Source organism: Mytilus californianus, unplaced genomic scaffold, assembly GCF_021869535.1.
Source record: "Mytilus californianus isolate M0D057914Y unplaced genomic scaffold, xbMytCali1.0.p SCAF_1, whole genome shotgun sequence".
Taxonomy (NCBI): Eukaryota; Metazoa; Mollusca; class Bivalvia; order Mytilida; family Mytilidae; genus Mytilus; species Mytilus californianus.
This window is the reverse complement of record NW_026262581.1, coordinates 139,549,757-139,673,230: the sequence shown is the minus strand read 5'-3', so window position 1 is coordinate 139,673,230 and position 123,474 is coordinate 139,549,757. Positions and strand designations below refer to the sequence as shown.

At 32.4% G+C, this 123,474-nt stretch overlaps 4 protein-coding genes across 10 annotated transcripts; 2 read left to right on the top strand and 2 right to left on the bottom strand.

Moving 5' to 3' along the window:
* Positions 1-5,836: 5,836 nt before the first annotated feature.
* LOC127736803 (E3 ubiquitin-protein ligase HECTD3-like) lies at positions 5,837-68,936 on the top strand. Of its 5 annotated transcripts, none has more exons than XM_052247408.1 (19): positions 5,837-6,239; positions 7,340-7,479; positions 10,033-10,264; positions 11,300-11,418; positions 16,175-16,288; positions 17,125-17,213; positions 17,894-18,059; positions 24,697-24,778; positions 25,868-25,944; positions 45,752-45,910; positions 49,388-49,556; positions 51,581-51,703; positions 54,789-54,878; positions 55,298-55,501; positions 56,953-57,082; positions 58,219-58,372; positions 59,413-59,481; positions 60,987-61,089; positions 66,324-68,936. In XM_052247408.1, exons 1-18 carry the CDS (start codon positions 5,913-5,915, stop codon positions 61,087-61,089), a joined length of 2,547 nt encoding a protein of 848 aa, XP_052103368.1. In that variant the 5' UTR covers positions 5,837-5,912; the 3' UTR covers positions 66,324-68,936. The 5 variants fall into 5 exon arrangements, with proteins under 5 accessions (XP_052103368.1, XP_052103363.1, XP_052103374.1 ...); XM_052247403.1 differs by having other exon boundaries at positions 17,125-17,225; XM_052247414.1 differs by lacking the exon at positions 60,987-61,089.
* On the bottom strand, positions 35,912-44,572 carry LOC127736939 (uncharacterized). The gene is made up of 2 exons (XM_052247506.1): positions 44,405-44,572; positions 35,912-36,946 (listed from the first exon to the last, which is right to left on the bottom strand). The coding sequence occupies exon 2, from the start codon at positions 36,884-36,886 to the stop codon at positions 36,125-36,127; it is 762 nt and encodes a 253-aa protein (XP_052103466.1). The 5' UTR covers positions 36,887-36,946; positions 44,405-44,572; the 3' UTR covers positions 35,912-36,124.
* Positions 68,937-79,983: 11,047 nt separating the features above from the next.
* On the top strand, positions 79,984-90,492 carry LOC127736928 (ethylmalonyl-CoA decarboxylase-like). Its single transcript, XM_052247496.1, has 3 exons — positions 79,984-80,038; positions 83,719-83,874; positions 89,716-90,492. Exons 2-3 carry the CDS (start codon positions 83,781-83,783, stop codon positions 90,387-90,389), a joined length of 768 nt encoding a protein of 255 aa, XP_052103456.1. The 5' UTR covers positions 79,984-80,038; positions 83,719-83,780; the 3' UTR covers positions 90,390-90,492.
* Positions 90,493-92,241: 1,749 nt separating this feature from the next.
* On the bottom strand, positions 92,242-117,118 carry LOC127736902 (uncharacterized peptidase C1-like protein F26E4.3). 3 transcript variants are annotated; one of them, XM_052247470.1, is made up of 10 exons: positions 116,027-117,118; positions 109,734-109,800; positions 108,408-108,518; positions 107,377-107,609; positions 104,394-104,544; positions 103,884-104,052; positions 102,034-102,079; positions 101,412-101,532; positions 100,150-100,195; positions 92,242-92,606 (listed from the first exon to the last, which is right to left on the bottom strand). In XM_052247470.1, exons 1-10 carry the CDS (start codon positions 116,325-116,327, stop codon positions 92,313-92,315), a joined length of 1,539 nt encoding a protein of 512 aa, XP_052103430.1. In that variant the 5' UTR covers positions 116,328-117,118; the 3' UTR covers positions 92,242-92,312. The 3 variants fall into 3 exon arrangements, with proteins under 3 accessions (XP_052103430.1, XP_052103445.1, XP_052103437.1); XM_052247485.1 differs by lacking the exon at positions 92,242-92,606 and adding an exon at positions 98,128-98,361 and having other exon boundaries at positions 116,027-117,106; XM_052247477.1 differs by lacking the exon at positions 92,242-92,606 and adding an exon at positions 98,368-98,766 and having other exon boundaries at positions 116,027-117,115.
* Positions 117,119-123,474: the final 6,356 nt, after the last annotated feature.

Here is a 123,474-nt window from a genome sequence, read left to right as displayed (position 1 = left end):
GGCACACTAAAGTATTTCCCTTCTTTTCCATAGGCGGATCCGGGGGGGGGGGGGGGGGGGGGGGGGGTTGGATGCCCGGACCCCTTTTTGGGGAAAAATTTGGTTGATTATATAGGGAATCACTGCATGGAAATAGGGAATTCTTGTGTTTTATATTTAAATAATCGACAATTATAATAGACCAATGGGTGCATGGTTAAGTTTCCAATGTTCCAATTGTTAGTTTTGTGGTTAGTTTTTAGTGGACTAATACTGGATTACCGGCTGTTATAGCTTAGGACAGACACATAATGAATGTACCTGGTTTAGATAGGTTTGTGTGCATCCAACCATTCCCTATCTAGGACAGTGATAGAGCGTAGTACAACATACAAACGCAATGTAGAAATCAGTGGGGAAATACAGCTAGATCTTTAGATCGGTACTGATCATAACATAAACTAAAAAATGGATCATCGAAACTGTCACACATAAGTGATAAAACTGAAGAAGAAAAAAAGAACACACACAGAAAAAGCAATCGTTGCAACAACTTTACAATTTTAACATATTACTCTTTTCTGATATATGAGTCATTTTCAAAAAATTCGAAGTTTGAAATTGCAAAATTGAATGAACGTTACTAATTTAAACCACCCTCCTCATAAGTAAATCAAAACAAACAAACACGCCTCCGGGTGCGGGAATTGCTCGCTACATTGAAGACCTGTTGGTGACCTCCTGCTGTTGTCTGTTCTATGGTCGGGTTGTTGTCTCTTTGACACATTCCCCATTTCCATTCTCAATTTTAATACTTATGGAACAATATATAAAAAGATGCAGTCTTGATAATCATGATAATGTCAAACAAGAATACATTGGATTTTGTTTTTAATAAGTGGTGCAATATTTTGTCTCTCCTGTTAGGTACCATATTCAAAAGAAATTTTGAGTTATTTAGAAAAGGTTTCGATAAAATTGCAAGCTTGTTTTTCATGGCCAATAAGATGAATGCTGTTGTGAAATAACTACTCCCTTTGATGCAGTGACAATGTTTTTCTGATGTGATTTTTGTTTCCAACACGAAAATGCACGTTTTACAAGTATAATATTGTTGTAATTAATCAATTGTTGGTAACAGCATAGACATGAGGGACCCACTAATTTTTGTCACTACATGTCTTGAATTTTCTTTTCTCTACACTGTTATGCACGAAACGTACTGTGTTAAATTTTAAGGATGCTTTGTGCTTTTAAAATCATCACTGAATATTTCCATATTCATAGGGAGAAACAATTTAATGGTTGACCTAGTATCGGTAACAGGATAGACATGCATTTCATGTACGCAGATTGCATAATTATATAGTTTGTAGAAAAAAACATAGAACAATAAAGAAACTGTGATTTTTCGTTAGAGTTATCATTAAAATTCTAAAACAGATCCCTTTGCAGACATCAAGGCAATCAGAAATAGGAAAAAAAATCATTTGAAATGCTTTACCCTGACACTTTATAAACATAAATTAAGCAGAAATCGAATATCAATATATTTTCATCTTATCAAAATAGATCTAAATCGTGTTTATTATTTCATGATCTGACTCATAATTCCTACAAACTTTCATTTAAACACTTACAACTGCATTTTCCATAAAACATCAAAACTGAGCATAGGTGTACTGAACATTCGACTTTTTTTAAGAATGATCCATATTGTCTTGAATTGCTTGGCCAAATTAAAAAGTTTGGTAAAAATTTGAAAGGACATAGAAATGATCATATGGTTGGCTTTTTTTGTTATACCCCTATCTCGAAGAGGGGTGTAATAGTGATGCTTTTGTTCGCAAGTTCGAAAGTCTGTTCGTCCGTATCAAGTTAATTTACCAGATGATAATTGAGACAAATCTTTTGAGATTTTATCACAATGTCATGGACTGTTAATTTTCAAGTCAATTTCAAATTTGATGGTATTGGCATATACAGTTTAAGAGTTATGGACCTTACTAGCCTACTACGACTTTTTAACCAAATCTTTTGAAACTTGCACATACTGTCATCGACCATTAAATACCATGATGTCAATTTTGATTTTGATGGTTTTTGACAGTTATGTAACCTTAAAAGTCTGTTTGGGTTTCCATGTGCTAATGAAAGTATCATCTTAAAAAAACATTTTCAGATTTAACACAATGTCATGAAAAAGTGATATATATAAGTCTAGTTTCTAATATCAGTAATTGCAATTTGACTCTTCGTTCGTTTTGTTAATATTTATATGCTTTGGTCTAGTATGATTTTCGCTGACGTACATACATTTCAAGATACAGTAAAATCATTGTGTAGTCTTGTACATGTTGTAGAAATTATATATATAATAAAAAAACCTAAGAGGTATGGATCAATTGCCCCTGTATAATTGTTTTTGCATATTTAAGCAAATAAAATAATCATGTTTAAACTATCTCGATGGTTAATTAGGCGTCTAGACTAAAATACACACGAAATGCTGATACATAATGTCCATGCATCAACATGTGGAGCAGGATATGCTTACCCTTCCGGAGCACCTAAGATAACCCACAGCTTTTGGCGGAGTTCGTGTTGCTCAGTTTTAAATTTTCTATGTTGAGTTTTGTGTACTGTTGTTTGTCTGTTGGTCTTATAGTTTTTTAGCCATAGCGTTGGCAGTTTATTTTTGACTTTGAGTTTGAATGTCCCTTTGGTATCTTTCGCCTTTCTTTTAAATGTTTATTTTAGACTTTTTGCAATTTGGATATAAGTTGTAGTAGTTATAGATCAAATATGAGAATTTGAGTCAAATCGGTGAACGTAAAATTGACAGCTAATGCCCCTTTAATCAAAATGCTATGTATTTATATAATTTTATATATACATAATTGAAAATTTTACATTTTATTGAAATATTTTGCATTTAATTAATGACGTCTCTACTCAAACTGAATTAACTTGTAATGGAAAGACAATGCTAAGCTTTGGATCCTATAAAATTTTGGTCCTTCTTACACATTTTTTGTGATAAATACTCAAAATAAAAAAAATCTGTCAAAATTGGAGTTTTTGTCTGGAGCGGGTATACTGATATATTGTTCTGAATAAGCCATAATATTGTCTGAACCTTAGAGTTCATACAAAGAGCTGTGATATAATGTGATTTTTGAAAATGGTTCTCTTGCATGTGAAATATGTTCAGGGGATATTGTCGGTACCTCTTTTGTGAAAAGAAAGAAAGCATGGAGGTAGAATATGAAATCATAGTTTAAGATAAGATTTTATAGATAATATCTAGAAAAAACATTAATAATAAATATATTAACTTCCATTCTCATTTCTTGCTGTGGATGTTTATTGTCCATTTAATGTCTTCTTCCGTCCGGCTGGTGATGTTGATTGTCCATTTGGTGTCGTCTTTCGGCTTCACTTTGGTGTCGGCTAGTGATGTTTATTGTCCATTTGGTGTCGTCTTTCGGCAAGTATTTTCTATTGTCCATTTGATGGCAGTAGTACTTGAGGGGAGATCTGAGTATGTAACAGTTGAGTCAGGGGTTCCACAGGGGTCAGTTCTTGGACCAAGTCTTTTCCTGTACTACATAAATGATATTCCAACTGGTTTTACATCTACAGTGCGTTTATTTGCAGACACCACCATAGTTTATTTGGCAATTAAATCAAATTCTGATTCATCTACATTACAAAAAGATCTTAACAAACTGGCATCATGGGAAACTACGTGGAAAATGGCATTCCACCCAGATAAGTGTAATGGTATCTCAGTCACGAGAAACAAAAAAAAAAACAATCACATTTAACTACACATTACACAATCATTCTTTAGAACATGTAACAACAGCGAAATATCTGGGGGTAACCATCAGTTCAAACCTTAAATGGGATGTGCACATAAACAAAATATGCAAGAAAGCAAATAGCACACTCGGCTTTCTAAGGAGGAACCTAAATATAAGCTCAACATCCATCAAAGCGCAGGCATGCAAGTCCCTAGTAAGACCATCACTAGAGTGTGCTTGCTCTGTTTGGGACCCTTACTTACAACAAGACATAGATAGCATTGGAAAAATTCAAAGGAGGGCTGCCCGTTTTGTTACCAACAAATACAGAAACACCTCAAGCGTTGGTAACACATTGAATGGCGCAGCCTCTCTGACAGAAGAAAAGATGCACGATTGGTAATGATATATATACAAAATAGAAAACGAAAAGGTTGCAATACCTAAAAATGATAAATTAAATCCACAACAGAGACAAACAAGATATTCAAATACGAACAGTTTCCTAATTCCATCCTGCAAAACACAGTACAGAAAAGAATCTTTTTCCCTAAGAACAATAACCGACTGGAACAAACTACCAGATAACATCGTAAATTGCACATCAGTAGACTCTTCAAATCATCAATTTCAAAACATCAATATTAAAAGTCAACTATTCACATCAACTAATTTTCATTTTTCCGCTATTTTTTATTTTGTATAGTATTGATCTATGTCTTGTTGTAAGTTAATCCTCCTGTGACATAATCTTCAATTAGTTGAAGGCAGGCAATATATATGGTAGAAGAAGTAGAAGATGCCCTCTTCCGGCTAGTGATATTCATTGTTCATTTGATGTAATTTTCCGGCTAGTGATGTTTATTGTCAATTTTGGTTTCGTCTACCGGCTGGTGATGGTTACTGACCATTTGGTGTCGTCTTCCGGCTGGTGATGTTTGCTGTCCTTCTGGTGTCGTCTTTCGGCTAGTGATGTTTATTAACATCCATTTGATGACGTCTTTCGGCTAGTGATGTTTATTGTTCATTTGATGTCGTCTTCCGTCTAGTTATTGTTGTTGTTATATATATCCGCTTTAACTTTCGTTAACGGAAAATAAACGAATCAATATCAACTCCATCACTGTAGTTCATAAATTTGTACAATGTTTTTGTCATTATCATAATATTTGTATAAGAACAGGGCGTCTCTGATATTGTTATGACTTATGTCCAATCCCCTTTTCCATTCCTGCAAATAGAATACATATCAATTTATGTCTCTGGTTAAACTAACCTTCATCATTTTGTTGAAATTTTATATTTTTTTACCTTTCATGATCACTTGCTCTTTGATAATTAATGTGTTCAACCGAAAGATATGCTGATATGTGAAGCAATAAACTGAATGTTTATTTTTGTAGTATACATCTGGTCGTTGTTTTTCTCTTTTTAATCATTTCACTTTTTTATCCAGGCCTCGCGATGCCCTTTATAGCTTAGTATACGTCATGGATTTAGCTTATTGTTGAAGGCTGTAATATTTCACATCTTTTTCTTTGCTTTTTAATAATTATGGATAGATGTTTTTTATATACAAGAATATCAAATATCTGTATCAGTCAGTTATATTCACTTGAAACAAAGTTGTCTTGCAGTTGTTTTAGCAATGACGTTTAAATGTAATTTAGACTGAGAATTTCTCAATCAGAGACGCATACCAATACATAGGACTAATATATTAATTAGTTAGTGTTATAGTCCCAGTTCTCACCACAGTTTGGAAATCAGTTGCAACTAGCTTTTATGAAGGTAATTTTTAATTTATAGATTTTGTGTTTGCAAAACATTTCACTAAATTATAATATTAGATTTTCCTACAAATAATTATTCATGAATGAATATCCCTGATATGCAGCTAAATTTATTATCAATCCGGACCAACTGTTCGCCTCTCGGCGCGAAGTCAGGAGCCACAATTCTAATAGTCCTAGCCTACAATTATAATTTCCGGATTTTTCTCCGGTTCCGACTTTGGATCTACATGCAATTATTGTACTTCCGGGGAATTTTTCGAAGAAATGATTCAACAATTTGTGCTGTTAAAATATACTTGATATTTTGATACATTTACAAACAGAATTAATGCATTCTAAGGATCATAAACAAACTGGAGCCCAAGGTTCTAGTGTTGAAAATTTATCAGTTTCAAGACGCAGATTGGCCAGAATCCGTTGTATTCTGGAATGTATCCAATGCTTAAAAGAGCGAAAAAAGTTTCCAGCATGCATTTGTTTTGTTCCTTCAGAAGTTGAATATAAATGTCAAAGTAAAACAACACTTAGGGTCTATCCTGAACCCCTCAAAAATAGTAGAAAAATAAAAGACTTGCATTGCACAACAGAATCACGAGTGGTGGCAAGTGGTGAAGAATATTGCAATTCACAAGGCAAATGGCTGAGGATAAAAAGGGTAATCTTTGTATAGTAAACAAATATATTGAAGTTTTTAAAACTGCTCAAGACAAAAATATGACATTTGACAGATAACTGCTGTTTGTTGAAGTTCTCAAATTTCATGTTAAGTAAACAGTTCTATGCTTTTAAAACTGTTAATCACTGACTTTTCACATGACAATTGGATGTATATAAATGAATGGCAAACTCTCCAGACTTCTGTAAAAATCTGTAGTTTTTAAGAAACTGGCACAAAACTTGCCTGTATTGAAATCATAAACCAATGAAGTTAAAAGACAAGTTTTTTTGATGGCACTTGAGCTTATATTTTAGTTCACTTTACTAAAGGCCATTCTAATGAAATATTAAAAAAAAAAATTCTGAGGTGAAAAAAACAATTTACTAACAAATGAAAAAAAACCCAAACCTACCATGGGAAGTTCTTCATTCTTTCAAATACATAACCTGATACATGTACTTGTAAATCAATATCAATTGTGCGTTTTGCTAAACTTGTTTCACATAATCCAATTACAGGTTGATTATCAGAAAACATAAGTGTATGCTGAATTTCATCAAATTTACTTTTAATTCTATTTACATCATGTGAACACGCACATCCTTATGCCTTTATACATGTATTTACAAAAATCATATGTTTCAAAAATATTATCATTAGGCATGTTAGGGTCTATTTGTTTTCTTGTCAACAATGGTCAATCATGAATGGATGGTTTTCACCATACAGACAAAAATCTATGTGTATTACTAAAGTTTGTTGACGAGGATAGCCAGTTTTCCTGTTGAAGGTCAGTGGTTCTCTCTGGGTATCCAGCTTCCTTCACCAACAAAATCCTGAAATTTTCAGAACCTTACCCAAAACTTTGTATGGTTTTTTATTTGGACTTGAACATGACAAAAGTAGAGTATACATGGTATATATCTGTACATGGTTTAATTTTAATTTTTTTTATTGGTGTTCAGTACTTGCAGTTGACTATTAAATGTTTTGCTGGAAACATAATTTGGTCTTGAATATAGATTATCAATTCAAGATTGGAATTGATTTTTAAAAATTTTTGTCCGGAAAAAATCTTTTTTTATTTATCTTTACAGTTTAGAGTTACTTCAAATGATGAAGAAAAATTTGATAATGAAGCTTGGATTCAACAGTTCAGCAGCAAAAGTTCCAATGAAGAAGCGCCTGTTTTAGTTCCAGTGGACAAAGCATTAAAAAGGACAAATCCAATTTCCAAGTAACTAGATAGTTAAATAATCAAAATTCTGCTAATGTACATGTAGTATGGATACTGATGTTATTATTTACCATGCTTAGGTCAATGAAGTAGTTTATATAGTAGTTCTTATTTTTTGTGCTCTGATGGAAAGTTAAGCTTATAAAAAAAAATTAGAGAATCTAGAAGGTCCTTACTGACTTACTACTCGTACAAATTTAATGAGAAATTTGAGAGAGCTTTTAAACGAATAATTACATTGTACATCTCTTACACCATAGACATGTATTGTTAAGTTCTTAAGACTTTTATCTAAGCACACCCCTCTACAATTTTCAGTGGTATAACCCTGAACTATTCAAGAGTTACCATGGTTACTGGTTTGATTATTTATATTCTACAACACTCCTTTCTGTACAAACACAAATCAAATCTGTAACCGGACTGTATTGTCACAAATAAAGATTGAAATTAAACAAAGTGAATTTAGATGATTAAATGATGTATTCAGTAGCTACTGATCCATCAAATCTTAAGAATATTGAAACAAGTTTTATAAAGAGAAAAGTAATTTATTAGAAATGAACATATAAATGTACAAATAAAACACCTCCAGTCAGGGGTAAAACTTTTACAAGTGTCTTTTATTAACTGATTCGGGTAAATATTTTGGAGGTAAAATGATCTCCCTTGGTCATTCAGATTTAAAAAAAAAACTTATACAAATATCATAAGAAAGTAATAATTTCTTTTTTTTTCTTGAATTTCTCTTGACTTCATTTCTCTGGAGTGTTTAATTGTCTGTCTTTAATGGATTTCTTTACTTTTCTGATTCATAAAACTATAATTTCATGGACAATGAACAGTTCATTTGTCTGTTCTAAACAAAATACTGCCTATTTTCAAGCCTTCAGGGAGATATTTTTGAAGGGCACTCACAGTCGCTTAACATCTGAATACATTAGATTTCTTTGTATAGTTCATCAGATGAGAAGTTGAAGTCATCTTAAAAATAGTAACCTGAAAAAAATGTTGGAGAAATGTTTTAACTTCCCAGAACTTGAGAAAGGGTTTGTAAATAATTGCTTTTTATGAGAACATTTTTGTAGAATCATGAGTGGAGATTTTTCAAACCTTGAAAAGAAAATTAGATTCTGACAAAATATTACATCTTCATTAAGTTCAAGAATATAAAAGAAACTTATATAAGTATCACCACTGACTGACTGCAGGCTCAAGTTTTAAGTCGTTATACCACTTTTCGAAAGAGGTGAAGGTTGTAGTTTGGAGGGAATAGAAAACAAAAGTTGACAAATGGTTATACTGTATATAGATATAAGAAGATGTGGTATGAGTGCCAATGAGACAATCTTCCATCCAAGTCAATCAACATGTGAAAGCTCTCTCACAGGCAAACAACCCATAATTGAAAAATATAAAGGCATACACCACAAGCACGGCACAAGCAACAAACCCTGCAGTAAATAGATATAAGAAGATGTGTGTGTATGTGTATGATATAGAATGGAATTTGTTTTTTGACATATTAAGAGTTTGTCAGGGGTGTAGCTGCTGTTAGGCACGTGCCTACACATAATTTTTTCACAAATATTTTTTTTATAAAAAAAAATAATAAACAATGTTATCTGTAGATGCATGTGAAGTCGTCAAAACTATGTCTTTTGTACACTAGTCCATTATCCTTAGTGAATCAGTGGAGTATTGGAACTGTATGTCCACCTTATATAGAAACTAAAAACTAGAACTTTGGTTTAGATCATTTCACTTCTATCAACAAATACTTGCTTGAATGAACCTCAACTTAGATAAATGATTTTTTTTTAATTAGTTGTTGTTGGCCCAAGTTCAATCCAATGCCTAGTGTAGAGAGAATGCCACGCTCTCTGCACGTTAAGAAACTTGCAACAACTCTGGGAGGGGTTCGTAGGTCGTCTTCTGGAAGGCAAATTTCTGTTCCTATCCAATAAACCCTCATTTTCCAATGCATGGCATTTCCAAAATTCCAGACCTTCATCCTGGATGACCCCTATTTGTTTTAGTCCTGAACATGCATGAACTATTTGCCACTGGACGTTTAGCAATCAATCAATCAATCAGCTAGCTTTCAGTAACTTCAAGAACTCTCAGATCTACGTGTAATGACCATAATTATTCAAATCCTAAGCAGGTAGGGATTTTACAGTACAGGATATAAGGAAATGTGAATTTCTTGAATTTTGTTAGATAGTATGAACAGAACAGAGCTTCTGCATGACGTATCGACTGTGTGTGTGTTTGTGTGGCCGGGGGAGGATGATGGTTTAAGAACCAAAAGATGAATGGTCGATATGTAGTCCAAGAGTTAGTATTATTATGTAGTACATGTAGTAGTCTCAATGTTTACGTGCCTATTTTTTTTTAATGTAGGATCGTCAATGTGTACTATCAATTGACGTATATATCAATTATACTCAATCAGAAACAGGTTGTGCTGCTTAATATAATAATGTATTACAGTATTGTTAATGTATTACAGTATTGTTAATGTATTACAGTATTGTTAATGTATTACAGTTGGGAAGAAGTTGTAGAACAACACTTTGCCATTCAGCTACCTAAAAAGAAATTAGATATAATGGCTGCTGATGAAGAAGCTGTAGATAAATTAAGACAAGTTCCTGCCAATTGGTCTATAGAATGTGAAGAAGCCTTAGTTCGTTTAATGTCACAACATATACCTCCAGAAAATGATCATCTAGGAAGCATCAAAAACTATGTAGAGGCTGTTGAAGTTTCTTCATGCTGTGTGAGTAAAAAGTCCCCCAATCTCCTCTCTTACTCAACTGTGAGAGTAAAAAGCCCCCAATCTCCTCTCTTACTCAACTGTGTGAGTAAAAAGTCCCCAATCTCCTCTCTTGCTCAACTGTGTGAGTAAAAAGCCCTCAATCTCCTCTCTTACTCAACTGTGTGAGTAAAAAGTCCCCCAATCTCCTCTCTTGCTCAACTGTGTGAGTAAAAAGTCCTCTAATCTCTCTTACTCAACTGTGTGAGTAAAAAGCCCCCGATCTCCTCTCTTACCCAACTGTGTGAGTAAAAAGCCCTGAATCTCCTCTCTTGCTCAACTGTGTAATAAAAAGTCCCCCAATCTCTCTTACTCAACTGTGTGAGTAAAAAGTCCCCCAATCTCCTCTCTTACTCAACTGTGTGAGTAAAAAGTCCCCCAATCTCTCTTACTCAACTGAACAAAATGGTCAGTGCATGCTATTGTCATTTGGATCCTGTTGTTATATTTTAAGATCTTATCCTCTAAATTTTGTGCTTGAATCATCATCTGTTTGTGTACTTTTTATGCTCCATTTATGGGCATTATGTTTTTTCGGTCTGTGCGTCCGTTTGTTCGTCCGTTCGTCCGTCTGTCCCGCTTCTGGTTAAAACTTTTGGTTAAAGTTTTTGGTCAAGGTAGTTTTTGATGAAGTTGAAGTCCAATCAACTTGAAACTTAGTACACATGTTCCCTATGATGATCTTTCTAATTTTAATGCCAAATTAGAGTTTTGACCCCAATTTCATGGTCCACTGAACATAGAAAATGATAGTGCGAGTGGGGCATCGGTGTACTATGGACACATTCTTGTTAAGTAATAGTTCATTGCCTTTTTAACTCAACCAATGTCTTAGTAAAAACCATAAAAATCCTATGAAATGCCAGTTTTATTATCAAAGCTTAGGAAAATAATGAGGACAACTGTTCAGATTAAATATGTAATGTTTTCAATGTATCATGAATAATATTAATGCAGGTCTGTACGACTAAGTTGACTTTTTAAAACAAAATATTACAGGATGAATCTACTGGTTCTTCTCCTCTGACTGATGGGGATCCAGATACTTACTGGGAAAGTGATGGTAGTGCTGGAAGACACTGGATAGACCTCAAAATGAAGAAAGGTGCTGTGATATCGTAAGTATTAGATATAAAACAAAGAAAGGTGCTGTGATATTGTGAGTATTAGATCTAAATTGAAGAAACAGTCAGGGGACTTACTTATATGAGTGATTAATAAATTACTGATTCAAGTAACATTTTTCCAGAAATGTTGTAAGTCAGAGTTGACTTTCTTTAATAATCACCTATAAGTAGTACAAATAAATCACTAGACTAAGTGATTTAATTTTATTGCAGCTTTAAATATATAATACTAATGATCCAGGGACTAATTATGTTGCTAAAATTATCAGAACCAACATCTGTGTTTATATGATGACCAGTCATGTCAGGTGATGACCTTGTACTGAATCTGGGATAATGACATGAAAATCACTTGTTTAAGTATCATACCTCTAGTTTCTTACAAAAATCACTTCTTTAAGTATAATTATTCTAATTACCCCCACTAATTTCAACACCCCCGAACAGTGAAATATTGGTCGCTAACAGTAAAATTTTATTACATAATCTGTAAGATGAAACTTTGAATTTTACAGGAAAAATACTCCCACTGCTGGGAAAAATCTGTTAAGAAAGTATTAAATCGTTATGTAAAGCTTCATTATAGCATATTTTTCAACAAATATAGGATTTACAGATGAATGATTGCATCAAAGGCATAACCCTTGCTACTTAAAAGAAGCAAAAGGTTCATTTTTTTCAATTTTACTAAAAATTAGATATAATCTTAATCTGCATGTTTCAAATTTTGGTAAAACTACAAAATCACAGAATTTCTAAATTACCGGTACTACTTAAATGAGTGATTAATAAATCACTTATTTTAGTAATTCCCGTGACTGAGAAAGGTGCTGTGATATCATTAGTATTAGATCTAAAATGAAGAATTGTGCTGTTTTATCTTAAGTATGAGACACAAAATCATGAAAATGGAGAACAGAGATATCATATTATTAATAAGAGATAACAAGGATCAAATAAATGTAATACAGTGAATGTGTTACCTCCAAAATATGTTTTAAAAGATTTTGATTTGAAAATAAACTTCTGATATCCTGACAAAGAATAAAAAAAAACTTGTAGAATTATGTTGATTTTGTTGATAAACAAATAGGATGATAAAATTCGCACACTTTAGTGCAGAAATGTCATTCATTTGTCACTGAGATTTAAGGGCATAAGATACAGTAATGAGAGATAATAACGTCCCTAACGCTAAATGCTAATTTTCGCGACGTAAAACAGTGACATATTCGGAAAAGATGCATTTCTCGACTCATTTTAATCATTAGCTTGAAAACGAGTGCATTGACCCCTAGTTTTTAAAATGACATTTGGCTTTATTATGCATGAAGATTATTTGTACCAATTTTTACGAACAAATCACAGATGGAATTTTTATTCCCCTGCCACAGCAGAGGGGAAATTAAGTGTTACCCTTGTCCGTCTGTCCGTCCGTCCGTACATGTATACGTCTTGTAATTAATTTCCATTCTCTAACTTTAGTTTGCCTCATCCAAATGTTATGAAACTTTTACACAATGTTTATTGCCACAAAACTCTGATCGAGTTCGAATTTGGGTGGCGTCACTATTATCGTTCTTGAGTTATGCCCCTTTATAACGTAATTTTCAAGCAGGGGCATCGGACACATTCACCATTTATCATTTTTATTAAAAATTAGAAAAAATGTTGTTTCTGTCTCGCCTTTGACTATCGTCGCAGTATGCCAGACATAGGTATTACTATCCAGCGGCGGCGGCTAAACTATTTGTATCAAGCTTTATATTTCAGAAGGTAGAAGACCTGGATGCTTCATATCTTGTATGCAGATACCTTATGTTAGGAAGTTTCCGTCAATCATATGTCCATTGTCCTTGACCTTATTTTCATGGTTCAGCGACTGCTTGAAAAAAAAATTGAGTTTTTTTGTCATGTGAATTTCTTACTTATTATTAGTAATAGGATAACTATATTTGGTATATGGGTTCCTTGCAATGTCTACATGTGTGTCAGATAGAGTTTGCCTGACCTCGACCTCATTCCTTGGGTCAGTGATCAAGGTTAAAGTTACATCTTGGGTCAGTGATCAAGGCTAAAGTTACATGATTAGGTCTGTTTCTAAAATACTATAAGCAGTAGGTCAACTGTATTTGGTGTATGGAATGATTGTAATGGGTACATGTCAGCCTGGCAGGTTTCATCTGACCTTGACCTCATTTTCATGGTTTATTGGTCAATGTTAATTTTTTGTGTTTTTGTCTGTTTTTCAAGTATTATAAGCAATAGGTCAACTTTATTTGGTGTATGGAATGATTGTAAGGTGTACATGTACATCAGGGGTTTCATTATTTTTTTAGACTGGAGGTACCTTTGAGATTATAGGGGGAACCAAACCCAAATGGCGAGGGGTCTGGGGGCCGCTTAAGGATTTTAGGAATTTCAGCCTTAATTTTTTACTTAAAAAAATAGGGTAAAGTCTGTAATATTTGCTTTAATTTTGGGTAAGTTAACATTGAATTGTTTTTTTTTCTAGAGTAATTATCTGAAAATACATTGCTTATAATTATTTTGTAATCAGTTATAAAATATGTATGACCATGGAAGTATAAATATAACACAATATAATGCAGGGGTTTCATGTGAAATGTTGTTAAAATGTTTTGTTTGTTTTTATACTTTAGTCTTTTATTAAATGTTTTGCATTTGTTCAATTTTGTGAATGAAATTTCATAAGTTACATAGTATATTATTAAAAAGAATTGATAATAAAACTTGTTGTAACTTTTTTGTATTGCTTTGTTATAATCATAACTGTGTCAATTGTTTGTGTAAGTAATTAGTGTCATATATCGTGAATCTGTCAGACTGGCACCTGTAGAGTAAATATTACTTTTTTTTTCAAAAATGAAATAAAACAATTAAATATTATCTTCACTTTAAATTTTCCGTGTTAATTCAGATTGTTTCACAAAGTCTTACACTAAAAATTTCAATCACAACATAGAACACATATCCAGAAAACGGAGATCAGTGACAAAGTCCAACGGGAAACGAACTGATTTGATACGATTAACGATTTTCTGAATTTCATAGAATGTTCACCTTCATTAAACCTTTTATTCATAAAATAATCTGTTTTCCTTTTATTAGACATAATATTGCTGTTGTTGTTTAAATTCATCAACAATTTGCCGCTTGAAAATATACTGCTAAATCGTCGCATTTTAAAGCGCTCTTACGATAATGATACAGACACATGGTTTATAATTATTACTTCTCCTACTTTGGAGGTGTGCCTAAATTGGCAATAGATAGATCTATACTTTAACACGGACCTCGACGAAGACACCTATAAACATACACATGAACGGTGTAGGATGGAGATTATCAAGGAAAGAAAGAAATTAGATTTGAACGATCTTCAAAAGAATTTTACACATTTTTTTTTTGTATTTTTATTTTTTCTGCCGGTACCAGACGCTTCCGTAGGCGGTTAAAAGTACCGGGTACCGGGTCTTAATGAATGCACTGGTACATGTCTGCCTGGCAGGTATCATCTGACCTTGACCTCATTTTTATGGTTCAATTGTCAACTTTAAGTTTTTGTGTTTTGGTCTGTTTTTCAAATACTAATAGCAATAGGTCAGCTATAATTGGTGTATTGGATAATTGTAAGGTGCACATGTCTGTATGGCAGGTTTATTCTAACCTTGACCTCGTTTTCATGGTTATTGGTCATGCTAAGTTTTTGTGGTTTGGTCTGTTTTTCAATTAGCATACGAATAGGTCAACTATATTTGGTGTATAAAAAAATTGTAAGGTGTATATGTCTCTCTGACATGATTTATTTGACCATTGCCTTAATTGTCATAGATCTTTAACAGTGATAACTTTCTGTATGCTTTTAGTAAAACCTTTATCTTAAGACTTTCAACATAAAATCAATGGCCAGTAAAGCAGGCGAGACATTTCAGCGTGTGCACTCTTGTTTATCTAAAATCATGAAAGTTAATAAAAATGAATTATTTTCAAAGAATTGTTGCTCAAATTTAGAGCATACTTTTGTAAATAAGATATTCCAAATGTTTTTACAAAAATCCTTTTGTGTTTATCTTTTGAAACAAAAAAGTTAGGTATGTCTATCCAATATAATGGATGGAAATATAAGAAAAAATGCAATTTTTGAATAAATGTCTAAAATTTTAACCTCATTAATTCTAAAAGTAGCACATGAAGATATGTTTTTTATTACATATTTGAATTGACTAGGTTAAAAATAACTTGTATGCAAAATTTTCGTAAAAAAATCACCTTGGGATCAAAACTGTATCGTATGCCCTTAATAAACATCTCATAGTTTACCAAAAATTGTTATTTTACAAATAATATGATATTACGGTTGATAAAATCTATGTCATCAGATATTAAATTAGGAATAATTGGTAAAAAGACGTAAGTACTTCTGACATCCGGGGGCAAATATCAAATAAAACTGGTAAAACTATGTTAATTTTGTTGATAAAACATAAAGAATGTCAGATAACATTTGAAAATTTTAGTGCAGAATTGTCATGTTATGTGACTGTGATATAATAGACCTCTAATAATCTACCCAAAAATGATAACCAACACCACAACCATCACGGCTTCCTCTCATACTGAAACTGGATATATATATATATATACATAAAGGGAATAAATTAATAACACCATCTACATTATATTTAACTGGCAAAAAGTTATAGAATATTATGTTGTATTACAGAGAATTGAAGGTAACCTTAGACGGTTCTGATGACAACTATCTCCCACGGAAGCTTGTAGTGGAGGGCGGAGAACCAAATAATTTTACTGTGTTGAATACCGTTAATATTACTTGGTATGTACAGGTTTAAATTCTTATTATTTTATTCCCAATGTGATTAATGGCTGTAGAATGGGACACTAACATACATACATCAGACCGTTGGTTTTCTTATATTTTGACATGTCTGGGCTTTTTAAAGTTGACTATACAGCATGTATAGTATAAGTTTTGCTCATTGTTGAAGACCATACAGTAACCTATAGTTTCTTACCTCTATGTCATTTGGACTCCAGTGGATTGTTGTTTCATTGGAAATCAAACCACATCTTTTTTTTTTATTGATAGATTATCAATGGTTTTTCAAACGAGAGGGTTTCTCAGCTACAATCTCATCAATGAGCAAAAGCCCTGAGATGAGATGTGGCAGAGAAACATCCTTGAGTTTGAAAGTCCATTGATAATATGTTTATCGCTATTTTGCCTATGATGTTGTTGATGTTTACGCCACTTGCATCCTTAGTTTCTAGTGATAATTTTCTATTTCAAGCTAGTAGCATGAAAAAAGATCAAAAAAATACACAAAATAGCAATACATAAATTTATATAGCAGACAGGACATAGATTTTTACATAAAGTTCAATGAAAAGTAGAAGATCTAGATAATCTATATTTTGCGAGATTCCTTATGCTATGATTTTATGTTTTGTTTATATGAGTAGACCTTGACCTCATTTTCATGGACCAGTGACTGCATATAAAAGTATTGGTTTTTGCCTTGACTGCTATGTGAGCTTGCTCACTAAAGATTCTTAAAGAATTGAAAGGTAGGTTAAACTCTTGGTTTATTTTAATGTTTGTTTTTTTCAATATGAAGAAAATAAGTGATAAGTTGTAATAATTTTTTGTAGGGAAATTTCTGATGTGGAAGACATACTATTGTTAGAAAATTCCACAGAACATTATCCCTATATCATGATAAGAATCAAAGAATGCAAATGTGAGTATACTTGTAAGTAAATCTTTAGACAAAGGGATAGTTCTACACAATTTTCTCATATTATAATATTAGATTCCTTGATTATGATGGAAGCTGTTTCATTTTGTGTTTAGTAGTATAATATTATTGATTCACAGTAAAAGTAGCATAGTGTCATAGGTATTATGTAAAGTTTTATATTACTTGATTTACAAAATAAGATATCTTTAGGTGACTGTAAATTTTGCACATAGAACAAAATATACACATCTTGTCAATTTCCTAATTCTGTATTCATAAACACTGGGCATAGCCAGTTGGATTATTTTATAATAAACTTCTCTCCTGATGATAACATTGCTCTTGTGTGTAAATTCCTCCATATCCATTATGAACATTGTGCTAAACATTTTTCATTACTTCAATAAAGGAACGGATTGTACCACTTTAGCCTGTTGACTCACATGTGACTACATTATGGACTCACCCAAGATAGATGATTATATTCTAATTTTAAAAATGCTCTGTTCACCTCACATATTAAAGTTTGATTTGCCTACTGGATCAATATTGTAGTCAAAATGGAAGCATGGTAGAATCTATATATCTATATGGATTTAAAGAATCAGGTAAATCATTTTGAATGTGTATAAGAAAAAAAGATAAAGAAATGTTTTAATGTTTGAAGTACTGTTTTATAGCCGGTGGTATAGATACACGTATCAGAGAAATAAAGATCACAGCATCAGAAGGAAGGTATATGGGATTTGATATGGACGTATTTAAGAAGGATAACTTAGTCAGATTTCCTAAGTTAGAATCATACACCTCGGAGCAGTTATATAGAAGATCTATTGTTATACAGAGGTACAAATCTAATCTATATCAGTTATACAGTCAACTCCACTTAATCCCATACCAGTTAATTGCATAATTCGGTTAATTGCATAAGGGATCATAGATTTATTCTTATGAGGAAGCTCCGAGCATGCTCGGAGGATGCTCGGAGCTTTTTAAGTAGGCTCTTCTCAGCAGTTAATGTGACAATAATTATCATGATCCATTAAAATGTCAATCAAATCTACACCACTTCTATGATAAGGAAAGTAGAGCATTATAGAGGATGCTCCATAAACACCTGTGTAAACATCTGGTCTATTCTAATACATTTTGCATTAAATTTTACAAAACTATAAAATAGATTAGAAATTCTTCAACAGTGCTGTGTAATGCTTAGAAAGAAATCTCAAGTCTCCACAAAAAGTAAAAGTCATTTAAATATTTTCTTATTATATTTAATAATCATTCCGTTTTTTATAATAAAAAAATTCTCAATTTTTATAATTAGATGATATGATTTAAAAATAGTTTATATTATATAATATGCTACATAAAAGTTATCAAGACACAATCAACAGTCAGGTGGTGATACTAAACAAGTAATTTTTTTTAGTCACTTTTATAAATATTTTTTGTTTTTAAAAATTATTTAATAACTCAATAGTTATTTTAAACGACAAATAAAGCATGGACTAAATGTAGTTTTCAAGAATTTTTATATCATTTCATTAAATAAAATTAAGTATTTATCCAATTTTAGATGAGTATAGAGAGGTTACTTTAAAAAATAATGACAAAAATATTACTTTAATAAATTATTTTATACAACTTCAAAAAACTTAGTACTTACAATTATTTAAGGAATATATGTAATTGCTTTCGATTAAGATTCAAATTATAAATAACTTCAAGTCTTAATTAAAGGTTCCATATCTAGTTATAACTGTCTATCCCTAAGATTTTAAGGGGAAATGATATTATAATAGCCCCAAGAGGCCAATCTTTGACCAAGAAGTGTGGCATCAGAAAAGCAATTAGTGCTTGTTGAGGATTTAAATAGCTTTACCAGTATATTTCATGGGGAAAATAACCAGATGTCTGTGAAAATTTGTTAAAGCTAGTAAAACCTGTATGAATAATAACCAGATGTCTGTGAAAATTTGTTAAAGCTAGTAAAACCTGTATGAATAAACACCTATAAAAATAATATTAACAGAAGTTACTTATTCATGATATAGAAGTAATATTTGAAACAGCCTTGTTTTCAACATAACTTGTATAGGTAATTTTGAAAATTACTTGTTTAAGTAATGCCCCTAACTAAACAATGGTAATATGTTTTTTTTAAATAGCAAACTAAGTTCTTTTATAGAAAATTATGGCTACTTTAAGAAAAGTTTTAATTCATTAGTGGATGCCTGGTTTGAGGGGGTAATACCACCATTGTTTTCCCTCTAGTACGTCTCTCTTTACTTGTCATTTTTTTTTAATTGTGCAGATTTAGCTTTGTTTTAAATAAAGAAATACTTGGCATGAGTAAAATTATTTTCCCCCTATAAGTCTTTGTTTAATTGTCATGATTGTTATATTTCAAAAAAAATGTGCAGAATTTATCTATGTTTTAAATAAAGAAATACTTGACATAAATAAATGTCCTGTACTACAGTGAAAATATAGCATAGCTTTTCAGTGCATATAAGAAAGTAAACATCACCAGAAGTTAACCAATCAAATTCTCTACCCCTTTTTTCCCTGTAGAATATAATATATTTTTATTGCTTTGAAACACCCAAGAAACATGTTTGCGTCTAAAAAAAACTTTTCTGCAATGAAATGGAGGATTTATTTCAAACAACTGTCAAATTAAATGGAATATAAAAAAAGATCAACCCTTTTTCGTATGAAACTGAATGTACTATGTTTTGGTAGTATGGTTATAAATCAATAACCATAGTTTGTGTCTTTGATGACTTTTATATTTCATTTTATAAAGTATAAATTTAAAATATATTAATATTTCAAATATAAAATTTGAGTGTTTTTTTATATCATGTGTATTGAAAAAGAATGATAATTATTAAGAAAATGTTTTGAAATCATTTTCTTTCTGTGAAGACTGGATACCAAGCATTGTACAGTAATATTGAAGAATTTCTCATCTATTTTATAGTTTTGTAAAATTAATGCAAGATTTGTTTGAATAGACCAGATGTTTACACAGGTGTTAATGGAGCTTCCTCTATAATGCTCTACTTTCCTTATTATAAAAGTGCTATAGATTTGATTGACATCTTAATGGATCATGATAATTATTGTCACATAAACTGCTGAGAAGAGCCTACTGAAAAAGCACGGAGCTTCCTCGTAGGAATAAATCTATGATACCTAATTTTCTCCAGCACAAAACCATTTCCTATTCATCAATGTTAAAAAAATTTGGTTATCTGCATAGCCTAATAAGTGGCCTTTTGGTTAATTGCATAGAAAATAATCCCAAGCTAGATATGCTTAGTTAAAACTGACAAGTTTTTTTACAACCGCAAAAAAATTTTGCGGTCATATATTGGTATGACGTTGGCGTCGTTGTCTTTGTCGTCGTCGTTGTCCGAAGACACATTAGTTTTCGCAGTCTAACTTTAGTTTAAGTGAATGGATCTCTATGAAATTTTACCATAAGGTTCAATACCACAAAAGGAAGGTGGGGATTGCTTTTGGGGGTTATGGTACTAACAGTTAAGAAATTAGGGGCCAAAAAGGGGCCAAAAATAAGCATTTTTGTAACTTCCAGACATAACTTGTGTGTTAGTATATGGATCTCTCTGACATTGTACCACAAGGTTCCATATCACAAAGGGAATGCTGGGATTGATTTTGGGGGTAATTGCCTCCAAATTTTAGGAATTAGGGGCCAAAAAGGGGCAAAAAACAAGCATTTTTCTAGTTTCGTGACAATAACTTGTGTGTAAGTGTATGGATCTTTATGAAATTGTACTACAAGGTTCTATATCACAAAGGGAAAGCTGGAATTGAGTTTGGGGGTAATTGCTCAAAACGTTTAGGAATAAGGGGCCAAAAATAAGCATTTTTCTAGTTACCAGACAATAACTTGTGTTCAAGTGTATTGATCTCTCTGAAATTGTACTGCAAGGTACCATACCACAATGCTGGGATTGATTTTGGGGGTAATTGCCTCAAATTTTTAGGAATTAGGGGCCATAAAGGGGCAAAAAAACAAGCATTTTTCTAGTTTCAGGACAATAATTTTTGTGTAAGTATATGGATCTTTATGAAATTGTACTGCAAGGTTCCATATCACAAAGAGAAAGCTGGGTTTGAGTTTGGGGGTAATTGCCCTAAACGTTTAGGAATTTGGGGCCAAAAAGGGGCCAAAATACAAGCATTCTTCTAGTTTCCAGACAATAACTTGTGTTCAAGTGTATGGATCTCTCTGAAATTGTACTGCAAGGTACCATACCACAAAGGGAAGGCTGGGATTGAGTTTGGGGGTAATGAATCATAAGGGGGTTCAAAAAATTTGTGGGGGGGGATTTTTTTTTCCTTTTTTTTCTTTAAAATTTTCCATTTTAAATTTGTTATTTCTGATTTATATATAAAAGCAAATAATAATGATATGGTTTGAATAGGTAAATTAAAAAAATTTAAGTTCTTAGACCACATTCATTCTGTGTCAGAAACCTATGCTGTGTCAAATATTTAATTACAATCCAAATTCAGTGCTGTATCAAGCTTGAATGTTGTGTCCATACTTGCCCCAACTGTTCAGGGTTCGACATCTGCGGTCGTATCAAGCTGCGCCCAAGCGGAGCATTTTATTTTTAACGGAAATGGCAATTTGGTAAGAAAATTTTTCTTGAATGCATTCTTATTTTCGTTCTGTTACCAAGGAAGAAAGGCAAAGTTTGAATTTGAAAATTACAGAGAATTTTACATACATACAATTTAAGAATTACAAAGTTGGAATTATGTCGCCTTTGGCTTTCCATAACAACTGCACTGAAGCACATTTATCAGCTTGAACAGATTATTGATTGAAAGTTGAATATTAAAACATACAAAAAATCAAAATAAGTTTGAAGTTTACTGGTGCAGTAAAATTGGTACCGCTAAAGTTATTATGCAAATATTTAGAACTTACAAATTACAAAAAAATTAGTAATATCAAAGCAATGCAAAAAAAAAAGAAGAAAAAGAAAAAAAACTTAAAATTAAATATTACCTAAATATTTAGCTAATACAATTAACAAAACTCAGATAACTGTATTGGCAGTTAGTAAGAATATTGACTCATTTCCAATATACAACAATTAAAACAGGAAATTGAATTAACTTTAGAATTTCCGAATAAAAAGCATTTTATTTGAACATTTAGAATTTAGTTAATTTTAAAAGTAGTATTCAATGTATAGAGCTGGAATTAAATTGGCTGTGGAATACAATTTAATTGTAACTCTGATTTTGAATTTATTAAAATAAAATGTCAATAAACAAAAAGATAATTCCTCACTAAAATATTACATCATTTACATTCATACTCACAATTGGGAAACTTATACAATTTCTACCATTTCATTGTACTGTTGTGTCATCTAATGTCTAAAACGCAATTTATTAAAATTTCTAAAATTATATGTTAGTGCTTACATCACTAAGATTAATCCATAAATGAAATGCCCAAAGTAGGAGTCATGCATATAAATTATAAACATTGCACTGACAATGAAACAAATTCTTGATTAAAACAAATCAAGAGATCATTTGAGCCTTGAGCATTTTTACAATATTCTAAGTTTGTAAGAGAATGATCATCCCTTTCTTCATAAGTACTCTCTATCCCTCGTCCTTAATCATGAAGAAAGGGATTATCATTCTCTTACATTTAGGAAGATTTTTTATATGTCAAACATTTATTTTTTGTAATTGTTGAAAAGTGTATTTACTTCTCATTCTTATATTTTTTTATGCTCAACACTCACGTCAAGCCAACAACCTGTAAAGGGCCTCCTTACTTCTTTGTATATATAAAAACTATTGAGATCAAAGAAACAGAGTTAAAACGCTGTGCAAGCGGTATATACTGCACATCAAAGGCACTACAATACACTTTTAATATCAAAAAGATAATAAACTGTGTAGTATTCTAGAACAGTTTTCTTATCCAAAATCATAGGGGTCACAGAAACAAACCTATTTATAGAACTATTGGTTCTATTTTTATATCCCAGGTAAAGGAAATGTCGGTACACAACAACAAAAAAACAAAATGTGTTTATAAACTTAAGCATGATCAAAAACACATTTCAGCGTGTCCATTGTAGTTTCAGAGTATTACATATATGACATCAGACATTGGGCATGTGGATCATAGATCTTTATTTTCTTCGGGGATTTCCTTTACTCTTGGCCTTGCCTGACTACAGAATTTTGCATTTAGGAAAAATCATACTCGGATTAATTGCATAATTTTGTCTGACTAATAGGCTATGCAAATAACCGGAATCGACTGTGTATTCATGAAATTGATCTTTTTATACAGTTAACATATCTGCAATAGGTATACAAGGTTGATACACCTTATCGCTATTTGGTCCAATCCGGAAAAAAACAGTCACTTAGACAACTTCCTGTTTGGGTCAAGTGACGCAAGAACAAAGGTCATCAGTAATGAGCTGAGGGCAGAAAATGTGTAGAAAGTGAACATTTTGAAATTTGTATAGTTTATGATCCAATTTTTTAAACACAAATAAAAGTCAGAAAAAAGGTTTGTTTGAAGTGTTTACAATGGTTTAAACATAACTCTTTGAAAATTTTTTATGCACAGTACATTGTTTGAACAGTGCCCCAGATAGCGTCAACTGGTTTGAAAGAGTTGTGTAATTTTAGAACTTTTCCGGATTGGAATAAATAGTGATAAGGTGTATTGTTGATACCATGTATGATATTGAAAAAGCCATGTGATATATATAGATTCTACCACTACATCGAGTGTGATACGATATTTATCCACTCGAGACAGTTAAATTTTCAAATTTAAAACGCGAGGCTTGCCGAGCGTTTTAGATATTTAAAATTTAACTGTCGAGAGTGGATAAATATCGTATTACACGAGATTTAGTGGTGGAATCTGTTTCTCTAATGATTTTCAAACAATATGCAGGCAAACTTATTCCTTCTTTTTGAATGATCTGCAAAAAGATGTGTTCTTTCTTTGTGACGTCATCAGGCATGGTCGCCTTTTTTCATGCCGTCACAATAGGAAATTCAGAGGAAAGCAAGAAAATTCGACGTCATAATCGGATTTTAACCAATGAAGAACTGAGATCAAACGAACCACACATTGATTAAATTTTTTTTATACAACGGGTGCAGAAAGGGATAAATTGACGAAGAATTGGAGAAATACTGATTATATACATTTACTTTAAACAGATGTTTTTCTGTTGTGGTTTGATAAAGCATGTGCAACTATGATTGCATCTATAGCATCACAATGACTGATACAGCACGATTGCCAATGATTGTGTTACACATCCACTTGACTACTTCTTACTACATAATAAACAGGATTTTGGCAGATATAAAAAAAAACAATTTCCTCTGAAATACAGCTAAATGTTTCAAATTATTTTTGTTTATCTATTTTCAGATTTATATCTATATTGGATAATGTACTTAAATATTTAGTTCCGTCCTGGAAATACTCAGTTGGTTCATACAGCTCATTAGAGGTAATTTTTAAGTCTCATTATAAAATAAAAAAAATTAGTCAATAACACAATAGGCAGTATTGACTTTTAGCTCTATCCAGATCTTTAACTAGTCCATTTATGTACAAGTTCAACAATGAACAACCAATAAATGCCAATTAGACAACTATCCAACAGAGTCCAATGGACATGGATGTAAGCAACTATAGGTCACCGTAAGGCCTTGAACAATAAGCAAAAACCATATGGTATATAGTGTAAAGTTTTCATAAACAGTCTGAGAAACTCATAACCTTGAATTATAAGTTTATTCAAAGGATTAATAAGTTTACATGAATTGTATCTAAATGTAGGAGATCTATAAACAACATCACTGTAATAAGAATTCTGCAAGTACAGCCAAACTTCCTCACCAAATCTTTGTATCTATGAAAGAATTTAGTCAAAGCTTTAATTTTTTGGTAATGAAATCCCTGACTTAATAATTTACCAGTAATACAATGTACATAAATTAAGTTCGTTGATATCTGAAAAGTGATTACAGAAATGTGAACAAGTTGTGAAATTTAAACACTGTAAGGAGGTGCCAAAGGCACATCACCGTCCAAAAACAAAAAATTAACAATAGGAAATAAAAAGTTGTTTCTTTTGTTGTAAATTCTTGTATCTAGTTTTCTGTGTAAAACTGAAATATCCCAATCTAGAATAGGACAAAATTCTTGCTGTATGTATTAGATTTATTTAAAGTAAATTCCTGTGGGTAAATTTCCACAGTAAAATTTTTAAAAGAGCCCCCCTTATTGCTGTTGAAATATAGGTGATTGAATGGGTAGAGTGCTCATTGTGGACATTCGGCATAGATCATTGTAGATTTAAGTTCAGCTATAAATGTTATTTAGAGATTCTAGTTGCAATCATCAAATCTTAACTTAAATAGTGGAATAAGTAGAATTGTAAGTTCATATTTTGAGAGAAATCACACCACATAAGGTCCTGATAGCTTGCTTATTCTTATAACCAGTTTATTACCTATAAAAAAGCTTGCTTATTCTTATGATGTTTTTATTACCTGGAAAAATAATTTCAATTTAAATATATTTTTTTTTCCAGTTTATACGCCAGCTTTTGCCTTTATCAAAGAAAAGAATGCATTTAATAGAAACATTTGTGAAAGAATCTGCTACAGAGTAAGTACAAATTGAGTTGTTAGATGTTTTATAATTGCTACCCAGGTAGTTGTTCATATTTGACTGATATTTCATAATTTTGAAATTATGGCCCTTTGATAATGCGAAAAATATTTCAACTTGTGGTTCAAGGTTACTAAGATCATTTATAGCAGCTTACAGAGATTAATTCCTGAAGGTTTTCTGTTGTATTCGCTATCAAAAACCAAGTTTTTTTTAAGTCCCAACCCATTTCCAGATACATATTCTGATTTTTTGTTTTTTGTTTTCCCTATTTTATATTTTTTATCTTTAGATGTTCATCAAAAGCGATTCTTCATTTAAAAAAACAATCGATCTGACCATTTGAGTCTTTCATCCATTGTTTTTGATAGAAGCAGATAGGAAACGGATGTTTGGTACATAAGTGTTTAGTAATGACTCTAAGATCCACTTTCCATTTCGATCTGGTTGACCAACTTTTTTGCTCATTAGTAAACAAGGTAATTTAAGATAGTAGTAACTCAAATAATTCAGTCTATGTATTATGGTATACCGTTGTCTGTCCGTCTGTTGTCAACATGTCGGACAATAACTCAAAAAACGCTTTCACCAATTTTCATGAAACTGGTGAATTGTTTATATCTATTGACATAAGCTCTCTTTTGATTTTTATTAATTTTATATTTTATGTTTCTGAGTTGTGAGATTTTATTCATAAAAAAAATGGGGGATTTTCCAGTTTTCTGACTGTAACTCAAAAATGCTTTGAACAATTTTCATGAAATTTTGGTGAATTATTTAAATATATTGACATAAGTTCCCTTTCGATTTTTAAAATTTTCTGATTTTACATTTTGGAGTATCTGGACTTTATTTTTAAAAAAGGGTGGATTTTCCAGTTTTCAGACAATAACTCTAAAACGCCTTGAGCAGTGCTCACAGTATTCTAGTTGATCATATAAGTTTCATTTAAAGCATAAAAACGAGTTAAAAAGAAAGACGGGCTTATCATGCGCTCATTCAAACTGTGAAAATTATTCACACTAGATTCATGGCATCAACAAACTTGTATTGACTGTTTTATCACATTTACTCCATGAATTTTCTTACTGTTTTTCTAAAAACGTTCAAGAACAATTTATCGAATGCAACAGATTAAAAATAAAATGATTTTAATGACTCAAAATGGTATATTTCACTTGAATTGCAAAGGATTCTTTTGATTTTGAAGATGAAATAAAAACTGGAAGTTTCACTTTAATACTAAAGTACGAGTGATTCAGTATTCATTTCAAGGATTCGATCTGTTTATCAAATTGACAGGAAATGACTGGATTTTTATAGCCCCGCCAACTTTGGTCAGGGGCACATAGTGTTACCCTTATCCGTCATTTTGTCATACCTTCATTCCCCAACGAACAGTTATACAGAATTTTTTTCTAAACGCCTTCACATATTGAGCTGATTTTTATCATGTGAGTCTACATGATGAGTTACAGATCGAGTTAACGTTTGGTTCCACTCCACTGTTTTTTGCAAAAATTACAGGCTTTGGATTTTTGAAAATTTTCACTCCTAAAAAATGGCTTCAGGTTTCTTTTGCGATTGGGGCCATTCGTTTCGTTCCAAATAAATTAAATCAAAAACACAGGTAAAAAGTGATTAGAGATCATTAGCCAATATTTCCTGGAGGCATTAATATGGTTATTAGGAGGGCCCTCAGGATAATCATACTATACTGTGTCAATTTTATTACCAGAAAAGAATTACAAAACATAAACAAATGCAAAATTAAGAAACCTGATTTCAATGAAATGACCGAAATTATTACAGGAAAAAAATTTTTTTTGACCTAAATCCCAATCTTCTGTTTAGGACAAATAGTGTTAAGATTCGGTCATGACTGGCAAATATGTACAAGTATTGTACATACACATTGTAATATTTTAACCTTTTCTTTTAATATTCATGTGTTTATAAATTATTATACAAGTGCCATTACATTTCAATTTTCCCTCTCACTTTAGACTCATATCTGCACATGAATCCATTAGCAATACAATTATAGGTGGAAGTATATGCACACATAAATTTGGTTCGATCCCCAACACATTTTGTTCCTTTATCAAGTCAGGGTATCTAGAGAGTATGTTGATTGCTGTGGTTTGTTTGTATGTCAGTTGTGTTTGCAGTGTGTTAATATGGTCTGATATATACTGTAAATTCAGAAATTACTGTGATTTTTGAAGAATTGACATAAATAGACAAAATGAGAGATTTATTGTTGCGATTTAGGGTGATTCCTTAATATGTATTATGTTATGAATAGATTGGTTGTTGATTTCAAAAGGAAAGAAATAATATTAGATTCCCTAGTGTATATTTCAAACAGAAGATAAATTGAATTTTGCCAGGTATGTGCCACTGAAATCACAAATAAAACCTGAAGATTCATTATGCTTAAAACTAAGACATCCAGGTTGATGCAAATTATCCTCTTCACTTATCAGTACTTTACTATCCTGTCCATCTTTTGATATTACTATTATTCTACCAGAGTCACAGTCTGCTACAATAGTGTTACCATAAGTATCTGTACAAAGTCCAAATGGTCCTGATAAATCTTGTTTATATTGCCAGATCTGTTTACCTGATCCATCTTCACAGCATACTGCTTTACCAAAAAAGTCACTATAGATTACTCTGTCATTACAGTAAACCAGGTACTTCAGGTCTGATTCACTCTGAACTTGTATTGACTTCAGCACATTGCCTTCCAAGTCTACAATACGGATTTCATTATTACTCAAACCTACAGCAAGAGAATTATTGGAGAATGATAAACCATAGCATGGTTTGTCTAATTTAATAAATTTGGTAACTATTTCATTCTCCATATTGAAGATCTTAATGGCTTTCTCATCAGTATAAGTTATGGCTATAGTGTTCTGATTGATCTGTGTGACACTCCAAGCTTTACCAGGTATAGGTAACTGTTTCTGTAGTTTGCCATCCGAAGTAAGTATGCGAACTTTGCCCCACCGTTCAACTTCTATAACTAATCCATCCACCAGACAAACCATGTCTGTAATATCTGCCTTTATGTTGATCTCTTTCTTTGTCTGAATATTCATTGTCATGTTGTTTATGTTGGATTGTTCACTTGATTGTAGTGCTTTCCTCCTGATGCTTGTATCTCTTTTCTTGTCTATTTCTGTTTTAACAATCATTACTTCTCCTAAAAATTCTAATGATCCTATCTGCTTTAGTGTCTTTTCTATTTCATTATTTTGGGTTATTTTGATGTCAAATTTTCTTGCCCTGTCATCATTTTCCAGATCTTCAACATATCGTTGACATTGATGTATTTGTTGTTCAATCTGATATACTCCTAGAAATGATTGCAGTTTTGAACTACTATGTGTTGCAACTGAATGTAAGTGGTCTTGCATTTTCTGTAAATTAGTCTTTTTTCCTTCAATTTCAGTTATAAATTCTATAGCTTTTGCTTTTTCCTGATCCCAGAGGTTGTCTGCTTCTTGTTGTAATGTCTTCTCCAGTTGATCCAAATGTTTATTTATTTCATTCCGTATTTTAACAATCGATTTCTTTATGTCTTCACATTGTTGTTCTCCTGTTTTGATGTTTATTGATTTATTATTTACCATTTTATCAAAGAGATGTAATATGGACTTGATATCTTTATCTAAAGATTCCTTGGATTTTTCAATTTTGGTTTTCTCCACCAAACTTGCTAAACTTTTTATTCCAGTACATTTTGAATGACTAGTGGAAATACATTCTTCACAGCAAGGCATTAAATGACTTGGACAGTAAAAGTTAAGCTGTTGACCATGTTTGTCACATTCTGTTTTGATAGCTTGGATAGATTTATAACTTTTAATATCTATGGTATTATGATCATGAGATGCTTTAGATCTTTTGTGATGACCAGAACATATTGAACATAATCCTTCATCACAGTTGTAACACCAGATGTCAGCTTTAGTGTTTACTTTTCCTTCTTCACAAGGTCCACATGGTATAGGTTTTCTGGATGCCATGACCTGAACATATATAATATACAAGATCTTTAGCTTGGTGAATAAACCATATCACTATGTCAAAATTTGCAACATTGACTTGAAACTTTTTGACCAATTTAGGTTATTAAAAATCACTCTTGCATTATGATGTCAGTCATTTTTCTTTGATCTCAGAATTAAATATGAATGTTGTTGACAAATAAGTTCACAGGGTTGAAATATGACCTTAACATATACAAAAAGTACGTTATTGAGACTTGTTGACAAAGCTCATATGGTATATATACTTAAATAAACTATTTACTTACTTACTTCTATACTTACTTGTTACTTAGCAGTGATGCCCCCTTCAAGTGGAAACATACATATCATTTTTGGTTTAAAATAGGATAAATTAATTTCTCCATAGTGTACTGAATTTACTATATGATTACACTTTGTTTTGGCAATGATGCTACTGATAAGCATCCAAAATTAGTGGAAATATCATTCAATAATGTCAACAAGTCAGTTACACAAATTCCTAAAGGAATACAAGCATGTATGATGTATATTTAAGGATTCAAAATCTATCAAGGGGGCATACAATTAGGGGCAAATTAAAACTTTTTACTTTTGAATTATCATTTTTTCTCTAGCCTGCAACGAAAGTTTCAGAATGTGAGACAAAGGGATTACAATCCAGTGCCTGAAACAGTGTAAACTATTTGTATAAACATTTATATTTCAGTGGGTAGAAGAAATTGATGCTTTGTATATATATACAGATACCTTATGTTACATAGTTTCCGTCTGTCATATGTCCATTGTCCTTGACTTCAATTAAATGGTTCAGCGCCTGCTTGAAATTTTGTTTTTTTTTATAGTTTTTATCTGTTCGTTGAAGACGGGATGTATTATAGTATACCAATGTCAGTCCGTTTGTTCGTCAACACTTCATACAATATCTCAAATTCTCATATAACTTTAACTAGATCACCCCCAGTTTTTGGTTGGGTTCGTGTTGCTTAGTCTTTAGTTTTCTATGTTGTGTCATCTGTACTTTTATTTGTCTGTTTGTCTTTTTATTTTTGGCCATGGCGTTGTCAGTTTGTTTTCGATCTATGAGTTTGACTGTCCATCTGGTATCTTTCGTCCCTCTTTTTTAACACAACAATAAAATTGACTGAAGAAAGCTCCCTTTCAATTTTTCTAATTTTTGACATTGTCAGTCCAGAGTTACAGAAGACCCTTAGATTTAAGGCTATTTTTCACAAATCGCTCACTAACTCCAGTATTCCTTAATTAATTTCCCCCCAACTTTACATTATTGTGAGGTTTGATGAAATGAAGCTCCCTTGGAATTTTTTGAATCTTTCATTTTTCACATTTTGTACCATAACTTGATTTTGCTTGGATTGATTTAGTGGACACTGTACATACTTTTGGAATTGTTGAACATAACAAACTATTTGATTTAAATGGTATCCTCAGGCATGATTTTCTACAGAGCCATTTTATTTGCTTATGATTATTAAAATGCCTTTGAAATATCCCATTTTATTCTCGCAACAATTTCAATATGCACAATAAGAGCATATCATGTGCTCTTATGAGCGCAGCTGTTTATTTTGTTATGTGAATCTCTTACTTATTATGAGTAATAGGATAACTATATTTGGTATGGGTTCCTTGCAAGGTCTACCTGTCTGTCAGACAGGGTTCACTTGACCTGGACCTCATTTTATGGATCAGTGATCAAGGTTAAAGTTTCATGGTCCAGTCCGTATCTGAGATACTATAAGCAATAGGTCAACTATATTTGGTGTATGGAATGATTGTAAGGTGTACATTTCTGTCTGGCCGGTTTCATATGACCTTGACCTCTTTTTCATAGTTCATTGGTCAATGTTATTTTTTTCCTGGTTGTGTCAGTTTATCAGATACTAAAAGCAATAGGTCAACTATATTTGGTGTATGTAATGATTATGGGTGCTATAAACAGTTTCGTATAAAAAACTAGGGGTTATTCCCAGACTAAAAATAACCATGGAGGGAAATCCCTTTTTATTCATATAATTGGTGAAAAAGTATCATGTTTTTTGTATTTGATTGTAAAAATTAGTTAATTAGCCTTCAATTTAAACAGGTTGAATGATTAAAATAATTTTAAAAATTAGATTAAATATACATGTTTTGAGGGGAGACAACACTGTTAACATCCTGTTTTTTTGGCAGTGAAAATTGAAAACTTATTTGCAGCCACTGTAGCTCTTTTCGAAGCAGGAAACCGTACCCTGAAACAAGATTTTTTATTAAAGGCCAGGTAAAAACCTATGAATTTCATACAGTTTTAATTATGGGAAATGTGCCTTTATTATGTTTACATGGGTATGCACATGACCTGATTTCAGGTTTTTTATGTTCAGATTAGGCGACTTTTTCCCCATTTTCTCTGGATAGAACTTTTTTACTATATTAAAAGTACAGTATATTTTTATTTCAATATAAACTAGAGAAAATTCTGATTCCAGTAAAATCTAGTTTTATACAAGTATCTTTATTAACCATTCCACCACTAAGGGTCACTTAGGTATGGTCCCTTAAAATATGACGTCATAGAAAAAAACTGTTGATTGCACCCTATATGGTGTACATCTGGCATGGATTACCTCCCTTGACCTCATTTACATGGGTCATTGAAAATGTTAAATGTATGTGATATTTATTGTAAAAGTCTTATCATAAAAACTTCCAACGTGTATCTAATCATGATCAGTTAAGCAAGTTGACTCCTTAGGAGCCCCATCAATTAATCTGTCTGTCTGTTTAGTACTTCTATGTCATACAATAAATCTCAACTCTTTTTCAAATTTTGAATGCACAGTTTGTATAGCTACATAATTGCAGGCATTTACCTTGAAAAATAGCAATGAAAGTTGTACCTGGACATTGACACTACCTGCAACCAAATACGACAGATGGTTACAGTACTGATTTTCTCTGATTTTGTACTGATTCTTGATAATAAATTCTTCACTATAGTTCTGTTATTTTATTTAAGTAGCTTGAAATAATTAATTTGATAAAGATAGTTTATTTTGTCTTGTAAGCAGATATTAGTAAGTGATATTCTGAAGTAGGATTGTCTTGATGTTTCGTCATGACCTTCCATATTCTTTGTTTTGAAGCTGAATGCAGCTGATTTCAGTCAACGTTTCTCAGTTTTGTCCTGCTTTGAGAAAAACCTTTGTATAAATAGAGTTTTTTTTCTTTACTTTTTCTCGAGTATGAATATCTGACAAATGCATGTAGAAAAATAGACAAAAATAAGCATTTAAATTAAAAAAAGATATCTCGCAATTTAAATTGAACCTTCGTGTACAGATTGTCCAGGATCACCTTGTGCCCAGTACAGATTCAAGGGACTGAATACATATACAGATTGTCCATGATTTTTTAACTGCTAATCCTTACAAAAAAGCCATTAAAGGCACTATTCACCAATTTGTTTATATAAATGAGCATGTGCTATTATAAATGAATGAAATGTAAAGAAAAAACTGAGAAAATTCTTTGTTCCAATTTAATTTGACTGCAACCCATAATTCTACAAATTTTATATATACCGGTACCTTTCAGTAATGTTTTCAACTCTATATTATGATTATTATATGTATACACCTGCTGTCACAGAATTGTTGTGAATGAAAAAAAAACATGAAAAAGAGGAGACAATTATTAATTAAGTCTCAATTTTTTAATACCTTTAAATTTTTAAATGATTATGTCTGCATTTATTGTCTTGCATGCAACAAGTATTTTTGTTATATTTTATTGCTGGAGAGTGTTTATGTTTGTTGGAGGGGAAAGGGTTGGGTTTGGAGGGGGGGGGGGGGGGGGGTGTTAATAACTATTAATATCCCTTTGGTATCTTTGCCTCTCTTTTAAGTTAGTTGAATTTTGTTAAAATGCTTACAAAGACAAATTGGGGACGGAATAGTATTAGTCTCCATCTATTAATCCAGTTTCTGATATAGATTCTATTTTTTTCATTAAATATGCAATAATGCTAGATATTTTGTTGGTTGTTCCTCACAGTGATAAGTGGAAAACAATCATTATGTAACTTTAAATGTCAATTTAAGACATAAACTGAAACAACTGGTAATGTAATGGTATTCTTAGACATGATTTAAACAGTACAAATAAAGAACTAAATATGTAGAATACAAATGGCAAGAAACATCATTGTAAAATCCAAACATTTTAGCGTGTGAGCTAACATGCACTTCTGTTTTTAGTTTTACCACTTCTCCCTATCAGTTTCAAAAAGAGAAGTCACTTCCCCCTATGATTCTGAAGTAGTGTGAGCCCTGCTTACTCAAATAATTCAGTCTGTATGTTCAACTGCTCTACATTGGCTACATAAAAGCTTTAATGCCTAGTCAATGAAAAATCATTAATCGATCTTTCAGAATGATTCAGAATTTACCTATCTCAATTAAATTTAGCTTCCAGCTGATTGGCACTCTTTGTAAGAGAACACAGAGATTTTTTTTTTTTATCTCAAAACATTCTGCAAGGAAACAAAATTTACTTCACTATAGTTGGGATAACAAAATTGGCTGAAAACATTACTTAGTTCAAACTTGAATAAAAAATTGGGCAGCATTTCCATCCCCTTACCATGTAAATTCCAGACTTAAACAGGAGGGAAACAAGAATAAAACAATAGGTGTGGGGTAAGCTCATTTATAGATATGAAACCATACACCATCTCATGCCTATGATTGAACATGTAAAATATAAAATCCTTTGCCTTGTCTTCATACCAGTACCAATTTCTCAATGACAATTTATGTTCTTGCATGTTGGAGATATAGCTATGGAATTTGGAATTGTTTTTCTTTTTCTCATCAGATCATTTGGTTAGTCGACTTGGCGATATCCGCCTAAACTATCAATGTCCATCTGGAATTTATCGGAAACAGAGCTATTGAAAATTGTAAAATCCATATATAGAAATACATCCACTAGTACAAATATAGGTCTTTTCATAATCTAACCATACTTTGAATCACTATCTGAAACAACTTTACATCCTTCTAAAGTTACCAGACTTACATACATAACAAAAATATGGTTGTATCAGTTTTTCTGGAAGTTGGACATTGACAACCACAAACAATAATTGGTGACCTGGCATGGTACTTTCTTTGAGTCATATTTGAAATTTTTAACTTTTTTGCTCGGAGTAATTTTTTGAAGAATAATGATTTTCTTGGTAAGAGTGGACACTATTTAACTCAATGTTTCTGAGATAAATCCACACAAAGCCATCATGATGAACTGGAATGGGTTTTTTTCAAACTCAAGATGTGAATAACAACAAATAGTGAAAACCAAAATTGACCCTCAATATTCAATTGCACTTTGTTGAGTATGAATAAAAAACAATTTGTTTCTAGAAAAAGTCAATTTTAAGTTGCTCTGTAGCCAGTAAAATTTTAATTTAAAAGATGTTAGTACATTAATATACTCATGCAATAATATGTTCTTTGTAAATGCAATGTAGTATTACCATTTCCATGCCATAATATAGGGAGAGTTGAGATCTCACAAAACATGTTTAACCCTGCCGCATTTTTCCAAGTCAGGAACCTCTGGCCTTTGTCAGTCTATGTATGTTTTTTTAAATTTGGGTTCATTTACATGTTTCGGAGTTAAGTGTGATGTCCATTTTGGCTCAATTGTATACATTATTGTTTAGGGGCCAGCTGAAGCCCGCCTCAAGGTGCAGGATTTTCTCATTGTTTTTAAGACCCATTGGTGGCCTTGGGCTGTTTTCTGCTCTTTGGTAGGGTTGTTGTCTCTCTGACACATTATCGTTTCCATTCTCAATTTCATCATAATAATTGAAAAATGCCTAAATATCTAATTTTGATAGCCTGTCCGCAAAAGTAATATGTTTGATTATAATTAATCTGAACTATAAAATCACAAAACCTGTAGGTAACTCTCTTTACAGCGCATTCATGCTTTGATTATGTATAGGCATAATAAGTTGTACTTTCACAGGAAAGAAATATCATTAGATTCCTCAGTATATATTGTATCCATTCAATAAACTAAATGGTGCCAAATCACTGCCTTTGTAATCACTTTGTATCTTATTCAGAAGTTAAATTGAATTTTGCTAAGTATGTGCCATCTTCATCACAAATAAAACCGGAAGACTCATTATGTTTAAAACAAATACACATAGGTCTGTCCAGTCCATCCTCTTCACTAATCAGTACTTTACTATTCTGTCCATCTTTTGATATTACTATTATTCTATGAGAGTTGTAGTCTGCTACAATAATGTTACCATACTTATCTGTACAAAGTCCTTCTGGTTGTGATAAATCCTGTTTATATTGCCAGATCTGTTTACCGGATTCATCATAACAGTATACTGCATTACCATGATAGTCACTAAAGATTACTCTGTCATTACAGTAAACAAGGTTAGCCAGGTATGATACACTCTCAATTTGCAATTGTATTGACTTCAGTGTATTTCCTTCTAAGTCTATAGTACGGATTTCATCTATATGCAAACCTACAACCAGAGAATTATTGGAGAATGATAAACCAAAGCATTCTCTGTCTAATGTGATAACTTTGGTAACTGTTTCATTCTCCATATTGAAGATTCTAATGGCTTTCTCTCTAGGATAAGTTATGGCTATAGTGTTCTGATTGATCTGTGTAACACTGTAGGGTTCACCAGGTATAGGTAACTGTTTCTGTAGTTTGCCATCAGAAGTGAGAATGTTAACTTTACCTCTCATTTCCACTACTATAACTCTTCCATCCATCAGACAAATCATGTCACTTATATCCTTGTTTATGTTGATCTCTATCTTTGTCTCAATATTCATTGTCATGTTGTTTATTTTGGATTTTTCTCGTGATTTTTCTTGTGCTTTCTCTTCACACTTGTTTCTCTATTAAACATTAATATTAAGATTAACACAAAAGATACTACATTACCTGTAACGTTGACATTAAATAATATTTAACTACAAATGTTGAAATTTTTTTACGTATGTATATGGGTAAATTTTGATTTACTAACGCTTAGAATTTAAACTTTTTTGATTGTCACAATTGAATTTTAAGAATATGAGCAGATAAAAAATGGTTGTAGTAGTTTCGATCTACAGGCATAAATTTGGACGTTTACTTATTCCCTGGATGAATTACTTTATCTGATTTCAATAAAATATTGTCCGATCTTGTAATGAAGTTTAATTTAATTTAAATGCTTAATTGACAAAATCTTTAAAACAAATAAAAAGGTGCATTTGTTTCATTTAAAATTGTTTTAAGGGAAAAATGAAAAAGATTTCACTTGCTCTCACTGACACTTTTGAGACAAGAATTTTAAGAACTTCATACTTAAATATGAACTTAAATAAAAATTTAAGGGATGTATAACTAAACTGTTTTTTATATTAACTTTTTAGGAACAACATTAAATTGCTCCCGTTCAAGAAGCTACAATGTAAAACTAGAAAGATTGAAAACAAACTTCCATTTTCAGTGCCATTAATTCATTGTAATTGTAAACATTGTATTTTTTTTTAATTTCCAAAAAGTACAATTTAGATTTAGATTCATAAGATTCCAATTTTTTTACTTTTATTGTGTTTCGAGAAATACTTTATAGTTTTCAACAAAAAATTATTACTTTTTGTTCGAATGATATTTTTTTTTAATTCTGAAGTAGAAGTCTTTTTCTGGCTTATTTGTATTTTGCATGTACTGTCTCATTCATTCAGGATCCGTGGTAGTAATAACAAAGGAGGTTGTTTGTAATAATAGGCCAAATGCATGTAACATGATGGGTGCCACATGTGGAGCAGGATCTGCTTACCCTTCCAGAGCACCTGAAATCACCCCCAGTTTTAAGTGGGGTTCGTGAAGCTCAGTCTTTAGTTTTCTTTGTTGTGTTATGTATACTGTTGTTTGTGTTTTGGTCTTTTTCTTTTCGGTCTTTAGTTTTCTATATAAAAATAAGGAGATGTGGTATGATTGCCGTAGAGACAACTATCCACCAAAGTTCAAATGAAGTGGATTTCTATTTTGTGTTTTGTATGCTGTTGTTTGTCTTTTTCTTTTCAGTCTTTAGTTTTCTATGTTGTGTTTTGTATACTGTTGATTGTCATTTGGTATTTTTCTTTTTTGCCATGTTATTGTCAGTTTATTTTCAGCTTATGATTTTGAATGTCCCTTTGGCATCTTTCGCCTCTCTTTTAGAATCTCTCTATCATATCAAGTTCCTTACTGTAGTCCATTGGTCAACACTAAAGTGGAGAAGTAGAAGACTGAAAAGAAGGCTGGGGCAAACTTCTGACAGTGACCAGCAAAAGAAAACCACATCTTTAGTCTAATTTTCAATAATTTTGTCAAAGAGAGGAGGGGACTAAAAAAATAATCTTTCCTTTTGAAAGCGGAGTAAAAGGTGATTTTTGAATACTTTTACATTCCAACAGACAGTGTTTTTGAAGGCTCATTTTGAGCAGCAACAGAATGAGATCTGACAAATACTGATACATAAATGTGATCTTTTGTATCACTGGATAATAAAATACATGTAGCTGTATATTGTTGTTATTATTGAACATTTGAATGAGGGTTTCAAATGTCTAAATTGCAAAAATTATGGGAAACTTGTACTAATGATCTCAGATTCAGTGTTTTGAAGAAATACAAGTCTTTTCTTAAAAACATATGAAATAAAATGCTCCGAGCTGGGTGCAGCTTGATACGACCGCAGATGTCGAACCCTGAACAGTTGGGGCAAGTATGGACACAACATTCAAGCTTGATACAGCACTGAATTTGGATTGTGATTAAATATTTGACACAGCATAGGTTTCTGACACAGAATGAATGTGGTCTAAGAACTTAAATTTTTTTAATTTACCTATTTAAACCATATCATTATTATTTGCTTTTATATATAAATCAGAAATAACTAATTTAAAATGGAAAATTTTAAAGAAAAAAAAATCCCTCCCCCAAATTTTTTGAACCCCCTTATGATTCATCACCCCCAAACTCAATCCCAGCCTTCCCTTTGTGGTATGGTACCTTGCAGTACAATTTCAGAGAGATCCATACACTTGAACACAAGTTATTGTCTGGAAACTAGAAAAATGCTTGTTTTTAGGCCCCTTTTTGGCCCAAAATTCCTAAATGTTTAGGCAATTACCCCCAAACTCAAACCCAGCTTTCCCTTTGTGATATGGAACCTTGTAGTACAATTTCATAAAGATCCATACTCTTAAACACAAGTTATTGTCCTGAAACTAGAAAAATGCTTGTTTTTTGCCCCTTTTTGGCCCCTAATTCCTAAAATTTTGAGGCAATTACCCCCAAAATTAATCCCAGCCTTCCCTTTGTGGTATGGTACCTTGCAGTACAATTTCAGAGAGATCCATACACTTGAACACAAGTTATTGTCTGGAAACTAGAAAAATGCTTGTTTTGAGGCCCCTTTTTGGCCCCAAATTCCTAAACGTTTAGGGCAATTACCCCAAACTCAAACCCAGCTTTCCCTTTGTGATATGGAACCTTGTAGTACAATTTCATAAAGATCCATACACTTACACACAAGTTATTGTCCTGAAACTAGAAAAATGCTTGTTTTTTGCCCCTTATTGGCCCCTAATTCCTAAAATTTTGAGGCAATTACCCCGAAAATCAATCCCAGTCTTCACTTTGTGGTATGGTACCTTGCAGTACAATTTCAGAGAGATTCATACACTTGAACAGAAGTTATTGTCTGGAAACTAGAAAAATGCTTGTTTTTAGGCCCCTTTTTGGCCCCAAATTCCTAAACGTTTAGGGCAATTACCCCAAACTCAATTTCAGCTTTCCCTTTGTGATATGGAACCTTGTAGTACAATTTCAGAAAGATCCATACACTTACACACAAGTTATTATCATGAAACTAGAAAAATGCTTGTTTTTGCCCCTTTTTAGGCCCCTAATTCCTAAAATTTTGAGGCAATTACCCACAAAATTAATCCCAGCATTCCCTTTGTGATATGGAACCTTGTGGTACAATGTCAGAGAGATCCATACACTAAAACACAAGTTATGTCTGGAAGTTACAAAAATGCTTATTTTTGGCCCCTTTTTGGCCCCTTATTCCTTAACTGTTGGTACCATAACCCCCAAAATCAATTACAACCTTCCTTTTGTGGAATTGAACCTTATGGTAAAATTTCATAGAGATCCATTCACTTAAACTGAAGTTAGAGTGCGAAAACCAATATGCCGCCGGACGACGACGCCAACGTCATACCAATATACGACCGCAAAATTTTTTTGCGGTCGATTAAAAACAACATGAAAATTGCTCCTTACTTTTTGAAAGGTCAGTTACATATACTTTTTGAGGCTTTATTTGAAACAGTACACAACGCATTTTCTTTCTTGAAATTTTATTTAGAAATCACTGGAAGATATTTTTTAATACTGGTAACAATTTTCATTCTTTCTTCAAATTTTGGTGGGAATGAAATAAATGATACTTTGTTTTAGATCAAAACACCAAGAATCTTAAACTCTAGAATCTTTAATTGAAAGATACACTAAAATATTTTCCATGCTGTAACAAAAAAATTATTACATTTTTGAAATGAGTCTTATGATAACTACAACATCTATAAAGTTCATATCAGGGAAAATACAAACTGAGTTTGCTATACACTCAAAATGAAGTCAGTGACCTCCAGTTTCTTTCTCTATATTTTTTCTCCATATTTTTTCCCCAAAATCACACAAAATTTTATGAAAAAATCACTGGTAGAACTGAATAGGCTGTTATGTCTATAGGTTGCACTTTGTTAATACAGCTGTTTCACAAACCACGCCTCTTTTGGGGGGATATATAATATTCATAGATATTTTGTTTTGTTTACGCACTGGTCCCAGATATGATCTCTATGTTTCATCTCATTGAGAGATAACTTGGGAATGTTACCAGTATAAATACACATGGATAGCAGCAAAATTGAATTATGATGTAGACCCAAAGTGATGGGATGGGTAGTACAAAATTTTAGTATAAGTTTAAACTCTTAGAAGTTTGGGGCATATAAATGTTGAAAATATGCCGCACAGCCCTATGTTTTGACCTTTGAAAAAAATAGTAGTGAATATGAACTTCCCACTATAGGATATAATTGTTTATGAAACTTCATAGTAAAAGTTGCACAGTTTTAGCCGTAAAAGTAGTTCCTATGGGAAATTGCATTGTCTATATTTACAGAAGTGCATGCAACCTATATAAGCGGAAAAAAAAAGTTTTTTGTTTTTAAATTGTATAAATAAATTTCACCATGCTACACTCAACCCTTTTTACCATTTTGGATAATTACACCCCCAAAAAACTACAATCCTTCGCTGCTTTGACATGATAATATGCAATATATAAGGTATTAAACCAGCTGGTTGACATGGTCCACATAGTAGTAATCATGGTTGTAACCAAGTTATGAGATATTGAGATTATTTCTCTTGGTCCACCTTATAGAGCTTGACATAAAGTATAAATAAGTAAATATTAAGCTTTTTGGTCCACTTATGTGAGCATGCTATACTATGTTATACTTTTTTAAAGTACCTAATACTTATAGCTTTGAAATCATTGGTGAGTAATAGCTTTAGGTTCAAAATGTTCTTCTGTAGAAGCTTTAGTATGAAGTCTGCCTCATATAAATAAAAGATTAACTTTGCAAGAAGTGGAGCACAGTTGGTTACCATAGGAATGACAATTGTTAAAAAAAAAGTCCTCTAAATGTAACAAATATGGTCAATGAAAAATCTAGCATCTTGATATCAGTTTCCGAGAACCTTTTTTGTTTTAATCTTGAGAAGTTCAAGTTTTTATGCCCCCGCCGTAGTGGAGGGGGCATTAAGTTTTACCCTTGTCCGTCTGTACGTCCGTCCGTACGTCCCAAAGTTGGTTTCCGTTCTCTAACTTTAGTTTGCCTCAACCAAATGTTATACACAATGCTTATTACCACTAAATACTGATCAAGTTTGAATTTTGGTGGCGTCACTTTTACTGTTCTAGAGTTATGCCCCTTTACAAATGGAAAAATTGCTAAATTTTTTCGTCTCTGTTCTCTAACTTAAGTTTGCCTCAACCAAATGTTATGAATCTTATACTCAATGCTTATAACCACAATATACAGATCAATTTTGAATTTTGGTGCTGTCAATTTTACTGTTCTAGAGTTATGCCCTTTACAAATGGAAAATTTGCTGAATTTTTAATTTTTTTTCTAAATATCAAGTATTTTTAAAATTGGAGTTATCTTTCTTTGTCCATGATTATAGTTGAATCAACTACAATCAATGCTTTATACAATGCAATGTTTAATTTTACACTGATAAATTAAAGCAATTTTTACCCTTCATTTCTAAAAATATTTTTTAGTATTGAAAATACAACATTTATTAAAATCTGAGACATCACATAGCAAATTATGCACATAACCACACAAATAACCGAGCAGATAAGATAAACATAATATACTAGAACATGTCGTACCTTACATCTACGTCACTAGGTCTCTGGTGGATAAGTGTTTTATCTGCTTTCATACAACATTTACTTATAATTGTGTCTCCTGGGATGACAGTAACAGAATAAGAAAAGCTGTTTCCAGCAGCAGTGTCGGTGTCAACAACTTGTTTAAGTTTGTATATAGGGTCAGTTTTAGGGAAACCAATAATGGTAAGTCAATGATATTTGGCATGCAGTTGTATAAGCATTGGCACATTTCATTCCATGAAGATTATTTATCCCTGCCCCTCATTCTTGGTCTACAGACTTTGAAACTTTTGCATAGTTTACATGTTAAATTTTGTGATTATGTTGGTTTAAGGGGAGTCACTTACATGTATGATAAGTCAAAGATATTTAATATGTAGTTGTATTAGCATTGGCATATCTTTTATTTCAGAAATTATTTGGCCCTGTTCTCTCAGTCATGGTTCATTAAATTTGTGCATTTTGCATAATTTACATGGTAAAGAATTGCTATTTTATTTTTAATATTTGAATTTTACAAATCAAAAATATAGAGGCAAGACATTTTACTGTGTCAACAGTTTATTTTGCCTTTTGACCTCATTTTCATGATTCATTGGTCAATGTTTAGTTTCATGTTTCATCTTACCATGACCTCATTTACATGGGTCATTGATTATGTTAACTTTATTTGATCTTTGTTGTCAAACTTTTATCTGAAAGATTTTCAAAGAGTATTCAATTATGATCAGTTAAGCAGGGGGGACATTTCATTACTCATAACTCAGGTTATAATTCCTATCAAGAAAAGGAAAAGTTGTTTCATTAGGGGCTAACTCAATTAGTCGGGGTTGTCCTATAGTAAATTACTCTGTCTGTCTGTCTGTCAGCACTTCTATGTCGAACAAATAAGTCAAGATAATCTCAACTCATTTTCCTTGACCTCATTTTCATATGTGCGTACCTTGCAAGGTCCTTATGCCTGTTAGGTTAGGTTTCCTTATTAAGTCCATATCTCAGATACTATAAGCAGAAGGTCTTTTATATTTGGTGTATGGAATGATTGTAATGTGTACATGTCCAACTGGCAGGTGTCATCTGACCTTGACCTCATTTTCATGGTTCAGTGGTTAAAGTTAAGTTTTTTGTGTTTTGGCTATTTTTCTAATACTGTATGCAATAGGTAAACTATATTTGGTGTATGGAAATATTTTACGATATACATGTCAGTCTGGCAGGTTTTAATTGACCTTGACCTCATTTTTACTGTTCATTGCTCAATATTAAGTTTTTTGTGTTTTGATATGCATTTCTTAAACTATAAGCAATAGGTTAACTATATTTGGTGTATGGAATGATTGTAAGGTGTATATGTCAGTCTGGCAGGTATCATCTGACCTTGACCTCATTTTCATGGTTCATTGGTCAATGTTAAGTTTCCCTGGTTAAATTTGTTTTTCAGATACTATATGCATTAGTTCAACTATAATTGAACCATTGAATGATTGTAATGTGTACATGTCTGTCTGGTAGGGTTCATCTGACTTTTACCTCATTTTCATGGTTCATTGGTCAATATAAAATTTTCATGGTTTGGACTGTTTCTTGTATACTTTAAGCAGTAGGTCAACTATATTCGGTGTATGGAATGATTGTAAGGTGTACATGTATTTCTGGCTTGGTTTATCTGACCTTGACCTCATTTTCTTGGATCATAGATATTTGACTTTGTAACAAAAAAAAAATAAAAAAATAGTGGAGACAAAAAAATTAATAACCTACTATTTCAGTTTGGTAAAAGTATAGATAATAACTTTGTTAACTTTTACAGTTAAGTATAACTACATACCTGTTAACAAAACGTCATCTAATCTCTAGGTTTTTTCAATGGAAATCATTTTCCTGTGCAGTTTTGTAAATGTATAACCTACCATGAAGCTAATTATGACATGTTAAAACCTGATTTAGGTTGTCAAGTAAACATTCAAAAGACATTGATTATACATGACCCAGATAACAGATTCGTATGATATATTGACTTTTTAAGGGGTTTAAATCTCTTGTTTGGAAAAATGTATTTTGTTATTTGTTGAATAGTACATGAATGTTTATGTTGGAAAAATTTGTATAGATTTTGAAAGAATATGTCTGCTGTTTTTTCTATTTGTTATAATTCAGTTTTTTTTTCTATTTGTTAAAATTAAAGTTTTTTTTCTATTTGTTATAACTAAGTTTTTTTTTTCTGTTTGTTATAATTAAGGTTTTTTTTTATTTGTTGTAATTAAGTTTTTTTGTAGGGGAAATATATTTTAATTATTTGTTATAAATACATTAATGTTTTGGTTGAATAAATGTTTGATATATCTGTCATGTCATTGTTTTCTTTTCAGTTTTGGATTATCCTCTATTATATTTTGTTACATTTAATTTTCAAAAATAACACATGCATCTTAGAAACAGCAGCTGTGATCATGTGGTAGCATGCATGCCTCGAGTTGCAAGAGATCATGGGTTCTCCAAATTATTAAAACTATTAAAGTTAAAAGATAAGACAGCCACAGACAAAATTTGTATGCTAATCTAGTTTTTTCTAATCTTAACCATCCACTTTTTAAATCAGTATCACACTATACTACATTTTTACATGGAGAATATACGGCCCACTCCCTCAGTCATGCTTCATTGACTTCAGTTTTTTTTAAAAGCTGACATATTCAAGGGACAATGGGAACCTACTGATCAGCTCAGAAAATATATGTTTCAAATTCTACAATATAATCATAAAGGTCTTGCATGAATATGCCTTATTGTAAGGTAAATCATACAACTGCACATACACATATAATCATTGGTCATTGAAGAATCTATAAAGAAATAACTGAGTGTATATTTAATTTAATTCTGACTGAGTCACCTAAAAGAGCCTTGGGATAGGAAGAAAAGTTACAATTATTATTAATTTTTACAATTTAAAGTTAGTAAATATGATGTTAGATCGTTTCTTCATTTCTTTGCTTTTAGGTAAAAGATATGTTGATTTGTTCTGTGGTGGCCCCTTTTATAGGAGTTTATCTGTTACTGAAGAAAATAATTCATAGGACATAGGTACCCCGTGAGTCATATAGACTGCTTGGAGTCTTTACTTTTCTATTATTTTCAAAAAATAATTTTTATGATGTATCATTATTTTTTGCAGAAGACCATCAGATACACCTAAGCTATATATAAATAGAAGAGCTGCCATGGAACATCGGTGTGAACCAGGGAATGATCCAGACTTTAAAAATTCTATTTTCTCACAGATTTATGAAGGATTGAAACCAAGAGATAGAAATAGTAAATGTTTAGACTATAGGTAGGGACATAATACACAATGGTTAGGATTTTATAGGGATCATTTGTAATGCCTATGTTAATGTTCTAAGGGATAATCAGTAAAGAGGGGGGGTCGGACCTTTAAAGGGACTCCGGGATCAGGTGTTTTTAAGCTCGGGATTTCGGGATTGATCCTTTCGGGATCCGGGAATTCTTTTTTCGAATTTCGGGATTTAAATTTCTTTTAATTCGGGACTTCAGTAGTTCATGTTTTTAAGCCTGGGATTTCGGGATCAGGACCCCTCCGACCCCCCCTCAGTAAAGTAGTGGGTTTGATAAGGCCCTAATATGGTGCCGATTTTTTTTTTAATTTTGAAACTTAGAATTTATTGACCAATATCATAATGAATAATAGCTTGAACAATTAGATAGGAATCAGGTCTTTTTTAAATTTAACGTATTAGCATAAAAAAACCCATTCTTTTCATGACCTCAAAAATTGCACAGATTTTTATTTTTCACAAAAACTCAATGAAAACAGGTCAATTTCAATTAATTTTTAGGACTAGAAACATAGAGCTCAAGCATGGATAAATAAGATTTTTTAATATGATGTTTGTTACAACAATTTACATATTTAACTTGAATATTTGGTTTGTCGAAGTTTGTGCTCTATGTTTTCTAGCCCTAAATTTGTCTGAAATTTTGACAATTTGTGAACTCACAGCTAAAATCTAGATTTTTTGGTCTATATATGTATATAGGATATAAATGTCAATCCTATGAAATAAAAAAGTTTGACAAGAACTCTTCTATTTCACTTTCTTACATGTCTTTATGTAAACTTATACCAGGTTTTATCTTGAACCATCATACTTTGAAATAATGCCCACCAAATTTATTCTTTTTAGATATAACAAGCTGAAGTAGATATTTATATATATAAGAAAATTCATTTTTATTTTTCATCATTTTGTGGGACAATGTGACATTTTGCCACTTTGTGAACCCCATTTACATTTTTTGCTTCTCTTACTTTTGCTTTCATCCATCTTCCATAAACTTTTTTCAAAAATGCATTTAAATGTCTTATATCTATATTAAAAATCATATAGATACAGAAAATCTGAAAGTGTTAAAAATGATAAGAATATCAAAATTTATCTACTTGTCACCAAATTTATCAGGTGACTTCTTTTTAGGTGATGTTTCCCTTAAATAGCAATTTTTGACCAATTAAGGATTTTTGTCTTTTAACCTGAAAAAGTAAATTGCATAGACATAAACTGTATCGTTTCATAGAGAACAAATTCAGCAATACAAGATCCAAAAAGATTCCAATATGAAGGTGTTATAGTCTTTAAAGTTTAAAAAATGAATTTGTATTTTACTATAAACAGCTGTCGTACAAGTGGGTGGTTTAGCTAGCTATAAAACCAGGTTTAACTCACCATTTTCTTTGGAAAATGTCTGTATCAAGTCAGGAATATGACAGTTTTTGTCCATTTGTTCCATTGGTTGATATAGTCAAGCATTTCTTTTTGTCAGGTTTTATGGACATTCCCCTTTTTGTCCAGCCTGCAACATTTATGTTGCGAAAGCACGACATAGCGATCCTAGAATCTCTCGTTGGTGTCAGCAGCGTTAACAATTAGGTTCAGTCTGTGGTTAAAGTTTTTTCAGACAAACTAAATACTAATTTAACTGAAACCATCAATTGACTCCAAAATAGGAGTCATTGGCCTATTTATTATTATGATATTTAACAAATTTTAGCATTTCTGCCTATTATCTTGAAAACTGTTATAGATAGTCAGAAACTGTAACAGTAAAAATAATTAGCAATACAAAATCTACAAAAATACTATGTGACTGACACCATTTGACAATATAGGAGTTATTGCCTTGAAATGTTTTTTACTAAATGAAACATTTTTTTTTCATTATCTTGAAAACTATTGTACAGATATAGTCAGCGAGCGTAAATAGCAAAATGATAAAATAAACTCATCATAGATACCAGGATTGAAATTTTATATTTACGCCAGATGTTTCGTCTACAAAAGACTCATCAGTGACGCTCGAATCAAAAAATGTTAAAAAGGCCAAATAAAGTACAAAGTTGAAGAGCATTGAGGACCAAAAATTCCTAAAAGTTTTGCCAAATACAGCTAAACTAATCTATTCCTGAGGTAGAAAAGCCTTAGTATTTCAAAAATTCAAAGCTTTGTTAACAGTTAATTTATAATTATGAACATATCAATGATAACTCAAGTCAACACAGAAGTGCTGACTACTGGGCTGGTGATACCCTCTGGGAATTAAAACTCCACCAGCAGTGGTATCGACCCAGTGGTTGTAAATAAACTCATCATAGATACCAGGATTGAAATTTTATATTTACACCAGACGCGCGTTTCGTCTACAAAAGACTCATCAGTGACGCTCAAATCAAAAATATAAGATCTACAATTGAGCCACAGGATCTAAACTAACAAGTACCTGTTTATTGAAGTATTTGCCCCAATAATTGAATGCAAATGTTTTTGATATTATTTACATTTTATTTCAAAGATGTCCACCTTTTAAACAACTGATTTAATTTATACTTAATTAGACATAAATGATCCATCGGTGTTGAAATTTTAAACCATTTAGAAAGCAAGTATTTGTCTTGTATCTAAAAAACTGTAGGAGATAGGAAAATCTGGCAGGGGAAAAATGCTCATAAAGTCAACATCTACTGATTAATCATCAAAGCTGTAAGAAGATTCTTTATTGGAGAACAATGCTTTTATAATGATTTTTATGAACTTTTAAGCATATTTATGCCATGTCTACAATAATAGAGGGCATTATGTTTTCTGGTCTGTGCCTCTGTCTGTTGTGCATTAGTTTGTCTGTCCCTAATCAGGTTAAAGCTTTGGTTAAGAATAGTTTGTGGTCACATTTACTTGAAACATTGTACACATTTTCATTATGAAAGATTTGATATATCTGTCAAACTAGGATTTTGACCAAGATTTTATGGTTCACAGAATATGGAATGAAGATAGTGCCAGTTCTTGTTTGATACTATGTTGAAAACAATAATGGATAGAGTTAAATTGTAAGCAGCAATTTAATGAAAAAAATGGATATAACCATCATTTCATTGGTCATTAACAATTTGGAAATTGAATAGGGGAGGGGCACTTGATTTTTAGGAGGTTGGCAGGGAAGGTCTTGTGAATATTTTAATTTATTTTGATTTTCCACCTAAAAATCAATATGACAGATGGTTTGCCAGATGAGAGATGCAGGCTGAAGAGCCTTGGTTTGCCAGATGAGAGATTCAGGCTGAAGAGCCTCCAGTTTTACTAATCTGCAACTAAAATATTCTGTTTAAGAATTTGAATATACAACATTTCTTTGAAAATGATGTTTTACATTTGAACAAGAGACTGCAGTTGAATATTATATTTATTTATTAAATCAATATGATGCAGTCATGTTTACACTAAATTTTCTGTTTCAGATGGTCATCGCGCTTTGACCAGTGGTGGGAGTGTAAGTTTATGTCAGAAGGTGTAATTGATCAGGGTGGAGGATTCAGGGATAGTTTATCAGATCTTTCTGAGGAACTCTGTCCTATTGCCAGTGATGCAGCTTTACCTCTGCCATTCTTCATCAGATCTCCTAACCAGGTATTAATACATTAAGAAAGGGGGAGGGTACCAAGGGAGGAGGATTCAGGGATAGTTTGTCAGATCTGTCTGAGGAACTCTTTCCTAGAACCAGTGATGCAGCTTTACCTCTGCCATTCTTCATCACATCTCCTAACCAGGTATTAATACATTAATAAAGGGGGAGGGTACCAAGGGAGGAGGATTCAGGGATATTTTGTCAGATCTGTCTGAGGAACTCTTTCCTAGAACCAGTGATGCAGCCTTACCTCTACCATTCTTCATCAGATCTCCTAACCAGGTATTAATACATTAATAAAGGGGGAGGGTACCAAGGGAGGAGGATTCAGGGATAGTTTGTCAGATCTGTCTGAGGAACTCTTTCCTAGAACCAGTGATGCAGCTTTACCTCTGCCATTCTTCATCAGATCTCCTAACCAGGTATTAATACATTAATAAAGGGGGAGGGTACCAAGGGAGGAGGATTCAGGGATATTTTGTCAGATCTGTCTGAGGAACTCTTTCCTAGAACCAGTGATGCAGCCTTACCTCTACCATTCTTCATCAGATCTCCTAACCAGGTATTAATACATTAATAAAGGGGGAGGGTACCAAGGGAGGATGATTCAGGGATAGTTTGTCAGATCTGTCTGAGTAACTCTTTCCTAGAACCAGTGATGCAGCCTTACCTCTGCCATTCTTCATCAGATTTCCTAACCAGGTATTAATACATTAATAAAGGGGGAGGGTACCAAGGGTGGAGGATTCAGGGGTAGTTTGTCAGATCTGTCTGAGGAACTCTTTCCTAGAACCAGTGATGCAGCCTTACCTCTACCATTCTTCATTAGTTCTCCTAACCAGGTATTAATACATTAATAAAGGGGGAGGGTACCAAGGGTGGAGGATTCAGGGGTAGTTTGTCAGATCTGTCTGAGGAACTCTTTCCTAGAACCAGTGATGCAGCCTTACCTCTACCATTCTTCATTAGTTCTCCTAACCAGGTATTAATACATTAATAAAGGGGGAGGGTACCAAGGGTGGAGGATTCAGGGATAGTTTGTCAGATCTGTCTGAGGAACTCTTTCCTAGAACCAGTGATGCAGCCTTACCTCTACCATTCTTCACTAGTTCTCCTTACCAGGTATTAATAAAATAATAAAGGGTGGTGGAGATAGCAAGGAAAAAACGATAAACCAAAGACAAACTGACATCAACAGTCCACAAAACACTTAATCCTTCACAGATTCTTCTACACCAAATGAAGTATTTTCATATGTTAATTTGAGTGATTTTTATGCCCCACCTACGATAGTAGTAGGGGCATTATGTTCTCTGGTCTGTGTGTCCATTCGTTTGTCCATCTGTACTTCTGTCCGGCTTCAGGTTAAAGTTTTTGGTCAAGGTAGTTTTTGATGAAGTTGAAGTCCAATCAACTTGAAACTTAGTACACATGTTCCCTATGATATGATCTTTTTATTTTTAATGCCAAATTAGAGTTTTTACCCCAATTTCACGGTCCACTGAACATAGAAAATGATAGTGCGAGTGGGGCATCCATGTACTATGGACACATTCTTATTTCACCTATACCTGTCCATGGAAGTAGTCATGGACAAACGTTTTGCTTTGTATTAAAATTAAAATAGGACACAGTGTTGGACATCTATTTAAAACTTCTATTGATTTAGTCATACTTTCTCTTTTGTCATGCAAGGTCCTTTTAAAGCATGATATTAAATTGTATTTTTGTTAATGACTACAAGAACAATTCATCTATTTAGGGGTTTTAAAAGTGTTGAATGTTTAAGTAAGATCCCCTTCCAAATAAAATATTGAGAAATTTAGGTTAAAAAAAATTACACTATTTTTTTTGTAATGCATTTCAGAGTAATTAACATGTATATATTTTATTATTTTGCTATGCCTTCAAATTGAGGATGATTCTGCATGTATATACTGGAATATTTGAATAATCTTTCTTTGTATTGACTTTAAAAAGATGCTATGAGTATTATGGTATATTTGATATGCTTTTATGTTTTTAGGTTGGAGATGATTCTAATATTCATAGGGATGTTTACATATTGAATCATCAATGTAAAGATTTTACCAAATATGAATGGATAGGACAACTAATGGGAGCTTGTCTTCGTGGCAAGGAAAATCTGGTAGGTAATGGGAGCTTGTCTTCGTGGCAAGGAAAATCTGGTAGGCAATGAGAGCTTATCTTCGTGGCAAGGAAAATCTGGTAGGTAATGGGAGCTTGTCTTCGTGGCAAGGAAATCTGGTAGGCAATGAGAGCTTGTCTTCGTGGCAAGGAAAATCTGGTAGGTAATGGGAGCTTGTCTTGTGGCAAGGAAAATCTGGTAGGTAATGGGAGCTTGTCTTCGTGGCAAGGAAAATCTGGTAGGCAATGAGAGCTTGTCTTCGTGGCAAGGAAAATCTGGTAGGTAATGGGAGCTTGCCTTTTATGGCAAGGAAAATCTGGTAGGTAATGAGAGCTTGTCTTCTTGGCAAGGAAAATCTGGTAGGCAATGAGAGCTTGTCTACGTGGCAAGGAAAATCTGGTAGGTAATGGGAGCTTGTCTTGGTGGCAAGGAAAATCTGGTAGGCAATGAGAGCTTGTCTTCATGGCAAGGAAAATCTGGTAGGTAATGGGAGCTTGTCTTTGTGGCAAGGAAAATCTGGTAGGTAATGAGAGCTTGTCTTCTTGGCAAGGAAAATCTAGTAGTTTATGGAAGCTTGTCTTCATGGCAAGAAAAATATGGTAGGTTGTTGAAGCTTGTCTTCATGGCAAGGAAAATCTGGTAGGTTGTTGCGCTTTTCTGCCTGGCAAGGAAAATCTGGTAGGTTATTGGAGCTTGTCTTTGTGGCAAGGAAAATCTGGTAGGTTATCCGAGTGTGTATTCGTTGCAACGAAAATCTGGTAGGTTATTGGAGCTAGTCTTCATGTCAAGGAGAATCTTTTAGGTTATTGGAGCTTGTCTTAGTGGCAAGGAAAATCTGGTAGGTTATAAGAGCTCGTTTTCATGTTGTTGAAAATCTGGTAGGTTATGGGAACTTGTCTTTGTGGCAAGGGAACTTTGGTAGGTTATGGGAGCTTATCTTCATGGCAAGGAAAATCTGATAGGTTATTTGAGACTTGTCTTTGTGCCAAGGAAAATCTGCTAAGTTATTGGAACTTGTCTTCTTGGCGATGAAAATATGTTAGGTTATTGGAGCTTGTCTTTACGACCAGAAAAATATGGTAGGTTATTGGAGCTTGTCTTTGTGGCAAGGAAAATCTGGTAGGCTAATGGAGCTTGACTTTGTGGCAAGGAAAATCTGGTAGGTTATCAAAGCTTGTATTCTTGTCAAGGAAAATCAGGTAGGTTATGGGAGCTAGTCTTCATGTCAAGGAAAATCTTTTAGGTTATTGGAACTTGTTTTCCTGGCAAGATAATCTGGTAGGTTATGGGAGCTAGTCTTGGAACTTGTCTTTGAGGCAAGGACAATCTGGTAGGTTATGGGAGCTTATCTTCATGGTAAGGAAAATCTGGTAGGTTATGGGAGCTTGTTTTCATGGCAAGGAAAATCTGGTAGGGTATTTGAGATTGTCTTCGTGGCAAGGAGAATCTGGTAGGTTATTGGAGCTTGTCTTCGTGGCAAGGAAAATCTGGTAGGTTATGGGAGCTTGTCTTCGTGGCAAGGAAAATCTGGTAGGTTATAATGAGTGATTTTTAAGGATCCACTTGTGCTAAAAGACTATAGTTTTTACCAAACTGTTTACCACATGGGAGATCATGGAGTCACAGAAATTGCTATAAATGAGAGTGATTCTTATCAAAACCAATTTAGGAATATATATGTTACAGTACATATTGGATCCAGAATCTGTACAAATTGGTATCCAATAGGATTCAGAACCCCCTACTACAAATTGGATTGCACTAAGTACTATATAGTAGCGGTCAGTTTTTCTTGGTGGAGGAAGCTGGAGTGCTTGGAGAAAACCATGACCTTTGGCAAGAAAACTGACAATCCTATTCAATTAAGATTGAAGTTGAACACACCTGCCACCTGCATGGTTCAAACTCACAACCTCAAGTGTTGACAGGCTAGTGATACAGTAGATGAACTACTTAGCCCACTTAACAACTGAGGCCCCTTAGTAGGAATTTCAATATCTACTCATAGAAATTGGGAAATACAGATTTGTATCAGGAGGATCAGGGATTGTAGTAAAACAATACTTTTATTTACTTCATAATGAAATGATTTTAAATGACTGTTTACTTTCACTTTTAAGCTAACCTTACCTATGCCTAATACAAAGGTTGAGGAGCTATTAAAACTGACGAGGATCAAAAGTTATGCCAAACAAGCATTTTTATTTCTATTCATAACACAATGCAGTATTTGTGTTAACCTCTCATTCCTAACAAACACTGATAAGAATAAGGTCCTCATATAATCTGTTGATCTGTAACCTCTCAGTCCTAACAAACACTGATAAGAATATTAAAGGTCCTCATATGATCCTGTTGATCTGTAACCTCTCAGTCCTAACAAACACTGATAAGAATAAAGTCCTCATATAATCCTGTTGATCTGTAACCTCTCAGTCCTAACAAAACACTGATAAGAATAAGGTCCTCATATGATCCTGTTGATCTGTAACCTCTCAGTCCTAACAAATACTGATAAGAATAAGGTCCTTATATGATCCTGTTGATCTGTAACCTCTCATTCCTAACAAATACTGATAAGAATAAGGTCCTCATATGATCCTGTTGATCTGTAACCTCTCATTCCTAACAAATACTGATAAGAATAAGGTCCTCATATGATCCTGTTGATCTGTAACCTCTCAGTCCTAACAAACACCAATAGGAATAAGGTCCACATATGATCCTGTTGATCTGTAACCTCTCAGTCCTAACAAACACTGATAAGAATAAGGTCCTCATATGATCCTGTTGATCTGTAACCTCTCAGTCCTAACAAATACTGATAAGAATAAGGTCCTCATATGATCCTAATGATCTGTAACCTCTCAGTCCTAACAAATACTGATAAGAATAAGGTCCTCATATGATCCTGTTGATCTGTAACCTCTCAGTCCTAACAAACACTGATAAGAATAAGGTCCTCATATGATCCTGTTGATCTAGAAACCTCCAATACTCGAAACAGATATAAAGTGCTGTTACATTTTGATGTCATAAGAAAAAGAGACAGGCCTAAATTCTATTTGTCAATATATTCTTGTAGGTGCTATCTTTTCCACCATTGATCTGGAAGATGATATGTGGAGAGAGAGTGACCTGGACTAGAGACTATCATACAGTTGATGCTGCTGAGGTATGTGTCTTCTTATTTATTATTGAATTGGAGATCTTGTAAGAGTTTATATTGCAGTATTTTTGTGTAGAGCCTAAAAATTGTAACAGAAAAAGTGGATGATCTTCCATTAAATTTATTTATCAGAGCTTACAAATGATAATTCTATGATCTAGAATTTTATGGTTTATAACTTATTTACTGTAGTTCTTATCAGGAAATAACCTATTTGAGACCTAATCGTTTTAGATCATAACATATATATCAAAAATTGTTGGCTGTTACCAGGAAGCAAATCGATAAATTTACCTGGTAGCTTAATTATTTTCATTTTAATTGAGAACATTTAATATGAATAAAATAAAAAATTTCAGAAATAAACATTTGCTAGAAATTGGTAAAGGATTTAGTTATTAATATTGTACGAGTTTTGTTTACAGGTAAAGTTAATAGATCAGCTAGAAACAATGGATAAAGAGACGTTCTCAGGTGCAGGTAGAATCTGGAGTACAACAATGACTGACGGTACACCTGTAGAACTGAAAGTAGACGGTGAGGGAAACCCCCTTCCTTTAGACTATGATGACAGACAGGAATATTGTAATAAAGTCAGACATATCAGGATGTCAGAGTTTGATGAACAGGTACTTTGATATTTTATCAAAGATAAGACAATATATGTATTTGATGTTAAGTTTATATATATACAAATTTTATGATAATTATAATTAAAAATGGTTAATAATTTCATATTGATACATAAATATTTTGGCACAACAAATGGGCTTCATCAGTGTTAATTCTTTTTCCAAATGAAATAAAACAATCTGAAAATTCTTTGTATATTATAGTGCTCATATCAATATCAAGGTTTTTTAAGGCAATTGCCTTATTGCTATCATGAGACTATCAAATTTGTGACCTGGACTAAGAGGTATTCATGCCAAACTAGTTAAAATAGATTTTTCTTCTGTAATGTTAAATATCCATGTTTTTTTATTGTCAGAATGTATTTACAAAAAAATACAGTTAAGAACAACAGTGGACTGGTGAAGTTTTAAAGATGTATTTTGCATTTTTAACCCAATTGACTACTTTTACATTAGATGAATTACGTAGAAATTGGAATGAAAAAGTGCACTTTTATCATAGCCATTTCTATCTTTAGATTTTTATTGTTCAATCATTAATGAAAGTGAAATAGTGATATAATAATTCCCTTTTAGCAGCCACTTTGGTTCAATTTTGTCAAAATAAACTAAGAAACATTGCTGATGAATTATTCACTTGCAAGTGAATAATTCAACCTCATTGAATCGGTATTCATGTGAACTTCAATTTAACCCCTTACCTAGAGATGGGTTACACATGAACTAGGCATGTTCAGCTATTCAAAGGAAAATAATGTCAACATTGAAAGTGAAACAAGGATAAACCATTTGGTTGTCTGATTCGATCCACAAAAACTCATTCATATACAGGTAAAAATGATGATTAACATATTTTTTTAACCTACAATATGAAATCAAACAGACCTAGAAATATCCAATTGCATGTTTTCGTTATCTATTTAGATCTATACTTATGTTTGTATCGTGTAATATGACCGTCAGCAGTCTTGGAGGTCACCTGGATGGTTAATTAGATGGTGTCTAGACTAAAATACACACAAAATGCTGAAACATATATATTATAAAGCCCATGCATCGTAAATTGTTTATTTTAGACTTTTTATAATTTGGATATAGTTTTAGTACGTTATAAATCAAATATGAGAATTTGAGTCAAATGAATTTGACAGCCAATGCCCCTTTAACTGTTTTGTAGATTTCTGCTATCAGGAAGGGTTTGCTGAAGACAGTTCCTGTATAATAAATGTTTAACTGTTTTGTAGATTTCTGCTATCATGAAGGGTTTGCTGAAGACAGTACCTGTATAATAAATGTTTAACTGTTTTGTAGATTTCTGCTATCAGGAAGGGTTTGCTGAAGACAGTTCCTGTATAATAAATGTTTAACTGTTTTGTAGATTTCTGCTATCAGGAAGGGTTTGCTGAAGACAGTACCTGTATAATAAATGTTTAACTGTTTTGTAGATTTCTGCTATCAGGAAGGGTTTGCTGAAGACAGTACCTCAAGCTGTATTTGATTTGCTTACTTGGCAAGAACTGGAACACAGAATTAGTGGCAACCCTGATATTACAATTGAAGCTCTCAAACGTTCAGGTAAATATGAGTTTCCCTTACCCACCTGTCCTCTGAGTAATATTTAAAAGAAAGTTATATTTATATTACAGTGTACTGTCAAAATTACATAATATAACAGTGTACTGTTAAGATTACATTATATTACAGTGTACTGTTAAAATTACATAATATAACAGTGTACTAGAATATGTTAAAGTTCAATATATTTTCTGATTATTAGTTATTAATGAAACTGGCCTTTGTTAGTCTTGTATGTTTTTGGTGGCCTTAGACGCATTCCCTGTTTCCATTGTCAATTTTATGAAGCTGTCATCTAGAAACCATCAATTTTATTTATATTCTATATATATATAGCTAGGTATAGATATATTGTAAATAGGGTCTTAAAATTACCAATGAGAGCTGCTAGCTCCTTCTGCACCCTTATTCAAACAAATAAACTGAAAGACAGTTGAGCAGAGAATTAAATATCACAAATTGGTGATGACATTTAAGTGCATCAAAAATGATGCCCCATCATATCTTACTAGCAAGTTTCATTATGTTTCAGACAGAAATCCATACCCCTTGAGAACTGCTGTTCAAAGAAACCTTATACTCCCTAAACCAAAAATTGAATTGTTCAATGACTTTTATTTACTCTGGACCATCCTTGTGGAACAATTTGCCTTTATCGTTACAAAATATTACAAATGTTAATTCTTTCAAATAAAAAATAACAGATCATTTATTGAAATCAACTAATTGAAAAAAAACATTGAACCTTAATAATTTCATCATGTTTTATTTTTTCATAACATTTAATGTAGTTGTATTGAGCATTATCATTATACATGACTTTTTTGTTTGTTTGTCAACGACTTTTTTGTAAATACTTTTCTATGATGTGGACCTCAGGGAAGATAAGTTATACAACTAGCTGTGTAACTCTCTTAAAATAAAGTATTGTTATTGTTATGAACACATGCAGCCATCCTAGTGAAGTTAAATTGACAAATTTCTGATTGTCAATTGTACTAACACCATAGAATAGAATATATGGGTTAAATTTCTTTTTAAACTTATTGTGTTGAATATACATGTAGATTACAATCAAGCTTTTAGATTTTATTGATTTGACTTTGACTTTTTAAAATAGAAAGTTATCTTTTTAGTGCATTATGATGACATTGAGGAGGATTGTTCTACTGTAAAATACATGTGGCAAGCATTAGAAAAGTTCTCTACAGAAGACAGGAGTAGATTTCTCAGATTTGTTACTGGTCGTAAACGATTACCTGCTCCAATTTATGTATCTTCTGGTAAAACGTAAGTTTACATAGGATTATATTTATCATATGTTAAAAGTTATCACCTAATTTATGTCCAGAAGGACAGCTTCCTTATTATGTAAAATTGAGAATGGAAATGGGGAATATGTCAAAGAGACAACAACCCGACCAAAGAGCAGACAACAGCCGAAGGCCACCAATGGGTCTTCAACGCAGCGAGAAAATCCCGCACCCAGAGGTGGTCCTCAGCTGGCCCCTAAATAAAATTTTGTACTAGTTCAGTGAAAATGGACGTCACACTAAACTCCAAAACATATAAATGAACTAAAATTAAAAAAACATACAAGATTAACAAAGGCCAGAGGCTCCTGACTTGGGACGGGCGCAAAAATGCGGCGGGGTTAAACATGTTTTGTGAGATCTCAACCCTCCCCCTATACCTCTAGCCAATGTAGAATAAAGAAACACATAGCAATATATCTATACATTTGGCACAACCACTAACCTCTTTGGTCTATCCAATCCATCAGAGAAACTTGGTCCTATTTTCATCTCTGGGATCCTTGCACTATTTGGACCCTAAAATGAATTGAAATTAAAATGTTTATATGAAACTACTTCCTGATCTTACAATAAGGAATCCAAAATTGTTCATTGTGTTGAATGTCACAAGATTTAGTTTTGGCTATAAAAAAGTTCTCAAATTTGCAGAATAAAATGTTAAATCTGTGTACTTAAATAAAACATTGCAGTTTAAGTTTAAAATATTGCCATTCATTGGTACTATAGCCACGAAAAGACAGAAAATTCTGTGAAATGATGAATATCAAAGAACTTTAATATGTCATTACATGTAAATTTAAACTGCACATTATTTTAATGTTAAATGATAGCTGAAGTTTGTTCAGCACTATATACCAGAATTTTACAGTGGCTTGTGAATGTGTTTATTATTTTGTTTGTTTGTTTAATTTGTAAAATGGATTTAATAACAAAACTGTACTTAACTTGTATTAAATAAATTACTGTTTCTGAACATAAAAGTTTATTGTATAATTTATTTTTTTCTTCCCACAGAGATGCTATAGATTGTTTACCAGAATCCTCGACTTGTGCTAATATGCTTTACATTCCTACATATACAAGGTATTATACTCTTTTATTTAAACCTTAAAAATTTACTTGGATAATAATGATGCTCATTTTAATTGACATTTGGGGTCCTCTGTGGCAGAGTCATCTTAGAAGTTCATGTATAGTGATCACTAGGCTCTCAACTGTGAGGTTGTAAGTTCAAAAGCTGGCAGGATGCTGTTGACTGATCTTAATTGACTAGGATTGCCAGTTTCCCTGTTAGGGTTGGGGGTTTTCTATAAGTACTCCAGTTTTCCTGTTAAGGTTGGGGGTTTTCTATAAGTACTCCAGTTTTCCTGTTAAGGTTGGAGGTTCTGAATAGGTACTCCAGTTTCGCAGTTGAGGTTGGGGGTTCTCTATAGGTACTCCAGTTTCCCTGTTGAGGTTTGGGGGTTCTCTATAGGTACTCCAGTTTTTCTGTTAAGGTTGGAGGTTCTCTATAGGTACTCCAGTTTCCCTGTTGAGGTTTGGGGGTTCTCTATAGGTACTCCAGTTTTTCTGTTAAGGTTGGGGGTTCTCTATAGGTACTCCAGTTTTCCTGTTAAGGTTGGAGGTTCTCTATAGGTACTCCAGTTTCCCTGTTGAGGTTTGGGGGTTCTCTATAGGTACTCCAGTTTTTCTGTTAAGGTTGGAGGTTCTCTATAGGTACTCCAGTTTTCCTGTTAAGGTTGGGGGTTCTCTATAGGTACTCCAGTTTTTCTGTTAAGGTTGGAGGTTCTCTATAGGTACTCCAGTTTTCCTGTTAAGGTTGGGGTTCTCTATAGGTACTTTAGCTTCCCGATCAATAAAAATGTGCCACCATCAAATAACCAGGTTTACTGAAAGCAGCATTAAACCATGATCATCAATCAAACAATCAATATAATAATTTGGCCTTATTCAAACATGACCTCCACCTCTGCTCAAAATTTCGAAAACACTGGGTCAGATTTAACCAAAGTTGGCTGTAGTATTGAAGTAAGGCAGTTAATTAATGCTCAATCTGATTCTGATAATCTATTTTTTATTTGATAATTTTATTCAGAAGCAACAAAAGAAAAGCTTTTCAAAAGTCATATCCTGTAGTCTTAATACAAGCTTTGACAATTCTGTAGTCTTAATACAAGCTTTGACAATTCTGTAGACTTAATACAAGCTTTGACAATTCTGTAGTCTTAATACAAGCTTTGACAATTCTGTAGTCTGTGAATTTCTGCTATTTTAAGGAGGAGGTTTAGCTTTCCTCTACCTGAAGAAATTTCATTCTAATATATTAAAAGTTTAATTTAGAACAGTCGTGAAATTATGTTTTGATTTTTTTTCAATGTTCTTGATTTTTCACACATGTTATGTAAAAAATCTTCTAAATATGTTGCTGAAATATAGATATAGTAATAAGATATTGTATACATCTTATAACTAAGTCAGTTCCAACATGGTTGAGGAGAAGTTACTATAATATCATATTGTACAGATTGGCTTGCAGACAACTTAAATTTGAGTGATGAATATTTTATAAATATTTAATATTAATTCAGTTCAAAGGTCGCTGAAGAGAAGTTACGATACGCTGTATATAATTGTACAGATATGGATGCGGACACGTTATACTTGAGTGATACAGATCTTGATATATTTTAAGTATGCCGATTTCTTTTCTGCATGTGTGTACTAGTTTTCCCCCCAGACTTTTTTGTTCTGACATTTTATAATTAAGACATTATATTTGAATGAATGTCTAATTATTGCAAAAGGATGATGTATATGATGTAATGTAATTGATAGAATAATCATAGAGACAGTAAAACAACCATTTGAGGATTAATTTGTTGAAAGAGAATTAATTTTATTATATAAAAATTCACAATTCTTGTTATAAATATTCCAGAAAAGGTTCTGTGTACTAATTGTCATGCTTATAAACATATAATTATTTATTTTATGAAATAAGCATGCTTTGTTTGGAAATAAGTTACTGCTTTGCTCCATTTATTTACCCTTATTTAAAGCATAATTTTTATTTTGGTGACAGCAGAAATATTCTAGATTATCTTTGAAAAAAGGGGGACAACTTAAATGCTTAGCTTGCTTTTCACATTTATCATAAGAAGCAATGAGAGCTATTAAAGGAGACATAATGATTTGATGGGTGTCTGTCTGATTGATAACCCTCCATCATCCTATATCATTTTTTCCTATATCAGTAAACAGTAGTTCTCAGTTACTTGTTTTCTTGGTATGTTATAACAGTTTGGTTAACTTAATAATCATTGTAATATATATGATAAGGTTTGGTACAGCAATGAAGTAAGGTGTGATTACTTTTTGATTTGGTCAGCAGTTTGACAGCAATGAGTAAGGTGTGATTACTTTTTGATTTGGTCAGCAGTTTGACAGCAATGAAGTAAGGTGTGATTACTGTTTGATTTGGTCAGCAGTTTGACAGCAATGAAGTAAGGTGTGATTACTTTTTGATTTGGTCAGCAGTTTGACAGCAATGAAGTAAGGTGTGATTACTTTTTGATTTGGTCAGCAGTTTGACAGCAATGAGTAAGGTGTGATTACTTTTTGATTTGGTCAGCAGTTTGACAGCAATGAGTAAGGTGTGATTACTTTTTGATTTGGTCAGCAGTTTGACAGCAATGAAGTAAGGTGTGATTACTTTTTGATTTGGTCAGCAGTTTGACAGCAATGAGTAAGGTGTGATTACTTTTTGATTTGGTCAGCAGTTTGACAGCAATGAGTAAGGTGTGATTACTTTTTGATTTGGTCAGCAGTTCAACAGCAATGAGTAAGGTGTGATTACTTTTTGATTTGGTCAGCAGTTTGACAGCAATGAAGTAAGGTGTGATTACTTTTTGATTTGGTCAGCAGTTTGACAGCAATGAAGTAAGGTGTGATTCACTGTTATATTTGGTCATCAGTTTGACAGCAATGAGTAAGGTGTGATCACCTTTTAGTTTGGTTGACAGCAATGAATAAGGTGTGATTACTTTTTGATTTAATGAGTTACTTACTTTCTGTTTACTTATACTTTAAATTTTCAATCTTTTGAATGAACTTAATCAATTTTTGTCACAGTTTTTTTTTCAAAATCTGCTGGAATGACTACATATTTGGTCAACAGCTCAACAGTGATGAGTTGTAATGTATGTGATCTGTCAGACACCTAACTCTTGATTTGCAATACTTTAAATTACAAGTGGTGTATGCTAATTAGCATGACAATATGTGCATTCTTGATTTGTAAAGCTATTTAAATTCTCCCTCAGTATATTTGGTGCCTATCTGATATATTATGGTTATAAATGGAATGTGCTGTAACTGTTTGAATTGTTTTGTTATCCATTATACAGGAATTTTAGAGTTACGTCCCTTTCCTGTACTGGATTTTATTGTATGTTCTATTATGTACACTTTGTTGATTTACCGATTGTAAAAACAAAGGGGGAGGAGGGTTGAGATCACAAAGAACTAGTTTAACCCTGTCACATATTCATGTGCCTTTCCCAAATTAGAAACCTTGTCGTTATATCTTAATGTTTTTTTATTTGGAGAATACGATTTGATAGGCAGATCTTTTATTGTTTCTTTTATATTCATTCACAACATTTGTAGACTTGGGAGGATTTGGAGCATAACATGTTGTATAGACACTTATCTTTTGTTGAAGATGTTAATGTCTGGTTATTTTTGTTGCTGAGTTGCTGTTTCATTGAAGTATCCCCCACATCTTCTTTTTCTTGGACGGGTTTGACAAAGTCCAAAATAGGCTTATAGTACTTAGGTACTTAAATATTGTAGTCTAATCCTCCAACAGTTTACAACCCAAATCCTTAAAACTTCATAGAAAGATTACATAGATGTTAAATACCTAAATATTGTCGTCTACTCCTCCTACAGTTTACAACCTAGATCCTTAAAACTTCACAGAAAGATTACATAGATGTTAAATACCTAAATATTGTCGTCTACTCCTCCTACAGTTTACAACCTAGATCCTTAAAACTTCACAGAAAGATTACATAGATGTTAAATACCTAAATATTGTCGTGTTCTCCTCCTACAGTTTACAACCCAGATCCTTAAAACTTCACAGAAAGATTACATAGATGTTAAATACCTAAATATTGTAGTCTACTCCTCCTACAGTTTACAACCTAGATCCTTAAAACTTCTCAGAAAGATTACATAGATGTTAAATACCTAAATATTGTAGTCTACTCCTCCTACAGTTTACAACCTAGATCCTTAAAACTTCACAGAAAGATTACATAGATGTTAAATACCTAAATATTGTAGTCTACTCCTCCTACAGTTTACAACCTAGATCCTTAAAACTTCACAGAAAGATTACATAGATGTTAAATACCTAAATATTGTAGTCTACTCCTCCTACAGTTTACAACCCAGATCCTTTAAACTTCACAGAAAGATTACATAGATGTTAAATACCTAAATATTGTAGTCTACTCCTCCTACAGTTTACAACGTAGATCCTTAAAACTTCACAGAAAGATTACATAGATGTTAAATACCTAAATATTGTAGTCTACTCCTCCTACAGTTTACAACCCAGATCCTTAAAACTTCACAGAAAGATTACATAGATGTTAAATACCGAAATATTGTCGTCTACTCCTCCTACAGTTTACAACCTAGATCCTTAAAACTTCACAGAAAGATTACATAGATGTTAAATACCTAAATATTGTCGTCTCCTCCTCCTACAGTTTACAACCTAGATCCTTAAAACTTCACAGAAAGATTACATAGATGTTAAATACCTAAATATTGTAGTCTACTCCTCCTACAGTTTACAACCTAGATCCTTAAAACTTCACAGAAAGATTACATAGATGTTAAATACCTAAATATTGTAGTCTACTCCTCCTACAGTTTACAACCTAGATCCTTAAAACTTCACAGAAAGATTACATAGATGTTAAATACCTAGATATTGTAGTCTACTCCTCCTACAGTTTACAACCTGGATCCTTAAAACTTCACAGAAAGATTACATAGATGTTAAATACCTAGATATTGTAGTCTACTCCTCCTACAGTTTACAACCCAGATCCTTAAAACTTCACAGAAAGATTACATAGATGTTAAATACCTAAATATTGTCGTCTACTCCTCCTTCAGTTTACAACCTAGATCCTTAAAACTTCACAGAAAGATTACATAGATGTTAAAGTTGTGCACCTGCTACTATGGAATTGTTTTAGGAATTTGTTTCCCATTGGCATTTTGTTACTTGAAATGGGTACTTGTACATTTTGCTACTTGCAATGGGAACTTGTACTTTTTGCTACATCACTGGGAACTTGTACTTTTACATCAAAATTTACAATAGATAGTACTGGATTTTTATGAGCAACTCCAACCTTCATTTTTCAACTTAGATCTCTGAAATTTTACACAGAAAGATTGCAAACTTATATAGAAGGTGTTTTTATATAGCCTTATACACTGAAATGGAATCTCTACCATTGAGCATTGAAGAGTGAACTCAAAATAAGCAAATGTTTCAAAACTGTATTTTACAAGTTACCTGGTAGTCAGAATATCTTTGATAAACCACAATCTACATATTAAGTAGAGAGTTAACCTTTAAACAGAGTATGTTAACCTTTAAACAGAGTATGTTAACCTTTAAACAGAGTATGTTAACCTTTAAACAGAGTATGTTAATCTTTAAACAGAGTATGTTAACCTTTAAACAGAGTTTGTTAATCTTTAAACAGAGTATGTTAACCTTTAAACAGAGTATGTTAACCTTTAAACAGAGTATGTTAATCTTTAAACAGAGTATGTTAATCTTTAAACAGAGTATGTTAATCTTTAAACAGAGTATGTTAACCTTTAAACAGAGTTTGTTAACCTTTAGATAAATTTTTAGTTTTCCTTTATCATTCCGTTAATCTCTCGTTGATATTTAACATATGTCTCCTTTTATTCATTCTCCTGAATATGCATGCAATATCTGCCACTGGACATGAAGCCAGCAACAATTAATCAATCAATCCTTTTATTCGTGTCTAAAACTGCATAAGCATGAATTGTAGGTAATGATTACATTAATTAAGATGGACTTCAATTTCTAACTATGTTGTATTGTATTTTCTATAAAAGTGTCAGGTTTTTTTATTTATAGCTACATTTATTGATTTTGTAAGCATGGATGATATGGGTGAGAATTAGTACACACAAACAGAAAATATTTCGGTATACTTTCTCATTATGTTCGATAAGTTAACAAAGTGTCAATTTAGAGTTAGGTGAAATACCACCAAATCATAGTATGTCACATCCAGTTGCATACGAAAAAGTGTTGAAAAAAAATATTCACTTGAATTTGACAGTTGTAGGAAATTAATCCTACATTTCATTGCAGTAAAAAAAATTTGAGTCATAAATATATGTCTTGGCTGTTTCAAAGCACCATTATTTTTTTATTTGGTGTTTCTATAGAATATTTTGGAAACTTGAGGTTACATGGTTACTAAAGCTTGTACACAGGAAAAAAAGGGGTGAAAATTTGATTGGTTAACTTCCAGTGATGGTTGTTTTCTTATATGCAACGAAATGTTATGTGAAATTTTGTCTATAGTACTGGACAGGATAAAACTTTACTCATGCCAATTTCTTTATTTGAAACAAAGATAAATTCTGCACAATTTTTGGAAAAGTGCAAATTTAACTAAGACTAATAGGGGAAAATCAATGGTGGTATTACACCTAGAGAGCTTACATAATTAATTAAACTATTCTTATGAATTTATATTATTTTGAATTAATTTTTTTTTTCAATCAATGTTTTTGCATTTAAATTATTACATAATGAATGTTACAACATCATTTACTTTCAGTGCTAAGATTGCTGAGCAGAAACTACGCTACGCTGTTTACAATTGTACTGACATAGATTTAGACTTACAAGACTGGGGCGATTCATCAGACACTGAATAAACAGAGATTGGCACATACCTGATCAACATAGTTCAGTAGACAAAGCTACTAATATGTCAAATAGTCCTTCATATATCCATAATTTGTTGCTGAATGTGACTTTTTATTAAAAAATAACACATTTAAGGTATCAAAGTGCTGTTGATGGTCAAACTTTTAATGTTTGATAGCAATATTAGTTCTGTTCATTTGTTGACAGTATAACAGGTCATAAGATACTGGTTCCTGAATAGAGCCAAAGGTATATAAGTTGTTAACTATATAGTGCAGTGGCGGATCCAAGGGGGGGGGGGGGTTGTGTTCGGGGGTTGGAACCCTCTTTTTTTTTTTATGATCAATGCTTTTGAATGGGGACAAATGGTTGGAACCCCCCTTTTAAATGGCTGGATCTGCCCCTGTAGTGTGTTACTTTTATAAATGCATCCTGGTATTTTAACAGTCTTCTAGTTTTATAATTATATCTGATGGTGAATTGCATAATTTTATTGTGGAAAGAAGGCCACACGGAACTTAAATCCGCTGTATAGACAACAAAACAAGTTTGCCAACTTTTTGTTGATTCATAGATTAAAAGATGCAATAAATTTATGTAGACATGGAAAGGAAACTGTGTTTAAGGCTAATAATGTTCTAGACATTCATGCTGACTCACTTAAGGATGTTTGCTTATTTTAGATTAACAAAAGAAAACAAAAAAAAGCTTTTTGAAAAGACTGTTAATTGATAGTCTACAGATAAAGGAACTTAAAAAGCTGAAAAATTCATGCCCTTGTTTTTGAGATCTAAGCAACTGAAAATTTGGTGGGAATTTATTCTCTGTAGATTTTTTTACATTTAACATTGGCACATTTTTCCTTTCGAAAACTATGAAAATTTTAAGGATTTTATAAGATTTTCAAAAATGCCTTTTTAAACTATATGTAAACAAATTATTTAAAGAAAAGTAGGGGGTTAGCGCCTTAGTGGGCACACTTTTTAATTGCACTACATGGATAAAACTAGAGGGTTCTGAATATCTGACAAAAATGTCAAAAAGAAGAGTTGCAAACATCCTTAAGTTTTGCTCTGAATTGATAAATGACACAAGAAGAAATTGATTTTGATCTGTAATGTCAAATATTTTCTACAAATTTAATCAAAAAATGCTTTATTTCATACAATGTAGGAGAAACTGACTATATAGAATATTTATCAAGAGTGTATTTAAAGAAGCTAAGAAGTTTTTATAACTCTATGATATTATTTTATTATTTGAAAACTGCATTGGGTTGCTGTCTCATAGACTAAATATCATAACATAACCTTTTATACATATAATTGCAACATCACATTTCAAAAAATGGTGGGAAAACAACAAAATTTCAAGTTTTCAATGAACTGTATATCGTTTCTGTAACCTTTCACTGTAAAAGAGAATTCATTGATATTCAGTGAAAATGGAAATATATTAAATATTGTAGCAATACAATAATTGTTTGATGTCATAAATGATTTGTCTTATTGATTATAAATTTTCTTTCTTTAGAAATGAAAACCAGTAAACAACCTTTGTCTTTTATAAAATGACCATTGAGTTATTTAATTATGCTGCCAAGCAGTAAGCTGAAGACAATATTGTAGTCATTTAACTTTGATGTTCCTGAAATACTTCACTGTTCAAAGAAACAATTATAAATATAAATTTTCATTTTTAAATATTCATCGGTTGAAAAAAACAAAGGACATCTATGATTAAATGCTTTTATTATGATAAATATATTTATTTTCTCGAAACTGATATATTGCTTGTCAAAATATTCTTTTTTGTTTTTATTGTTTTAACTCAGTAAGAATATATATTTTAAAACAAAATCAGTTATTCTTTTTAATGAATATGGAAGAATTGTTAATTGTAAATTGTGTATGTTTCTAAACAAGAAATATTAAAAGCACATGTAAATGGATTTGTCAATTATAGGGTTCAAGATATTGACATGGTGTTGTTCATTTTGAATATTCAGTGAAAAATGTATCTGGTTATTATATGACAGAGGCTTTGTAGAGATATTTGCATTTATACTAATCCTTAATATTTATAACTCTGGTATTTTTCTAATATATTCATCAACATTGAGTTTGTATAAGTTAAAAAGATTGATGTAGATTAACATCAGAAACAAAATAATTTGAAGTATTTGTTATTTATGCCATACATTTTAATCTTTTAATTTTTTTTGGCCAAAAGTGAAGGTTCATATTGTTAAGGATAGGAAATGTTTCAATAAATGTAAAGATTAGAAATCATGTTTGAAGAATTAAGATTCTCCATGTGAGTTCCACTAATAACACCAACGTATTGTTTCCCAATCTAATTAAACTTTATTCATTGGTAATGTAATCTGATATTATGTATGACACTTGCTGTATAACAATTTATTATATTCTGTGATTTGCCTGTGTTTATGTTTTGATAAACCAATGTGATTGATGGTTTTATATTCAATTAATAATATTGATGTTAAGATATTATAGAATTATTTGTGTTTTGTATCTATTATTCCCACACTTTCCCTAGGCACATTTATTGCACACATATCCTTGACATATTATTACCACACTTATCCTTGACATATTATTGCCACACTTATCCTTGACATATTATTGCCACACTTATCCTTGACATATTATTACCACACTTATCCTTGACATATTATTACCACACTTATCCTTGACATATTATTGCCACACTTATCCTTGACATATTATTGCCACACTTATCCTTGACATATTATTGCCACACTTATCCTTGACATATTATTGCCACACTTATCCTTGACATATTATCACACATATCCTTGACATATTATTGCCACACTTATCTTTGACATATAATTGCCACACTAATCCTCGACATATTATTGCCACACATATCCTTGACTTATTATTGCCACACATATCCTTGACATATTATTGCCACACATATCCTTGACATATTATTGCCACACTTATGCTCGACATATTATTGCCACACTTATCTTTGACATATAATTGCCACACTAATCCTTGACATATTATTGCCACACATATCCTTGACATATTATTGCAACACTTATCCTTGGCATATTATTGCCACACTTATCCTTGACATATTATAGCCACACTTATCCTTGACATATAATTGCCACACTAATCCTTGACATATTATTGCCACACATATCCTTGACATATTATTGCAACACTAATCCTTGACATATTATTGCCATACATATCCTTGACATATTATTGCCACACTTATTTTATACATATAGATTCAACCAGTGAATCCAGTGTGATACAATATTTCTCCACTCCAGACAGTTAAATTTTCATCTATTAAATGTGAGGTTTTGAATATTTAAAATTTAACTGTTGAGAATAGCTATATAGAGAAATATCGTTTTGCAAGAGATTTGGTAAAGAAATCTGTTTCAAGGATGATTTATAGACGATATGTAGACAAATTTTATCTTTTCTTTTCAATGGTCTTTAAAAAGATGTGTTCTTTATATGAGACTTCATCAGGCATGGTCCCTTTTTAGCTCACCTTTCCGAAGGAAATATGAGCTTCTGCCATCACTTGGCATCTGTCGTCGTCCGTTGTAGTCAGTCCGGTGTAAACTATTTCAAACATCGTCTCCTCTGAAACTCCAGAACCAATTCCAACCAAACTTAAGCTGAATGATCCTTACGGTATCTAAAATAAAGTTTGTGTTTTATTTTCTTGTTTCGTCAAAAAAACATGGCCGCCATGGCTAAAAATAGAACATAGGGGTAAAATGCAGTTTTTGGCTTATATCTCAAAAACTAAAGCATTTAGAGCAAATCTGATGTGAGGTCAAGTTCTATCAGCCCTGAAATTTTCTAACAACCTATTGTTGGGTTGCTGCCACTAAATTGGAAATTTTAAGGAAATTTTGCAGTTTTTGGTTATTATCTTGAATATTATTATAGATAACGATAAACTGTAAACAGCAAAAATGTTCAGCAAAGTAAGATCTACAAATAAGGTTAATGACCAAAATTGTCAATTGGCCCCTTAAGGAGTTATTGCCCTTTAAGGACAATTTTACACAATTTGTTTATCATGTTTTCTAACTTTAAAAAATCTTCTCCTCTGAAACTACTGAACCAAATTAAATCAAACGTAAGCTGAATGATTCTTAGGTTATCTAGAATAAAGTTGGTGTTTTATTTTCTGTTTCCTCAGAAAACATGGTTGCCATGGCTAAAAATAGAACATAGGGTAAAATGCAGTTTTTGACTTATATCTCAAAAACTAAAGCATTTAGAGGAAATCAGACAAGAAGTTAAAGTATTCATTAGGTCAAGGTCTACCTGCTCTGAAGTTATCAGCCAAATCAGGTATCTGATTTTTAGGTTATTGCCCCTGAATTGATGATTTTAAGGACATTTTGCAGTTTTCGGTTATTATCTTGAATATTATTATAGATAAAGATAAACTGTAAATAGCAAAAATGTTCAGCAAAGTAAGATCTACAAATAAGTTTAGTATGACCAAAATTGTCAATTCACCCTTTAAAGACATTTTTTCACAATTTGTTCATCTAGTTTGCTTACTTTAAAAAATCTTCTCCTTTGAAACTGCTGAATCAATTTCAGCCAAACTTGGGCTGAATGAGTTTCAGAGTATCTAGTATAAATTTTGTATATTATTTCCTTGTACGTCAAAAGTCATAGCCATTATGGCTAAAATGGAACATAGGGGTAAAATGCATTTTTTTGCTTTTGTTGAAAATATGACAGATAAAAAGAACAATTAAATGGCATTTTTAAGCCACTCATTGATATATATTGAAAATCAAAATTAATCATTGATGAAAGATTTAAGCAAAAAATTACAGGTGAGTGATTCAGGCTCTTGAGAGCCTTTTGTTTTATTTGCGACTTCACAATAAGAAATTCAGAGAAAAGCAAGACAATTGACTTTTGACCAATGAAGTACTGATATCAAATGAACCACATATTGATAAAATAATCAACCGGTCTGGAAAAGTATACATTGGGTATAAAGGTATAATACTACATAAAAAGGAATAAAAGAAACTGCCAAAAATACAGCACAGTACAACAGACTTAGTCACCCCCCTCCCCCGAAAAAAAATGCCAAATTCCATAAATGGACAAACAAAAGCAAACATCCCATAGTCCAAATATCCGGACTTGGTACTGGCTTAGAGGTGCAGGCTCAAACTGTGGTGGGGTTAAACTAGTTTTACATACACAAAAATCTCCTCTTTGCCTTTCTAAACCTTATGTTGTAAAACTCAGAAATATAATCAAAAAACCCCTGATCAGTGCTGCTACCAACAGCAATCCTACTAAGTTGAACTAGAAAATGTCAGGAAACTCTTCACTGTGTGTGTTTGATTATGAACCTGAGCTAAGCCAGGAATTTGCAGTGTTTGTTTATGTGCATGTGTTTGTCTCTTTTTATGTACCAGTATTTAGTCAAGAAACCTCAGTTTTGATAGTGTATTTACCAGTGTCAAATCATGAAACTTCTCAATGTTTGGTCACTGTTTATTTATCAGTGTCAAACCAGGTAACTTCAGTGTTTTGTCCCTGTTTATGTACAACTGTCAAGTCAGGAAACTTCTGTGTTTTGTCCCTGTTTATGTACCAGTGTCAAGTCAGGAAACTTCTGTGTTTTGTCCCTGTTTATGTATGAGGGTCAAGTCAGGAAACTTCTGTGTTTTATCCCTGTTCATGTACTCATTATGTACCAGTGTTAAGCCAGGAAACCTTAGTTTTTATTGTTTATGAACCATAGTCAAGTCAGGAAACCTGTTCATTTATCAATGTCAATTCATGATACTTCTCAGTGTTTGTTCCTGTTTTTGTAATAGTGTCAAGCCAGGCAACTTAAGTTTTGATTGTTTTTTTACCAGTGTCAATTCAGGATACTTCTCAGTGTTTGTTCCTGTTTTTGTAAAAGTGTCAATCAAGGCAACTTTAGTTTTGATTGTTTATTTACCAGTGTCAATTCAGGATAATTCTCAGTACTTTTCCCTGTTTTTGTACCAGTGTCAAAGCCAGGAAACCTTACTTTTGATTGTTTATTTACCAATGTCACTTCAGCAAACTTCTCAGTGCTTATCCCGGTCTATGTACCAATGTCTAGTCAGAAAACTTATCAGTGCTTGTCCCTTGATATGAACCAGTGTCAAGTCAGGAAACCTCAGTTTTGATTGTTTATTAACCAGTGTCCATTCAGGAAACTGTTCAGTGTTTGTCTCTGTTTATGGTCCAGGATCAAGCCAGGAACCTTAGTTTTGATTGTTTATGTAGCAGTTTCAAGTCAGAAAACCTCTTTATCTTTTTCTCAGTGTTTTGTCCCTGTTTTTGTACAGTGTTAAGTCAGAAAACCTCTAAGTGTTTGTATTTGTTTATATGCCAGTGTTAAGTCAGGAAACTTGTTTATGTGCATGTGTCAAGTCAGAAAATGTCTCTATGTTAGTTTCTGCTTATGTACCAGAGTTGAGTCATAAAATTTTCAGTGTTAGTATCTGTTTAAATACCCAGTGTCAAGTCATGTTTCCTCAGTTTTATTTGTTTTCATGCATGTGCAGTGTCAAGTCAGGAAACTTCTCAGTGTTTTTCTCTATCTATGTGCAGTGGAAAGTCAGAAAAAATCTAAAGTGTTTTGTCACTGTTTATTTACCAGTGTCAAGTCCGAAATCTTCTGAGTGTTTTGTCACTATTTATTTACCAGTGTCAAATCAAGAAACTTCTCAGTGTTTGTCTCTGTTTATGTATTGGTTTCAAATCAAGAAACTTCTCAGTGTTTGTCTCTGTTTATGTACCAGTGTCAAATCAAGAAACTTCTCAGTGTTTGTCTCTGTTTATGTACCAGTGTCAAATCAAGAAACTTCTCAGTGTTTGTCTCTGTTTATGTACTTATGTCAAATCAAGAAACTTCTCAGTGTTTGTCTATGTTTATGTACCAGTGTACAGTCAGATCACTTCTAAGAGTTATGTCACTGTTCAGGAAACTTCTTGTTCTTGTCTCTGTTTATGTACCAGTGTCAAGTCGGAAATCTTCTCAGTGTTTGCCACTGTTTATGTATCAGTTTCAAGTCAAGAAACCTTGGTTTTGTTTTTTTTTATGTACCCGTGCCAAGTCAGGAATTCTAAATTTATTTTGTGAATAATTTATGAACAAATCTCAATTCCGGAAACTTCTCAGTGTTTTGTCACTGTTTTTGTACCTGTGTCAAGTCAGGATACTTGTCCCTGCTTATGTACGGTGTTAATTTCAAAAAACTTCACAGTGTTTATTTCGCTTAATATACCAGTGTCAAGTCAAGAAACGTCAGTTTTGTCTCATTGTATGTACCAGTGTCAAGTCAGTAATTTTCCCAGTATTTGTCGCTGTGGATGTACCAGTGTCAAATCAAGAAACCGCAGTTTTGTTTGTTTATTTAGTGCCATTTAAGGAAAGTTCTCAGTATTTGTCAATGTTTATGTACCAATGTTAAGTCGGGAAACTTCTCATAGCTTATCCCCGTTTGTGTACAGTGCAGTCAGAAAACTTATAAGTGTCAAGTCAGGAAACTTCTTTTTGTCCCAGTTTATGTGCTTGTGTAAAGTCAGAAATGTACCCAGTGTTTGTCACGGTTAACTTACATGTGTCAAGTCAGAAATTTATCACTGTTTGTTACAGTTTATGTACCAGTGTTAAGCCGGGAATATGTATAAGATTGTCTCTTTATATGCATGTACGTGTTACGCCAGGAACTTCACTGTGTTTTGGTCTGTATATGTACCAGGGTCAAGTCGGAATTATTTTTAGCGTTTGTCATTATTTATGTACATCTGTCAAGTTCGGAGACTTTCTCGGTATACAAATAAGAAGTGGTATGAATGCCAATGTGACAACTTACCACCAGAGTTCAAATGACGTGGATGAACCCCCCCCCCCCCCCCCCTTTTTGTCTTACTCTGGGACAGTGGGACAGTAGTTTAACAGCAGTATGTGTCTCTGTTCATGTACAAGTCGGTTCCATCTGTCGTGCACATAACACATATATTAAAATTGAGAATGTTAACCACAAATACGTGTTAAAAGATGACAATACATAACATTAAACCTCATGACTGCACCAGTACATTTTTCTATTTATATATAATAGTCCGACTTTCCACATTGAACCTATTGATCGCAACTCTACCAATGACACTTCTCTGCGAAATGTATTAGCCATATGGTCTATTACACATATAATTAATTGTGTACTTCATAGAAATTTCAGTTATACTGCTTTAAATCCAGTACAGGTTGTATATCCGGTATGTTCAAACTAACGGTATGGCGTCCTTACTTTTTCCAGCAACCAGCTGCAGCCATTCTGTCTCCTCATTAACTTTGATGTTGTACTGCTCTGTTTATTCCCAATACTTCTTTCACAGATGTGCTTGCACTGGCCACTTTCTAGTATCTACTCATATAAATTGTGACATCAAGATTGCACTAAGAGAATCCTGGATTGAACTTGATTTTTTAGTAAGATCCAGGATATTATTAAAAACTGCAGAGAGTTAAGTTGACTCTTTGTTATGCTGGATTTATTTTTCATTTATTTGTACTCTTATTCGATAATTAGGAAAACGGAAGCAATGCTATATTTGTACTTCTAACGTAAATTTTCTTGAATTTCTATTTATAACGGAATTGTCTGATGTATTGAGTAATAACACAAACAACGAAGAGTTATCACATTTTCCTGCAAAATTGTTGACAAAAACGATATATAACATTCATCTCCAAAGTTTCTAATTTTCTACATGCTTGAAAATGTGAAATCTCTGTGAACTATGGGCAGAAATTGGATTGATAGATGTATGGTTGTTCTAGTGGCAAATATTTTATATATATTCAGGACGATAACGTATTGTAAGCAAATACCATATACATAATAGCTTTGTTCTCAGCTAACATCCTGGGTTTGATTTGACCGTGAAACACACAAAGAAACAGTTCACACGAAATAATTATGTTCCCCTACTCAGACACTTTATTTGGATTCCATTCGGCCAAATCATTGCTCTCACTTTTAGTTATTATGTTTTTTGGCGAAGAAGCAGCAAATACCGTTAGTTTGAACATACCGGATATAGAACCTTTACGAATCTGCTACTCTTGAGGCAGGCATGCTATAATAAGACCACCGATGCGGAGTAAACGTAGATCGACAAGATTATCGTAACTATATTTTCTTAATGTGTTAAATACCATCTTAGAGAAAATATTTATGGACGTTATCCTCCAAACAAACGGCGAATTCTTATATCTACGGTTTTGTTTCCTCAAATAATTGACTAATGCTGAATGTCAACCTCACTAACACTGTGTTAATACCAAAGTTGGATAATTGTGAATTTAGCCGTGAAACAGCTAGTGGAAGGGATAAATTGTAAAAAAAATGTGTCTTATTGAGAAAGGTTATTAGTAAATTAAAATCTTGTTCTATGTTTAAGTTTCTGTTTTATTACTATCCATCGCGGATTCTCCTATTACAAAACTGAAAATCTCAATTTCTTCTAGTAGATATTAGAATTACAACTTAGTAGCTATAGTGGATTTTAATTAATAAGTTCCAAGTTTTATTAGCAGAATTGAATTGGAATTCCACTTTGTCACTCAGTGACAAGGAAGATTCTGGATCCTACTGAATTCTTTTTTTTTCTCTCTCAATAATCTTTATAAATAAAAAAAAAATGACTCCCTCAAATGATGAATGGATTGTGTGTTACCACGATGACGCTTCCTTGTTGTTAATTAAAGAATATGCCGGATAACCATGATAACGAAAAAAGAAACTGTTGAATTAATTTAGGACACAACATGACGACACGTACATTGAAAAAGGAAAAGAATAACGCTTTTATTGCTGTTCATATTGAATATGCTATGGTTACATTGTTAGGATGGTGACCTTTTTCACAGGGAATATCAGTAGGCCATCACCACGATCTATCTTTTACCATTTTCATATTAAAATTGCGGGTTTTCGTTGCCCACACCGGTATAACGATGTGTTATTTAAGTACTGGTTCCTTGTTTATTATTATACATATTCATGCTTTGCACATACAAAATTCAGTTATATCGAAAACAGTCTACTTTCATTTTCATTTTCATGTTGATGAACGATAAACTGAAAAAAAAAATGTGAGTATCTGTCGTTGGGAAGGTATTTAAAAAACACCTGCATCAGAAAATTTTAAACTAATGTAGATGTGATTAAAAAGACGTTTGAATATCTATTGTAACAGTGTTCATGGTGTTGTCAGACTTCTTTTCTTGTAAATCCCTCCGTAACGGAGCACTACCCGTGTCACACGGTAGTAAAAATGTTAAGACCCTATATTTTAAATGTTGAAATATATTTTAAAAGAAAAAGTAGTAAGGGACTATGTTTTACTAAATTGTAAAAAAAATAAATCTGCGAATATATTCCTGGTAGTATCATCATCGTGTTCAAGTATTTTGATATTGAATAACATTTTTTACCCTCATCTTATAAGTAATTCTAGTATTAAAATTAGTACAATTAAAATTAAAAATAGAAGACTTTGTGTCCATTGGGTGAACATCACTTTATATAGGTGTATTCTTCAGGATTCTCTGAGTATGGAGTTCACAGCAGAGATCTCTACTCGGGGGTTTTCGATTTGAATAGCTGTCTCAGGACCAAAGTTAATTTCTTGAGCCAGTGTTGTGCAGTCTATAATTATTTGGATAATTAATCTCTTTGTATATTTCATTCCATTTGTTGTATCCTACAGATTACATGATGAGTTTTTTCAGCTCTGGGATATTTTTTTGCCTTTTTCCGTTTGAAGCTGGGGACCTGAGGAACATGAAAGTCCTCTAAAGTTTCTATTTCCAAATGAAACAGAGTACAGCCAGTTCTTCTTCTTCTTCCTTTATAGTACAGTCCTCCAATGGGAGTATTATCGTACTGTTTTATGTACATGTTTGATGTGAGAACAACACATATGCGGTCATGTACGAATTATTTACAGTGAACTTTGAAATAACGTTAAAAACAAGGTTGGACATCGATCGAAGCTGGACCTCTTGCACACCCTTTTAAACGATTCAAGCCGGGTTGTGCAACTTACTAGTTGTTGTGGCAGTCTATTCCAGATTCTGATGGTGTCTGTGGAAAAGAGTTACGATAAACTTGAGTCCTGGCAAAAGGAATAAGGAATCGTTCTTTGTGTCCTCTTACTGTTGATGTTACTGGCTGTAAATTTGTAGATGGTATGACAAACAGTGCGTGTACTACTCTATAGAATGTAAAGACTATATTTAGCGTCTGTAGCATTGATGTTACGCTGCTAGTTCTATAATCATTTAATACAAATCGTGCGCATCGGCGTTGTATAGCTTCCAATTTGTTTATGTTGTCCTCAGTCGCAGGATCCCAGATGGTGCTAGAGTATATATGTAGGACTCAAATCTTTGGTGGGTTCCAAATGTATGGCAGATTCCTAATCTATGGCAAATATGACGTTACAAATCAAATCTATGGCAGTTTTTTGTTTTCTCCAAATCTATGGCAGATCTTGAAATTGCGTAATTTTCCGGGGAAAAGAGTAACATATAGCGTCACAATTAAATAACGCCATAATTACGTCGTCGTCGCCGGCGCTAACGTCGGCAGAACCGGCATAGATTTGAACACCATTTATATGTTTTCCTTTTAATTGCATGATGTAAACCAAAAACAAATATTTAACACGGTGCTCACAGATTTCAAATTTTTACAAACAAAAACACAGGGAAACACTCTCCCTCTAAAAATAATTTGCCGATGGTTTAAAGGAAGATGTGCTGTACTGTCCGAATCCCGCGAAGAATAAAGGCACAGCTGATTTTAGTAATGGATACTTTAGGAAAGGAGTTATAATTAATATTTTAGCATCTACGCCTGGCAAAGTAACTGAAGTGAGAGATGAAATTACAGGATACCACTTTGACTTAAATCGTCATTAGTTAAAAAAAAATTGATTAACGCTCAAATAAATATTATATGAAAAATTAAACTGTTTTTTTTAAATTCTTTTCATAAAAAACGGCTTTCTTGTTTGTCATGGGACTACTATTATTTTTATTAGTTGGTTTAATAAATAGACTAAACAGGTACCATGCACAGATAAGAAATGCTTATTTTTCCGCGGGGTGCATCATTTTAATCCTGAAGTCTGTATTATGGTATGGAATGTTTGTTTTAAGAATTGAATGCTTCTTTTTGTAACTTCATTAGGGTGTAAAAGCGTTGACCGAAGTACATTTTGTATGAAGCGCGGAAGTTTAAATCAATTTCCAAAATTAATAAACAACAAATTTCATATAACTTATATCCGTCCTGCCAATATAGAACCTTTGGCTACTTAGCTGGTGACACCATCGGTTCCATTGGCAGACAACATTAACAAAAAGACAAAAGACACAAAGTACAGATCTAAGAGTACTTGCAGTTACTGAAAGCTATTTCAATACAAACATAAAGACAATGGACACAAAGTACAGATTTAAGAGTACTTGCAGTTACTGAAAGCTATTTCAATACAAACATAAAGGGACACAATATACAGATCTAAGAGTACTCACAGTTACTGAAAGCTATTTCAATACAAACATAAAGATAATGGACACAAAGTACAGATCTAAGAGTACTTGCAGTTACTGAAAGCTATTTCAATACAAACATAAACACAATGGACACAATGTACAGATTTAAGAGTACTTGCAGTTACTGAAAGCTATTTTAATACAAACATAAAGACAATGGACACAAAATACAGATCTAAGAGTACTCACAGTTACTGAAAGCTAGTTCAAGGCCAATTTCAGCTAATAAATAACCATGTTTTCCAAGACGAATTACTATCAATCAGTGCACACCAAACGGATTTAGTATAAAGACGTCATAAACAGTACAAGAAAAACATGACCTTCTGGTATGCCAAAATAATAATGGCAATTTGTTATTTGTTGATTTTCCATATCTATGTGTTTCAATGTACAGATGTAGTAACTGCATCGAGATTCAGCAAACTAGTTTCCTCTAACTGGTGGTAGGCCTCTCTTACTTACTTTGAGTTTATGCTATAATCGTCTGTTGTGACTTGTGGAATAGAAATAGCAGTGATGTTCCTTTGCTTTGGGGTTTTGTCAAGAGTATGATGGATGTTTTATGATGATTTTTAATAATCCTCATTTCTTCTTTTACATTTTATAAATGAAGCACAAGAGAAATACTTATTTTATAAAATCATTAGACACGCACAAATATCTGCATACAACTTATTTTAAAGCCTTTCTTTCCAAGTTACATTTAATTTATACATTTAATAAATAATGATGATGAACGGTAGTCTTTAAATATGATCTTACAATCATGTGCTTGAAAGAGTTATCATGTCCTGTTTAACCGAATATTGTGTAAGCAACCAGAAATATATATATATTTGAAATGCTGTAGGACTTTGTTTTAATTTCAGTCGATGGCATGCTTGTATTTCCAGTTTGTCAGAAGTTCCCGAAGATTGGTCCATCTTACAGGTTTGTTTACAATTCGTTATGCATGACATTTTCATCTTAATTTAACTTTATGATAAGACGGTGTAGAGATCTATGTCATTATCTAGACAACTATGATAAACATTTTTTTCATTAGTTGTTATTGACTTTGAACTAGCTGTCAGTAACTGCGAGTACTCTCAGACCTGTACTTAGTGTCCTTTTTGTTGTTAGGGATGTGGGATGGATAAATACCCTGTCACATCCGGTCTGTGTTTATGTTTGATGTTTTTTCTGCTTTGTATCGATCTGATGAGTTAAGCCTTTTTCAACTGATCTTAATAATTTTGCGGTCGTAAATTGGTATCACACCGTCGTCGTCGTCGTCGTCGTCGTCGTCGTCGTCACCGTCGTCCGAAGACATTTGGTTTCTAGACAATAACTTTAGTAAATGTAAATAGAAATCTATGAAATTTAAACACAAGGTTTATCACCACAAAAGGAAGGTTGGGATTGATTTTGGGGGTTATAGTACTAACAGTTTAGGAATTAGGGGCCAAAAAGGGGCCCAAATAAGCATTTTTCTAGTTTCCAGACAATAACTTGTGGAACGGTGTATGGATCTCTCTGAAATTATACTACTAGTTTTCATACCACAAAGGGATGGTTAGGATTGGCTTTGGGGGGTTATGGTTCAAACCATTTAGGAATTAGGGGGGAAAAAGGGGGGAAAACAAGGGTTTAATGGTTAATGGACAATTAAAAAAAAGTACAATGTTAAGTTTGGATTACCTCCCTCACACTGCTTTTAAATTATGTATAAAGAAATGTTGTATTGTATTGAGGTGATTAGCTGTCAATTTATTTTTAGAAGTTACTATTTAAAATGCTGATTAAGGAATATTTAATATATTAATTTTAGCCATGATTATGTATGTCATTGTCTATTTTAAGACTTTTATGATGTATTTAAATGGGTAATTATGGTTGCAAACTCCATTGGAAATTTGAATTGAGACAATGACCATATCTTGAGGGAAAGAATTTTTATGCATTAAGTTTTACCCTTGTCCGTCTGTACGTACGTCCCAAAATTGGTTTCCGTTCTCTATCTTGAGTTTGCCTCAACCAAATGTTATGAAACTTATACATAATGCTTATTACCACAAAACACAGATCAAGTTTGAGTTTTGGTGGCGTCACTTTTAACCGTTCTAGAGTTATGTCTCTTTATAAATGAAAAAATTGCAAAATATTTAGTTTCCATTCTCTAACTTAAGTTTGCCTCAACCAAATGTTATGAAACTTATACACAATGCTTATTACCACAAAACACAGATCAAGATTGAATTTTGGTGGCGTCACTTAAACCGTTCTTGAGTTATGCCCCTTTATAAATGGAAAAATTGCAAAATTATTATTTTCTTCTAAATATTAAGTAATTTTTAAAATTGGAGTTATCTACCTTTGTCCATGATTATAGTTGAATCAACTATAATCAATGCTTTATACAATGCAATGTTTAATTTTGACTTCCATTGATAAAACACAGATCAAGTTGAATTTGGGTTGTGTCACTTTAACCATTATTGAGTTATGCCCCTTTATAAATCGAAAGATTGCAAAATTTTTAGTTTCCATTCTGTAACTTAAGTTTGCCCCAACCAAACATCATGAAACCTTAACACAATATTCATTACCACAAAACTAAGATCAAGTACAAATTTTTTGTTTCCGTTTTCTAACTTTAGTTTGCCTCAACCAAATGTTATGAAACTTATACACAATGCTTATTACTACATAATACAGATTAATTACGAAATTTGGTGGCGACACTTTTACCATTCTTGAGTTATGTCTCTTTATAAACATAAAAATTGCTGAATTTTTCGTTTCCGTTCTCTAACTTTAGTTTGTCTCAACCAAACGTTATAAAACTTATACACAACCGTTCTAGAGTTATGCGTGTTTACAAATAGAAAAATTGCAGAATTTTTAGTTTCTGTTCTCTACTTAAGTTAGCCTCAACCAAATGTTATGAGACTTACACACAATGCTTATAACCACAAAACTAAGATCAAGTTCAAATTTGGGTAGCGTCACTTTTACCGTTCTTCAGTTATGTCCCTTTTTAACTATATGATATGCAAGCGGGGGCATCATCTGTGACCATGTGGACACTATCCACATTTTTATTGGAAAGGGGGGGGGGTGAAAAAAAATGGGGGGGTAAAAAGAAATTGTGAGGGGGGACAATTAAAAAGAAAATTTCTTCAAATATTTTTTTTTAAAAGGGGGGGGGGGGATGGGGGGGGGGGGGGGGGGGGGGTGTTAAAATTTCTTTTTTAACAGCATAGTGTATTGCACAAAAGCAAAAAATTGAATATAAATTCAAATCATATAACCAATTCTAAGTTCTTTGACTACAGTTATTCTGTGTTAGAAACCTATTATGTGTCAAATATTTAATAACAATCCAAATTCAGACCTGTATCAAGCGCGAATATTGTGTCCATTTTTGCCCCAACTGTTCAGGGTTGGACCTCTGCGGTCGTATCCAGCTGCGCTCGGCGAAGCAATTTATTATAGTTTGTTCTTATGTTGTGCTCACCACTGTCCCAGGTTAGGGGGAGGGTTGAGCGCTCACAAACATGTTTAACCCCGCCACATTCTTTATTTGCCTGTCCCAAGTCAGGAGCCTGCAGTTCAGTGGTTGTCGTTGGTTCATATCTGTCATATTTGTTTTTCGTTAATTGTTTTGTTATAATTAGGCCGATAGTTTTCTCAATTGAATTGTTTCATATTTTTCATGTCGGGGCCTTTTATAGCCGACTATACGGTATGGGTTTCTCTCATTGTTGAAGGCCGTATGGTTGCTTATCATTGTCCCCCACGCAACGCGTTGCTGTGGACATAGAACTACCGAGCGTCAGTCCGTCCTGTCTTGTTAGCGCTCTCACGTGTACAATTCATGCCAGATTTTTATGAAACTTATATCATAGGTTTATATCAGCAATGTCTTGGACAAGTTCGAAAGTCATTGCCAATCATTTATTTTCAAAAGAGTTATGCCCCTTGGAAACATTAATCATATGGAAAATTGCATCGTTAGCGCTCTCATTTGTACAATTCTTGCCAGATTTTTTATGAAACTTATATCATAGGTTTATATAAGAATGTCTAAGACGAGTTTGAAAATCAGTGCCGATCAATTATTAAAGCAATTGCTTTCATGCTATGGCGTATAGCCATCTTTGTGACCCTGATCAACCCAAAGTTTTTTGAGCAGATTCCTGGTCTGTCATTCTAAAACTCCTATGTATGTTTTCTAATGAAATACATTAACTGAAACAGTTGAAAAACAGTAGTGGGTTTGAGAAGTTTCGACATATGTTCTTGTAGATGTATTTTTGTTTTTAAGGGGACAACCGTTTGACTATCAAAGAACATAGAACAAGACACGACGGACGGACGCTCGGTAGTTCTATGTCCCCATCAATGTGTTGCGTGGGGGACAATATAAGCAACTATACGGCCTTCAACAATGTCTTGGACGAGTTCAAAATTCAATGCCGATCAATTATTTTTAAAAAAGTTAGGCCCCTTGGAAATACTGATTATATGGAAAATTTCATTGTCAGCGTTCTCATGTGTACAATTATTGCCAGAATTTTATGAAACTTATATCATAGATTTATATCATCAATGTCTTAGGTTTTTAGGTTTAAGCAGGCGGAATTGCACAAAGGTGAACAAAGTTGACTTTGAAGATACACTTAAACACATGATCGGTGGGAGTGTTACACTGGACAAAGATGAGAGAAATGGAATAGCTGTTGTTTCTCTTGACAACAAGAAGAAAAAGAATGCACTATCAGGTAATTAAAAAGACAAGAACCTCATTTCATGCTGTAAGGGACCGGTCAAAATTTCTTGATGCATGGGACCGGTGCAAAAAGAAAATTGTCTGAAATAATTCTCTTGATCCCATGGTTACTGGCAGAATAAAAATATGCTTGTCCCATGCACTTTACCTAGTAAAAAAGTGTGTGTCCCATGTTAAAGCACAAAAAACATGATCAAAGTTGTGGCTACATTTCATGCTACAATGTATTTGGATAGCTGAAAAATAATGCTACTATGTGTGAACTGTATCTATATTGCTGTTATAAAGTAAACAAAACAATACATAAGCATATTTTATTGCCAACACAGGAGCCCAAACAGATGACAATATGTTATTGACTAATAAATGATACATGCAATATTAAACAATTAACATGTATGAAGTGTATGGTAGAATACATTTTTTTCAAAAAAATTGCAGCTTAATTTAGAATCTGACTATTCTAAATTAACAGTGGGTAGGTAAATTCTGTTTTATGGGAGGACAGAATTATATTTGACAATCATGCTTTTTTGTGCAGAAACACTATCCATGAATTCGTTTTTTTTACATTTGTTAAACAGTTATACATGTAAAATATCTAATCAAATTTTTACATATTTTTTAAATTTTATATCAAAGTATTTTTTCATGTTTATTCTGTTCCAAAGTTTTTTTTTGTTGCCTTCACTGTTCTTTAAGGGACTGGTCAATATTTATTGGGGGGTTGGGACCGGTGCAATTCATATTTCTCCCTTAAAAAAATCTATGTCCTACCCTCTGAATAAACCAAAAAAAGTTTCTGTCCTATATGATATATCTACTAAATAAGTATATGTCCTATCTAATCTATGAATAAATCAAACAGACTATAGTTGTTAAATTCTGTGTCATTTGGTCTCTTGTGGAGAGTTGTCTCATTGGCAATCATACCACATTTTCTTTTTTATATTTAACTTCATTTTTATCAGATTAACATAGATCACATATAGTAATCTTTGAATTTGTCTGGAATTTTAAATGATCTCCTCCTTGAAGAAGGCAAATAAGATTCCTTTTCAATTTCACTTTCACTTTCACTGCCACTACTACTACTATTACTACTGTATTCATCATTTAGTATTATTATCATCATTGTCATTATCACTGTCAGAACTGTCATAGGCTCTTATTACAAGGTCATCTTCTTCATCACTTTGGATTTGTTCATTATCTACACTACAAACTGCTCAGAGTCTAAAAAGACCAGATCTTGTGCTCACATTTTACTTGACTATAGTCTCGACATGTTGATATATATTATATGAATATATCAAAAAGGGATCAAACATTAAAGAAATTATTAAAATTGTCATTCTGATTAAAGTGGTGAAGTATAAAGCAATACCTCCTGCTTGGGGCAAAAAGATCACACCTACCAGAGAGTATTAAATTCTAAATAACATTCATTCAAAATTGCAACATCCTGTTAAACTTAAATCGCAAGGCCTTTTGAATTCACTAGATAAGTAGGTAAACGAACAGAAAGTCACAGGACAAAAAGTCACAAATTTGATAGGACAAAAAGTCACAAATTTGATAGGACAAAAAGTCACAAATAATATGTATACACTTGTTTGAATATTTTAGAGAAAGATCTTTAAATATTTACTTTTTATTACATATATTTATTTTACGGTTGAGGAAATTGTTCATTAGACTTGATAAATAAAGATTTATTAAATTTTAATCATGCAAAAGATATATTTCTTGGCAGCATGAAGCCGTTTAAGTACCAACCCACTTTGACATTTTGTTTTCATAATTATTTGATCATTATAAATACTTTTTTTATATAAATTTTGTTTACAAAGTTGCTTTATATACTAAAGTTCAAGAAAAGTACAAAAATGTTTTTTTTTTTTAAATAAGTGTTTTCTTGTTAAAGAAAAATAATTGTGACTTTTTGTCCTGTGGCTTTTTGTCTGTGACTTTTTGTCCTGTGACTTTTTGTCTGTGACTTTTTGTCCTGTGACTTTCTGTCCTACATTCGATAAGTAATACACGAGTTTAAGAAAAGTAGGGCTTTCTTTTTACCTGTAAAACACACATGTACTGATGTAATTTAACCTTATTAAAGTGCCTCTTGTATGCCATGTCTTTAAATCTGACAAAAATTTATTTAAATTTGATTAAAATAAATTTTTACTGTAACTTTGGAACCCATTTCCTTTTTTAAAAGGTTATCAAGGATTGTTATGAAAGTTCTATTATCATGATTATATTAAATTCTTGTTTTAACAAAACAAAGGTGTCATTTTTAAAATTTTATAACTTTTTCAAATCAGCTTGGATTTTCATCAAACTTTTCAGCTATCTTTATTATATATTTATCTTACAAAATACCAGGTTGTTTTGTGTTTTGGTGTATTGTGTCAAATTTAAGGACTTAGTTAATAGGTAAAAAAAGGCTAAAATTTTTAGTTTTGACAAAATTCAGATAGAAACCTATAATTTAAATATTTAAATTTGACAGCAATAAACCAAATTACCAAATAACCTGGTTTTTTGTAAGATAAAAATATAATGAAGATAGCTGTAGATTTGGATGAAAATTCAAGTTGCTTTGAAATAGTTATAAAATAATTCAAAGTTAACTATCCAAATTTAGTCTGAACTGCAAATTCTAGCTTTTTTGAACTAGATTAATTTAATCCTTAAATTTGACAGCAATACCCCAAACTACATAACGACCTGGGATTCAGTAAGATCAGTATATAACTGAGATAGCTGTATAGTTTGATGAAAATCCAAGTTGATTTGAAAAAGTTATAAAAAACATTAAAGATGACTATCTGAATTTAGTCCAAAATGCAAATTCTATCTGTTTTTACCTAGATTAATTTAATCCTTAAATTTGACAGCAATACAACAAACTACATAACGACCTGGGATTCAGTAAGATCAATATATAACTGAAAATGCTGTATAGTTTGATGAAAATCCAAGTTGATTTGAAAAAGTTATAAAACAAATTAAAGTGTACTATCTGAATTGAGTCCAAACTGCAAATTCTAGATTTTTTTTACCTAGATTAATTTAATCATTAAATTTGACAGCAATACCCGAAACTACATAACTACCTGGGATTCAGTAAGATCAGTATATAACTGAGATAGCTCTATAGTTTGATGAAAATCTAAGTTGATTTGAAAAAGTTATAAAAAACATTAAAGTGTACTATCTGAATTTAGTCCAAAATGCAAATTCTATCTGTTTTTACCTAGATTAATTTAATCCTTAAATTTGACAGCAATACACCAAACTACATAACGACCTGGGATTCAGTAAGATCAATATATAACTAAGATAGCTGTATAGTTTGATGAAAATCCAAGTTGATTTGAAAAAGTTATAAAAATAATTAAAGATGACTATCTGAATTTCATCAAATTTTTTTTACCTATTAATTTAATTCTTTAATTTCACAGCAATGAACCAAACTACCAAAAAAAATCTTGAATTTTGATAGATCTATATTTAATTTAGTTAGATGGACTGATTTACACCATATGTTACTTGTTTGTTCCTCAATTAATCTTGTTAATTTTGTTGTATTTAAATTTGTATAGACTATTTTCTACATTCATACATATGCCATAACAATATTGCTGTCCTATCAGTGCTGAAAACTAAAAAAAGTAGAAGTCCTATCAAAAATTAAGTTAAAAAAAGGTGTGTCCTACTGCGTTTTGCACCGGTCCCAACCCCCCAATAAATATTGACCGGTCCCTATATCTTGAAAATGAATTTAGTATGTTGTAACTGTTAAATTCACATTGCTAGATGTTCATGATGTTATTTTTGTTTGTTATAGATTTATCAAATAATTTTTTTTTCATATACAGACATTGTTTCAAAAAGTTCATGTCCCATGCTTGCCAATAATGAAAAAACATTGAGTCCCATTCCTGTAAACACTGCAAAAAGTGCTTGTCCCATTACAGTTTGCACCGGTCCCATGCATCAAGAAATTTTGACCGGTCCCTAAAGTTAATAAATGATTCTTTCAGAATACAGACATGGAATTGATTTCCAATGTTTCACAGGATTTATCAGAATTATAGTCATTTCGTACTCTAACCATTTCGTACCCCCCATTTCGTACCCTGGCAAAAACCATTTCGTACCATGACCATTTCGTACCTTGACCATTTCGTACCTCATGGAATATTAACATATGGAAGATTTGTATGTTAACCCTTTCGTACCTCATGGAAGATTTATATGTATACCATTTCGTACCTCATAGAAGATTTTTATGTATACCATTTTCTACCTCATGGAAGATTTATATAATGCCATTTCGTACCTCATGGAAGGTTTGTATGTATAGCAATCCCTACCTGTCCAACATAGACGATGCTGCCATTGTAAACAGCTATCACATTGTAGTGCTTCTTGTCTTGGACGAATTGTACTATTACAACTTAGGCACGTGTCGCCTGTCATGTTTGTTTTTGCATAGTTGCCGTTTTGGCTTGCACTTTTTATAGAAAACCATCTTCAGAAAAAGTTATCAAATTGAAAAAGTCATAGCAAGTTCTTTGATTGGTCACATAAGATGCAAATTCTTATGCAAACACTTTTTTCATGGCTTCCTTTTTGGGTAAAAATCAGCTTGTGTCCCTTTTCACTGCTGTTAACAACTATTATAACAACAGTTGCAGATAATTATTTCTTTGTTGGTTAATTAACCTCATATTTTTATAGTTGAAAAATTAATTAAGGACAAATCTTGCAAACAAAAAAAGTGTAATTAAAACTATTCCAAGTGCTGTTAATCAAACCAATCATTGGTCTTTATAAAATTTAATTTATTTTATTTTCTAAAAAAGCATTAAAAACATGATAACTTTTACAAATATATGATACGAACATGTATTTAGTCCATTAGGTACGAAATGGTAGTTGCATTTGCCCCATAGGGTACGAAATGGATTTTATCGTGGGTACGAAATGGTAAATGTTGGGTACGAAATGGCAAATTTATGTACGAAATGGCAGTGGTACGAAATGGTCAAGGTACGAAATGACTTGCTTCCATTTATCCATACCTGTCTGGGACTTTTGTTTATTTTTTCAATATTTACCACATGTAGCACATGCGACGTCCTCAAAATCAAATGTTTATTAATGGCAACGCACAAAATCGTATTTTTCTTTGGATGTTTTGACGTTTCTGTATGAAACTTAGTGCAAATGTACAGCGACCAATATTAGAATGTAGAAATGTTTGATATTATATCAGTAATTGAAGTCCTTTGAGCGTACCTTTATACTAATGACTTCAACTATTCTTTGGTACTGTATTAGGTATTAATGTTTGTTGTACTTGTGTAGTTGTAGAATAATTTATAGGTTAAGTGCTTTTCGTAACTTATTTTAATGGCACGCTATTTCATGTTAATATAACTTTTATTTATACTGGGTTGATATATAAAGGTATAATTTTCACTGTCCGTGCAATTCCGCTTTGATCTGTTTATATCTTCATATTGTTGTGAGATGTGACCGCTTTTAGTTGGGTTTGTTATGTCCGTTTTTACTTTTCAGTATTTGTAGACTAATGTTAGTTTGTTTTTTTTAGTCACTGTGTTGTCTGCCTTTCTTAGATTATGGTTTTAAGGCTGTCTGAATTTTTTTTTCTATTCTGAACACTAATTTGTTGTTTTACAGTTTTAGTTTTAGCCTTCAGTTGATTGAAAACCTACATAAATTACACAGTGAGTTTATGATGACAGTTGTTTAAATGTATAAATATGTATAATGATATATTTTATATTGTTTGCAGGTTCTATGATGTGCGAACTAAATGACATTATCAATGAACTGCAATCATGGCAGACAGGAAAGGGTCTCATTCTGAGAGGAGAAAACAAAACATTTTGCTCTGGCGGAGATCTTGACACTGTTAAAAGTATTCTGTCTCCTGAACAGGGATACAGTATGTCATGTTTCGTAGGACAATGTATGCAAAATCTTTCTCAATTACCACTCATTAGCGTTGCACTGGTTGAAGGCAATGCGTTGGGCGGAGGAGCAGAAATGGCAATGTCTTGTGATTTTATGGTTATGTCTGATAAAGCTAGATTTGCATTTGTACAAAAGAAAATGGGCGTCATAACTGGTTTTGGTGCTGGTACAAGACTAGTCAGAAAGTTTGGCACTTTGAAAGCTTTGGACATATTGGCCTCTGCTAGAACAATGGATGCCAAGGAGTGTGAGAGATTAGGTCTAGCAAGTCAAATATTACCACATTCGGAAAATGTCCTTGATCTGACAAAATCTTGGTTACACAATTACTGTGAAGGAGACACAAAAGTCATTCGGAATTTAAAATCAATGGTTGTTGCTGCTAGTAACTTATCTCTTGAAGACTCACATGCTATAGAAAGGAAGTTATTTAGAGAACTTTGGGGTGGAGAAAGTCATTTGAAAGCACAAAAGAGTAAATTAAAACATTAGTTTCAAAGAAGTATCACGAGTTTTCACAGTTTAAAATTAAACGAAAGTCAACAAATCAACACTAATAATATTTATAGATAACTTAATAAAGGTATTGTTTAAACAGTATTTATTATTGAAAAATTATAACAATATAATAGTACAATTTTAAATAGCAGTCAAATATTGGATTCGGAAACAAGCTTGAAAAAACTTTTATCAATCCGTCATCCGAGCAAGAGGACATCAAATATGCGTACATGTTCAAGGTTAACGGACAATATTAGCTGTTTTCATTCTACTTTAGAAGTCAAAATATGAACATGAATAAAGGTAGATTGCTTCCCCACACAAACATAGAAACGAACTGTGAGAACTGGAGCACTATTGGTTCCCATAGGATGATCAATGTTTTAAACACGTTTAACAAACACAAACGATATGTTCCTAATACAAAAATCAGAGATATCACGAGAGATTGGCAAATGGTAAATGGGTGAAAGAGTTGTATGATTAGTTGGGGGAAGAAGCTTTTAAATTTATAATAAACTTTATACTTTTTGATTATAATAAACACTCGATTCGCTCGTGTATGTAACAACGTATTTGATTTTAACGAAAGAAATCTCTGTATTACTGAGAAATTATTACACCAGGGTTTTCGATATCACAAACTAGTCAAAACATTTACTAAATTTTATCATCGGTACAAGGACATCATTCGTAAATATAAATCAACATGCAGACATCTTATACGTTCAGGTATTTCACATCCAATCTTTTATGGTGATATTCTTTACAAAGCACAAAAATGTCGGCATTCACCTCAAAAGCTAACCAAACCTTTAAACAGACTTATTCGGAAGGGATATAGTTACGATATTGTAGTCAAGTCATTAAGGATTGCATATTTTGGTATTAATATTGATTCACTCATAGGGTCTTTGCATCGGAAATAAACACATTTATTCTAAAGCCAGTTGTTGGCATGATACGGGTTATGTTCTTCTCATATATTTTATGATGGTATGATACTAAACCCCTAACGGGAGGGATTGTACTTGATATTCATATGATGAAGACATAATCTTTCAATCAGTTTAATTGAGGTCTGGAGCTGGCATGTCAGTAACTGCTAGTAGTCCTTTGTTAATTTATGTATCATTATCATTTTGCTTAATTTCTTTTGTTACCTATTCTGACATCGGACTCGGACTTCTTTTAAACTGAGTTTTACTGTGCGTATCGCTGTGTGTTTCTTTAATCTACAATCGCTATAGGTATAGGGGGAGGGTTGAGATCTCACAAAACATGTTTAACCCCGCCGCATTTTTGCGCCTGTTCCAAGTCAGGAGCCTCTGGCCTTTGTTAGTCTTGTATGTTTTTTAATTTTAGTTCATTTATATGTATCGGAGTTTAGTATGACGACCGTTATCACTGAACTAGTACACATTTTTATTAAGGGGCCAGCTGAAGACCCATTGGTGGCCTTCGGCTGTTATCTGCTCTTTGGCCGGGTTGTTGTCTCTTTGACATATTCCCCATTTCCATTCTCAATTTTACTATAGGCTTTTTCTGATTCACTTTTGTGTCATCTGTTGTCAAAAATGCAAAACAAAATTGGTTCTATTTAGTTATGATTACCAAAGTAGGACTTCAAATAATATAGACCATACTCGAAGTTACTATAGAAAAAAAACTTTATTTCTTTAAACCTTGTACAGTTCAAACTTAAGTCGATCTGGACGACAACTTTGTCATGTAAGGTAAAATTACGTTGATGATTGTTATGTTAGCGATCCAAACAGTATGGAACCTTGAGTGTGCACTTGCAGATATATGAGCGACAATGAGTTACAATATAACAATGATACATAATTAAAACATTTATTAACATAACAAGAAAAAAATATCATTTCATAAAAATGAGGTAAAAATAACATGTCAGACTTTGAGCAATCCTTTCTCTTTTTCTATTTTTAAAACATTTTCTAATCTTCTCAACTTTCCGTTATAATGTCGCACGGTACCACTGTCATTTTGAAATTCTTTCAATAGTCTCAATTTCTTTCTTTGAGCAACTAACTTCCGGATTTCATAAATGTTATCTGCCTTTAATCTCCATAGGTTTCCCCATACAGCAAGCACAAATGATTCTATTTTCGTGTCATTTTGTTGTCTGCTTATTTTAAAATATCCATTTTCACCCCATGAAGGACCCCATGAGTTAGCACATACCTGAGAATAAAATTTGTACAAAACACATAATTAAACTTATAATGCACGAAAGCATGCCTTCTATATTATATTTACAGAATAATGTATTTATTTTTATTTACAGAATATACAGAATTGTGTCTTTATTTTTATTTACAGAATAATGTCTTTATTTTACTTTAATTTGCATTGGATTGTGGGGTAAAACATTTATCACGTGGCGCTGTTACTTACGCATTACACACTTTCATATTGCTAGGAAAGTGGATATCTATTTTGAAGGATATTATCATCATCAAATGCTGTATTGATGATTGAAATTCCGGAATGCTTTAATCAACAAGGAATCCAATAATGTAACACATATTTAAGGAAGATGCCCTTGCGCACTTCATGTAACAATTTTCTTCGTCACTTGCTTTCATATCGCTTAAAACTTACAAAATACGTATTCATGTAATAAGTTAAAGCTTCAATTAGAAAGAAATATTTACATGTCAATATTTAGTAATAATTTCAACTATACATGACTAAACGGTATGGGTTTTTCTCATTGTTGAAGGCTTCACAGTGGCCTGCAATTGCTTACATTTACTTCATTTGAACTCGGGTGGATAGTTCTCTCATTGGCAATCATGCCACATACCCTTATATGGTTTTGTTTGTTAAATATAGAATACTGAAATTAACCAATGCAACAATCCAATGTAAAAAGTTGATCTTATTCTTGTTTTTTCTAAAGGTTCAAGTTTAGCCGGAGAATTTCTATACAGAAACATGTATCATGCGTACTGAAATCAATATCATACTTCAATATTAAAAAAGTGAATTTGTTTTATTGATTTCTCTCTTCAGCATTCATGACTTTTATTATTTATCAAAATTCCAAATACTGCTAGCAAAAATAAAGTGACAACGTTCTCGTTTTCTTCACTAATATTCCACGGTGTGAATTCACCAGAAATCACAGGTTTCAATATTCCATGTTGATAAGCTCTATCGAAAAATGCTTTTTTAAATTTTTTTAAAATATGCTTTGAACATTCTACCAAATATTGTAATGAAGAATTAAAATAAACGACTCTAGACTAAAAATAATGCAAACTTAAATTTTTTTGAGGTAAAATTATCGAAGTATTCTTTATTATGCTGAGGACAACCCATGCTTAGCAAATTTTAGGGGGGGGGCGCACGCCCGCCACGCCCCCGCCTAAATCCGCCCCTGGACCGTACTAACTTTATATACATGTTTGGATATGTAAGACTTTGTACTGTTACTATAAAAGAAAGGCCAACAATACCAAAGGAACATTCGAACTCATAAGTCGAAAACTAACTGATAATAACATGGCAAAAAACGAAAAACAACGAAAAGACTAACAACAGTATACAAAACACAACATATAAAAACAAAGACTGAACAACATGAACCCAAACAAAAACCGGGGGTGATCTCAGGTGCCCCAGGAGGTTAAGCAGATCTCGTTGTGTTGCTCATCTAAGTACCAACCAAATGATAGGTCTTGTTCGGTAGGTCATATTCGAAGAAAAAAGAAAGACGGTACTAGATATCTTGGGAAGTTTTATTGCAGTGTGCAATATGTACTCGAGATCTTGGCCGTTTTGTTTGTAGCAGATACTAGTAGTATCATTAAACCTTCGAATGAAATAGCAATCCTGGAATGTTTTTTAACCGGACGTATCATTGTACTTATGGAATGTTTTGTGACAAACCTTCTCTAGCAATGACAAGATAGCATGATAATGATTTGAAGATATAATTGATTATAGAAATAAAGCTACACGGAACAGTTGAGACTTCCTCTCAGGTATTGGTTTCGTCGGAAGACAAATTATAGCCTTTGAAGTCTGAATTTTGATTTTACAAATATTTTACTTTGTCGAGTATCAAGTTCATTGAAATAAAGGTTAAATATGAAATATTAATAAATATTGAATTGGTTTTCGTCTTTCAGGGTTATATTTATATTGCTGCGGGATAATGTATTGTCTTTCAGGATTATATTTGTATTGCTGCGGGATGATGTATTGTCTTTCAGGGTTATAATTGTATTGCTGCGGGATAATGTATTGTCTTTCAGGGTAATATTTGTATTGCTGTGGGATATAGTGTTGATATCATAATTCTTAGATTTATTTGCTGTTATTATTGTTTATAATTAAGATTTACTGCCTATATTATGCAAATAAAACACTAACAGGGACGTTCAGACCATCTGACATTTGAAAAAGAAAAACATGACTTAAAAGTGATTTAAATGGAATAAACAACTTCTACGGTTACTGATCGAATTATGAAAGTTTGACTGTGGATTAATCATTCTCTATAAGTGGTATACTCGGGTGTCGGTTAAAAAGCTCAATAGAGCATTGTTTTGTAAACCATGCCGACTCCAATTCGCAAATAAAGCTTATTATATTTTTTTTATCATTTATATTTATATTTTACGCTAGTGACTTACAAAGGAACGATGATCAAATTAATTTTGTTATACGTAATTTGTTTGGTTAATAAATATTAGATGTTATAAAAATTTCTCCTACCTTTTATATTTCTTTTTATTGGGGAATAATATGTACAAAAAGAGTTAGCATACCAAGTATGAAAATGCACTAGTAGTTATTTTAAATCCGTTGAAAATCCGGTTCAACTAGTCGGTCTAGTACAAACTCGGGTTCATATTCATACCACATTAACATGTTCTAGTCCTGAATATGGATTTAACTTGCCACTGAACTTTTAACAGCCATCCGTCATCATCGTCATAAACATACAAGGACAGTATATAAATAACACATAGCTGAGAGGGTGATAGAGCAGATTGTTACCCCGAGAAAACATTGTCAACTGAGGCGAAGCCAAGGTTGACAATGTCTTTTCGAGGGGTAACAATCTGCTCTATCACCCTCTCAGATATGTGTTATTTAAGTTATTATACTGAATGTTCTGTTATTACTGTCGATTAAATTTCAAATTCAAAGTAATAAACTATGACGTCTTGTACATAACAACCATCCGTATTTAATAAAGCGCACACTTGATCAAGCGTCTCCGTGAAGGGTAATAGAGTAAATTAACACCCTCGTATAAGCCAATCAAAATATTGCATTTTTACGTGAAGTATAATAATACAATATGACACTAGGCGCTGGTGTCTTTGACAAACTCTCTCAGATCAAAGTCACATGACATGACTACCAAATAAAACAGGGTGGTAATCAAACAATGATTAACATAAGAGAATTTCTTGTTGACAGACCGCTGTAACATGAGAGAATTTCTTGTTGACAGACCGCTGAAAGTCATAATATATGACTCTTAATTTTATTTTCGACTATTATAGACTCGAGGTTGGTATAGTGTATAGACAGGATGTTGACCTACAGATGTATTATGGTTAATTTTGTCGTTGGCATTTTGTCGTCCCCATTCATTCGCATAATTAACATTAAACGGTTCCAATTTTATTGCACCAGAAGCACAATTCGACATATGATGTCTCTTCAGCGATTATTGAAAATCAATAAACCTAATACAAACGTTGAAGAGCAGATATAAGCGAAAAGGACCAAAGTAATGCCAAAGCCAATCAAGTAACCAGAAATATGCATGAGGGATAAACATTCCCTAATTTCAAATGGTACCATAAATTTTATAACAGCACATTTCAGTTAAAACAAATCCGTATGTTTATGCTAGTACCAAAGATTTAGCCTCTGGACTTTCCGACAATATTCGTGTTGTAAATCAGCAAATCTAATTAGTTCGTTCGCTGGACACACTCGCAGATTGTTTTTAAAAGCATATGTTACTTTACGATAAAGTGGAAAAAACACTGATATTTCAAACGGGCACAAATTTTTGACATTGCACCAAAACGGATAAAAGGTAACGTAACGCTACAATCAGTCATTGTAATTATCATTTTATTCGAACTTCGTTTTTGATAACTAAGGCTTTATGTGTGGAATTTTGTATATATTAATAGGAATCGTGGCTAAAGTTTTGTTGGGCTTAACCTACCAGTATAATTATAATTATAATTTAATAACACATCTTACCACACTATGGTTTGTTATGAGAAAGGTGTAGAAAGATAAAATATTTTTCAGACAATATTGCAGCATATCACATATAGTGATGATGCGCAGCAAGCATTGATTGTCCTTGTCTCGCTGCGCTCAGAGTTAATGAGATTCCGATTTCCAACCCCATGTTTTTTTGGATATAAACATGCCATGAGATATTTGCACGATGATCAACTTTTTGTATGTATTTTGGTTAATTTTGTCGTTTGCATTGTCATAATATAATGACTTTTTATTTTATTTGCAACTATTATCTAAACTACTAAAATAACGAGGTCCAATTTATTAGCCGACATGACATACAAACGACGAATTCCAGGCCCTTTTATTTTCTGCATACTGATTAATATTAGCAAAAAATAACAAGTTCCGGGTCGAATCCGATACCGATACCAACAGTATATTGCATGTTACCTGTTACCTAATCTGTACGTTCCGCCTCTGTCAGGCGCACCACCAAACGGTGTTTTGGGGATTTGCTATATACACGGGTCATAGTCACTACTTAACTTCGCCATTATACAAGGCTTGACACTACTCAATTCAATAATTGTCACGTGTAGTTCCCGGTTGTACATGTAAGAAAACCAGGACGGGTTCATGAGATTGCGAACTCCAACCTCCTGTTTTTTTTTGCTATATGCATAACATATGATATTTGCACGATGGTCAACTTTTTGTATACTAATACTTTCTAAGCTCAACTAGAAATCCATTTAGGCCCTTGTTAGCATCACACTACTACAAAGTAAACTTGAATCGGTCCAAATTGTTCACTTCACTTCTTTGCGTGTATCTATGTATATGTGTAAGTTCGTATTGTTCTGCTCTGTTCACGAACTTGCTATACGAAATCTATTCGGAATGAAGTTTTCTTAATCGACAGAATGTGAACTTTGATATTGCTCTCAAAGAATTCGAGCATTGTCTGACACGGTATTAATTGGTATTATTTTATGTGCACTTTTTTTTCATCTCTACTACCAATTTATTATTATAATGACTTGAAAACTTTTCGTATTTCTATGGACCATGTCAGGGGCGGATCCAGCCATTTTAAAAAGGGGGGTTCCAACTATACGTCCCCATTCAAATGCATTGATCGTCCAAAAAAAAAGGGGGGTTCCAACCCCGGAACCCCCCTCTGGATCCGCCACTGCATGTGATATTATTGGTATGTGAATATTAAGAATGGTTGTTAATTTATTAGCAAAACTAGATAAATCCGTCACATGTTATAAATAACTATGCAGTCAGGAACGCCACAGGTCACAAATACTTAATCAAAGCCAGGAACCCTCGCTTATCTTTGTTTACGTGTGTAAGTTTTTGTGTCGTCTAAAGAATGATGTCCATTAGACGTATACTCCACATTTATTGTTCATATGTTAAATGGAGTGAATATATACAAGACAAAACTAAACAAAACATCTATAAAAATATATTTGATCATACTATATTAAGTGAAATTTATTGAACCAGTCTGTAAATGTTGTTAAGGATCTCTGTTTCTCTGTATTGTCTCTATGTATTCCGTTATCATTGCTGATGAAACACTTCCCCAGGATGATACAATACACGATTCGACCTTACACTCATCAATACCTCTTCCTATCTTGACGTATCCACCTTCTCCCCATTCCGTACCCCACGAATTTACTCCTAGCTGAAACGGCAGTGTTTTTGATAGTATATAAGGTTAATATAGAAAATAAGCATTTGAAAAATATATTTTATGATACATTGATAATTTGATGTGGAAAAATGATGATTAAATGCTGAAGCATTAAGTTTAAGCACATTATTGTTTTCTATGAACAGCATGCCATTATTCAATGTTCCCTAATTAGACAAGGGGTTTAGGGGTTGTTCGTCTTTTCTTTCCTCTTTCTCTATTATATACATTATACAACCCATCTCTCCTCAGTATGCCCGGATGTTCAGTATTAACAAGCCGCACTGTTATGTCAGCCCCTAATATCACAGCCTCTACATTGCTTTCATTCACATTTCTCCTAATCCTAAACGAGCCATCTTCACCCCACTGCATTCCCCATGAGTTCAAGCAAAGCTGTAAAATGCAAAGTAACGTACAGGAAACTATATACATTTTATCATGATACGTCAGGTTAAAGGGATATTGCTTGATATAAGTAAATAAATATTATATAAGAGATTGAGTAAAAAGCTATGAAGGGTAAGTAATTATAGCATGCAAAATAAATACTTTACAGTTGTCATGACAACAAAAATAAGCGAGAAAATGTATCTAGCAATTATATAAAAAGGTAGGAATAATGAATACATTACCTTTCATTTGCCGCCATTGTATCTTCTAGTGGTAAAAATTCCGGTTTGCGATCTACGGAAGCATGCGCATAGTTTTACATTGGTAAGCAGAAGGCACAAATTAGCATGCAAATCAGGGCAACACAAATAATATAACGGTGGCTATATAAGAATAAATATATACATGATATATCAATTAATATTATATTCAGAGTAACATACAATACACTGTATAATTATGTATATATATAGAAACAGCAAGTGAACATAGTTTTCTCCGAAAGTACAGTTTGCTTTTTTCTCGTTTTGCACGACTTTAGGGAGAAAACTAATTAATATTTCTAAGAATGTTTAAAGCAAAGCTGTAATAAAAAAGGCCTATGTATTTACTCTTCGTTTTTAGTTGGCAGTGGAATTGAATGAATACCAGTATAAAGTAATATAGAACTTCAAATCACAATTATTTAGGGAATACAGTAATTTCTTTCTCTTTTCTGTTTCTCAATGACATTCAACGATATTAAATTTAGTATACGTCAAAGATAAAGTCAGTGCTATTCATGTATACAGTTGGAACCTCTTTTTCATTCGTATTTGCCGCTGGACGTTAAGCAACCAAAAATGAATAGATATAAACAGTATCCTTTTTGCACTTGCTATTACGTCCGGTTTTTATTTTATATCGATGACATCGGTGTTTGTTTATTTATTGTCCGAGGTATACGTGTAAATATTGTAGTTCTTGTAGGTGTTGTTTGTCTTTCAGTCGGTTTCTTGAGTTATTTCAAGGTTTTACCGGTTTTCGGTTATTGAATTTTGGCTGTCCTTTTTATATCATCCACCTCCATTTTAAGAATGGATAATTTTTTAACGTTTAGCGGAAAATTAATCAATTATAATCAGGGCAAGAATATGCAAATTTAAAATGAAAATAACCCTTGGTTTGTATTAAACCAACACAATGAGCGGATTTATTTGTTAAAGTAGTTTGCAAAGTAAAAATCCGCAATATGACATATTTCTGTGTGATTTTTACAATTTCGAGCCGACCAGGCTTTGCCTTTACTTTTAATGTCACGTGCTTTGCACACCTCAAAATACCAATTTAACAGTGTTTTTCGAAACACCCATAAAAGGTTGCATCAGTTTACAGCAACAATCTTACCCAGTACTTTAATTCTACACCACTGGACTGTCGCTCAACACCCCAGCTACAAAAACAAAGAATGAGTATGAACATGTAAGCTTAAAACCTATTTTGTTCATAATTTCATTTTATGTGTTTGAAGAGTTCAAAACCAAAACCTACAAGATAAGTATAACAAGACTCTTTAATCGTCAAATTCAAACTTTGATAAACAAACAACGTATCGTGTAACTTTTACCACGAGGCAAATTTCATTGAGACTTGCTTTTAAAAACAACCATTAATCACTGAACGAAAAAGAAAACAACAGCTTTTTCAAGGGAAGACAGATACAATTCAAAACTGAAATCTGGAAGATATTAATCTCCCCTTTGTCAACATACCCAATTATCCTTATAGAATGGTAACCTTTGTCAACATACCCAATTATCCTTATAGAGTGGTAACCTTTGTCAACATACCCAATTATCCTTATAGAATGGTAACCTTTGTCAACATACCCAATTATCCTTATAGAGTGGTAACCTTTGTCAACATACCCAATTATCCTTATAGAGTGGTAACCTTTGTCAACATACCCAATTATCCTTATAGAGTGGTAACCTTTGTCAACATACCCAATTATCCTTATAGAGTGGTAACCTTTGTCAACATACCCAATTATCCTTATAGAGTGGTAACCTTTGTCAACATACCCAATTATCCTTATAGAATGGTAACCTTTGTCAACATACCCAATTATCCTTATAGAATGGTAACCTTTGTCAACATACCCAATTATCCTTATAGTGTGGTAACCTTTGTCAACATACCCAATTATCCTTATAGTGTGGTAACCTTTGTCAACATACCCAATTATCATTAAAGAGTGGTAACCTATGTCAACATACCCAATTATCCTTATAGAGTGGTAACCTTTGTCATCATACCCAATTATCCTTATAGAGTGGTAACCTTTGTCAACATACCCAATTATCCTTATAGAGTGGTAACCTTTGTCAACATACCCAATTATCCTTATAGAGTGGTAACCTTTGTCATCATACCCAATTATCCTTATAGAGTGGTAACCTTTGTCAACATACCCAATTATCCTTATAGAGTGGTAACCTTTGTCATCATACCCAATTATCCTTATAGAGTGGTAACCTATGTCAACATATCCAATTATCCTTATAGAGTGGTAACCTTTGTCAACATACCCAATTATCCTTATAGAGTGGTAACCTATGTCAACGTACCCAATTATCATTAAAGAGTGACAATCTTTGTCAACATACCCAATTATCCTTATAGAGTGGTAACCTTTGTCATCATGAGCCATGTTGTCTGGTTGAATTCTACTGTAACTATATACTCCGCTCTTATACATAAAGAAATCTTCTTTTACTTTCAAAATGGCTGTAACATAGATGTTTTTTATAATACATGTAAAAATACTTGACAGTAATTTGTAAAACGTATTATTTGTTTTCTTATATTACATAAAACCGTTGTATTTGTAGCTTCTCGTGTGCTTTTATTGTTTCTTTTAAGGAACTCCAGTGGTGTTTGGTTAAGATGCTCAAACGTAGGAAATTCAGCATTGTTGACCACCTGTGAAGGTTGCCCTTTTGACGTGTTTTCCGTCTATTTCGATAAAAGTTAATGAATACTTTGTCTAATTTAATCTAACTTATCTTTAAACCCCCTTTGTAGAGGAATTATATACAGTGTTCAACTTGGTACTCCCTCCACCATTCGGCGACATTTTGTTGTGCACATATTTACCGTAAAGTTCTGCCCACATACATTCGATTGACATTCTTTTTATTTTCTCATCCAAATGTTTAACATATTCAAGATATTAATTAGCAATGCTATCAGACATTTATAATTTAGTTAGATATCAATTATACCGACCTTGTACTGGTCCATTTTTCATTATCTCCATCATAATTTCTCTTTCCTAAAATTGACAAATGAACTCTGTGTTACAGTCGGATATCTAATTTATTAAATGTCCATTTCATTATTGTTAACGTTACTACATAGATGACTTTTTCATAATGTCTGAAAAGAACTACGTATCTAAAAAAAAATATAATATAACGAAAGCTATTAGTAGATTAATTAACAGATTTGATAACAACATTATTATTATAATTTCTAATTATTTTGTTATTAATACAATAGAAGTAAGTGATTATTCGCGAAGAAGATTCATAATGGAAAATGGAAGACATTTTCGACACTTTATAACACATATCGTTTCGTGGTGATCATGATGTTAATCGGAATACTTTCGACATTAACATTTGGTGGTATAATGTAATTACCTTGTACGTCTTTTTGGTTTTGTTTCGTAAATTGTTACTCGGCTTTTGTATAAAGGAATAGTTTGATACTTGTACCATATTAAAATGCGAAGATACAACTGGGTCTTAAAATACCACAAGTCGAAGAAATACACACAAAATCATCGCTCCAAGAAAAACACACAAAATCATCGCTCTAAGAAAAACACACAAAATCATCGCTCAAAGAAAAACACACAAAATCATCGCTCTAAGAAAAACACACAAAATCATCGCTCAAAGAAAAACACACAAAATCATCGCTCAAAGAAAAACACACAAAATCATTGCTCCAAGAAAAACACACAAAATCATCGCTCCAAGAAAAACACACAAAATCATCGCTCCAAGAAAAACACACAAAATCATCGCTCAAAGAAAAACACACAAAATCATCGCTCAAAGAAATACACACAAAATCATCGCTCAAAGAAATACACACAAAATCATCGCTCAAAGAAAAACACACAAAATCATCGCTCAAAGAAAAACACACAAAATCATCGCTCCAAGAAAAACACACAAAATCATCGCTCCAAGAAAAACACACAAAATCATCGCTCCAAGAAAAACACACAAAATCATCGCTCCAAGAAAAACACACAAAATCATCGCTCAAAGAAAAACACACAAAATCAAAGAAAAACACACAAAATCATCGCTCCAAGAAAAACGTCAAAAAGACAAACAACAGTCCACAAAACACTACAAAGAAAACTAAAGACTTTGTAACAATAAAACTCCACTAACAGCCGGGGCTGGGGGTTGGGGGGTTGGGGGGAGGATGGGGGGCTTGTGTTACTTCTTTAAACAAATGGTTATGAAGTATTTCAAATAGTTATGTGTAATATACAAACGAAATGGTGCATGTCTTAGACATCATCAAATGCATACATCATCGGTAAACGCAAATTACCCTAATACTTAGAGGTTTGAAAAAAAAACTGGCTTTTCAAAGCAAAGGACAGACGAGACTGTTACCGGTAGAAAAAATACCAATGAACATATCAAGAAAAATATCTTAAAATTTAAGATATAGCAGTGGAAAATGTAGTTTAACAATTTGGAAATACTCCAGTATAATTTCAGAGCACTGACATAGCACTACGTTACTTACGTTACTTCTAATTCTATGTGGAAGTGTTTTAAAGTGTCATATCTTCTTACGTTACGGTTTGAAATAATAGATGATGGCGTTGGTTGTATATATATAGATTCTACCAATGTATCGAGTGTGATACAATATTTATCCACTCGAGACAGTTAAATTTTCAAATTTATGACGCGAGGCTCGCCGAGCGTTTTAAATATTTTAAATTTAACTGTCAAGAGTGGATAAATATTGTAGAGTGTATTACTAAATACGTTACCTCTTATTTTATATGGTGGTGTTGAGTGTGTTTCTATCTAACTTACGTTACTTCTTATTCTATATGGCGGAGTTGAGTGTAATATCTTTTCTAGCAGTTCTTCTCCAGAATTTGGACAGGTTACGTTTCTATAGTTTTTACTCTTTCTCATTTTACAAAAGCCAGCGTTATTTGTTGAACCGCTTTCGTATGGATAACAACTGTCTGTTACTATTCTAAATATATAATTAATTCAGACTTTAACATACAGCAAAAAATTAACAATATGATTAGGGCATGTGCAATATTGCTAAGCACGATGAATCACACGAAAAAAAAAGAGCCACCAAAAGCTTAGTACGATATATGTTAGGAAAATAGTAAACCCTTGTTGCTAAAAAAATTCCTACCTGCTAAGAAGGTAAGATAAATGTTTGTAACAGTAATACAATACGGTAAATCATTTCATAGAAGAATGTGTACTTGTAGTTAAAAATAACGAGCAAAAAAATAATTTTGTTCAAAATTAAAAAAAAAAACCTGACTTGTGGAGATCTAAATATACTTTTATACATACCCATTCTTTCGTAAAAACCACCAAGCTTTATCGAGGTATCCACCCTCACAACCAAGCTGTCCTTTTACGTTACAGGAAATAAGATGTTGTGGAGATAACTCCTCTGGTAAGACCCCTTCTGATTCAATTGCCAGGCGGTCAGATGCAACAGCTAGAATAGGAATCAAACAGGCCTATAATTGCTTACATCCACTTTATTTGAACTTTGGCGGATAGTTGTCTCATTAGCAATCATCTCCTTATTTTCATATTTTACCACAAAGGTAACAACTTCCAAGTTTTATATGACTTCCAATCTTACACAAAACATCTTGCAAAATTTGACTCATGCATGCATCTGTATCAATTAAATGTTCAGTTCTCCTGACTCAAATCTTTTATCCACAATAGAGTACATTGCATTAAACGTGTATATAACCTTCGTTACGTTTCTAAATATGATTTTTCTACTTTTATATTCATCTAATATATATTTCATGCCCCCCTCCAGTTTACCAAAAAGATCTTAAAATAAATGTTAATGTTAGCATATTTGTTGCGGTCGTTGCAATTAGGTTTTGTAGGTTACAAACTCCACTATTATTTCATATAAAAACACATTTTTAAAAGCATTGTCAAAAACTAATTTGTGGTCCGATTTTGATGAAATTTTTAATGATAAACACACAGATGTGTACAGTTTTTTTCTGGTTATTTAAAAGTATTTTTATTATTTTATATGTTGAAATTAAGTATACTTTTTCCTATACAGCCATATGCATGAAATTTCGCGCAGAAATTCATAATTGTCTTTAAACAGTGATTCCTCTAAAAATATATATCATAAATATATTTCATAAATTTTACAAGAAACTGCGGACATTTCTTTATTTAATGAAAAAATCATTTATTTTAAAAAGAAATATCTTCAGTAGATTTTTGTATTAAAACTGTTTTTATATGAAATAATAGGGGAATTTCTAAATGGTGAAAAAAATTAGATATACGTTTAAGTATGTTATTAATCAAATATGAGAATTTGAGTCAAATCAGTGAACATGAATTTGACAGCTAATGCCCTTTAAATGCGCTGGATTCTTCTGTTTTAATGAACAAGATGTGGTTGTTTTATTTCCATGAATGCTGATGTGCAGAAAATATGATATTAGAAACAATTTTTAGCATCGAACCATTTAATAGTTAGCCGAATTGAGAAGAATCCTTAATCTTAATAAACAAAAAAGAAGACAACTCTTTCAAATTCACATTGAGGGAAGCGAACAATTCCGACGCATTAATTGTAGATCACCAATTGGTAAAGTATGTGAATATCTAAAGCATTTGACGAAAAACTTCTCCATGCTGTGTAACAGAAAAGCTATTAAATTTTTGAAATGAGTCTTATGATTACTACAACATATGTGTATATACAATCATATATGTTTGATAATTAGGTCTCCTTTATTTCATCAGCTTACTAATATATGTTCATCTCCATCAATTATGTCATGTTACCAATATATAAATGAATGAAAATAACACTAACACAAATGCTGTGTTTTCGGTAAGTGCATCTTCCTACTCTCAAACTTTCATGCGTATTAAGAAATCGGAATAAGGAAAAAGGGGGTTTGTTTCAATTGGTCAATTACAATTATATTGTCAGCAGACGATCAGTTATACTCATTATTTTGCATGATTGAACAGGAAATAACAAATAGACTTAAATATCAAAAGGTTTATACATTACATTTATACAATTATGTTAAAAAAACCTAGCTAGAATCATTGTAACGAGCATGTTGTTTTAAACAGAAGGGTCGAGTAGTTGTACATATCAAATTCAAATGATTAACAACTAATGTAGATAAAAGGAGAAAGGAATCAACATATGTTCACCAAAAATAGACATATTATTACCATTTATGGTCATCTACTGTTGGACAAGTGCCCACAACAGAAGTCTAGAAACAATAATAGAAAGCATAGGATGAAGATCAAACATCAATAGAAAGTTCTTAAACACGTGAAAAGAAGGACATTCATTTAAAAGATGTCTTACTTTTGACTAATGTCATGAACATAAGAGCTCACTTAATCTATACAGTACGAATATATCATATTGATTCGGCCATAGGAAAAACACCACAAAAAAAGGACAACAAAACAACACACCTGCATGGAAGAAACTTAGTTCAATTATTATATCATTGCAATACACCAAACCTGCATGAAAGAAACTTAGTTCAATTATTACAACATTACAAAACACCAAACCTGCATGGAAGAAATTTAATTCAATTATTACAACATTACAAAACACCAAACCTGCATGGAAGAAATTTAGTTCAATTATAACGACATAACAAAACACCAAACCTGCACGGAGGAAACTTAGTTCAATTATAACGACATTACAAAACACCAAACCTGCATGGAGGAAACTTAGTTCAATTATAACGACATTACAAAACACCAAACCTGCATGGAGGAAAATTATTACAACATTACAAAACACCAAACCTGCTTGGAGGAAAATTATTACAACATTACAAAACACCAAACCTGCATGGAGGAAAATTATTACAACATTACAAAACACCAAACCTGCATGGAGGAACCTTAGTTCAATTATTATAACATTACAACACACCAAATCTGCATGGAGGAAACTTAGTTCAACTATAACGATATTACACATGTTAAATGAATTATTACATTTAGAACCGTGTTAGAGAATACTGGCATATACTTAAAACTAGCAAAAGGAATATTGTCTGTAGAACTTAACTCTTGTTGTTTTGCAAAGCAAAGAGGTAGTGTCAACAATCAATCTTCCAATAAAAGATTTGATCGAAAAGAAATTTTGTAAAAAAAGGAAGAATTGATCAGGTGAAATTCAATGAAACTGGAGTACAGCACAAGTAAACCACAATAGTAATGTTGCGTCCCATTTAAAATAAAATAAATAAAAGCATTCAATATAAATGCTATTATAATTTACCGGCTGTAGAAAACGCCCATGATGCAGCACAGTCTCCTTGATCTCTAACAGGATGTATATAATTCGGCCATTTTTGACGGGAATCAAAGGATTGTGGAGGTTGATCAACACTGTCCATTATTATAGGGTTCATATTGAGAACTTGGTCACTTGGTGGCATGGTTCCGAGTCTGTATTTTATACCATCATTCAAAGTCTTTCCCCAGAAAAACGAATAATTTGCAGCTTTCCACCTAAAAGTAAAACTGTCTAAATACATACCAGTACTTTTCAAGTAAATGATTAATGTTTTAACATAAAAAAAAAACAAAAACATACTGATTGAAAAATAATTTTCGGGATTTTAGTGCATTATGATTTTATGAGAAACAAAACTTGATTTAAAACTTTTTTAACAACTTTGTTAAAACACGAACGAAGAAAATGTAGTCATAAATTGTCACTTCACATACGTACGCTGTGATTTAAAAATTAATTTCTAAAGATATTTTTACGAAATCTGAAACACTGTTCTTCGAATGATAAGATTAATTCACGGAGTTGCTTACCGACAATAATAATGATACTGATAATGATAATAAAACAGATTTACACAGAAAAGTAAAATCCCCCCCCTTTTACACCAAGCATTTGTTGTTTGTTGCTGATTTTTTGTTATTTTTTTTGGGGGGGGGGGGGGGGGGAATGGCGGGGCGGAGGGTATTTTCGTCACATCGATTACTCAAAAATGGTATGTGCATCATTAACATGCATATGTTCATACTAATAAGGAATATAACCCAAAATTGAAATGTTCTTTTTTGCAATATGTTAGTCGAGTTCATGTTCAGTACATTTTTGAGCTACCAAGGCACAGCAACGCTGATAGCTTACTTTTGAGAAGCAATATCAAACCAGTGAAGAAAAATGTTGTTACACCAAATATAGGTACCGTATCGTATTTTTTTACACCGCGACTCTCATCTAATAAAGAGGTTGGTGCATTTTACCATACTACAGGATACAACCAAAAAGAAAGTACTTGTAGCTACCCATAGTTTCCATTGTTGACAAGCTGTATCATGTCTGGTTGTACTAAGCATACATCGTCAGTACATCTCAGTTCCGCCTGGTTTGGATTGGAAGGGTTCCGGCGGCATGTACTGTAACCAATTTATATCATTTAATACAAATATTAAAGACTTTATTGGACAAATAAATCAGCTGCATTATTAAATTGTTGAAAATATTGTAAAATTCACGATTAAATATCTGTATACGAAAACTTTACTTTTTGACACATTTCGGTGTCATTTAAAAAACAAGACTGACATTCTCACATTATTAAATCTAATATAGATTAAATTTCAAATAAGAAGGAGCATATATTAAAATGATTACCCTTAACTAACCCATGACACCTGGTCGATGACATGACTGAATTTACTTTGCTGATATGTCAGGGAGTTTCTTTAAATGATATGGTAATGTTTTATGTGAAGAAGACGATATTTCTTAAAAGAGTTAAACGTTTATTGATAAAAAAATTCATATGTAAAACGTATAGATAATTAAAAATGCCTTATATATAGGAAGACTCAATTTTATCATGCGAAGTTCATATTGATCATTATCTAAGAAGAAATAATTCTTGATTTATTACTATTTTCAGTGTCATTTTTGGATCTCCACTTGCTATAAGTTAACGTGTATGCCTTAAAAAACTGTAAATATGCTGAAAGTGGCGTTAAACACTAACCATTCAATCAATCAAACAATCATTATGTGCATGTTCCAAGTCATGAGCATCTAATTCAGTGATTGTCGTTGCTTAGAAGAAAATGAAAGGATATGGAGTAAATGTACATGGGACAAAATCGCACACAATACATAGAAAACATAGAAAATTATCAATGAACAGGGCTTTTATTCCTGTTCTTCATCTTGACAGTTGATGTAGGGTCTTCAACAATGAACGAATCATTCATACCCTACAACAAAGTCAAGACGGCCCCTAGCGTCGACTTAAGCGGTACTATTGTCAGTATTGATAAAAATAAACCACAGTTCACCTTCTTGCTCCCCACCCGCGGCTGTCTGTCGTTGGGTGTCTGTCATATTTGTTTTTTTATTTATTGTTTTGTCATAAATCGTTTTTCGTTTGGATTTTCTTTACATTTTGTCATATCGGGGCTGATTATACGGTATTGGTTTTGTTCATTGTTGAAGGGCGTGCGGTGACCTATAGTTGATAACTTCTATGTCATTTGGTCTCTTGTGGATAGTTGCCTCATTGGCAATCATACCACATCTTCTTATTTTTAAGTCATTTGAAACAGTTCATAGTGTAAATTATAAAGTATAAGGTGTAATCTTACCACTGGTTACAATTGTTTTTGAACACTGAACCCACTCTATATTCTATACCATTAACTCTACAACCGCCTGTAATAAAACATTCTATACCATTAACTCTACAACCGCCTGTAATAAAACATTCTATACCATTAACTCTACAACCGCCTGTAATAAAACGTTCTATACCATTAACTCTACAACCGCCTGTAATAAAACATTCTATACCATTAACTCTACAACCGCCTGTAATAAAACATTCTATACCTAACTCTACAACCGCCTGTAATAAAACATTCTATACCATTAACTCTACAACCGCCTGTAATAAAACATTCTATACCATTAACTCTACAACCGCCTGTAATAAAACATTCTATACCATTAACTCTACAACCGCCTTCCATATCGGCCACAGTCCTTTCGTCCACAGACGTTTCGGCCAAACTGCCAGTTCGGCCATACTTTGTAAAGTAGTTTCGGCCATGGTCATAGTCTTTGTGTAAATTAGTTATTAACAACTTTTCAGACATGAGGCAATTAGCAGCTGGACAAACTGTTGACAGTTTAATGTACTTGACTATTGTTGAAGATCGTAGTTTGTCCGTTAATATACAAGTCTTTTTTTTTGTCGTTGTGATGAATGTCCTATTGACGTTTTGTTATAACCCACATTTCCTTTTGTAAAACTACTATATAACTCCATTCCGAAAGAAAAAAAACAAACTATGTACTAACTCAGATGATAATATATTGTCCTGATGACGTACATTCAACGTCCAGGCGCAAATTTTTGAGACTAAAAAAACATAAATTAATGAGGTAGATATGTTTACCAGTATAAAGGACAGGACATTTTTGAATGGGTAGAAAATATTGCCATGCATATGTCACTAATAAACATATCGACCCATTGTTTCTGATTTTTTTTTTTGCTACAATAAAAAAACAAACAAAAAGAACTATAGTATACTTTTAATGGGATTGTTTTACTCAGAGGATATATGATAATTAAATACTAAGATAATATTTTCGAAGGTATTATATCTTTAAGCGGAAACAAAGATTCACATTTATCATACAGAAATTTATTCGATTTGTAGTTGAATAATATTCCTATAATCTTTAATGTATAATATAAACTCAACCATAGTTTGACCAGTTTACTTTACATAATCAGTATTAAACTTAGATTGATATGCATGAATCTTTATACAAATTGTTTTATCGCCATGTATTTACTGAAGAATTGAAATAAGATTAATGAGTATTAACTTAGTTTAGTTTAGTTCATAATCGAACTACTAGTATGCAAGAGACCGTCTTTTCGACTAAATTCCTTTTTCAATATTTTTGTATACTGACAGAATATAATACCCATCAGGTAAACTGATTATTGTGGAGATGATGAATAGTTAAGACAGGCTAAAGACAGGGCACATCAACACAATAATGTAAAGTGATATTTCTTTTATGAGATAGCCAATCTACCCTGCGGGTAATACTGTCTGAAGGTTACGTACGTGTAATGGCTAAAGTTCAAAATAAGTACATTCCTGCTTAGAATAGCTGATTTTCAAAAGGGTACTAGGATATGTCTAAATTTTCTTGTTCCAATGTTTACCTTACCAGAATACAGATAATATTTAGAAAAGTTGTCCATAGACAATACAATATCATACTTTATTGTGTAGGCACTGAAAAATAAGTAACAAAATGTATCTATATGTAACTTTCTGTTTCTAATATTTTGTCACCAAGAGAAATGTTTTCAATGCACGATTATGCACGCCGAACCCCATTTTGCAATTAAATCAACAAGCAGTAATGTGGTATTTATTCAGTTTATACATTAGCGGTACCGAACTACGAGTCTTAAAAAATCTTTAGTTTTCTTGATTCTTGTTCCATAAAACTTCTATAAATATGCAAGAATAATTTAGATATCATTTGTGATGTCATAAACTTGACAAGGTTTACAATTTTGACCAAAAGAAGACATGGTTTCAATCAAATATGTAAGAAAAAAAAAACCATTTTATGGTAAACGGACAGAAAGTCACAGGACAAAAAGTCACAGGACATAAAGTCACAAATTGGATAGGACAAAAAGTCACAGGACAAAAAGTCACAAATAATTTATTGACAATTGTTTGAATATATAAGAGAAAGATCTTCAAATCATTTCTTTTTTTTACATTTATTCATTTTTAAGTTCAGAAAATTGTTCATAAGCCTTGATAAATGAAAAATTATTAAATTTTAATCATGCAAATAATATATTTCTTGGCACCATGAAGCCATTTAAGTGCCAAACCACTTTGACATTTTGTTATCATAACAATTATTTGATCATCATTGATATTTATTGAATAAATTTTAATTACAAAGTTGCTTCATATATTATAGTTCAATAAAGAATCAAAAATTAATTTTTAAAATTAGTGTTTTCTTGTTCAGAGAAAAATAATCTCAAAACTAAATTGTGACTTTTTGTCCTGTGACTTTTCGTCCGTGACTTTTTGTCCGTGACTTTTTGTCCTGTGACTTTCTGTCCTACATTCCATTTTATATGTCATTACTGACATCTGTTTCTGCTTATCTTTGCTGGTATATGGCCGACCAAAGTCTTACGCTTATCTCAGGAATATAGTTAGTATATTTATGATACTGTTTTTTAATGTTTGACCTAAAATGGCAAAAAGTATCGTATAATGCTTGGATGTTTCTCATTGTGAGCGATTATGAACTGCTTTTTTTGTTCCTGAGAATGCCCGTGAAAAAGTGCATCAATAAAGCATACAAAGTTAAGAAAGCCAGTTCATTTGGTTATTCTGCTTATTATCTCTCAACTCCGAGGGTATATATACCATCATAAAAACAGAATAAGAAACATACAATCAAGAATCAATCTAATGAGAACACAACTAGTAAAACATGGATAGATAATCGTTGTAAGTCATTGCTTCGTTAAATAATTTTAATTCATTTAAATAATCAGGCTACGCATCAAGAAACGTCAAAACAAAAACATACATAGGATTGCCAACTTAAGATTATGTAAACTATCCACCAAAGGAAAGGGTCATAACCTACTACATGTCTTCGTACGGCCTTCAACAATGAGCAAAACTTATAACGTAAGCTATAAAATGGTCCGCCGGGGTAACAAAAAGTGAAACAAGTTAAGAAACAAAAAAGATTACATGTGAGAGAAGTGTTTAGTATAAATTAATGAGACAGTAACCCGAAGACACAAAGAAGCAAAAGACACGCTTGTCCGAGCGCTTGTCCAAATGCTTGTCCCAAGTCAGAACCTTGTCAATGGTTGCCTTTAAAATGATATCTACTTCAAGGTTTAGTTTTGATAGCAGATTCAAATCTGTTAAATTTTCCACTTTCCTAGGATCTGTACAATACTGATTTTGATATTTGTATAGATACATAAGTATGTAGATGTGTTTGTTTGTTGCTACGTTGGGTTACTGTCTAAGTTATGCATATGTTTACTTAACATTCCATTTTATTCATGATTAATACTGTGTCAGAAGTGCCTACAGTTACAGAAGGCAACTGCAAGACAAAACAGCACTGCAGGTCAAAAGGAAACGGACGTAATTACTATTTGTACAATGATATTGTTTAAATACAACTTATTTTAGTTTTACAAGACGAGTGCCACGGATAGCATCTTTATGAAAACTCCAGATAATATAATGATGGATATAGAACTATGAAATATGACCCAAGAAACCATGGTACTCTAGGTCAAATCATAATAAACTCGAAAGAAATACGATAGTATTGTATCATTAGACTAAGAGGCATTTTGGATAGGAATTTGGAGCAGGCTAAAAATATTCATATAATTATCGAGTATTTATTTTTATCTTCGTCTCATTCCAGAACAATTATAAAGAAATTGCAATTTATCGCACATACTTGACATTATTTAATACTTCTTAAAAGCCCTTCGGAAAATACACCCAAATCCATTGAAAGATAACACTCTTAATAGTGTCTTCCTTTTTGTCAACATCCCTGTTCTAACACCTACTATAGTCTGTTAAAGTTAACACTTGTGCTTAATATGGATTTAATTCTCTTAAAGTTTCACTACTTAGGTGAATTATAGTTATATTACTCAAATACGTGCAACTTTCTGAAAAGATCATTTAATAATTGTCATCCTGTATAAAACTAGATGAAGGTTTAATGTAACCGAGACAGCTATTCGGCAACATAAATATACCAAAAATAGATACACCACACTGTTTTCAACAATGATCATATTTATGTGTCATGATTCTGCAGAATTCAGATATATTAAACAAGAACCACATGTATTAGATGAAGGCTTCTCATATCTGAGGGGCGTTAGCCCCGAATATAAAAGACGAATACATCTGCTTTACATAGATGTAATGGATAATTTGTTTATCTTTTCTTTTGTTCTTAAAATAACAATAAGTTTTTATAAAACAGGAAACGTGTCAGTATCTCACATTTTCCAGATGCGGTAACACTTTCAGAAGATAGAATGAAATCTTAATTGCGTCAAATTGTTTGTCATCAAATTGATACCTTATCACTGCTTTTGTATGGCAGTATTAATCACTGTACTATTTTGTCTTTTTCTGATTTAATTGCCAAAACCTGAACTTTTCGCTGATAAATGATAACACTTTTATGTAAGTAAATTATACAACTATTAAATATCTACTGACCTATCGAGGAAGGCGAACAAGACTTAAGCTGTGAACAAATTATACGAAAACAACTCAGGACTGAATATCAAATTCAAATTTCGAACATGTCAAGCATATCCCAGAACAAAGTTTAATATTAACCTTTGACAATACGCTCCAATCAATTACAAAAAATGAAATAACTCTATATAGATTTGTTGCGGCCTTATCTCTTCTTCTCTCTAGTTATCTTCATCAGGAATGCTAATACCCCCAACATTTGAAAGCCAAATGATTTAGAACTACCCAAACACGTAAAGATCTCTATATGATCAAAAAGGAGTATAAACAAATAACCAAAAACCATCTAAGATCAACTTTGCCTAAAGAAGTTGGAACTTTAGTTTTTTATAATAATTTCTTACTTCATCAACGGAAAATATAATTGCAAAAAATGTTATCAATCATGTCAGTACCGAAGCACCGACTTTTGAGCTGATGATACTCTCGGATGCTAGAAAAGCATACATTCGGTAATTGCTATTTGATTATCGTTCAGTTGAAAATATTTCATGCATATTCAGGACTAGATCAAATTATTAATAAATTCAACGGCTTGGTTCTGTAAGTGTATCGACCAAGTTGGCAGACGTGAAATTTAGAAAATCTCTAAAAAATTAATGTATTTTTGATAGGGATTGAATCTTGTTGCAACATGCAACACGAGGACGCCGGAAAAGTTGTTACACGAGATCTTTAACATACAGAGAGCGTTTTTCTGCGTCTTTACACATAACATCAGACAACGTCCCCATTTCAAGTATATAAGAAAAAAAGAAGGCTAAGCATATAATCTAAAGAACTACGTAAGCCCTCTTCCTCCAAATACTTTGGTGAAAACATACACGATATAACATAAACAAATTAAAGCAGATTAACTTGAAATTGATGTCAACAATCTTTTTTTTTTAAATTTGAATCGCTTGTATGTTCCTGCATTCATTTGCTCTTTTAAAGTCTCCTAGAATGTTGGTTTTTTTTTAATACAAATATATTTTAATGTCAATGAGTAGGTCAGAGGACATTAAAATTTACATTATTTGAACAAAGGTCATCCGTTGACACGATCTACAATCTAATTAAGCATTTTAAATACCAGATTAATACTGTAGCCATTTATAATAAGGCAAATATTAATGAAAGGGTTACAACTAAACTACTGAATTCAAAAATGTTTTTAAGATTAAGACATTACACTTAGGTCTTTTATCTCGTTTATTTAACTTCAGATTAGAAAATACAAACAAATTAAATCTAAGTTCAAAAGATCAAACTGTTTGTCAACTTAAGTATCAAAGTATAATATATAAAATGACAATGTTTACGTTTATTTCGTGTTTTGGGTTGTAATGACCTATAAACGAAAAACTCTGAAGCATTGGACAGATTTATTATGAAGACTTAATTAAATTGTAATGTTTGAGGTGAATGCACTGACTCAGTTATAGAGCAAGTTGCAGTGCTTATATGCTCAAAAACGAATGATTAACCAAAATAAATAAATGATAATATTCAAATTTTATAATTATCATACCAAAAACAAATATTAGTCTGTTGGTCAAACTTACGTGTAATAGGCTCTGGATTTCCTCCTATACAAATTCTCTGGAAATCTGGACAACAATCACTGGCAGTAATATTACAAAACATATCACAATAACAAATACTGTCTAATATCGGTACTGTACATTGGTCATCCCTCCCGGGACAACACGGACCCCCGGGCTTTGTCTCACAGTAAGGGCCTCTCACATCATCGGCCATTTCAATAAAACGTTTCTGTCTATTCAAACGTTTATCACAAAGCGAAGTATTAAATAAAGTAAGCACAATTCCAATTGCAAGAACAATTATTCCAAGTTTAGGCATTTCTAATATTATTTTGTCCCTGAGTATATGAAATAATTTGTTACAAATATACTTGGTCGGTTATTACTTCATTACATCTATAATTGTATTGAAATAGAAAACTGTATTTCCGTTCAACGCTTTACCTTACTATTTACTTAAAAAGTACTTATTAAATATCCTGCTTTTACTTACAATACACAAAAATAATACCACTTTACCAAGAATGCTTTCCTTTAAAATAATGTCACAGTAATAATGTCCACGAAATTTTGTGTAAATCAAAGCTACACAAAGATGAGTGCGCTGTTATTTTAATCCAAAGTTACAGTTATTGAAATCCTAAATCAAATTTTCAAATTAGTCCTCAAAATATCAAACATGTAATATTTTTGTTTTTACTTTATATTCCAGACGGTTATTCTAGGATTAGTCGGCGGTAATTGTTGGTGCGCGCTGAGGTCTAATCTACCTCGTCAACCTATATGTGGAATATTTTATATCAAGCTATAAAATATACTACATGTACATATGATACATGAAGCTGTATCCCATTTGAAGGTTAAATTACTCAGGTATGTAATGGATGACATAGATAATTGTAGGCCAAAACACCATGAGAATATATCTTTACTTTTATCTATAATTATAGTGTATTGTACTAAGACTTTATCAAACACTGGATCGAGGTGGATTGATACGCCGATTAAATACCACTTAAATCCCTATTTCATTTTTAATTGAGGTTAATGTCCTTTATCTAAATTTAAATGATCCAAAAGTGTCCAACGTTCTGTGTAGGGTAATTTACCTTTCCCTTTTCATCCAGATATAGAGAGATGCTTTACATTCCTAACCAAGTAAGTTGTAAGTTGATAATGTTACATCTGTCAAAACTATGGGATGATACGACAGACATTTACAATGTCAACTATACATATTATACAAACATTACATTCTAATAATTATCACATTACAAACTGCCTGCCTTATAACAAGAATATCAAACATATCAATGAACTAAAACAATGTTTAGCACAGATCGAGCAAACAAAGATGCGATATTAAGAACCGTTCAATTAAAATATTTTCCACCATTATTCAGAACTGTATGTTAATCTATGAACTTTGAAGAAACGTTGCTATTTTTGGTAAAACATTTCCGTTTTAAAAGTTGTAGAGTCAAGAACAGGCAATGAGTATCGAAAAATCCTTAAAACATCATAAGGATTTTTTCAACTCGTGCTAAGACCATAACCCTTACCTTAGGCAATACTATACAAAAAAGTGTAACACGCACTACATTAACACCTAGACCTACAACTCGTTCTAAGACCACAATCTTTACCTTAGACGATACTATGCAAAAAGTGTAACAAGCTCTAAATCACACCTAGACCTATAAGTCGTTCCAAGACCATAACCTTTACCTTAGACGATACTATGCAAAAAGTGTAACAAGCTCTACTTCACACCTAGACCTTTAACTCTTTCTAAGACCATAACCTGTACCTTAGACGATACTATGCAAAAAGTGTAACAAGCTCTAAATCACACCTAGACCTATAAGTTGTTCTAAGACCATAACCCTTACCTTAGACGATACTATACAGAAAGTGTGACAAGCTCTACTTCACACCAAGACCTACAACTCGTTCTAAGACCATAACCTGTACCTTAGACGATACTATGCAAAAAGATTAACAAGCTCTAAATCACACCTAGACCTATAAGTCGTTCTAAGACCATAACCTCTACCTTAGACGATACTATACAAAAAGTGTGACAAGCTCTACTTCACACCAAGACCTACAACTCGTTCTAAGACCATAATCTTTACCTTAGACGATACAATACAAAAAGTTTGACAAGCTCTAAATCACACCTAGACCTATATAAATCGTCATAAGACCATAGCCTTTACCTTAGACGATACTATACAGAAAGTGTGACAAGCTCTACTTCACACCAAGAACTATAACTCGTTATAAGACCATAACCTTTGCCTTAGACGATACTATACAGAAAGTGTAACAAGCTCTACTTCACACCACGACCTATAACTCGTTCTAAGACCATAACCATTACCTTAGACGATACTTTACAAAAAGTGTGACAAGCTCTACTTCACACCAAGACCTATAACTCGTTCTAAGACCATAACCTTTACCTTAGACGATACTTTACAAAAAGTTTGACAAGCTCTAAATCACACCTAGACCTATTAGTCGTTCTAAGACCATAACCTTTACCTTAGACGATACTATACAAAAAGTGTGACAAGCTCTACTTCACACCAAGACCTATAAATCGTTCTAAGACCTTAACCTTTACCTTAGACGATACTTTACAAAAAGTTTGACAAGCTCTAAATCACACCTAGACCTATTAGCCGTTCTAAGACCACAACCTTTACCTTAGACGATACTATACAAAAAGTGTGACAAGCTCTACTTCACACCAAGACCTATAACTCGTTCTAAGACCATAATCTTTAACTTAGACGATACTTTACAAAAAATTTGACAAGCTCTAAATCACACCTAGACCTATTAGTCGTTCTAAGACCATAACCTTTACCTTAGACGATAATTTACAAAAAGTGTAACAAGCTCTACTTCACACCTAAACCTATTACAAACGCAAGTGGATAGTGTGGGGTGGTTTTGATCAGAAAGTTGTACATCCCGTATTAAATTACAATCCTTGACTTGACGTAACTGTGTACATCACATATTAGATTAGAGAACGGTACATCCAGTATTAAAGGACCAATGAGTCGCTGTAATGTTAGGAGCAGTAAATGTTAGGAGCAGTAAATGTTAAGAGCAGAATATGATATATGAACTGAGTTACAAATTTAAAAAACAAATAATATCGAAGGCAACAACCTTTTTCAATGCCGCCGAAAACTATATTTTATAAAGTGTGCAGATACACAATAAAAGGAAAGAACATTGATAGATAGATATTGTTAACACTGCCATATGTGATAAACGAATCTAAGACAAGAATAAGAACATTGATAGATAGATATTGCTAACACTGCCATATGTGATAAACGAATCTAAGACTAGAATAAGAACATTGATAGATAGATATTGTTAACACTGCCATATGTGATAAACGAATCTAAGACAAGAATAAGAACATTGATATATAGATATTGTCAACACTGCCATATGTGATAAACGAATCTAAGACTAGAATAAGAACATTGATAGATAGATATTGTTAACACTGCCATATGTGATAAACGAATCTAAGACAAGAATAAGAACATTGATAGATATATATTGTTAAAACTGCCATATGTGATACACGAATCTAAGACAGGAATAAGAACATTGATAGATAGATATTGTTAACACTGCCATATGTGAGAACGAATCTAAGACAAGAATAAGAACATTGATAGATAGATATTGTTAACACTGCCATATGTGAGAACGAATCTAAGACAAGAATAAGAACATTGATAGATAGATATTGTTAACACTGCCATATGTGATACACGAATTTAAGACAAGAATAAGAACATTGATAGATAGATATTGTTAACACTGCCATATGTAATAAACGAATCTAAGACAAGAATAAGAACATTGATATATAGATATTGTTAACACTGCCATATGTGAGAACGAATCTAAGACAAGAATAAGAACATTGATAGATAGATATTGTTAACACTGCCATATGTGAGAACGAATCTAAGACAAGAATAAGAACATTGATAGATAGATATTGTTAACACTGCCATATGTGAGAACGAATCTAAGACAAGAATAAGAACATTGATAGATAGATATTGTTAACACTGCCATATGTGAGAACGAATCTAAGACAAGAATAAGAACATTGATAGATAGATATTGTTAACACTGCCATATGTGAGAACGAATCTAAGACAAGAATAAGAACATTGATAGATAGATATTGTTAACACTGCCATATGTGATACACGAATTTAAGACAAGAATAAGAACATTGATAGATAGATATTGTTAACACTGCCATATGTGAAAAACGAATCTAAGACAAGAATAAGAACATTGATAGATATATATTTTTAACACTGCCATATGTGATAAACGAATCTAAGACAAGAATAAGAAGATTGATAGATAGATATTGTTAACACCGCCATATGTGATAAACGAATCTAAGACAAGAATAAGAACATTGATAGATAGATATAGTTAAAACCGTCATATGTGAGAAAGAATCTAAGACTAGAATAAGAACATTGATAGATAGATATTAGTAACACTGCCATTTGTGATAACGAATCTAAGACAAGAATAAGAACATTGATAGATAGATATTGTTAACACTGCCATTTGTGAGAACGAATCTAAGACTAGAATAAGAACATTGATAGATAGATATTGTTAACACTGCCATATGTGAGAACGAATCTAAGACAAGAATAATAACATTGATAGATAGATATTGTTAACACTGCCATTTGTGAGAACGAATCAGAGACAAGAATAAGAACATTGATAGATAGATATTGTTAACACTGCCATATGTGATACACGAATCTAAGACAAGAATAAGAACATTGACATATAGATATTGTTAACACTGCCATATGTGAGAACGAATATAAGACAAGAATAAGAACATTGATAGATAGATATTGTTAACACTACCATTTGTGAGAACGAATCTAAGACAAGAATGAGAACATTGATAGATAGATATTGTTAACATTGCCATTTGTGAGTACGAATCTAAGACTAGAATAAGAACATTGATAGATAGATATTGTTAACACTGCCATATGTGATACACGGGAATCGAAGACAAGAATAAGGACATTGATAGATATATATTGTTAACACTGCCATATGTGAGAACGAATCTAAGACAAGAATAAGAACACTGGTAGATAGATATTGTTAACACTGCCATTTGTGAGAACGAATCTAAGACCAGAATAAGAACATTGATAGATAGATATTGTTAACACTGCCATATGTGAAAAACGAATCTAAGACAAGAATAAGATCATTGATAGATTGATATTGTCAACACTGCCATATGTGATAAAAGAATCTAAGACAAGAATAAGAACATTGATAGATAGATATTGTTAACACTGCCATATGTGATACACGGAAATCTAAGACAAGAATAAGAACATTGATAGATAGATATTGTTAACACTGCCATATGTGATACACGGGAATCTAAGACAAGAATAAGAACATTGATAGATAGATATTGTTAACACTGCCATATGTGATAAACGAATCTAAGACAAGAATAGGAACATTGATAGATATATATTGTTAACACTGCCATATGTGAGAACGAATCTAAGACAAGAATAAAAACATTGATAGATAGATATTGTTAACACTGCCATATGTGATAAACGAATCTAAGACAAGAAAAAGATCATTGATAGATTGGTATTGTCAACACTGCCATATGTGATAAACGAATCTAAGACAAGAATAAGGACATTGATAGATATATATTATTAACACTGCCATATGTGATACACGGGAATCTAAGACAAGAATAAGAACATTGATAGATAGATATTGTTAACACTGCCATATGTGAGAACGAATCTAAGACTATAATAAGAACATTGATAGATAGATATTGTTAACACGGCCATTTGTGAGAACGAATCTAAGGCAAAAATAAGAACATTGATAGATAGATATTGTTAACGCTGCCATTTGTGAGAACGAATCTAAGACTAGAATCAGAACATTGATAGATAGATATTGTTAACACTGCCATATGTGATAAACGAATCTAAGACAAGAATAAGATCATTGATAGATTGATATTGTCAACACTGCCATATGTGATAAACGAATCTAAGACAAGAATAAGAACATTGATAGATAGATATTGTTAACACTGCCATATGTGAGAACGAATCTAAGACTAGAATAAGAACATTGATAGATAGATATTGTTAACACTGCCATATGTGATAAACGAATCTAAGACTAGAATAAGAACATTGATAGATAGATATTGTTAACACTGCCATATGTGAGAACGAATCTTAGACAAGAATAAGAACATTGATAGATAGATATTGTTAACACTGCCATATGTGATACACGGGAATCTAAGACAAGAATAAGAACATTGATAGATAGATATGTTAACACTGCCATATGTGATAAACGAATCTAAGACAAGAATAAGAACATTGATAGATAGATATTGTTAACACTACCATATGTGAGAACGAATCTAAGACAAGAATAAGAACATTGATATATAGATATTTTTAACACTGCCATATGTGAGAACGAATCTAAGACAAGAATAAGAACATTGATAGATAGATATTGTTAACACTGCCATATGTGAGAACGAATCTAAGACAAGAATAAGAACATTGATAGATAGATATTGTTAACACTGCCATATGTGAGAACGAATCTAAGACAAGAATAAGAACATTGATAGATAGATATTGTTAACACTGCCATATGTGAGAACGAATCTAAGACAAGAATAAGAACATTGATAGATAGATATTGTTAACACTGCCATATGTGAGAACGAATCTAAGACAAGAATAAGAACATTGATAGATAGATATTGTTAACACTGCCATATGTGATACACGAATTTAAGACAAGAATAAGAAGATTGATAGATAGATATTGTTAACACTGCCATATGTGAAAAACGAATCTAAGACAAGAATAAGAACATTGATAGATGTATATTGTTAACACTGCCATATGAGAGAACGAATCTAAGACAAGAATAAGAAGATTGATAGATAGATATTGTTAACACCGCCATATGTGATAAACGAATCTAAGACAAGAATAAGAACATTGATAGATAGATATAGTTAAAACCGTCATATGTGAGAACGAATCTAAGACTAGAATAAGAACATTGATAGATAGATATTAGTAACACTGCCATTTGTGAGAACGAATCTAAGACTAGAATAAGAACATTGATAGATAGATATTGTTAACACTGCCATATGTGAGAACGAATCTAAGACAAGAATAATAACATTGATAGATAGATATTGTTAACACTGCCATTTGTGAGAACGAATCAGAGACAAGAATAAGAACATTGATAGATAGATATTGTTAACACTGCCATATGTGATACACGAATCTAAGACAAGAATAAGAACATTGACATATAG

Excerpts from the sequence above, each read along its gene's own strand:
- LOC127736803 (XM_052247403.1), top strand. The coding sequence starts at position 5,913 with ATGCATTCTAAGGATCATAAACAAACTGGAGCCCAAGGTTCTAGTGTT. Across the intron at positions 54,879-55,297 it reads ATACAGTTGATGCTGCTGAG|GTAAAGTTAATAGATCAGCT; the intron begins GTATGTGTCTTC and ends TTTTGTTTACAG. Across the intron at positions 55,502-56,952 it reads TGTCAGAGTTTGATGAACAG|ATTTCTGCTATCAGGAAGGG; the intron begins GTACTTTGATAT and ends ACTGTTTTGTAG.
- LOC127736939 (XM_052247506.1), bottom strand. The coding sequence starts at position 36,886 with ATGACAATGAATATTGAGACAAAGATAGAGATCAACATAAACAAGGAT.
- LOC127736928 (XM_052247496.1), top strand. The coding sequence starts at position 83,781 with ATGATCGGTGGGAGTGTTACACTGGACAAAGATGAGAGAAATGGAATA. Across the intron at positions 83,875-89,715 it reads GAAAAAGAATGCACTATCAG|GTTCTATGATGTGCGAACTA; the intron begins GTAATTAAAAAG and ends TATTGTTTGCAG.
- LOC127736902 (XM_052247470.1), bottom strand. The coding sequence starts at position 116,327 with ATGCCTAAACTTGGAATAATTGTTCTTGCAATTGGAATTGTGCTTACT. Across the intron at positions 104,545-107,376 it reads ATGGGCGTTTTCTACAGCCG|CTGTTGCATCTGACCGCCTG; the intron begins GTAAATTATAAT and ends TTCCTATTCTAG. Across the intron at positions 104,053-104,393 it reads TGGTTTTTACGAAAGAATGG|AATAGTAACAGACAGTTGTT; the intron begins GTATGTATAAAA and ends TTATATATTTAG.